Here is a 110,562-nt window from a genome sequence, read left to right as displayed (position 1 = left end):
TCCAGGGGTGTGTCCAGGGCTGGGCCGGGCTGCAGTGAGATCAGCGGCCAGGCCTCCGCCAGCCCGGAGTGACTGGGACACAGGGAGATGGCCCTGCACCGACCAGGGACCAGAGTGACCAGGTGCCCCGATTGGACCCAGGGCCGGCAGTGCGCAGGGAGAGGGGGTGGGGATTCTGGGGGTGCTCCAGGGGCAGGGAGTGGGGGTGGCAGTGGGATTCCCCTGGGTGGGGGCCAAGGAGAAGGGGCTGGGGCTGGACAGGAAGCAGGGGCCAGGCGTGGTGGTCACAGGGCCAAGAGCATGGCAGGATGGGTAGCAGGCTGGGGTCCCAAAGGGGCAGTCAGGGACCTTGGCATAGAGGGGTTCAGTAGGACTTGGGGATCCTAGGGGGCAGTGCGGGTGTGTGTTCAGGGGGGTTGGATAGAGGGTGGGGCCCCAGGGAGAAAGGGGGAGGGACCAGGCCACCCCTGGCTCTTTGGGGAGGGGCACAGCCTCCCCACCCTGCCTCCCCTACCCAGCTTTCTGTACGGGGGAGGAGCAAAAGGTGGGGTGGAGAGGGAGGCAGTGAGAGGGATGGGACAGGATGTAGAATGGGGAGGGACGCAGTGAGGGGGTGGGGAAGGAGGTGAGTTGGGGAGGGGTACAGTAGGTAGGATGGGGCAGCAGGTGGGAATGGGAGGGACGCAGTGAGGGGGTGGGTGCTGCGAGGGAGGTGGGTGCAGTGGGGGTGGGAAGGGGATGAGCCTTCTGAACACTCACGTTTGCTATTTCAGGGCTTGGCAAAGTTTTAGCTCCAAGGGCCACGCTGGGACCAGAAATTGTGGGGGGGGGGGGGTAGGGAAGGCTGGGAGAGGCTCTGCCTCCTCTCCCCAAGCCAGACGGCCTGCTCCATCCCCCATCCCTCCCCCTGCACTCCAGGCCCCCCATCCACATCCAATCTGCTCCCCACACCTGAGCAGCTCCCCTGCCCTGGGCCCCATGACAGCACCATGCAGAGCAGCAGGGTTGGCTGTGGGGCAGCCACGCCTGCTAGGCTCTAGGGGAACTGGGTGTGGGGAGGGGGCGGAAGGGGAGGGGCCAGGATGCCTCCCTAGTCAGCCCTGATCCCCGCACTGCCCAGAAGTGGTTCCTGTCCTGCCCCCTGTCATGCTAAGAGCTGAACATGCCAGCTCAGGGGCTTCACCCTGCCTCAGTTCCCCCACTGGGCAGAGACAGGAGGGGACAAGGACCCCACAACCCAGGGGCTAACCTCGGGGTTGAAAGCTCTCGGGTGGGCCCCACCCCTCCTCTGCCCACTCTGGGTGCGTGAGGCCCCAGCCTGGCTCCTTGGCCCAGGGGGCAGCGAGGGGCCTGGGCTGCCTGGCCCCAGGAGGGGGGTTCCTAGGCCGAGCTCAGCACCTGCCTGTAGCGGGGAATTAGGCACCAAGCTCCATGAGAGCCGGGGCTTAGGCTACACGCTCTGTGGGGGGCTCCCATTGGCTCCGGCGGCTCCCTGCTCGCACGCTGGCATGTGTGGGGCCCATTCTGAGGGGGCGTCTCTCCCCTTTCCCTGCCCAGGGAGCCCATGGGCCCAGCTCAGGCTGGGTGGGTCCCGGCACGTCCTGTGACTGGGCAGGCGCTGGTCAGTGAGGTGCCTGGCGATCGGTCTCAGCCCCTCAGGGCCAGTGAATGTGGCCCCTGGGTCTTTCCTCCCGGCTGCGCATGGGGGTTTATTTCCCTTCTGCAGCCGCTGGGGAGCCCGGCGCCAGCGCAACTCTGGCCCAGACACAGCGAGGGGAAGGCGGGCGGGGACGTGACTGAAATAGGAGCAGCGGGCAGGGGGCTCAGGTGTGGGGCCTGCACAGACACTTTGTGCTGCGGGGGTGTCAGTGGGGGTAGCCCTGGCAATGGGGCGGGTTGGCGTGAGGAACAAGGGGAGATTTTCTGTCCAAGAGCCTCTGTTGCGAAGGGATTCCTCAGCCTGTCCAGTGCTGTGACATGGCTCCCCGTGACGGTCAGTGTGCGATGTGTGTTGCACGGCCACTCACCACAGACATGCAGGGCCTGTGTGACACTGCCCAGCCAAGTGCCAGTTCGTGCCCAGGCCCAGACCTCTCCGAGCACTGGCACAAGCTGGGTCGGCAGCCAGCTGGCTCCCTGGGGTGTCCGTGTGGTTAAAACAGGCATTGGATTGGCAGAGACAGGGCAGGGGCTGGACTCTGGGAAATGCTGGGGGGGGTGCTGCTGGTGCTGACCCCCTGGGACTGGCTGTGCCTGTGGCACTGGGTGATGGTTCAGTGTTGCTCAAGGGCTGGATGAGGGTTTGTTGTGACACCGGGAGCAGCCCAAGGCCGGGAGAGGGGCAGAGGAAAGTCTGAGACCCTGGTGTGTCGGGGGGGAGGGGGGGGGGAAGGGGGCATCTCCTGCCTGGCACAGGAAGCTCCAGACACCAGACAAGCCACCATGGAGCATTGTGGGCAAAAGACTCTGTTGGCTGCTCCCCTCCTCCTTGTGCCCTTGAAGAGGAGCCGGGCCCCAAACATTCCTCTTATCAGTGTGAGCTCTGGGGGAGGGAAGGACAAGCCAGGGTAGGAAGAACTTTCTCTCTACTGGGCTTAGATGCTGGGGGTGGGGCAGGGAGGGAGGGGGATGGTGGTAGGGGGAGGGTTAGGCACAAACTGAGGGATCTGCAGTGGCCCCAGGCAGCCTGGTGCTACAGGACACACCGAGCTGGCTCACCAGAGGTGCCTCTATTCCCTGGGCCAGGCAGGAGAGCACTGTGTGTGTGGGTGTGTGTCCAGCTGCTGCGTTCACCCTGTGAGTAACTCTCATTCTCTTCTCTTGGCCAGTAAATCGCTGGTGCCGGTGCCATAGGACTGGCTGCAGGCGCTGGGTTTGCTTTCAGCCCGGAGGTGCCAGTGACTTGGGGCAAACACTCCTTTGGGACGGGCAGAAACCAGAGTGTTGTGAGGCTTGGGGAGGGAGCAGGCTGTCTGTCACTCAGGCTGTCCTACTGGATTGGGGGAGGAGGGTTCCCTTGAATTTGTTTCCATCTATTTGTAGAATAAATGCTGTTGTGTGCACCAAAGCAGGTGAAGATGTGCACCACCCATAGAAACACAGGCTGCCGGGGCTCTGCTAATCACCTGGGCATCACCTGAATCTCTCCTGAGTGGCTGCCCAAGCGCTCAGCTTACAGGGAACACTGGTGGGGGGACCCATGAGCAGTCCCAGCCAATGTCCCCACCCCCATCCAGGACAGGTGGAGAGTCTGAGGGTCCCCACCACTGCCCTTGTGGTTCTTACCCCATTCACGTCACAGTAAGAGCTCTCTGGGCAGTGGGGGAGGGGGGGGATCCATGGACCCTCCATCTGCCCTGGGCAGGGGCTGCTAGGGCCAATCCATCAGCCAGGGGCAGCTTTTGAGCCACCTCCCCCCCCAGGTGGATGGTCCTGTGATGGCCCCAGCTGCATTGCCACCTCAGGGCTTCTCTTTCCTGGGCAGGGCTCCAGCTTCTGGCCAGGGTGGGGGACAGAGCCCACGGGGAAAGGGGAGGGGCAGGGGAACTGGGGAGAAAGAGGCCAGGCCAGACCTATCCACATTCAACAGTGGGAGGGGTCCTTGGCCTCCGGTTCTGGTGCCCCCCCCCCCCCGAGGGGGATGGGCAAAGGCAGAGGTTGCTCATTGTGACAGGCGTATCCTGTATCCATGGCAATATTGCACCCCTGCTCTAGGGGCTGGTGACAGGCCAGGTGGGGCAGGGAGGGGCAGCAGCACATGGGGCTGGGAATGTCCCAGCCCTATAGCAAAGTCTGGAGAGAGGCAGGAGGGGAAACTGACAGATGCACCCCCGCATCCCAGCCTGTATCCCTGGGCCAGTCAGAGTGGAGAGGGACCCCACGGGGGTGGGAATGTCCCAGCTCCCAGCGCAGTGTCAGGGGGTTGTAGGGTGGGGGACCAGCAGAAGCAGCAAGGAGGGGGAGCAGGTGTGATACCAGCCTCCAGCAGCAACCATGGAAGTAGGGACTCCTGGGGGGGGGGGGAGTAAGGGCGGGGAGGGAGCGGTTCAATCCACAAGAACCCAAAGGAGCTGGAGCCATCGCCCTGGCAGCTCCATGGCACGCGGAGAGGGGGAGGGGAAGCAGCCCGTGCAGCCAGGGACACGCGTGGGGAAAAGAGCCCCTACATGGCAGGGCGCTAGGACCCAGGGGGCGTCGGGCGGAGCAGCCCCGCTCCTGCAGCCTGGCCACAGGCGGAGACTCGCAGACCCCGCACCTCCTCCCCCCCCCCGGGAGAAGGGGAGCCGGCGGGGTGCCTGTGGGTGCCAGGGGGCAGGGAGGGTCTGTGGCCTTTGGGGCGCTGGAGATTGGGGTGGGGGGGCAGAGATGGGACGGGGGGGGGTGGGGGCAGACTGAGCAGCCGAGCCCGGAGCGTGTCTGCAGGGATGGAGCCGGGGGAACCGGGGTGTGAAATGGACCCAGCCCCGCCCGCTGGGTGCGGCCCCTGCAAACACCCCCCACGCGAGGTGCGGTCCAGCAGCTGCCGGTGAGATCGGGACCCCAACTCTCTAGCCCCGCCCCCATCTCGGCTCCGTAACAATAGGGGGGGGGGGTCCTCACTGCCGGGCTGGGGAGGCAGCTCCACGTGCCGCGGGCCGGGACCGGCGCGCGCTGCTGTTCGCCTCCCGCACGACGACTTGCGGCGTCTCCCCCGCCCACCCACGCGTGACGGTGCGGACACGTGACCAGCCCCCACCTCTTTGCCGGTCCCGTCCGAGGGGCGGGGCTGGGGCTGCAGGGTCTCGCGTGGGCCCCACGTGGCTGCGGGGAGGAGGCTGTTGCGGGTTCGCGCCTCCCCCTCGGCGCTTGTGCGTTTCGGGGAGGACGGTGACACAGCGGGGACCCCGCACCCGTGGGGCTGCTCCTGTCCCCTCTGGCGCCCGCCCCCTGCCACCTCCCGTGGAAACACCCGCGCCTCGGGCTGCTCCTGTGCGTGTCAGCGGGGCGGGGGCAGCGGGTGAGCGAGCCCCCCCATCAATCCCGCATCAGCAGGTGACTGGGGGGGACGGACGGTAGAGTCTGTTGCCTGTTGCACCCGGACAGACTCCCCGAGCTGAGGGACGAGCAGCCCGCGGGGGCCTCCTAATGATCGTCTGCAGCCCCAGCCCTTTGCATGGGCCCCCTGGCGCCCCTTCGGGTCCACTCCAGGGACAGCATCGGAGCTGTGGCCTGGAGACAGAATGTGACCAACAGGGCGAGGCCTGCGGAAGAGCCCCCTCCCTCCAGAGCTTGTACTTCTCTGGACAGAACTTAATAAAAGGTCTTGCCTTAAAAAAGCGGGTTGAGCAGCCCTGCATCTGCCTCCATTCGCTGAGCAATAGAAATGTAACCTCCCTAGAAAGGGTGAAAGCCCCTGTGACATGTCTCCAATGGCCCCTCTCCCCTGCCAGGCTGCAACACCCATGTCTGTCCCCAGCTCAGCCCCCGGCCTGCAGAGCCAGGGACAGGACGCAGGGAAACGTTTTAGCTGCAGCCTCCTGCAAACCCGCCGTGGCCCAGCTTGGCTCTAGGGCCCGGAGAATCCCTGTTCGGTGTCCGTGTTTGCTTAAAGCTGCCTGGCTCACGCTGTAAAGCAGGAGTAGAGAAGCTACGGCCTAGGACTTGCCTGGATGTGGCCCCTGAAGCTCCAGGAACCCCCCGATATTGGGGAGCCTGCACTGGCTTTCTAGCCACCCCTCCCCACCTTCCTCCTGCCACTCCAGCTGGCGTGTGGGCCACATCAGTGAGGGGTTCTTCTTGCTTCTCACTCAGTGCGTGTGCGTGGCCCCGACCCAAAAAAGCCCCCTCCTCCCAGTTTGTTTGTGGCGGGAAGATGATGCATGAAATTGCAGGGGAGAGAGACAAAGTCTGTGAGGGGCCAAACTGCCCGTGTGGGTGGGGAGATCCCACAACTGGCTGCAGGGCCAAGCTGATCAGTGTGAGCTCTGGGGAGGGAAGGACGAGCCAGGGCGGAAAGACACTTAGACAGGGGGGGTGGGGCAGGGAGGGGGATGGCGCTGGGGGGCGGGTTGGGCACAAACTGAGGAATGTGCAGTTCCCTGGCGCAGGCTGGTGCTACAGGACACAGGAGGCGCCTCCATTCCCTTGGGCCAGGCAGGAGAGCGCCGGGTGCGTGTGTCTGGCTGCTGCGCTCACTGTGAGTAACTCCCCTTCCCTTCCCTGGGCCAGTAACTCGCTGGTGCCGGTGCCATAGGACTGGCTGCAGGCGCTGGGTTTGCTTTCAGCCCGGAGGTGCCAGTGACTTGGGGCAAACGCTCCCTTGGGACGGGCAGAAACCAGAGTGTCGGGCGCTGGGGGAGGGAGCCGGTGTCTGTCCTGACAGGGTTTGGGGCAGGGGAGCTGGAGCCATGGCCCGCCGGGGGGGGGGGATGCAGCGCGAGGAGCCGGGGACGCCGGGCGGAGCAACCAGGGACTTGCCGGGAAGAGGGGCGGGGCGGGGGGCTGAAGGGGCGGGGCTGTGGGTGCCGGCGGGCGGGGCTGTGGAGCGGGCGGGAAGGGGCTGAAGGGGCGGGGCTGTGGGTGCCGGGGGGCGGGGCTGTGGAGCGGGCGGGAAGGGGCTGAAGGGGCGGGGCTGTGGGTGCCGGGGGGCGGGGCTGTGGAGCGGGCGGGAAGGGGCTGAAGGGGCGGGGCTGTGAGTGCCGGGGGGCGGGGCTGTGGAGCGGGCGGGAAGGGGCTGAAGGGGCGGGGCTGTGGGTGCCGGGGGGCGGGGCTGTGGAGCGGGCGGGAAGGGGCTGAAGGGGCGGGGCTGTGGGTGCCGAGGGGCGGGGCTGTGGAGCGGGCGGGGGGGCTGAAGGGGCGGGGCTGTGGAGCGGGCGGGAAGGGGCTGAAGGGGCGGGGCTGTGGGTGCCGAGGGGCGGGGCTGTGGAGCGGGCGGGGGGGCTGAAGGGGCGGGGCTGTGGGTGCCGGGGGGCGGGGCTGTGGAGCGGGCGGGGGGGCTGAAGGGGCGGGGCTGTGGGTGCCGGGGGGCGGGGCTGTGGAGCGGGCGGGAAGGGGCTGAAGGGGCGGGGCTGTGGGTGCCGGGGGGCGGGGCTGTGGAGCGGGCGGGAAGGGGCTGAAGGGGCGGGGCTGTGGGTGCCGGGGGGCGGGGCTGTGGAGCGGGCGGGGGGGCTGAAGGGGCGGGGCTGTGGGTGCCGGGGGCGGGGCTGCGGAGCGGGCGGGGGAATGTTTCTGAGCTGGGGGAGCAGCGAAGCCCCTGGATCTCCTCCGCGCGGGTAACAAGGGGGGGTTCGGGGGCAGAGCCCCCCCGCGCGTGAGGGAGGTGACACGTGACCAGCTGTAGCGCCGCGGCCGGTCGGGGCTGAGGCTGCAGGGACCCGGGTGGGCCCCACGTGGCTGCGGGTTCGCCCCCGGGTTACGAGAAATGCCCCGGCACCACCCAGCCAGACCAGCGCGAGGAAGCGCCAAGAGCCGGGGGGGGGGGGGCATTGTCCAGCCGGACCCGCCCCCTCCCTGACCCCAGCGGGCGCGCCCCGATACCCAGCGCCGGTGTAGCGAGCAAAACACTAACTTCTCCGAATTTGCTACTTTGGGTGCACTGAGCATGCGCACTCGAACTGAGCAAACTCAGTGTCCCTCGCTGTAGCCGCTGCCCTCTCTCTGCCCTCACTGCCTCCTCAGATTTGCTTCCTCCTCTTCGGAGGTGTTTAAAATGATGAAGGGGGGCAAATTGCAGGGGGGTAGTGTCTGGTTCTGAGCATGGGGCAGAAATTTACCGGCTGGAGGCATCAATCTTCTTTTTTTAGCTGCAGAAGAGGGGCGAAATTTGAAAAATCGGAGGGGTGGGGGGTGGTAGCCTTGGTTAACCCCGGGCTGGGGGACACTGCCAGACCCTGTGCACGAACAAAACCCCCTTTTAGGGAGGGGGAGAGGTGGGAACAGTCACCCAGCAGGACAAGCCACCTGATGTCCTTGTAAATATCAGTTTTCCAGGGGCAAAGTCTTTTTTTTCTTTATTTTCCCTGGACTCTGCCTGTCAGCCCCGGAGCAGGGGGCGGGCTCCTGGGCTTGAGTTCTTAAAGGCACAGGCCTCCCAATTCCTAGACGGTCAATGCTTAGACACCACCGTTCCTCTGTACGTGTACAAGTGTGAAATATTGTACAGACAGTTCCTGTCTCAAACTCTGCCTCTCACTTTTTTAGTATTTAATAGTTTTCTCTTTGTTTCTCTATCAGAAGTCACTGCATCTCCTTTCTCTTGTGTACTATGCTGATATGATAAAGTCCCTCCCATCCACACCCTCTCCTGTACTGCAATCCCCTGACCCATGGCAGATCCCACACCTGTCCCCCAAACTCCCCCTAGCAAGCACCCCTCATGCACCCAAACTCCGTCCCAGATCCTCATCACCAAACATGGGCAAGTATCGGAGGGGTAGCTGTGTTAGTCTGAATATGAAGAATCGTTGAGGAGTCCTGTGGCACTATCTTCAGTTCGTCTATAAGGTGCCACAGGACTCCTCGCCAACATGGCCAAGTGAAATTTTAGTGATTCCTCCCGTAGTCAATGGGGACATGGGTCAGAGAACTCAGAGCAGGGGGCTCCAACATTTTGAAAGTGCAATCCAATATGTACCTTATATATAAATACCCTTTTCCCGCTTCCTTCTTACCCCTTCTCCAAGTCCCAGATCCTGCACCCTCTATCCTCCCTCTCTTGCCCATCCTCAGTCTCTTTCATCAGCCTGGGACAGACGGTTGGGTGCACATGCTCTGGTCTTTGCTTAAGGGATCTGGAGTGTGAGAAGGGCTCTGATCAGCTCTTGGAGCATGCATTTACTGTGGTGTTCTAGGTGCAGGCTTTGGCAGGGTATTTGGATGCATGGGTGCTCAGAGCAATGATAAGGGCTTGGATACAGGACTGGGTTCATGCCAGGGGTAGGAGTTAGTGATGTATGCTCCATTTTGTCACTGCTGGTGACTCCTAGATGGTGGTGGAGTGTGCCTAAGGCAGGCTCACCCATGGCCTTGCCCTGTAACACTACCTAAAGCAGCAAGAAAACTCCATCCCTGGTCCTGTGTTGAAAGGATACAGAATGGTATATGTTGAACCCTGACATCAGCACCCCTCTTTTTCCTCCCCTGCCATGCACACAAAGCAGCAGACTCCCAGGCGTGGTATCAGCTGCAAGGCAAAGTGCAGGACATCCACAGCAGTGGGGGGAGGGGCATTTAAGTGCTGGCACTTGATATCCTCTTGCCCACACCAGTCATGATCACCTGACAGAGGATACAAGATCTACCAGTATATCCCTATCTACTGGTTGGTGACCACTGCCTCATAGCGACTGTCTGTCCAGGGTCAATGTGTCATATCATAAGAACATAAGAACATAAGAACGGACGTACTGGGTCAGACCAAAGGTCCATCTAGCCCAGTATCCTGTCTACCGACTGGCCAGCACCAGGTGCCCCAGAGAGGGTGGACCGAAGACAATGATCAAGCGATTTGTCTCCTGCCATCCCTCTCCAGCCTCTGACAACCAGAGGCCAAGGACACCATTTTATCCCCTGGCTAATAGCCTTTTATGGACCTAACCTCCATGAATTTATCCAGCTTCTCTTTAAACTCTATTATAGTCCTAGCCTTCACAGCCTCCTCTGGCAAGGAGTTCCACAGGTTGACAACACGCTGTGTGAAGAACTTCCTTTTATTAGTTTTAAACCTGCTACCCATTAATTTCATTTGGTGTCCTCTAGTTCTTCTATTATGGGAACTAATAAATAACTTTTCTTTATCGGCCCTCTCCACACCACTCATGATTTTATAGACCTCTATCATATCCCCCCTCAGTCTCCTCTTTTTCTAAACTGAAAAGTCCCAGTCTCTTTAGCCTCCCCTCATATGGGACTCGTTCCAAACCCCTAATCATTTTAGTTGCCCTTTTCTGAACCCTTTCCAAGGCCAAAATATCTTTTTTTAGGTGAGGAGACCACATCTGTACACAGTATTCAAGATGTGGGCGTACCATAGTTTTATACAGGGGCAGTAAGATATTCTGGGTCTTATTTTCTATCCCTTTCCTAATAATTTCTAGCAGCCTATTTGCCTTTTTGACTGCCGCTGCACTATCTGTGGAAGTTGTCATAGAACTGTCCACGATAACTCCAAGATCTCTTTCCTGATTTGTCGTAGCCAAATTAGCCCCCGTCATACTGTACGTATAGTTGGGGTTATTTTCCCCGATGTGCATTACTTTACACTTATCCACATTAAATTTCATTTGCCATTTTGTTGCCCAATCACTCAGTTTGGTGAGATCTTCTTGGAGTCCCTCACAGTCTGCTTCTGACTTGACTATCCTAAACAGTTTGGTATCATCTGCAAACTTTACTACCTCACTGCTTACCCCTTTCTCCAGATCATTTATGAATAAATTGAAAAGGATTGGTCCCAGGACTGACCCTTGGGATACACCATTAGTTACCCCTCTCCAATCTGAAAATTTACCATTTATTCCTACCTGTCTTTGTTTCCTGTCTTTTAACCAGTTCTCAATCCAAGAAAGGACCTTCCCTCTTATCCCATGGCCATGTAATTTACACAAGTATACTATAATCCAAGTATACTATATCTACTGGATCCCCTTGTCCGCATGTTTGTTAACCCCTTCAAAGAACACTAATAGATTAGTAAGACAGGATTTCCCTTTACAGAAACCATGTTGACTTTTGTCCAACAAATTATGTTCTTCTGCATGCTTCACAATTTTATTCTTTACTATTGTTTCGACTAGTTTGCCTGGTACTGAAGTTAGACTTACCGGTCTGTAATTGCCAGGATCGCCTCTAGAGCCCTTTTTAAATATTGGTGTCACGTTGGCTACCTTCCAGTCATTAGGTACGGAAGCCGATTTAAAGGATAGGTTACAAACCACAGATCATAGCTCAGCAATTTCCCATTTAAGTTCTTTTAGAACCCTTGGATGAATGCCATCCGGTCCCGGAGATTTGTTAACATTAAGTTTTTCTATTTGTTCCAAAACCTCCTCTAATAACACTTCAATCCGGGACAGTTCCTTAGATTCATCACCCACAAAGGACGGTGCAGATTCAGGAATCTCCCCAATGTCCTCAGCCGTGAAGACTGAAGCAAAGAAATCATTTAGTTTCTCCGCAATGGCTTTATCATCCTTGATTGCTCCTTTTATAGCTTGATCATCTAGGGGACCCACAGGCTTTTTAGCAGGCTTCCTGCTTCTAATGTACTTAAAAAACATTTTGTTATTTCTTTTTGAGTTTTTGGCTAGCTGTTCCTCAAAATCTTTTTTTGCTTTTCTTATTACATGTTTACACTTGATTTGACAGTGTTTCTGTTCTTTTCTATTTATCTCACTGGGATTGGACTGCCACTTTTTAAAAGATACCTTTTTGTCCCTCACTGCTTCTTTTACATGGTGGTTAAGCCACGGTGACTCCTTTTTAGGTCTCTTGCTATGTTTTTTAATTTGGGGTAGACATTTAAGTTGAGCCTCTATTATGGTGTCTTTAAAAAGTTTCCATGCAGCTTTCAGGGATTTGGCTCTAGTCACTGTGCCTTTTAATTTCTGTTTAACTAACCTCCTCATTTTTGCATAATTCCCCTTTTTGAAATTAAATGCCAGGGTGCTGGACTGCTGAGGTGTTCTTCCCACCACAGGAATGTTGAATGTTATTATATTATGGTCACTATTCCCAAGCGGTCCTGTAACGGTTATATCCTGGACCTGATCCTGCACTCCACGCAGGACTAAATCGAGAATTGCCTCTCCCCTTGTGGGTTCCTGCACCACCTGCTCCAAGAAGCAGTCATTCATGCCATTGAGAAATTTGATCTCCACTTCTCTTCCTGAGGTGACATGTATCCAGTCAATATGGGGGTAATTAGAATCACCCATTATTATAGAGTTCTTTATTTTGGTAGCCTCTCTAATCTCCCTCAGCATTTCAATGTCAGTATCGCTGTCCTGGTCAGGTGGTCGGTAATATACCCCTACTGCTAATTTTTATTATTATATCACCGCAGGTCCAGCCCTGCTCCACCCAGCCTCGTACAAGGGCACTGCTTACAAACTGACATACAGTAGCCCTCCTGGCACTGAGCTGATGCCATCATGCTTCTTCTTATTGTGGGCAGGCCCATGCCACACTGTGCTACCCTGCCTAGCACCCCTCTAACCCCCTAGACCCAATGCCACAGCACCCAGAGACCCCCACAAATTACTATGCCTATTGCCCTCCCACAGATCGCTATGCCCTGTGCCCTCCCATAATCCCCCGCCCATATTCATTAACTGTTCAGTTCCCCCCATATTCCCACCAGCACAACTGCAGTGCTCCTCAGACCCTCCACGCTTCACAGTGCACTGACACCCATAGATCTATCTCCCCCACTGCACATCCCCCCTTCACTTCCCACCACCTCACCAGTCCACTGTCCACAATACCAAGCCTTGATAACAGGCGAGGGTCCAGACCCATCTGTGTTACTGTGCCTGCTGCCACAGTGCCATTGTATTTCCCTTAATAAAACTCCGTTGTGGTGTTTGGCTTGGCTATTTCACAACACCAACAGAAAGTAGAGGGTTGAATCTGAAATCATTGCCTTGATACTGACAGTCCCCTTGAAAAACGGTTAGAGTCCAATCGTCTAGGCTATCCACATTAATAGGGTGGTCAGGCTAATCAGGGAGCAAGGATGCTCTTAGTTTCCTGTGCTCTGTGTGTGCTTAATTACCCTTGTTCAGACACATTTGGCCCCAGCTTAGCATAGAGCTAGTCTTGCCAGATGTTTTCACCAATACTGTGCACACTTCCCATTATGTCACACTGGACATTCCATCGTCCTGATCACATGCTGAAGACAGTGCTATTGAATCAATAATACTTTATAAATTTTTTTCGAAAATAGAAAGTTAAAATAATGGACTGACTGCCTGTGTGTTCAAAACTGTACACCTGGGAACCCTACATAGAGCATTTCTCAGAGCTGAGCTGTGGATCTGAGCAGGGCCAGAGACACAGGTGCCACAAAATCAGCACAGGAAGCATGTCAGTGTTCGTAGCAGAGTCACAGAAGCAGGCCACAGAGCAGACTTGTGCTGTATTCAAAGCTGCAACAACCAGAGCCAGGGTGGCCAGACAATCATCCATGTGAACTAGACGCAGATTAGAATCATTTCTAAGGAACAGTGAAACTGGAGATGAGTCATGGGGTGGAGCTGGAACCATCTGGAGCCAGTTTCATTCAGGGGGACACTGGGCAGTAGTCCTAGTGTATTGAGATTCCCCCAGTCAAGAGTACAGCTGCAACATGAGAGGATTTTTCCAGTGACAGAGCACGTGTCTGAGCCACATCATGTCCGCACTACAGCCAGGTCCTGAGATGGGGCCTGTGACTTGTGATGAACAGAAATAACTTCCCTTGCATTCCTCATACACTGTGATATCCCACCGTGTGCCTTCTAGTGCATTTTTATTTTCCTTTGAGCTTTTCACGGTTCTAATAAAAATATAAAAAAATGTAGCAGTGTCTAGATTGGCAATATTTTGCTCCAAATCATCCCCCCTTTCAGAAAATCTTGCCCCTTTTCTTATCCGGCCTTGAGTATTTGCACAAGAACACTGACCTTCTCTCTGGGAAAATTAAGTGTGAAGAAGGACTTAGAAATAACTTTGTAGTGTAGACGTACCCTAACTAAGAGACGTTAATTCGAATTAACTCAGAGAGGCGCTACACACGCGATCCGCTAGGTCGAACTTAATTAGAACTAGCGGAGCGCTTATTCGAACTAGATAAACCTCATTCTACAAGGACTAACGCCTAGTTCGAATTAATTAGTTCGAATTAATGGCTGTGTAGAATTGATAGAATTGCTAAGCTCACCCCAGTACTATATCTGTAACAGGGACCAATTTTGTGCAGAACCTCACATCCATTACAGTGATATACAATTTTCTCTATAATCTAGTTACAATATATTATTTTTGACAATTAACATTTTTGTTAACTGATTCTTTAAATGCAGTATTGAGTATCAAGTCATAGTCATATGTACGGGTATGACTAGACTACAGGGTTTTGTCAACAGAATTTTTGTCGACAGATACTGTCGACAAAGCTTCTGTCGACAAAGAGCGTCTAGACTACATCCAGTTCTGTCAACAAAGCAAGACGCTTTGTCGACATAACAGTGTGGACGCAAAGGACAGTGTAGATGTAATAATGCCTTCTGTCGACAGAACTCTGTCGATAAAAGACATTATTCCTCATAGAATGGTGTTTACATATGTTGACATAACTCAAAGGCAGTGTGGACGCAGGTATAGTTTTGTTGACAAAAGTCCACTTTTGTCGACAAAACCCTGTAGTCTAGACACACCCCAAGTGTTCTACTTATTTCTTTTAATTCACATCCATAATACTTTTTCTACAGTATCTGTTCCACATATATTTTCAACACGCAAAAACTTTCCTGTACTACACACATCATTATGGAAGGTACGTTTACTTGTCCAATATTCATACAGAACTGTTTTATTGTTCATTCATCTGCTTTATGAACTATGAGTTTTAGGGGTTAGGAGGCAGCATTTTATAGGGTAGCTTCTGGAGCAAATGGGAGAAGACATGGAAAAATAGGGTAGAAAGTTGAAGATTATAATGCATGCATTGATAACAGGGAGCATATTTTATTACTAATGTATTTGCAAATACTGTTCTTATTATTACTCGGAATTTATTAGCTTTAAGTACATTTTTTTCTTGTGGTGGCCAGTCCCTTTTCTGTCTGTCAAGTCATGTTTTCTCTTATTTGTCAAGCAATGACTATAACCAAGGTTCTAGGTAATAGCACTCTCAAAAAACATTAGATCATCATTGATGGGATACATCCTTTTTTGGTCACACATCAATTCTGGAGAATTGTGCATGGTCCTTAACTTAATGTATGTCTGTATTGTCAGTGGCTTGACAATCAGGCCATGTTAATATTGTTTGACCTTGCTTATACGTATGCAATATTCATCTCATATTTTCTAATTGAACTCACTGTTATATGGGTTGATTTTCCTATTTTCAAATTCACTAACTATTTCCTGTTTTGAACAATTCTCAGGGAAATGTTTTGAGGGAAATGTTTTGAGGACCAAAAACCCCAGTTCCTCTGAATTTGTGACCCATGGACCAGGAGCAAAAGGCCCCCGCCGAAGGCAAAACACCAGCATCCCCTGAGTCCGTTAGCAAGGAGGTAGCAAATTGAGAGATTTTTCTGCCAAAAAACACAGTCCCTCTGAATTTGTGACCCCTGAGTCCGTTAGACAGGAGGTAGCAAATTGAGAGATTTTTCTGCCAAAAAACACAGTTCCTCTGAATTTGTGACCCCTGAGTCCGTTAGACAGGAGGTAGCAAATTGAGAGATTTTTCTACCAAAAAACACAGTCCCTCTGAATTTGTGACCCCCTGAGTCCGTTAGACAGGAGGTAGCAAATTGAGAGATTTTTCTGCCAAAAAACACAGTTCCTCTGAATTTGTGACCCCTGAGTCCGTTAGACAGGAGGTAGCAAATTGAGAGATTTTTCTACCAAAAAACACAGTCCCTCTGAATTTGTGACCCCTGAGTCCGTTAGACAGGAGGTAGCAAATTGAGAGATTTTTCTGCCAAAAAACACAGTTCCTCTGAATTTGTGACCCCTGAGTCCGTTAGACAGGAGGTAGCAAATTGAGAGATTTTTCTACCAAAAAACACAGTCCCTCTGAATTTGTGACCCCTGAGTCCGTTAGACAGGAGGTAGCAAATTGAGAGATTTTTCTGCCAAAAAACACAGTTCCTCTGAATTTGTGACCCCTGAGTCCGTTAGACAGGAGGTAGCAAATTGAGAGATTTTTCTACCAAAAAACACAGTCCCTCTGAATTTGTGACCCCTGAGTCCGTTAGACAGGAGGTAGCAAATTGAGAGATTTTTCTGCCAAAAAACACAGTTCCTCTGAATTTGTGACCCCTGAGTCCGTTAGACAGGAGGTAGCAAATTGAGAGATTTTTCTGCCAAAAAACACAGTCCCTCTGAATTTGTGACCCCTGAGTCCGTTAGACAGGAGGTAGCAAATTGAGAGATTTTTCTGCCAAAAAACACAGTCCCTCTGAATTTGTGACCCCTGAGTCCGTTAGACAGGAGGTAGCAAATTGAGAGATTTTTCTACCAAAAAACACAGTCCCTCTGAATTTGTGACCCCCTGAGTCCGTTAGACAGGAGGTAGCAAATTGAGAGATTTTTCTGCCAAAAAACACAGTCCCTCTGAATTTGTGACCCCTGAGTCCGTTAGACAGGAGGTAGCAAATTGAGAGATTTTTCTACCAAAAAACACAGTCCCTCTGAATTTGTGACCCCTGAGTCCGTTAGACAGGAGGTAGCAAATTGAGAGATTTTTCTGCCAAAAAACACAGTTCCTCTGAATTTGTGACCCCTGAGTCCGTTAGACAGGAGGTAGCAAATTGAGAGATTTTTCTGCCAAAAAACACAGTTCCTCTGAATTTGTGACCCCTGAGTCCGTTAGACAGGAGGTAGCAAATTGAGAGATTTTTCTGCCAAAAAACACAGTCCCTCTGAATTTGTGACCCCTGAGTCCGTTAGACAGGAGGTAGCAAATTGAGAGATTTTTCTGCCAAAAAACACAGTCCCTCTGAATTTGTGACCCCTGAGTCCGTTAGACAGGAGGTAGCAAATTGAGAGATTTTTCTGCCAAAAAACACAGTCCCTCTGAATTTGTGACCCCTGAGTCCGTTAGACAGGAGGTAGCAAATTGAGAGATTTTTCTGCCAAAAAACACAGTTCCTCTGAATTTGTGACCCCTGAGTCCGTTAGACAGGAGGTAGCAAATTGAGAGATTTTTCTACCAAAAAACACAGTTCCTCTGAATTTGTGACCCCTGAGTCCGTTAGACAGGAGGTAGCAAATTGAGAGATTTTTCTGCCAAAAAACACAGTCCCTCTGAATTTGTGACCCCTGAGTCCGTTAGACAGGAGGTAGCAAATTGAGAGATTTTTCTGCCAAAAAACACAGTTCCTCTGAATTTGTGACCCCTGAGTCCGTTAGACAGGAGGTAGCAAATTGAGAGATTTTTCTGCCAAAAAACACAGTCCCTCTGAATTTGTGACCCCTGAGTCCGTTAGACAGGAGGTAGCAAATTGAGAGATTTTTCTGCCAAAAAACACAGTTCCTCTGAATTTGTGACCCCTGAGTCCGTTAGACAGGAGGTAGCAAATTGAGAGATTTTTCTACCAAAAAACACAGTTCCTCTGAATTTGTGACCCCTGAGTCCGTTAGACAGGAGGTAGCAAATTGAGAGATTTTTCTGCCAAAAAACACAGTTCCTCTGAATTTGTGACCCCTGAGTCCGTTAGACAGGAGGTAGCAAATTGAGAGATTTTTCTGCCAAAAAACACAGTTCCTCTGAATTTGTGACCCCTGAGTCCGTTAGACAGGAGGTAGCAAATTGAGAGATTTTTCTACCAAAAAACACAGTCCCTCTGAATTTGTGACCCCTGAGTCCGTTAGACAGGAGGTAGCAAATTGAGAGATTTTTCTGCCAAAAAACACAGTTCCTCTGAATTTGTGACCCCTGAGTCCGTTAGACAGGAGGTAGCAAATTGAGAGATTTTTCTGCCAAAAAACACAGTCCCTCTGAATTTGTGACCCCTGAGTCCGTTAGACAGGAGGTAGCAAATTGAGAGATTTTTCTGCCAAAAAACACAGTCCCTCTGAATTTGTGACCCCTGAGTCCGTTAGACAGGAGGTAGCAAATTGAGAGATTTTTCTGCCAAAAAACACAGTCCCTCTGAATTTGTGACCCCTGAGTCCGTTAGACAGGAGGTAGCAAATTGAGAGATTTTTCTGCCAAAAAACACAGTTCCTCTGAATTTGTGACCCCTGAGTCCGTTAGACAGGAGGTAGCAAATTGAGAGATTTTTCTACCAAAAAACACAGTTCCTCTGAATTTGTGACCCCTGAGTCCGTTAGACAGGAGGTAGCAAATTGAGAGATTTTTCTGCCAAAAAACACAGTCCCTCTGAATTTGTGACCCCTGAGTCCGTTAGACAGGAGGTAGCAAATTGAGAGATTTTTCTGCCAAAAAACACAGTTCCTCTGAATTTGTGACCCCTGAGTCCGTTAGACAGGAGGTAGCAAATTGAGAGATTTTTCTACCAAAAAACACAGTCCCTCTGAATTTGTGACCCCTGAGTCCGTTAGACAGGAGGTAGCAAATTGAGAGATTTTTCTGCCAAAAAACACAGTTCCTCTGAATTTGTGACCCCTGAGTCCGTTAGACAGGAGGTAGCAAATTGAGAGATTTTTCTGCCAAAAAACACAGTCCCTCTGAATTTGTGACCCCTGAGTCCGTTAGACAGGAGGTAGCAAATTGAGAGATTTTTCTGCCAAAAAACACAGTCCCTCTGAATTTGTGACCCCTGAGTCCGTTAGACAGGAGGTAGCAAATTGAGAGATTTTTCTGCCAAAAAACACAGTCCCTCTGAATTTGTGACCCCTGAGTCCGTTAGACAGGAGGTAGCAAATTGAGAGATTTTTCTGCCAAAAAACACAGTTCCTCTGAATTTGTGACCCCTGAGTCCGTTAGACAGGAGGTAGCAAATTGAGAGATTTTTCTGCCAAAAAACACAGTTCCTCTGAATTTGTGACCCCTGAGTCCGTTAGACAGGAGGTAGCAAATTGAGAGATTTTTCTGCCAAAAAACACAGTCCCTCTGAATTTGTGACCCCTGAGTCCGTTAGACAGGAGGTAGCAAATTGAGAGATTTTTCTGCCAAAAAACACAGTTCCTCTGAATTTGTGACCCCTGAGTCCGTTAGACAGGAGGTAGCAAATTGAGAGATTTTTCTACCAAAAAACACAGTCCCTCTGAATTTGTGACCCCTGAGTCCGTTAGACAGGAGGTAGCAAATTGAGAGATTTTTCTGCCAAAAAACACAGTTCCTCTGAATTTGTGACCCCTGAGTCCGTTAGACAGGAGGTAGCAAATTGAGAGATTTTTCTGCCAAAAAACACAGTTCCTCTGAATTTGTGACCCCTGAGTCCGTTAGACAGGAGGTAGCAAATTGAGAGATTTTTCTGCCAAAAAACACAGTCCCTCTGAATTTGTGACCCCTGAGTCCGTTAGACAGGAGGTAGCAAATTGAGAGATTTTTCTGCCAAAAAACACAGTCCCTCTGAATTTGTGACCCCTGAGTCCGTTAGACAGGAGGTAGCAAATTGAGAGATTTTTCTGCCAAAAAACACAGTCCCTCTGAATTTGTGACCCCTGAGTCCGTTAGACAGGAGGTAGCAAATTGAGAGATTTTTCTGCCAAAAAACACAGTTCCTCTGAATTTGTGACCCCCTGAGTCCGTTAGACAGGAGGTAGCAAATTGAGAGATTTTTCTACCAAAAAACACAGTTCCTCTGAATTTGTGACCCCTGAGTCCGTTAGACAGGAGGTAGCAAATTGAGAGATTTTTCTACCAAAAAACACAGTTCCTCTGAATTTGTGACCCCTGAGTCCGTTAGACAGGAGGTAGCAAATTGAGAGATTTTTCTACCAAAAAACACAGTTCCTCTGAATTTGTGACCCCTGAGTCCGTTAGACAGGAGGTAGCAAATTGAGAGATTTTTCTGCCAAAAAACACAGTCCCTCTGAATTTGTGACCCCTGAGTCCGTTAGACAGGAGGTAGCAAATTGAGAGATTTTTCTGCCAAAAAACACAGTTCCTCTGAATTTGTGACCCCTGAGTCCGTTAGACAGGAGGTAGCAAATTGAGAGATTTTTCTACCAAAAAACACAGTTCCTCTGAATTTGCAACCAGCCAGCAAAGGTAGCAATTCCTGAGCAGTTGTACCGAATGTCATGTTTGTTTGACAGAAACTGTGACCGTCACAAAAACGGAGCGGTTTCACTTTTTGCCTATACACCGGACCCACCAGCAGCGCAGGACGGCGGGTCGCAGCCCCTCCCCCCAGCTCCCTCCCCTACCCAGCAGCGAGTAACGGCTCCCGGCTCAGGGAGCGCGGCGCATGCGCAGTAACCGCGGCGCAGTCTGGTCCCTTTCTCTGCCCGCGCGCGGAGCGATGGGCGGGACCCGCCGAAAACCCGACCGCGGCGGAGTAGAACGGGGCGGCCCGTCAGACCGCGCATGCGCAGCAGGTCCGTGACTCCGCTCAGACTCCAGCGCCAGGGCTTAGCTCAGACCGGGCGCTGCTTGGCCACGCCCCCCGGCCAGAGGCTACTTCCGCTTCTCGGAGCCCGGGCCGGCTCGCAGGTGGGCGGGGCTTTTGCAGCGCGTGGAGCGACCCGGGGGATTCCCTCCCTGCCGGGCTGGGAGCGGGGGGTCCCGAGGTGGGCGGTGCCGGCGCGCGCTGCTGGGGTTGCAGGGTTCGCTCTGGGCCCCACGTGGCTGCGCGGGCGGGGGGGAGGCTGCGGCGGGTGCGCGCGCGGGGCGCTGGGACCGGCCCTTTGTTGCGGGGGCGGGGCCGAGAGATGCCCACGTGGGCCAGTCCCGGCTTCTGCCCAGCGCGTCTGGTTGGTGCCGGGCAGCGCGCGGAGGGAGGATGCTCACCTGAGAGATTGTGCCAGTGTCTGGGCACTGCGCGTGCGCAGCACTTCTCCTGCAGCCTCTCTCTCTTCCCGCACGCGCTGTGAGATGCGGGGGACGGGGCTAGGGTGGGGTCTGGGCAGACTCAGGTCTGGTGGGGGGCGGGGCGCCAGGTAAACTCTGCAACACAGAGAGCAAAGCCCCAGCGTGGGAGGCAGGGGGGTTAAAGCAGCTTCCCCAGGGGCATGAGGTGCGAGTCAGAGAGTGGCCCTGGCCAGGGGCCTTTTTATTTGCTTCAACATTTATTTTAATCCCTTATTCACCTGGAAAAGCGACGAGGAGTCCTGTGGCACCTTATAGACTAACTGCGGCGTAGGAGCATAAGCTTTCCTGGGCAAAGACCCACTTCGTCAGATGCATGTAGTGGAAATATCCAGAGGCAGGTATAAATATGCAGGCCAGAATCAGGCTGGAGATGAGGAGGTGGATCCAATCAAGGAGGATGAGGCCACTTCTAGCAGCTGATCTGGAGGTGTGAATTCCAAGAGAGCAGAAGCTGCTTTTCTAGTTAGCGAGCCATTCACAGTCTTTGTTTAATCCAGAGCTGATTGTGTCAAACTTAAAGATGAACTGTAGCTCAGCAGTTTCTCTTTGAAGTCTAGTCCTGAAGTTTTTTTGCTGCAGGATGGCTACCTTTAGATCTGCAATTGTGTGTCCAGGAAGATTGAAGTGTTCCCCTACAGGTTTTTGTATGTTGCCATTCCTAATATCAGATTTGTGTCCATTAATTCTTTTACGTAGGGACTGTCCAGTTTGGCTGATGTATATAGCAGTGGGTCATTGTTGGCACATGATGGCATATATTACGTTGGTGGATGTGCAGGAGAATGTACCAGTGACAGTATGGCTGATCTGGTTGGGTCCTGTGATGGTGTTGCTGGTGTATATATGTGGGCAGAGTTGGCACTGACGTTTGTTGCAAGGATTGGTTCCTGAATTCAAGTTATTATGGTGCAGTGTGTAGTTATTCACCTGGGAGGCACTGAGCAGGCCCAGGAGGCTGCAGACCCCCCTCCCCCGCACTTTGCCCGGCCCACTCGAGCGGCATTAAAGGTGTTTACAATGTAAAAAGGGAGCTAAAGACAGGACAGAGTCTCAGAACATTTCTCTTGTCTTATTACCGGGACTCATAGAATTGCTCTCCTGTCTCTGCAACCCATAGTCATTGTTGTGCTCTGTGCAAATGTACTGTAATTACTCTGCGCAATGCAACTCAAAGTACATTTATTTTATGTAAGTAAATAAAAATCAAAGTAATCTTATGTAAAACTACTTCAGTGAAAGTATGAAAGTATCTTATCTTAATTGTACTTAAGTATTAAAAAATAAAAATTAGTTGTCCTATGGAACCCTATGCTTAACCACCCAAGTTATTGCAGGTCTCTCTCTCTCTCGCTCTCTCTCTCTCACACACACACACTATAATTCTATATTATATGCACACCTATACTATACATTTTTCAATGATGGAATTTAACGATAGTCACTACCTTCATTTATAAAGATGAAGAGGGACCAAATTAAATACAAGTCAGATTACAGAAATGTATTTATTTTGTTCACATTCACGGTGTGCTTTTTTCCATTGTAATGATTAATTTCCAAAATGTTTGTTCAGCCATGGGAGCATTTTTTTCTCAAAATTACCAATCCTTGCTCTTCTATGAAAAAATATGAGTCCATCACACAGAAGAATCTCTCACAGGCAGCTGATGGAGACAGAGGTCTGTTGGCCCTCGTGCACAGCTTCCTAATACTAGGAAAAGAGTGCAGCAGATCCACAGACTCTCCTGAAGACGCCAAATACCCATCAAGCTTCTTTGTAGTTTAATTTGTCTAAAATGACAGTCTTACCTTTTCTAATCCCAGTTTAATGCATGTTCCAAGTGGTCCTAATATTTGGCATCAAGATGTCCGTTGCTATTAGCTCCAGGTCCTCAATTATTTCACCAAAACATTTCTGAATGGTGCACTGGAATCTATCTACCAGTGGCCTCAAGAGGGCATCATGTTTCTTTCCAGTTTTGAACCCATCAAGTATAATTTAAGCATAAAAAACAACAAATGGTCTGGTAGCACTTTATAGAAAACAAAACATTAGATGGTATCATAAGCTTTTGTGGGCACAGCCCACTTCTTCAGATGACTGGAGTTTTGAGTTTAGGATCTGCAGACCTATTTATTTTGGCTCTGCACATCCTAAACTCAAAACTCCAGTCATCTGAAGAAGTGGGCTGTGCCCACGAAAGCTTGTGACACCATCTATAAGGTTTGTTGTCTATAAAGTGCTACCAGACCATTCGCCTGTACAGGATAAACTTAAAAAACAACAAACTCGGCTATGCCCTGAAGCTGGTATAATTTATGCAGCATCCATTCCTTTAGTGTGCTTGTCTCTGCTTGGAGACTATTTAGTGCCTTCACCACTGGGCCCATAACCATGGCATATTCTGCCAATAAAACCAGCTCTGCTAGATTCAGCCTTTTGAACAGCCAATACGTAATGTTAATAAAAATACAGAATGATCAGCGGGGGGAATTAACAAAAAGAAAAGCATAACGCGAAGAACTGCTTCTTGCATACTAAATTTGGAGTCCTGGGAACACATTTCTCATGGACCTTTCTTGTTCATTCAGTATGCACCAAATTCTCTCCACAGCCATGAACACAGAGTTCCATCCTTTCTGGCATGGCCAAATGAACTGTGGCTTGCATTCTGCTTCCACCATTTTTGCTCCAATTGCTAAGTGTTCAATTTTAATTTATAGTGCTTAGCATCTGGCAAAAGTGGGCCTGGCCATCTTTTCTTAGGGGTCATTTTATTCTTGTACCACATCTATAAATGAAACTAGGTTCTGCAAGTGGCAGGCTCAGTGTTGGTGTTTTGGTACAATTTATTCACGGTTGTTATCGCTGTCAGGGACGTCTTCAGTTTTCTGAAATTTAGCTTATCAACATGAAACCCTGTAGTTGAAAACACAGTTGAAAGACACCTCTCCTCCCCCCCAAAAAAACCCCAAGCCACATTAATATGTCCCCCAATTGATATACCATGCTGGGAACAATACACTGAGGGGATCCTGGGAGAAGCTGTGACTCCACCCCTGAGCCAGACATCCCCTGGTCCATCCCTCTCTCCTGCCCCCTGCACTCCAGGCCCCCCATCCAGCCCCCAGCTGCTCTCCACACTGAGGATTCCCCTGCCCTTGGCCCCATGACTGCACCATGCCAAGCAGCAGGGCTGGCAGTGGGGCAGCCGTTCTAGCCAGGCACTGGAGGAACTGGGTGCGAGGGGGGGCAGAAGGGAAGGGGCTTGGATTAAAGTTAGGGAGCCTGGTCAGTGGCCAGCCCTGTTCACCATGCTGCCCAAGAGTGGTTCTTGTTCTGCCTTGGCCCAGCTGATCCCCTCCTCCTGCCCCCAGTTGCTCAAATGCTAAGAGCCAGATATGCCCACTCAGGCTGGTAGGGAGCCTGTGGAGCCGCAAACTGGGTGTTCAACAGCCTGGGCCAGTGGCTTTGCCTGGCATCTCCAGGAGCCTGTTGGGCCAGGGGCTTCCAGTCCCAAACTGGACACCTGCTTCCCTCTTCTTTCCCCCTCTCGCCCTGCCCCCATCTCCTCACAGCTTCCCTCTCCACCCCTCATAACTTCTGCTCCTCAGCTAGGGAGACCCACTATGCAGGCACAAGTGCTGAGGTCCTGCCATCCGATCTGGGTGTAACTCGGCGTGTGCATTGCTGCCATGCGAGTGACTGTTGTGCTTTGCAGAGTCACAGGCACAGAGCTATTAGAGATGGCAAAGCCCCATTAGGTCACGGAATCTATGGCCTTTTGCCCAAACGGGAGCAGCATAGTATTTCCGGAAAAGCACTGACAATCTAACATGAGATCGTCAGTGCTTTTGCGGAAATTCAAGCGGCCAGTGTAGACAGCTGGCAAGTTTTTCCGGAAAAACAACTGATTTTCCGGAAAAACTTGCCAGTCTAGACACAGCCATTTAGACCGGGGCAGCAGGGACCCAGAGTCTTTCTTACCTGAGGGATGTTTAGAGACCTGTGTGGAAGGAGCAGGGGAGAGAGAAGCTGGTGTCTCAGTCTGGTTCCTAGTGGGCAGATTCCTGCAGCCCTTCACCTGGGAACATCCTGTCCCTCATCGCCTGGAGGCCAAAGAGTGAATTGGCCATTGAAACTCAATTTCACTTTTGTCCCCAGCTGGTCTCTCTGGGCCAGAGGTGAAGAACAGCAGTGGGACCTTTCAGGGGAAGGTTGCACAGCCATGGACTGTGTTGCCCCTGCTCTCAGGGTGGGAAAATTGGAGGATTCTAACTCCAGGCCTGTTAGAGCTGAGACTCACTAACCAGAACTTATCAGCAGTAAATGAAATAGAATCGCATGGAATTGTTTCTGTCCAGGTGTGAGACGGGGCAGTTCCAGCTACCAGAAGAGATTTCCCCTGAACTGGAAGAACAAGTCAATGCTTTCTCCCAGAAAATGATTGCGCTGTCAGAGACTCTGAGGGAATTCAAAGGTACCTAGAAGGGATGGAGTAGGGGAAAGTTGTTTAACTATTAGAAACTATTGAATCTGACCTCTGAAGCCAACCTTCCCCTGCCTCAATACCCATATGGAGAATGACGGCCCCATCATGCTGCTCTCCTTAGAGGCACTGAGCAAACAGACCGACATAGAGCCAGGGGTTTGCAAACTCTGAGCCTCCCGTTGGTGTCAAGGGATCCAAATAGGTAAAGTTAATGTCATGACAACGTCTTCGCCCAGCGCAGCTCTAGGTTATGACAAGAGGTGGTTAGTGACTGAGAGAAACCAGGTGGGAGGGGATGAGGAGGGAAAAGTAAATCTCACTTTCAGTTTGTGTCTCCTGGGGCGGGGATGAGGCTGCAGAGATGTTGGTTCCATTGCTGGGAGGTGCCCAAGCGAGAGAGGACATGGAAGGTTTCAGACCTTTTCATACTAAGCACTTTAGTGTGTGTCTGTCTGGTCTCTGATACAAGTGAAATGCAGAGTTCAGCGTGGGGACGTTGTTATAAAGAGGAGAGCTTGGAATCTCACCTCTGTTATCCTTTCCCCACCAGACACTCCAAGAGCAAGAGGAAAATCCCTGGAAGCTTTTAGACAAGGTGAGTTTGCAGGTGGAGATTTTTTAAATGAGAAAATTCCTGTGAAAATATCTTCATGGGATTGTCATTGAAGTTACCAACCAAACCCAGTGACCACGGTGCACACAGCCCTAAATCTCACCTACTGATCAAGTGAGGAGCCCCAGGGGCACTGCATTGGGACCTGCAGACACTTTGAGAAACCCTGATCTACAAGGTGTGATGCTAAAGGGGTGAAGTTAAAGCACACAACGGACGGCACCTTCAGGCTCAGATTTCACTGCTCAGTCAGTTTCAATATGGGGTTGGTTTCAAACAATAAATAGGCTGAGAGCTGATTGGCTTCCATGGTATCAGTTTGTTTATGGTGAGAAACTTCTGGATACGCAAGGGCTCTTCAGTCTAGTGCAGGCCTGGGCAAAATACAGCCTATCTAGCTCGCCAGGCAATTGGACGCAGCCCACTGATGCTTGGCGAGCCATGGGCTAGTTCCATGCTTGCCACTTCCCACCTGCAAGCCACTTCACCGGAGATGAAGCGGGAAGGCTACAGGCATTGCTTCCACTACGAGGACAATCTCATTTGCTGGTTTCTGGCCAGAAAGGAAGCACCGTGCCCCCTCCCCTCCGGCTCATATTTATTCACACACCCACGTGGCCCCATAGCCAGTTTGAGGGTTGAGCAGGCTCCCTTCTGCCTCAGAGAGGTGCTTGGCTGCTGGTCGGGAGTCACTTAGGTAAGTCTCCTGGCCAAAGCCTGCCTCTGGCACCGCAACCTCTCCCTTCCCCTTCTAGTTCTCTGCCCCCCACTCCTGCCTCCCACTCCACTTACCCAAACTCTTTGTTCCTTTCCTGCATCCAAGTAACCCTCATCCCCTTATTTTTCCACTTAGTTGCTTCTCTAAATTAACTTTACTTTAAATATCTTATGAGTAGTTGGTTAATCCAGTGCCCTAGATCACACCTACCTCCTTCACCCAAACTCCTTCCCAGATCCCTCTTTCCCTCCTGCATCCCAACCCCTTACCCAAAGCTCCCTTCTTCTTGCAATGTCCATCCCATACGCTGTATTTCCTGCTTGATGTCTTGGAAGAGTGCAGCTCTCAACCACTTTCCAAAATCTTGGAGTGCCCTTCCCCTCCCCCAATCAAAATGAATTGCCCACCCCTGGTCTGGTGGATACAGTTCAGTGAGAGTCAATAACTGAAAGCTGCATCCGGAGAGTTTGAGGCTAGAGAGAAGGCATAACTATTTGATGGGTAAGAGGATTAGCTGCTGAAACAAATGAGCAAAGTTCTCCATCTCTTTATGTCTTCAAATCAACACTAGGCAACTTTCTAGAAAACATGCTGTGGGGAAATAGCTTTGTGCCTGGGTAGCTGGGCTAAGTGTAATGGCTTGTGCCGCAGAGGGGACAGACTTCATGGCTAAGGATATCTTCTGATGCCATGAATCCATGAATTTTAAGGCCTCATCCTGCAAACACTCTTGGCACACATGTTTAATAATATGCATTAGAATGCTCATATTAACTTCCCTTCCTCTCTGTTATGGAGAGGATTTATAAAGTCTGTGTCAGATGAGAGATCCCAAGTTTGGGCTGCAAATCAATGTATGAAGACTAAGGATTATAAATACAGCAACCCAAATTAAATTAAACCTATGTCCATGTTCAGGCAGATGAATATGTGGCTTGTTAGCAGAAATACTGGGTGCTGAGAACTGAATCCCATTGTTGCAAGCAAAGTAATGTAACTCAAGCCAGGTATTGAGAGAAATAAATACGGCTTTCGGATCTAACTCGTGTGTGGAGTTTATAGAATAGCTAGACTCAACGTTTACCCAAAACTGCAGAATCCAGCATTTTTTTTACCAAGAACAGAGTCTGGACAGAATTGGGGTGTGGAAAGGATTAAAGCCCCTTCTGAAATATCTCCAATTCCCCTTCTCCCCCTGCCAGGTTACAGAACACCCATGTCTGACTCCAGCTCAGCCCCCCGCCTGCAGAGCCAGGGACAGGAAATGGCTGTGGCGGAGCCGGTGAGCTTCGAGGAGGTGGCTGTGTATTTCTCTGAGGAGGAATGGGCTCTGCTAGACCCGGGCCAGAGAGCCCTCTACAGGAATGTAATGCGGGAGAATTATGAGGCTGTGAGCTGGCTGGGTGAGGATTCCTGTCCCCTTGTCCCCTGGGCTCTGGAGCAGCTGGGTTGGGTTTGGTTCAGGGTCTTTCATTGCCAGAACCCCCAATATCAGCAGTATCTGCCCCAGTAATCCTGGGTCCTGTGTGAGAGGAGGTTCAGTGACATAATACTGGTGCTGCTCTTCCCACAACCAAGGTCTCATTGTGGTTCTCACCATCATGCCCATGTGGGGTGTTAGTGGGAAGATCTGAAGGGCATGTTTCTCAGAGTCCTGAGCAAGGAGAGACTTGTGAGAGTCAGCATAGCCTACAAAGGCAGCAGGGAAACCATCCAGGAGCAGAACAGGATAAATCCAGACACAGGAGCAGAAGGTTGAAAACAAACACAGAAACTGTTCAAAAGGAAATCCCCCATCAACATTCACCTTGTGCTTACAGTGACTGTGCAACTCTTATCAAACATGAAAGAGCCCACACAGGAGAGAAACCCTTCAGCTGCTCTGACTGTGGGAAAAGCTTCATTTGGAGCTCAACCCTTGTTACCCATAGAAGAGTCCACACAGGAGAGAAACCCTTCAGCTGCTCTGACTGTGGGAAAAGCTTCAGTCGGAGCTCACACCTTGTTATCCATAGGAGAGCCCACACAGGAGAGAAACCCTTCAGTTGCTCTGACTGTGGGAAAAGCTTTAGTCAGTCCTCAACCCTTGTTAGCCATAGGAGAGCCCACACAGGAGAGAAACCCTTCAGCTGCTCTGACTGTGGGAAAAGCTTCAGTCAGAGGTCAAACCTTGTTATCCATAGGAGAGTCCACACAGGAGAGAAACCCTTCAGCTGCTCTGACTGTGGGAAAAGCTTCAGTGACAGGTCACACCTTGTTAGCCATAAGAGAGCCCACGCAGGAGAGAAACCCTTCAGCTGCTCTGACTGTGGGAAAAGCTTCAGTGACAGGTCAAACTTTGCTAGCCATAGGAGAACCCACACAGGAGAAAAACCCTTCAGCTGCTCTGACTGTGGGAAAAGCTTCATTTGGAGCTCAGACCTTGTTACCCATAGAAGAGTCCACACAGGAGAGAAACCCTTCAGCTGCTCTGACTGTGGGAAAAGCTTCAGTCGGAGCTCACACCTTGTTATCCATAGGAGAGCCCACACAGGAGAGAAACCCTTCAGCTGCTCTGACTGTGGGAAAAGCTTTAGTCAGTCCTCAACCCTTGTTCTCCATAGGAGAGCTCACACAGGAGAGAAACCCTTCAGTTGCTCTGACTGTGGGAAAAGCTTTAGTCAGTCCTCAACCCTTGTTAGCCATAGGAGAGCCCACACAGGAGAGAAACCCTTCAGCTGCTCTGACTGTGGGAAAAGCTTCAGTCAGAGGTCAAACCTTGTTATCCATAGGAGAGTCCACACAGGAGAGAAACCCTTCAGCTGCTCTGACTGTGGGAAAAGCTTCAGTGACAGGTCACACCTTGTTAGCCATAAGAGAGCCCACGCAGGAGAGAAACCCTTCAGCTGCTCTGACTGTGGGAAAAGCTTTAGTCGGAGCTCACACCTTGTTAGCCATAGGAGAGCCCACACAGGAGAGAAACCCTTCAGCTGCTCTGACTGTGGGAAAAGCTTCAGTGACAGGTCAAATTTTGTTAGCCATAGGAGAACCCACACAGGAGAGAAACCCTTCAGCTGCTCTGACTGTGGGAAAAGCTTCAGTGACAGGGCACACCTTCTTAGACATAGGAAAACCCACATGCGAGAAACCATTCAGCTGTTCTGACTGTAGGAAATGCTGCAGTCAGAGGTAACACCTTGTTATCCATAAGAGAACTCGCACAGGAGAGAAATCCTTCAATTGCTCTGACTTTGAGATATGCTGTAGCGAGAGTTCAAGCCTTGTTGTATATAGTTGAACCCACACAGGTGAGAAACCCTATAGTGGTGGTGAGCAAAATTTTCTCTGTTGGCAGAATCCAGCCTACCTAAGGCTTTGATCCTGTCAACAAGGCAGTGCCAGGCCCCACCTCCAAATGAGGATGTGCTGAGGGGGAAGGAGCGTAGCCCCACCCCCTCTTCGTGCTATGTAGCCACTAGAAAGGAGGCAGCCCTAGGCTGAGTCTTTGCCACACAACCTGAGACCACCATTAGAGGCACTGCTGCCACTGCACTACTGGCCTTCAGGGCCACATGGCCATGTCAGAGTGCCTCTGGGGCTGGTCCTGGGCTGCATGGCTACAGCAGCAACACCTCCAGCCCTGGACTGAATGGGTGCAGTAGTGGTGCCTCCGGTATTCGGGGCTGGTCCTGGTCTGTGTGGCTGCTGCAGCAGCAAAGCCTTCCTCCAGGGTGACCGGGACAGTGTGGCTGGAGATGTTGCTTCAAGTGGGCCCAAAACCAGGTAATATTTTCTGTCATTCCCCAGACACTGCCTCCCAATCTCCTCAATTCCCTTTCCCCCAGCAGTTAGCACCCCCAGCTTGCTCTGACACCCTCCTTTTTTCTTGTACCCTCTCTCCTGGCCACATACTGCACCTTACCCCTGGCCAGACACCTTCCTGTTTCTGTATCCCAGAATATTTCTCAAGACCCCAACCCTTTCTTGATGCCCCTGTCACATTATTGGATTTTAAGGTGAGCATAGAGATCGCTGCTGTCATCACAGGGAACTGTTTGCCCCAAATTTGGTAAAAGTGGGCCATGTAAGGTGTCAAACAAAAGCTGATATTGTGCTGATTCTATGTAAGGTATTCATGTACTTGTTTGGAATTTTCATGGGGAGTTATGACTATGGTCTATGCTGATGCTGTGTATGGACTGCCTGTCATGAGGAAGGAATGTCCAATGAGTGACTGTGATAATCAGTACAGCTCCAAGGACAATGGCTCTCCGGGTGGCTAGTACACACCTGGGGAATGCATGTGGAAAGCTGCAAAGCAGCCAGGCCACAGTGGTTGCTGGCATATGAAACAGACAGGTCACTTGACCATGTGATTAGCTCCAGCTTGGGAGACACCAGAAATGAATATCAAATGCCATGAGAGGGGGCTCCATCTTGTCTTCAGTCTTGTTTCTTATCCCAGATGCAGCTTTCCTAAGGACAGAGACACGGGAAGGATTGCTGACCCATCTTGACATACGATGTATGCCAGAGACTTTTATGCTAGCAGTTTGTAACCTCTCCGCTAAGATCCTGCATCAAGAACTTGTTGATTGATGTATATAATGTATTCTCCTTAACAACCTTACTCTCAACCTTTTCTTTCTTTTATTAATAAACCTTTAGATTCTAAAGGATTGGTCCACTGTGATCTTGTGGGTATGATCTAAAGTATAAATTGACCAGGGATTCATGGCTGGTTCTTTGGAACAGGGTGGATCTGTTCTGGGTTGGAGAGATTGGGCTCTATAACCCCTCACCTGTGTATAAGCCCAGGGCTGATTGTGGAACAGGAAGAGCTGGGGTATCTGAGGGGTTTTGCTCATGAGGCTTCTTGTGGGCTGGACTGGCCGATGAAGTGCTCAGTGTGACTGGTTTGTGGCCTATTTCGGAAAGGTCTACAGTCAAGGGCTGTAAGCAGTCCTGGTTTTGAGCAATTTTCTCTGAGTGGATTCCCTCAGCAGTGACCAGACCTGGCCCCACCCTCTCCAAACCTTCTGTAGGTTACTGTTGCTCATGGAAACTCACTGTTAATTACATAATTAGTCAAGCCATTTTGCTAGGGCTGCATCTGGGGAGTTGCATTTAAATTATTAAAGAGATTAAACCTTTTAACTTTCTCATGTTAGTTGATCAAACTTTATTTTAAATTAAGTAAAATATTTATGTTCAATACATTAAAAAAATCAATATTTTTATTTATTGCAGGGGTGGAGAACCTTTTTTGCATTGAGGGCCACTAACCCACAGAAAAGTCAGTTGGAGAACACACAAGTGAGAAGGAAAAAACTCCTCCGCAAAGCCCCAGCCCTCAAAGATGTGGCCCCCAACTGAGACACCTCACTCTTCTGGCATTCACAGGGTATGGGGAAGAGACAGGGAGGACTGAGGTTCAGGACTTCCCATAGGCCAGATTTACTTTCCCGGAGTTCCAGAATTAGTGGATTTTGTGGATCTCCTTAGGTTCTAGGGTGGAAACAAAAGTGTGCTGACCTGACTCTGCACTAGGCTAGTGCTATGTGTGCCATGTAGCTTCCTGCAGTGCTGCGGACAATGTCCAGGTCCTGTAGTCACTTTCCGACATACTTGAGGAAAGTCTTCAAGAAGCCCTGGGGATTGGGTTCCTGGAGAGCCTGGAAGGCAGCCTGCAGAAAATGCTGCATCAGTAGTAAATGCCTTGATAGGTTTCATCACCTTATTGTTTTGACACCCACCGCTTCCTTCTATTATCTTCTGCCTTTTGTCTTGGGGCTCAGTTTGGTTGTGCTCTACACCTCACAAAACTCTACCCCCTGTTGCCTGGGAGGAAACCTTTTATAGGGACCGGGAGGCCTTAACTAGTGACATGTGTTTAATTAATGCCTGTGGCAAGCTGATTCCTAATTAGGCCTTCATTATCTGCCCTGATTACTGGGCTGTATTCAAGTGAGGCTAATTGGGAAACAAGAAGGCATTAACCCACCTCTCAATATGGCTGCCTTCTATAGGATTTTGTAGACCTTCCATGAGGCCTTGGTAGCCTCCTGCTCTAGGGGTGCTGCACATTCTCCTACTCCCCTCCTCTCTCCTTTTTGGGAGGGAGATGCCTGTGGAGTGGGCTGTCTTTTTATGGCCGGCAGACCCTGGCTACTCTTACATTCTAGGCCCCCTTTTCCACCTGCTTTTCTAGCTATTGAAGGTGTGTGTGTGAGGGGGTCTTTCTTGCCCTTCTGGGTGGGGGTAGCCCCCTCCCGTCTCTTTGGGAGTCTATTGTCCCCCCTTTCTCCACTTCAGTAGGCCTGACCTCCACCATTCCTCCTGCTGCTGCTTCCTCTGAGACAGAGGAGGTAAAGGGGCTACTTTAGGGCAGAATCTGGGGTTCTCTCTCCTCCCACAGTTTGTCCTGTGTAGGGAATAATTCTGGACACACTGGCTGTGTCTAGACTGGCAAGATTTTGTGTAAAAGCGACTGCTTTTGCGCAAAAACTTGCCAGCTGTCTACACTGGTCGCTTGAATTTGAGCAAGAACACTGACGATCTAATGTAAGATTGTCAGTGTTCTTGCGCAAATACTATGATGCTCCTGCTCAGGGATAAGCCCTCTTGCGCAAATGTTTTTGCGCAAGAGGGCCAGTGTAGACAGGCAAAAAAGCCCCGATGGTGAAAATGACAATTGGGGCTTTCTTGCACAAAATCACGTCTAGACTGGTCACGGATGCTTTTGCGCAAAAGCATCCGTGCCAATCTAGATGCTCTTTTGTGCAAATGCTTTTAACGGAAAAACTTTTCCGGTAAAAGCATTTGCGCGAAATCATGCCAGTCTAGATGCAGCCAGAGAGTGCAGGTGAAAACAAGCAGAGGATTTATTGGTTCATGCAGGTGGTGGAGTACCCACCAGGGGTTAACCTGGTGAGCACTAACTTAACCAAAACAAATATTAGATTATATAGGCAACAGCTGCACAGAGGGGAAGTGATTTGATAGGTCTAGTGGTAGAAACATTATGAGCACATAGAAGGTTACACAGGATCCCCGCCCATCACCAATTAAACATCTTATCAATAATACAGGTAATTATTCCTAACAAGCAAAATGAGCCAACATAAACAGACGCATGTTGATGGTAACTCTGTCAGCCAGAAATACAATGCGTCTACTGCAAGGGTGATATTGCCTTGGGTTAGCACAGTCTTTGGGACCCAGGCTTATTTTCTAGGAATAGAGAAAACAGTGAAAAACAATCCTGCAGAGTTGTTTGGTACCAACCTTAGCAAAGTGAGGCCCTCTGGGAATGTGGTTGCCAGGGGAGCCAAGGTCACAGTAGCTACTATCTGTGTGCTTCCCAGAGCTGACTTAATGATTTAGGATTTGAGTTCTCATTTCTCAGCAAGATACCATGGACTGCCTCAGTTTACTCCTACAGTTCCCTCCTCTTGAGCTTAGGGTTCTTTAACCCACCAGGTTAAATACAACAATTTCAGGGGTTTTAATTTACTTTAGAAGTGCTGGTACAGCACCAGTACTATTATAAACATTAAAAAGGCCGTAGAGCAGTTTTTAAACTAAGAGATGGGGGAAAGCCGATTGGTGCGGAGATGCACGTAAATCGGAAGGAGACTTCTCTTAGAGGAGAATCCATTGATAGAGATTCTCTAAGCTGTAGTCAGAAAGAGAGGAGGGGAGAGGACAAACCATGGGCCAGAGCAGACAAAGAACCGCATACAAAGGAATCCAATGCATCAGGAAAGGACAGACAAAGAACCAGTGGCAAATTTCTAAAGTGCTTGTACACAAATGCTAGGAGTCTGACTAATAAGATGAGTGAACTAGAGTACCTCATATTAAATGAGGAGATTGACATAATAGGCATCACTGAAACCTGGTGGAATGAGGAAAATCTGTGAGACACAATCATACCGGGAAATAAAATATATAGAAAGGATAGAGCAGGCGGGGTGGGTGGCGGAGTGGCACTGTATGTGAAAGATAATGTAGAATCAAATGAAATAAAAATATTAAGTGAATCAACATGTTCAATGGAATCGCTATGGATAGTAATTCCATGCTCCAATAATAAGAAATTAGCAGTAGGGATATATTACCGACCACCTGACCAGGACAGCGATATTGACATAGAAATGCTGAGGGAGATTGGAGAGGCTACCAAAATAAAGAACTCTATAATAGTGGGGGATTTTAATTACCCCCATATTGACTGGATACATGTCACCTCAGGAAGAGAAGTGTAGAGAAAATTTCTCAATGGCTTAAATGACTGCTTCTTGGAGCAGCTAGTGCAGGAACCCACAAGGGGAGAGGCAATTCTCGATTTAGTCCTGAGTGGAGTGCAGGATCAGGTCCAGGATATAACTGTTACCAGACCGCTTGGGAATAGTGACCATAATATAATAACATTCAACATTCCTGTGGTGGGAAGAACACCTCAGCAGTCCAGTACCCTGGCATTTAATTTCAAAAAGGGGAATTACACAAAAATGAGGAGGTTAGTTAAACAGAAATTAAAAGGCACAGTGACTAGAGCCAAATCCCTGAAAGCTGCATGGAAAAGTTTTAAAGACACCATAATAGAGGCCCAACTTAAATGTATACCCCAAATTAAAAAACATAGCAAGAGACCTAAAAAAGAGTCACTGTGGCTTAACCACCATGTAAAAGAAGCAGTGAGGGACAAAAAGATATCTTTTAAGAAGTGGAAGTCCAATCCTAGTGAGATAAATAGAAAAGAACATAAACACTGTCAAATCAAGTATAAAAATGTAATAAGAAAAGCAAAAAAAGATTTTGAGGAACAGCTAGCCAAAAACTCAAAAAGAAATAACAAAATGTTTTTTAAGTACATTAGAAGCAGGAAGCCTGCTAAAAAACCTGTGGGTGCCCTAGATGATCGAGCTATAAAAGGAGCAATCAAGGACGATAAAGCCATTGCGGAGAAACTAAATGATTTCTTTGCTTCAGTCTTCACGGCTGAGGACGTTGGGGAGATTCCTGAATCTGCACTGTCCTTTTTGGGTGATGAATCTGAGGAACTGTCCCGGATTGAAGTGTCATTAGAGGAGGTTTTGGAACAAATAGAAAAACTTAATGTTAACAAATCTACGGGACCGGATGGCATTCATCCAAGGGTTCTAAAAGAACTCAAATGGGAAATTGCTGAGCTATTATCTGTGGTTTGTAACCTATCCTTTAAATCGGCTTCCGTACCTGATGACTGGAAGGTAGCCAACGTGACACCAATATTTAAAAAGGGCTCTAGAGGCGATCCTGGCAATTACAGACCGGTAAGTCTAACTTCAGTACCAGGCAAATTAGTCGAAACAATAGTAAAGAATAAAATTGTGAAGCATGTAGAAGAACATAATTTATTGGACAAAAGTCAACATGGTTTCTGTAAAGGGAAATCCTGTCTTACTAATCTCTTAGAGTTCTTTGATGGGGTTAACAAACATGCGGACAAGGGGGATCCAGTAGATATAGTACACTTGGATTTTCAGAAAGCCTTTGACAAGGTCCCTCACCAAAGGCTCTTGTGTAAATTACATGGCCATGGGATAAGAGGGAAGGTCCTTTCTTGGATTGAGAACTGGTTAAAAGACAGGAAACAAAGGGTAGGAATAAATGGTAAATTTTTAGATTGGAGAGGGGTAACTAGTGGTGTACCCCAAGGGTCAGTCCTGGGACCAATCCTTTTCAACTTATTCATAAATGATCTGGAGAAAGGGGTAAGTAGTGAGGTAGTAAAGTTTGCAGATGATACAAAACTGTTTAGGATAGTCAAGACAGAAGCAGACTGTGAGGGACTCCATGAAGATCTCACCAGACTGAGTGATTGGGCAACAAAATGGCAAATTAAATTTAATGTGGGTAAGTGTATAGTAATGCACATCGGGAAAAATAACCCCAACAATACGTACAGTATGATGGGGGCTAATTTGACTATGACAAATCAGGAAAGAGATCTTGGAGTTATCGTGGACAGTTCTCTGAAAACTTCCACACAGTGTGCAGTGGCCGTCAAAAAGGCAAATAGGATGCTAGGAATTATTAAGAAAGGGATAGAAAATAAGACCCAGAATATCTTACTGCCCCTGTATAAAACTATGGAATGCCCACATCTTGAATACTGTGTACAGATGTGGCTCACCTCAAAAAAGATATTTTGGCCTTGGAAAGGGTTCAGAAAAGGGCAACTAAAATGAATAGGGGTTTGGAATGGGTCCCATATGAGGAGAGGTTAAAGCGAGTAGGACTTTTCAGTTTAGAAAAGAGGAGACTTAGGGGGGATATGGTAGAGGTCTATAAAATCATGAGTGGTATGGAGAGGGCCGATAAAGAAAAGTTATTTATTAGTTCCCTAAATAGAAGAACTAGAGGACACCAAATGAAATTAATGGGTAGCAGGTTTAAAACTAATAAAAGAAAGTTCTTCACACAGCGTGTTGTCAACCTGTAGAACTCCTTGCCAGAAGAGGCTGTGAAGGCTAGGACTATAATAGAGTTTAAAGAGAAGCTAGATAATTTCATGGAGGTTAGGTCCATAAAAGGCTATTAGCCAGGGGATAAAATGGTGTCCTTGGCCTCTGTTTGTCAGAGGCTGGAGTGGGATGGCAGGAGACAAATCACTTGATCATTGTCTTCGGTCCACCCTCTCTGGGGCACCTGGTGCTGGCCACTGTCGGTAGACAGGATACTGGGCTAGATGGACCTTTGGTCTGACCCAGTACGGCCGTTCTTGTGTTCTTATGTTCTTATAAATGTTATAATCGAAACTCGCCACATAATTTGGCAAAATACTACTCAAATCCATCCCCAAGATATTTTGTCACCAGTAAAGGCACTGCCTGCGATTATAGATTTGACCTCTACTTCCTGGTTGAGTGCCTCAGAGTAAGGTGTTATGGCATGGTCCACGGTTTTCCCTATGTGTGTGTATCTCAGACGGCCAATCCCGAAATGCCTTTGGGCACCAGCCAGGAACTCCTCAATCTCTTCCTGCAGGGCCAGTAAACCCTCCTCTAGTTACTTCCTTCCTTCATGCCATTCAGGATCCCATGTTAGGTTACCCGTCATTGCCAAAGTGTGGTACAGCCAAGTCCCATCAATAGTCAGAATCGCCCAGCAAGGGACCGTTATGCACACTGATGCATATGTAGAGGGGGAGGGCCTTCCATTTAGTTCAATGGAGTGGTCTGTCTGGGTGGTCAAACACCAGTAGGTACCATTCATTTGGACCAGCTCTGTGTTTATTTATTTCTCTATATGTGACTTGAAGCCAGTTTACATTAACTGGAGTCACTGTTTCTCTTATGGGACCACAGCATGGTTCACAGATGTTTGATTGTTAATGGGAAGCCATGCAAGCAATTCCATAATTCTTACCAGGTATTTGTGAGGCCTTTTAAGGCATCAGGCAGCTGGCAACAATAGGTAGCAGGGCAAGTGGCTATTATTGCAGTGGTGATGTTTCTAGTTTCCTCGTTGTGGGCATCAATGTTGTGGGCATCTTTACTTAAATATGCTGATGTCCCATTTGCCCGTGTTGTTTCACTTATAGATTTCTTATCCTCTCTGGCCAAACCACTTTTATGGTTGGTGTGCAAGTTTTACAAAAGCTAAATATTTCATTCATGTGGCTGTTAAAGCAACGCCAATCTGGTGGGGAGGGGGCTGGTACCCCACTCCCAGTCCTCCTTTTCACGTGATACACTCTTTGCTTCCTTCTAGTTCCTTGTGGTCACCTGTGGAGATATTGTTAACATTCTCCTAGCTTAAACAATTACTAAACAATCTTGCATGATCTCAAAATAAAAAAGGAGTCATATAAAAATGGAAACTAGGACAAATAACAAAGGATGAATATAGGCAAGCAACACGGGAATGCAGGGGCTAGATTAGAAAGGCAAAGGCACAAAATGAGATCAAACTAGCTACAGGCATAAAGGGAAACAAGAAGAACTTTTATAAATACATTAAAAGCAAGAGGAAAACCAAGGACAGGGTAGGCCCACTGCTTAGTGAGGAGGGAGAAGCAGTAACAGGAAACTTGGAAATGGTAGAGATGCTCAATGACTTCTTTGTTTCGGTCTTCACCGAGAAGTCTGGAGGTGTGCCTAACGTAGTGAATACAAGCAGAGAGGGGGTAAGTTTAGAAGATAGGATACACAAAGAACAAGTTAAAAATCACTTAGGAAAGTTAGATGTCAGCAAGTCACCAGGTCCTGATGAAATGCATCCCAGGATACTCAAGGAGCTGATACAGGAGGTATCTGAGCCTTTAGCTATGATTTTTGAAAAATCATGGCAGACAGGGGAGATTCCAGAAGACTGGAAAAGGGCAAATATTGTGCCCATCTATAAAAAGGGGAGTAAGAACAACCCAGGAAACTACAGACTGGTCAGTTTAACGTCTGTCCCAGGGAAGATAATGGAGCAGGTAATTAAGGAAATCATATGCAAACACTTGGAAGGTAATAAAGTGATAGGGAATAGCCAGCATGGGTTTGTGAAGAACAAGTCATGCCAAACTAATCTGATAGCTTTCTTTGATAGGATAACGAGCCTTGTGGATAAGGGAGAAGCGGTGGATGTCATATACCTAGACTTTAGTAAGGCATTTGATATGGTCTCGCATGATATTCTTATTGATAAACTAGGCAAATATAACTTAGATAGGGCCACGATAAGGTGGGTGCATAATTGGCTGGATAACCGTAGTCAGAGAGTTGTTGTTAATGGTGCTAAATCCTGCTGGAAAGGGATAACAAGTGGAGTTCCTCAAGGGTCTGTTTTGGGACCCGTACTGTTCAATATCTTCATCAATGATGTAGATATTGGGATAGAGAATACGCTTATTAAGTTTGCAGATGATACCAAACTGGGTGGGGTTGCAACTTCTTTGGAGGATAGGGACATAATTCAAAATGACCTTAGCAAGTTAGAGAAATGGTCAGAGGTAAACAGGATGAGGTTTAATAAAGAGAAATGCAAAGTGCTCCACTTAGGAAGGAACAATCAGTTCCATACATACAAGATGGGAAGCGACTGTCTAGGAAGGAGCATGGCGGAAAGGGATCTAGGGGTCATAGTGGACCACAAGTTGAATATGAGTCAACAGTGTGATGCTGTTGCAAAAAAAGCAAATATGATGCTAGGTTGTATCAACAGGTGTGTTGTAAGCAAAACTCGTGAAGTCATTCTGCCGCTCTACTCTGCACTAGTTAGGCCTCAGCTGGAGTACTGTGTCCAATTCTGGGTGCCACATTTCAAGAAAGATGTGGAGAAATTGGAAAGGGTACAGAGAAGAGCGACAAGAATGATTAAAGGTTTAGAGAACATGACCTATGAAGCCAGGCTTCATGAACTGGGCTTGTTTAGTTTGGAAAAAAGAAGATTAAGGGGGGACATGATAGCGGTTTTCAAATATCTAAAAGGGTGTCACAAGGAGGAAGGAGAAAATTTGTTCCTCTTGGTTACTGAGGACAGGACAAGGAGTAATGGGCTTAAAGTGCAGCAGGGGAGGTTTAGATTGGACATTAGGAAAAAATTCCTAACTGTCAGGGTGGTCAAATATTGGAATAAATTGCCAAGGGAGGTGGTGGAATCTCCCTCTCTGGAGATATTTAAGAACAGATTAGATAGACATCTGTCAGGGATGGTGTAGACGGAACTTGATCCTGCCTTGAGGGCGGGGGGCTGGACTCGATGACCTCTTGAGGTCCCTTCCAGTCCTATTATTCTATGATTCTATGATATTTGCATATTTGTTATTTGCATAATGTATATGCAGATATGAAAATATGTTACCAGTCTGGCAAAAGTTTGTGAATGGGTTTGGCTGTCCATGGTATTAAAAAAAGGTTAGCAATCACTGGCCTGATCCATGGGGGGTGGCCAAATGCAAGGCAGGGAAAACACTAGGGCTACGTCTACACTGGCCCCTTCTTCGGAAGGGGCATGCTAATTTTGAAAGTGGGAATAGGGAAATCCACGGGGGATTTAAATATCCCCCACGGGATTTAAATAAACATGTCCGCCGCTTTTTTCCAGCTTGGGGAAAAGCCGGAAAAAAGCGTCTAGACTGGTCCGATCCTCTGGAATAAAGCCCTATTCCGGAGGATCTCTTATTCATGGAACTTCTTCTTCTCAGCTTGGGAAAGGGACGACTAAGGTGCGATGGGACAGAGTTTTATGTAATGATGACAGGGGTGCAGAAAGCAAGGGGTGCAGAAACTGGTAAGTAACCAAATTAAAAGTGAATCAAAAGGGAGCATTTTTGTGCCCAGTGGAACTCCTTGCCAGAAGATGTTGTGAAGGTGAAATCTACAAGAAGGTCCAAAACAGAACTGAATAATTTAATGCAGGAAAGGTCAATCAATGGCATTTAACCAGAATGGACAGGGCAGGTGTCCCTAGCTGGTGTATTCTAGAAGCTGGGAATGGGCGACAGGAGGCATCACTTAACAATTGTCTGTTCTGAGGATTCCCACTGGGCAATGAAATCGGCTGCTGTTGTGAGACAGGATCCTGGGCTAGTTGGGCAACTGGCATGGCCCAGTCTGGCTGCTTTGATGTTCTGTTTGGTTTCTGTTCTTGTCCCCTCTGGGCAAGGGAAAATGGACCCATGTCCTGAAGGGGAGAGAAAGTGGCCTGTGAAAGGCTAGTGCAGGTAAGGAAAGACCCCATGTGCAGGTGTCCCTGATGGTCTAGTGGCTAGGATTCAGCACTTTCACTGCTGAGGCCTGGGTTCAATTCCCAGTCAGAGAAACCAGCCTCACTTTTCACTTGACATCTGCCTACTCATTCATCTTACCTCATTGTTACAGCAGCTGTGACCCAAGAGGTTCACTCAGGGCCCCTTTCCCACCTCTCCCTCACTGCCAAGACAGCACCTGCCATTTTCACAAGCCCTTCAGAAGGGGCAGAGCTGGGTGACTCAAACTGCCCCTCCCCTCTCCCATGTGGGCAGCCCTGCAGGAAGCTCTGTGGCACACACAGCACTAGCCCAGCGCAGTGTCAGGTCGGCACAAGATCCATTGGTTCAGTTTGGTTGTTGAAGGAGACAACCCAGAACTGGCTCCAGCCCCCACTCAGTAACCTGGGGAAATGACCCACCAGGCCTGGGCCCCTCGGAGAGGCAACGATTCCCCACTGGCCAGGGCAGAGCCTCCCTCTGACACAGTCATGGAGCCTCCTCCCCCTGGGCCTGCCTCCCCCTTCACTCAGCTCTCACTGCTCGGTGCTGCCAGGGAGGGGCCTCACCGTGAGAGCCGCCTGGGCAGGTTCCTGCCACAGAGACATGTCCCAGAGCAGGACGGATGCTCAGACCGACACTGAGTGTTGCTCAGCGCTGGGGTGAGACAGGGAAGGAAAAAAGGGTCTAACGGTGCCAGCAGCCTTTCAGAACAGCCCCTGGCCCCACCAGCACATCCCATCTCTTCCCTCTGCCCTTGCTGGACTCTGCTGGGCACTGTCTGGACTCAGTCCTCCCCGGTGCCAGCCTAAGGGCTCTGGAGAAGACATGGCAGCTCCATGGGCAGACTCCTGAGCCCCTGGCAGGGCAGGGCTCATTAAGCAGTTGGGGGGGGGGGCTGGGTTGCTGCACAGGTTAGGGTTGGCCTGGGCAATGACTTTTGATGGGGAACCACTCCCAGGGCTGCACTTTTCCATGCTATTAATGGAGGAGGAGGGGGTCTGGGATACAGGTTGGTGCAGACAGGAGCTTGGGGCAGAGGACTGGGGTGCAGGAACAGTTGCAGGAAGTTGGGTTGTGATCTGGGGCAGAGGACTGGGGTGCAGGATCTGGGAGGTGTGAGGGTTCAGGATGGGGGCAGAGGGTTTGGTTTACATGGGGTACCAGTGGGTTGAGGGAAGGGAGTGACTGGGGTGCCAGAGGCAGGCTCTGGCTGGGAGACTTACCTGGCTCACTCCCGGCCAGCAGCCCAGCACATTTCTCAGGCAGCTACTTCCCTGCCCCCACACAGGCTCTCAACCTCCGTTAGCCAATAAGCTGAGGGGCTGCAAAAGTCCTTTGTGATGTCACTGCCACACCCACCCCTGCCCTCCAGGGCTAATGTCCTGCCCCAGGCAGCCCCTTTGCATGGCTGAGCTGCTCCCAGGGGTGAAAGTGACACATTTCTTACAGGGACTGTTCTATTGGGCGCCACCCCTTGGGCAGGGGAAGGCTCAAGGCAGGAAGTTGGGGGAGGGGTTGGGATAGGACAGTATCTGTAAGAAATTAAAGTGTGGAGTGGAGTGTGGGAGGCTCAAGGTAGGTACTTGGGGAGCTTGTCAGTGGGGGGTGGGGCTCAGGGCAGGGGTGAGGATGTGGGAGGATATGGGAATCAGGGCACAGAATTAGAGATGTGGGGGTGCTTGGGTCTGGGATTGTGTGTGTGTTGAGGGGATCAATGGGTCCAGATTCCCAGCTCCCTCTGCTCTGGGCTCCCTGAGGCCCTTTAACACACAAGAGCTTTCTCTGCAGTGCGCTGAGGAGAGGAACCCCTGAGCCAGTGATGCCGCTTTGCCCAGGTTGGCAGGGACAGAAGGCAGGCCAGGTGCCCAGTAACACCAGACAGATGTGCACATCTGCATATGAGCAGCAGCTGTTGTGGGACTCTAGAAATCTCCCCCTAGATCTAATTCCCCACGTGCCAGGCACCAGTCAAAGCCAGGGCTCCAGGGTCTCAAGCAGAACACTGCTAGGGGCGGATACGTGTCTATTTGAGGCAGGTTCCTCACTCCCACGTCCCAGACACGTACTGTGGCACAAAGACCAATGGTCCCTGCACAAAGTGTGTCCCAGAGATAAGCGTTAGCCCAGGGAACAAGCATCTCCCTGCAGAAGAGCCAACAAGCCCAGGAGACACTCAGCTCAGGATCCCCAGGCGCACTGACACAGACTCCCTGGCACAGGAGAATCCCAAGCCTCAGTTCTGCTGGCCAGAGTTTTCTCCTCTTCTGTTTCTTGTCAGCTCCCTGCAAAACACCTCGCAACGTTAGATGAGGGTGAGTGGGGATAAACCCAGATATGCTGCAGAGCGGCTGTTAGATGGGGAAAGAGAGGTGCTCCCGCCGCCTCCCCGAGCAACTCACACATGTAAGAAAACTGCCATTGGAGGTATCTGCACGGGTGTCAGGATGGCTGAGTGGTCTAAGGCGCCAGACTCAATGACCTGTCTTTTCCTTACTTGGGTGTTCTGGTCTCCAAATGGAGGCGTGGGTTCAAATGCCACGTCAACTGTTTTATGTCTAGAGAGGTGACCTCATTTCCCCATTTCTCCTGACATTGTAGGAGCCCTTGCTCCTCCCACATGCTCATGAAAGCATTTCTTTTAGGCTGCATCTACACAGCAGCGTTCCTTGGGCATAACGGCCATTATACTGCAATAACAATGGGAGCGTCTACACAGCAATTCCATTATTCCGACGTCTGTAACGCACCATCCAGACCAGTGGTCTGAGGAGCCAGGATGTCTCCAGGCTGCAGACAGCCAAGCCCACAGGCAAAGACAAAGCAAAGTGCCAGCCACTTCCTGCTCAGCCCAGCGGGGTCTCTGTGTGGCCCCCAGACCTTTTGTTTGTCATTCCCCAGGTGCAGGGGCCCAGATTCAGCAACACTCACAGGCCCCACAGGAGGAGGCTGGTTTCCTGCTTCACCCCACGGCCCAGCAATGAGCCCACAAACTCCCCCTGTGCTCAGGGAGCCAGGTTTGCCGTGTGAATTGTGTGGGGACAGGTAACATCAGGCCTGGGCACTGGGATTATTTACCAGTTTCCCTGGGGGCCCTGCTGTTTTCACAGCACAAATATCTTTCCCATCACCCCTTAGTCGTCCCTTTCCCAAGCTGAGAAGAAGAAGTTCCATGAACTCCTGGGAGCTGCTGTTCCAAAGAAGAGGCATTTCCCGTGGAAAAGATGGCCAAGCCCAATCCCCTACACAGAGCCCCAGAAAATACCAATGGACACTGGGCACTTGTAAAGCTCCCTCTCGGGCAGCGCTACGGAATGGATCCGGCTGGCCATCGGGCTGACTAACCCATCAACAGATGAGTCCCAGTGAGACTTCTCAGCCCAAGTGCAGAGACTGTGGAGTCTCCCGCTCCCAGCCCAGGAGCAGAGGGGCAGCGCCCTGAGGAGGCGGGTCCCGAGGCAGCGGAGACCTTTGAAGGGAACGGAGACGTAAGGTAAGAAGGAAGGAGAACAAGTCACCTCTTCCCAGGTGAGATGTGGTGGGAAACTACCAGATCCGGTGCAAGCTGAGCTCCAAGGGCTGGTTCCTGCCTGGTGGCTCCTTGCAGGGCCTGGCTTGAGAAGCGCCAAGGAGCCGTGTGTGGTCAGGAGAGAGGGTGCAGAAGGAACGTGGCTGAAGGAGCAGGGTGGGGCAGTAGGAACAAGGGAGGGTGTCAAAGGAAGCGGGGGGGGGGGGTGCTGGGTGGTAAGAAAGCCAGGAGAACGAGGTGGCTGGGGACTGGGCATGAGGCGGGACATTATGTAGTTTTGTGTCCCCGTGTGGCAAAAGTGTGCATCAGCCACACTGCCCCAAAGGTGAACAGCCACAGTAGTGGCACTTGCAGGGTTGGTCCTGGACTGTGTGGCCGCAATGACCTGGTCCAAGGCAAGGCATCTCTGAGAAGTCTCAGCCCCAGTCCTGCCTCCTCCCATCTCAGCCTAACCTGTTTCACTGTCTCCCACATGCTCCTGAAAGCCAGCACACAGGCTGCCCAGCCCTGCACCAGGGGCAGACCCTGGAACTGCCTTGTGGGCACCCACAATAAGAGAAGACCCTGTGTTTCTATCTTGCTTTGAACCAGGGACCTTTTGCATGTTAGGCAAATGTAATAACCACTACACCACAGAAACACCCTTAGCAGGGATTTCTGCCACTGCACTTAAACTTGGGCAAATATTCGGTTGCTAACCCTTTGTCCAACAGAGATTGCTGCGGGGCAAAGGAATTCTCTGTTGTCAGTTTTGTGCCCTCAGGAAGGGACCAAACTGAAGGAGGCCGGGCCCCCGCCTGGGGACTCCAACCTAAACCCTGAGAGGCTGCTGTGCCTGGCACTGGCAAGGCAGGGCTCTGACTGCAATTGCTGGGACAGGTGAGCCAGCGCCAAGTACCCTTGTGATTCCCTGGGGGTGTCAGTGCCCAGAGACCCTGCAAGTGCAACCTCTGCAGCTCCTGCAGCCGTGGAGAGTGACTCTCGTCCCCCCTCCCTTGGGATGGGCAATGGCAGCAGGTGGAGGAGCTGGGAGAGACGTCCCAGAGAGCAGCCCCATGACTAAGCTGGCCAAGCAGCTGCTGGGCATCGGGGAGGTGAGGGAGGCAGCCCCCAGTGGTGCCTGGCCAATGTGTCTGCTATTCCCACCAGCCCTCCCTACATAGCTGGAGTTGGCCATGTCCCCACAGCAGGAAGCTGAAGGAGACAAACAGCAGAAGTGCAGGATGGTGGTGGGGGGCCACTTTCACACCACAGGTCACACCCATTGTATTAGCTTTTGGTCCCATGCTGTAAGCGGCAGCACTCAGGACTCTGAATCCTTCAATCTGAGTTCAAATCTCAGTGGGACCTGCTGGGGCTCAGCTGGTTGTTACAAGGTTCAGGTGCTTTGGCTTCCATGCACTGAGGTTCAGCAAAGAGAGTTTTGTTCCTCTTGCTGGGTGTCTGAGGCCACTGGAGCTCCATCTCCAGACAGAGCAGGCGTGTGGGAGGGGTCTGATGCCATCACAGCTGCAGGGCAGGTCACCCACCTGGCCCCTGAGCTCAGAGGAGGCTCTTGAGCAAGAAGGAGTATCTACACTGTCCCTTCTTGCGCAAGAAAAACCCTCTTGCGCAATGCCGTTCTTCCTGAAAAATAATAGGTGTAACGGCATTGCACTAGAGGGCTTTTCTTGTGCAAGAACGGGCAGTGTAGACGCTCCTTCTTGTGCAAAAGCTTCTTTTGAAAAAAATGGTGGCATGCAAATGAGGCTCGGCGATATTCCACGCTTAGCCTCATTTGCATATTACTCGCGCAAGAAGCCACGAGTGTAGACAGCCTGGGAGTCAAAGGTGTTGTCTGGGTCCATAGAATAGAACAGGCTTAGCAGTAAGACTGCAGAGGGCACCCTGGCTTAGCTGTCTTATAAACAGAAGATATTGGGTTCAATTCCCAGTGGTGCCTTGCTGTGCCCTTTACTCATATTTTCCTATGTGCTTCTGAGACACAGAAGAGGCCTCCCCTGGCCACCCATAAAACTGCTGGTTCAGGAAAAGGCTGATTGGGGAGGCTTGTTAGGGAGAAGGAAACCACAAGCCTGGAGCGGGTGCAGAGGTGACTGGCACTGGCTGGGCAGGGCTCTGACTCCCACTGTAAGTCCCTGGGTACCACACACTGGCCAGTGAGTCCTGCTCCATGGTTGTCCCAGTGCTCTGGGTGCGAGAGACGCGCCTGTAACTCCCTGCTGGAAGTGTGGGCTCTGCCCTGCCTGGTGGGGGAGGGGACAAGCACAGGCCGGTTATCAGGGGCTCTGACACTCCAGCATCGGGGTCGTCCAGCCTGTCAGATGGATTCAGACCAGGCCGATCGGAGCCTCTCGTGCTCGCCAAGGGGGATTCTGCACTTGCTGCCTTGGGAGCCAGGGTCACATTGCAGAGCTCCCCCAGGGATGTCCCACAGCGCCGCCAGGCCAGCCCCAGCCACTCTCCCTGCCCTCGGCAACGTGACTGCGTTTTATCCTTCCCCTTCAGTGACAACTGCCCATTCCCCACCAGCCCCAGATCCTGTGGGACCCGCTCCCTTCCCTATGAGCAGTGAGTGCCAGTGTGGCTCCCTGCTGAGGCTGTGGCTGTGGGAACAAGCCCCTGGCTTTGGGAGGGAGACTAAATGTCCAGGTGTTGAGTTTCACCCATGGCTAGTGTGGGGTGACCCACACTTTGGGGGCAGCTGGAGGTGCCTCCTGAGAGCTGTTTTTCAGAGGGGTGTGATCAGCCCTTCCTGTGTTTCTGGCTCCTTCCAAGGGCTTGAATCTGGCACCTAAAATTGAGGAATGTGCATTCGGAAGAGGGAATTTCTGTCTCTTTGTTATCCTTAGCATGCCCCAGGAGCCAACGACTGTAGCGAGGGAGGCAGCTGCAGCACAATTCCAGGCCTGGGGCACATTGAACAATTGTTTGAAATATTTTTAAAACAAAAAATATGAAAAACTTTAGGCTCCACCTACACTGCAGGCTTCTTGCCCAAGAACTGTTTTGGGCAAGAGTTCTTGTGCAAGAGCACATCCACACGGCCATGTGCTCTCACCCAAAAGGGCAGAATAGCTCAGTGGTTTGAGCATTAGTTTAGTTTGCTAAACCCAGAGTTATGAGTTCAATCATTGAGGTAACCATTTAGCAATCTGGGGCAAATCTGTCAAGGATGGCTCTTGGAGTTTCCATGAGCACAGAGACAGAACTAGCTGACCTCTCAAGGCTCTTCCCAGCTCTATGAGGTGCTATACATCCTTACAAAGAACATGCATGGACAGTATCTTGTGCAAGAAAGCTCTTTTGGCTATTTTAGCCATAGGGGTTTCTGGCACAAGAAATCCCTCTTGCCTGTGCACACTGCCTTCTTGTGCAAGAGGGCTTATTCGTTATGGGGAGAGGAATAACTCTTGCACAAGAAGCCATCTTTTCCAATGGTTTACTGCACATTTTCTTGTGCAAGAATGCACATGCAGGGTAAACACTCCGCTAGTTTTTGCACAAGAACGGCTATTCTTGTGCAAAAAGCTTGCAGTGTAGACATAGACGTGCAGTGTGAAAAACCTCACAACAAGCTCACCCCAGCAGCTCCCACTAAGATTTGAACTCAGCTTGTAGGATTCAAAGTCCTGACCTACATGGTACTGTGTGTGCGGGTACCTGAGACACTCAGTTTTCCAGCTGGCCTCTGCACTCCTGGCTTCCGTCCTGCTGCTTCATCCCTCTGGCTACGACTACACGGCACATTTATTTTGGAATAAGCTGGTCTCAAATAGTAATTCCAAAATAGCTTATTTCGAAATAGCGCGTCTACACTGCAGGGAAACCTCAGAATAGTCTGAGGCAGGCTCCCCAGTGTGGACGAGCTACCTCGATTTAGAGCCCTTTCAGGCTGGAGCCAGGGGAAGCAGGAGGCAAGAAGAGCCCCAGTCTGCAAAGCCTCTTGTGCAAAAACGGACCCCAATTAATTATGCAAGGAAAATCCCTGGGCTGCAATGCTTAGTTACACACAATAAGAATAATCCACCAGCTCAGATGTGATTTCTAAACCCCCGAACAAGGAAAATAATAAAACCTGATGGACTAGGTAGTCCCCATGGGCTTTGCCCGCACCATGCTCAGGGCCTGGTGATTTTCTGTCCATTTGCCAGACCAAATCACTAGCCCCACTGCTCTGGAGTCTCTGCCTCTCATGGGCCTTCTCATCCTCAGGCTCCGCTTTGTCTCCAGACAGACCCTGCTCTGCTACAGCAACATGCTTCCCTTCATTCTGACTTTGTACACCTGGGCTTTTAGCACTCAGAGCTGCACCTAACACCAGCATTGGCTAGTGAGGGGTCTGAACAGCTTCTGTAGAGAGAGAGAGAGAGAGAACCACTGTGGAGCATCCTTGCCAACTGTCTCAGAAATTCTTTGTCAGTGAGAGGAAACTGTCACCCCAGGTGGGACAGTGCCAGAGACAGAAATTCACCTTCTAAATGTTCCTTCTTCAACTTTTAGCTCCTGATTTAGTCCCTTTGAAGAAGCCAGATACACAGGAAGGGCTGATCACACCCTTCTGAAAATCAGCTTTCCATGGGTATCGGTAGCTGGCTCCAAGTCATGGGCCTTGACGTCTCGTCTCCCTCCCGAAACCAGGGAAGTGTCTCCCACCGTTGCAGCCTCCTGAGGCTCTATGGCTCTGTCTGTACAGCAGGGACAGCAACACTCACAGTCCCACAGGAGGGCCCCTGGCCTAGTAATGTGGCCCCCTGAGCAGCCTCTGATGTTCCCTGCTTGAGCCCCAGAACCAGCCCTGAGTGACAGTGGAAGGGGGAAGCAGCTCACACATGCCAAGGGGCTGGCCAGGGGCAGGACGTGAGCCTGCAAAGCAGCAGTGACATCACAAGGGCCTTGTGCAGCACCTCAGCTCATTGGCTGGGAGGCAGTGACCTCACAGAGTGTCCATGGCAACAGCCAGGTGGGACAGGCTGCAGGGCTGGGGCATCTCAGAGACCCCCATGGCCTGGCTGCCTGGAATCTCCTTTGTGAGGTTTCCCCTTGAGGGCAGAAGGGATTGAGGGTCCCAGCTGGGAGTGTCTCTGTGGAGATTTCCCCTTTCCCCAGGCTGCAGTGGGAGGGGCTGGGGCAGGCAGGGATACAGGAGGGGCTGGCACTGAACTTCTCAGAGAAGCAAGAGGAAGGGCTGCAAACACCCAATGAGGATGGGATTTGAACCCATGCGTGCAGAGCACAATGGATTAGCAGTCCATCGCCTTAACCACTCGGCCACCTCATCTGAGCTGTTAGGGTTTGTTTCAAATCACCTGAAGTCAGCTCTTCAGGGAACCGGCTGCCGGGGCCCCCAGGGGAAGGTCTGTGGGGAGTTTCCAAGGCAACAACAACTACAAAGTTTCATAATCTACACTCATGTGACTGTGATTTATTCCTCCACTAGCAAGTGTCTCTGAAGGGATGAGAAATGCAGGGCCCAGGTGCAGGGAGCCGGGTCACATTCTCCTGCCTGAGTCTCAGTCCTGGCTGAAGCCTGGCTACAGAGAGAAGAGGCCAATGCAAACAGCCCCATGGCAGCGAGGGAGTCAGTACATGGGTGGGTGAAGCAGGGAGCTGGGGGCAGAGTTCAGCTCTAACTCACTAGGGGTGAGTCCCATAGTTCAAAATAATCAATGCGCCTCTTTTGAAATAGCTTATTTTGTAATTTGGGGCTGGCTACACAGCACTTACTTCGAAATAAATCGCTATTCCAAAACGTCCCTCCCTCCTCCTGCCATGCAGGGATGTCGGAATAGCGAGCCCGTTATGGTTTGAAACAAGGGGCTTGCTCTTAAGACACGTCAGTGTGATATGAGCACCACGTCCTAAACCTCCGAGCTAGCCGGCCCCCGGGTGTCAGTCTCACAAGTGGCCCTTTCAGAACGGAGGCTTGGGCAGTGGCAGTGATGTTGTGGGCTCTGGAACAAGGTAGGGGAGGTAGCTGAAGCTTTTGTAGGCAGGGGAATTAGCTCAAGAGGCAGAGCGCTTGCTTAGCATGTGAGAGGCAGTGGGATCCATGGCCACATTCTCCAACTGTATTTCAGTTCTTAGCCCTTATTTTCCATGGTGGGGGCTCAGTGGCCCCCCTCCCTCTTCCTATCTGCTCTTCCAAATTAGACAGACCTGGTTCCCCTTTCTTTTCCCCCAGCAATTGCCGTGCTGCAAAGCAGAGAGTGGAGATAACAAACTCAGCAGTCCCTCAAGCTTTGTGGTACAATGGAAAGCCTGTTGGGCATTTATGCTGTAGTGGCTAGTGTGAACCCAACTAGACAGTCAAAGATTGTGGGTTCAAGTCCCACCAGTGTTACTTTAGCTGCTTTCTCATTTCCAGGCAATCCTTAATGCTGAAATTGGGGTGGGCTTCAGTCCAGGTAGTTCCCAGCAGACCCCAGTGAGGGTGGAGGGAAGGGCTGGTTCTTGGGTTGTTGGCTGAGGGTTGATCTGAAAGGCTGCAGGTACCATGTCCTGCCCGGGAAGGCAAGACTGGCCTTTCCACAGCGCCCCTCCCCCAGAGCCAAGGTTCCCTCTAAGCCAGGCCTGGGCAATACAGGCCAGCGGGCTGTATCTAGCCCATCAAGACACTCCCTGCTTGCCCCACCCCCGCAAGCTGCTGAGAACAGGGACTGCTGGGCAGTTAGTGTCCCTGTTCCCAGCACAATCCCATTGGCTGGTTTCTGGCCATAGGAAGCGTCATCCCCCCTCCACTCAGGGTCTTATTCATCGACCCAGATGGCCCCTGCAGCCTGTGTGGGGACAAGGCAGACAGGCTGCCTGAGAAATGTGCTGGGCTGCTGGCCGGGAGTGAGCCAGGTAAGTCTCCCAGCCAGAGCCTGACTGACACCCCAGCCCCTCCCTTCCCTCAACCCCCGGGTACCGCACGTAAACCAAACCCTCTCCCCCCACCTGAAGCCACACCCCTCCCAGATCCTGCACCCCAATCCTCTGCCCCAAGTCACAACCCAACACTCTGCAACCATTCCTGCACCCCAGTCCTCTGCCCCAGGCTCCTGTCTGCACCCAGCCTCCATCCCAGACCCCCACCTCCTCTGATAATAGCATGGAAAAGTGCAGGCTTGGGAGTGGTTCCCCATCAAAAGTCATTGCCCACCCCTGCCTAAACTGTGCAGCAGCCCAGCCTCAAAGCTGCTTACTGATCCCTTCCCAGCCAGGGGCTCTGGACTCTGCCCCTGGAGCTGCCCTGTCTTCTCCAGAGCCCTTAGGTTGGCACCGAGGAGGCCTGAGTCCAGGCAGTGTCCAGTGGAGCCCAGCAGAGGCAGAGGGAAGGGCTGGTACTTGGGGGTGGGGCCGGGGGCTGTTCTGAAAGGCTGCAGGTGCCGTTAGACCCTTTTGTCCTTCCCTGTCTCACCCCAGCGCTGAGCAACACTCAGTGTCGGTCTGAGCATCCGTCCTGCTCTGGGGCGTGTCTCTGTGGCAGGAACCTGACCAGGCGGCTCTCGCAGTGAGGCCCCTCCCTGGCAGCACCGAGCAGTGAGAGCTGAGTGAAGGGGGAGGCAGGACCAGGGGGAGAAGGCTCCATGATTGTGTCAGAGGGAGGCTCTGCCCTGGCCAGTGGGGAATCGTTGCCTCTCCAAGGGGCCCAGGCCTGGTGGGTCATTTCCCCAGGTTACTGAGTGGGGGCTGGAGCCAGTTCTGGGTTGTCTCCTTCAAAAACCAAACTGAACCAATGGATCTTGTGCCGACCTGACTGTGCGTTGGGCTAGTGCTGTGTGTGCCACAGAGCTTCCTGCAGGGCTGCCCACATGGGAGAGGGGAGGGGCGATTTGAGTCACCAGCTCTGCCCTTCTGAAAATGGCAAGTGCTGTCTTAGCAGTGAGGGAGAGGTGGGAAGGAGCCTGAAGTAACCTCTTGGGTCTCAGCTGCTGTAACATGTGGTAATGAGGTGAGAAAAATGACAAGGCAGTGGCCATGTGAAATTTCAGTCTGGTTTCCCTGACTGGGAATTGAACTCAGACCACAGCACTGAAAATGCTGTATTCTAACCACTAGACCATCAGGGACACCTGAAACACACTTTTTTGCTCACCTACACCAGCCTTTCGCAGGCCATTTTCTGTCCACTTCAGGATTGCGGACCCATTCTCCTTTGCCCAGAGGGGACAAGAACAGCCAAACAGAACATCAAAGCAGCCAGACTGGGCCATGCCAGTTGTTCAACTAGCCCAGGATCCTGTCTCAGGACAGCAGCCAATTTCATTGTCCGGAGGGAATCCTCAGGACAGACAGTTATTAAGTGATCCCTGCAGTCGCTCATTCCCAGCTACTGGAATACACCAGCTAGGGACACCTGCCCTGTCCATCCTGGTTAAATGCCATTCATTGACCTTTCCTGCATTAAATTATCCAGTTCTTTTTTGGACCTTCTTGTAGATTTCACCTTCACAACATCCTCTGGCAAGGAGTTCCACTGGGCACAAAAATGCTTCTTTTGGTCTATTTTCAACTTGGTTACTTACCAGTTTCATTCTGTCAGCCTGGTTCTTGAGTAGGAGAAAAAATAATTTATTTGCTTTCTGCACTCCTGTCGTCATCGCGTAAACCTCTGTCCCGTCGCCCCTTGCTTGTCCCTTTCCCAAGCTGAGAAGAAGTTCCATGAAGGCTGGTGTCCAGCAGCTCCCTACCCCAGTGTGGCTGGCTTTTGGGGACAGCAAGTAGGAAATGGTGAGGAGGGGGAGGGGGCTACTGGAGCCACTTAGCCCCCTGGCTAGCTCTGCCAGTAAAAAGGAAAACAGGGATTTCTCCCAAAACTGGAGAATGTGGGTATCAATCCCACTGCCTCTCACATGCGAAGCGAGTGCTCTACCACTTGAGCTAATTCCCCTGCTGTACAAAGTGTGTCCTTCTTGGAGGCTCTTCCTTCTCCACAGGGACGTCTGCCTTCTAGGTCAGTTAGTCCTGGGAAATGAGAATTCTCCAAAAAGGCCACAAGGGCAACACTAAGGAAGGAGACTCCCTGCAGCAAAGCCATAGGGGAGCTCTGAGATGGCCCCTGTCCTGCAGCCTGTCCCACCTGGCCATTGTCATGGACTCTCTGTGAGGTCACCGCCTCCCAAACTCCATTAGCTAATAAGATGCGGTGCTGCAAAAGCCCCTTGTGATGTCACTGACACAGTCAATCCTTAGGCTGACACTGGGGTGGGCTTGAGTCCAGACAGTTCCCAGCAGACCCCAGTGAGAGTGGAGGGAAGGGCTGGTCCTTGGGGTTGGGGCTGGGGGTTGTTCTGAAAGGCTGCAGGTGCCGTTAGACTCTTTTGTCCCTTCTTGTCTTCTGTCTTCTACTAGTAGTGCTGAGCAACACTCAGGCTGTGTCTACACTCTGTGTCTACACTGCACTGCTCTTCTGGAAAAACCTGCGCAAATTTCAAAACCCAGTTTCAGTTTGTGTAGCTTTTTCTTCTGCTTTTTTTTGGAAGAGGCTTTTCCAACATTTGGCCTGTGGACACTGGGCAAGTCACACAAGGGAGGCAGCAGGAAGAGCCAGCCCAATGCACCAGCCTCCCAGGGTAGGGAAGGCCAAGCCACAAGCCTCCAGCAGCTGCCTGGCCTGATTCATCTCCCCTTCCCAGACTGGCACCAAGAGGCATTCTCAGCTAACATCACCACCCTCTGTCACGTGGGAGTTGGGCTCATCCCAGGAATAGGCTGCTCAGCAGCAGCTGCACTTACCTGGTCACCCAGGGGAAGCAGCAGTAACAGAAGGCCTTGTGTTTCTGCCTGGCTTTGAACCAGGAAACTTTCACATGTTAAGCAAATGTGATAAACACTACACCACAGAAACACACTTGGGTGCTTGTGGAACTTGGATGACTGTTTTGTTACTAGCTTTTTCTAAAAGGGGACTGCACCTTGTGAACACTCCACCTCTTGTTCTCAGGGAAGCCACTAACCTGAGTTGTCAGCTCCTCATTTCCTCACCAGCCCCTTGAGATTTGGAGCTCAAAGCTGGAGCTGCTGTGGAAGGAGGTGAAGCTACAGAAGCTGACAGGGGACAATCAGCGGGCGGAGGGTTATTTTTTCTCCTTCCTGGGCTGATGTGGCTAGAACTGAGGAGAAGAAAATCCTCTTCCCTTCTCCTCAGAAGATGGAAATTGCAGTTGGTTCTCTCTCTGCTTCTACTAAAGCTGGACCCCAGGACTAGACTTTTCTTTCTAAAACCCTGGTGAAAGCAGAGAGTGAATTGCTTGTAGACTGAGACTTAAAGAAAGTCATTGCCCAGCATAAGGCTTGAAGCTATGACTCTGAGATTAAGAGCCTTATGTTGTTCTGCTAACTGAGCTAGCCGGGCTATAACAAGTATTTTCATACCCCATCACAGAGTAGCAGGAGCCAAGTGTTCTCAACTGCCTGACTTGGCTCTTGCCTCCAGTGGGGGATTCTGATCTGTGGGGAGGTTTGAGCTCAAATCCCCCTCCTGACACACCCACTTCTTTCCCCACAAGGAGCGGCCCCATTTCCATCTCTCCAGGGACAGGAGAAGGGGCCAGTTTCAGGATTTCTTGCGCAAGAACCTCCCCATGTAGACCTAGCCCTGCAGTCAGAGTTTGAAGGCTGTACCAAGTGGCCAGGAATGACATCCCTTGTTTCAGTATTTTTCTTCTATACAATTATCAAGCTATATTTAGCTAAGCTGTTTGTGAATAACTGGCGGGTACCACAGTAGCCCACATCCGCACAAGCGCAAACGACCTCACTAGTGGTGCACATTATGAAACTCACTCCACCCATGGATGGAAAATCTCAGAGGGAACACGGCCTCCCTGCCCATCTTCTTCCCTGCATTGGCAGCCACAGTCCCGTTCAGCCACTGGGACACCCCGGGAAGAGAGGCAGGAATGGGGCCAAGTGCAAGGCAGGCTGAGGGGGGCAGGCAAAGCTCATCTTGCCTTGCAGGTCCACTGGCAGCAGCATCTCTCTTGTATTCCGCTGAGAGAAAAATATGCCTGAGAGAAACATGGGCCTCAGAAAGCTTGCAGCAGTTGCCAAAGTAGCTCAGGTGGGAGAGCGTTAGACTGAAGATCTAAAGGTCCCTGGTTCAATCCCGGGCTTTGGCAGAAGCCTTAGTCAATGCGGCTTAGTCTCTTTTGGCATCTCTCCATCTCTGGCAGGCCAGTATCTGCAGTCAGAGTTCAAAGGCTGTATCAAGAGGCTGGGAATGACATAATAAAGTTGATGATATTTCAGGGTTAGAAGTGGGAGAGGGGATTTCATGTCACCTCAGAGATTGTTGACACAGTAGAACAGGGCTCTTGGCTTCAGCTGCTCCCAGCCTTGCGTCTCTGTTTTTAATTCCATTTTAGTTTCATTCCCAGAAATGAACATTAACAGAGCCTGCCTCCGACTAAATCTGAGGCTTCCCCATACTGAGGACACGCTATTTCTATTTTCTTAGACTGGAAGTTATTATGCTGATTTAAGCAATTTCAAAATAGTTTCCAAGTATACACATGCCCTTATAGTCCTGGTCTTCACAACATCCTCTGGCAAGGAGTTCCACATGTTGACTGTGCATTGTGTGAAGAAATTGTTCCTTCTGTTTGTTTTAAACCTGCTAATATCATGGCGCATCCCGGCTGTGTCTACACTGGGCCACTTATTCCGGAAAATCAGCCGCTTTTCCGGAATAAGCTGTGAGCTGTCTACACTGGCCCTTGAATTTCTGGAAAAGCAACGACTCTCTACTGTACAAAATCAGCCACTATTCCGGAAAAGCTACGCTGCTCCCGCTCGGGCATAAGTCCTGATTCCGGAACACTGTTCCGGAAAAGGGCCAGTGTAGACAGCCCAGTAGTCTTTTCCGGAAAAAATCCCCGATCGCGAAAATGACGATCGGAGCTCTTTTCCGGAAAAGCGCATCTACATTGGCCACAGATGCTTTTCTGGAAAAAGGGCTTTTCCAGAAAAGCAGCCTGCCAATGTAGACGCTCTTTTTCCGGAAATACTTATAACGAAATCTATTCTGTTTTAAGCATTTCCGGAAAAGGGTGCCAGTGTAGACACAGCCCCTTAGTTCTTCTATTATGGGAACAAGAAAAATACCTTTGCTTATTTACAGTCTCAAAACAGCCATGATTTATAGACCTCTATTTTATTTCCACTCTGTCTCCATCTTTCTAAGATGAAAAGTCCCAATCTCTCTTCATGTGGCAGCTGATCCAAACCTTTCATCATTTTTGTTGTGCTTGTCTGAAGTTTCCAATGCCAAGGTATGGGTTTGGGGGGGGGGGGGGGTAAGGCAACCACATTTCCAGTCAGTGCTCGAGTTGTGGGCACAGCATGGATTTACAGAGATGTAATATGATAGTCACTGTCTTATTGTCAAGGCCTTTAAAAATAATTTCTAACATCCCATTTGTGGCTCTACATGGAGTGGATGTTTTCAGAGATCTCTCCAGCTGTGACTTGTTGTAGGCAGATTTGTTTCCATTTAGTATGTGTGTTACTAATTGTTTATACTAATTATATGGGTTAATTGCCAGACTCAGAGCTCACAGCAATTTTTCATGAAAAGGTGTTTTCCCCTCCCCATCATGGTGCTGGAAAAAGAGTTAGTAACAGAATAGTTAGCCAAGTTTAAGCACTTTTGTGGCTTTCTGTGGTGTAGTGGGTATGATGTTTGCCTCACATGCAAAAGGTCCTTGGTTCACAGCCAGGCAGAAACAGAGTGTCTGCTTTCATTGCAGCTCCCCTTGGTGACCAGGAAAGCGCAGCTCCTGCTGCCCAACCTGTGCCTGGGAGGCTAGGTATGGGGTCAGCCCTTCCTGCTGGCCCAAGGAGGAAGCAAGACAGGAATGGAAGCCAAGCTGAGGGAGGCAGACCAGAAGCTCTGGGATTCAGGGGTTGAGGAGAGTCCCCTGCCTGCTGCCCTTTATTCTGCCAAATCCTGTGGGGTGGGGCTGGCTGTGAGGAGGCAGAGTCCTGTGCCTCCTCAGGGCATCCCAGGGATGCTCCTTGCCGCCCAGGAGAAGAAGGGGGCTCTGGGTGGAAGGAAACAAGCAAAGCTGGTCCCAGTGGGCATGAGCTGGTGCTCCAGCTGAGGGAGTGGTGGTTGGTGCAGGTCCCATGGGGTAAGGAACAGCCCTTAGGCCTGGGGAGTCCTGCAAGCTGAGCTCAAATCTCAGTGGGACCTGCTACTGTTTGGCTGCAGAACCCTTCCACTTCCACTGCTTTGTCTTCCTTCCCCTTAGGTTCATGAGACTGTTTCTTACCCCTCACGCTGGGTGTCTGCTGCTCAGTGGGTGGCTGGGATGTGCTGGGACCCTGGGCTTGCAGGATGCTGAGGTTTCATGTTTCTTGCTGCTGCCCCTGATGCCCTCTTGTTTGGTCCCAGCAGGTGCCAGGCTCTGCCTCTTGCCCCCGTGGTGCTCAAGGGAATGCGCATCAGGCCAGGCTGACTGGCCAAGGAACAGCAGGAGCCCTGTCCCAGGAGGGGAAGGAGGGGCCAGTGTGTGTGAGGGCGTCGCCCAGACAGGCAGCCCCAGGCTGGGAGGACAGAGCTGCCCCACATCTCTAGCGCTCCTGAGGCCCAGGGGGTCCCAGCACAGACACAAGAGCAGCAGCCTTGGCCAATGGTCCCAGGTTTGCAGGGACCGTCCCTGGCTCCCCGCTCAGACTGGCCAGGGGGGCACGTTGGTGCTAACAACATGCTCAAGTGGCGCCATGTTCCAGCCAGGCCGACAGGGAGCGTTTCTTGTGGTGCCACCTGATGCCCATGAATGTGGCCGTTGCACCCGCCCCTCCTGCTTTTCCCCTGGCCCCCGTGGGGTTGACAGGAAAGACACCCAGAGCCAGGCCAGATCCAGGGGAAAGCAGGAGGCAGAGAAACACCCAGGGCCCAGACGTGCTGTAAAATTAGCCCCCTTGTGCTCTGGGAGCCAGGTTTGCTGTGTCAATTCTGAGAGGCAGGTGAAGTCAGGCCTGGGCACTGGGATTATTTACCAGTTTCCCTGGCCCCAGGGCACTACTGCACTTGTGGCTGTGATGGCTGAGTGGTTAAGGTGTTGGACTAGAAATCCAATAGGGTTTCCCTGCGCAGGTTCAAATCCTGCTCACAGCGAGGCCTGTGTTTTGGCCACACCCCTAACCTGGGCAACAAGCTGCACAACCCCTGAGCCACTTTCCCCATCCACAGTCAATCCCTTTCTGTGCCTTCCAAGAGAGATAAGGGACATGGTGCCTCATTATGGGTCCCTGAGCTCTCAGGCAAACTCTCGGCTCCTGCAGCCTCTGCCCCTTGCCCAGCACCCCATGGCTCAGCCCTACCCCTGGGGGCTGCCCTGCTCCAGTGTGTGATAGGAGTTGAGTGAGAGGATGGAGCGTCTGAGCCTGCCCCCAAAGGTCCATCTATTAAGGGCAGAAATGCTGGGGATATGATGTGGGTCACCCCCCTCCAGGCGCACAGCCTCCCCCCCCCCCCACCCTGTGTTGGGAGCAAAGGTCTAGCGAAGTATCGTGTGTGTGTGTGTGGGGGGGGTGTCTTGTTCCTTGCTCTTGCTCTGCCTCTGCCCCAGGCCTTGGCCAAAGAATTAGTAACAGAATTATTGTCCAAGTTTATGTACAGAAAAAAAGTGGTTTAAGCATGTTTCTGTGGGGTAGTGGTTATTGTGTTTAGTTAATATGCAGAAGGCCTTTGGTTCAAAGCCAGGCAGAAGGCAGCTACACTCTTATTGCAGCTTCCCTTAATGCCCAGCTAAGCTCCTGCTGCTTGGCCTGTGCTTGGGATAAGCCCAACTCCCAGGCTGAGTAGCCAAGGAACAGCAGGAGCCCTGTCCCAGGAGGGGAGGGGCCAGTGTGTGTGAGGGCGTTGCCCAGACAGGCAGCCCCAGGCTGGGAGGACAGAGCTGCCCCACATCTCTAGCGCTCCTGAGGCCCAGGGGGTCCCAGCACAGACACAAGAGCAGCAGCCTTGGCCAATGGCCCCAGGTTTGCAGGGACCGTCCCTGGCTCCCCGCTCAGACTGGCCAGGGGGGCACGTTGGTGCCAACAAATTGCTCATGTGGCGCCATGTTCCAGCCAGGCCGTCAGGGAGCGTTTCTTTTGGTGCCACCAGATGCCCACAAATGTGGCCCTGGTACCCACCCCCCTGCTTTTCCCCTGGCCCCCGTGGGGCTGGCAGGAAAGAGGCCCAGGGCCAGGCAGGAACCAGGGGAAAGCAGGAGGCAGGAAGAGCCTCAGACTGGAGCCCAGATCCCCTTTCCTCCTCTGGGCACCTTGAGCACGGGGGGGCTGGTGCTGACAGCTCCAAGGGAAGGCTCAGAAGCCACAGAGCAACCGAGGCAGGGCAAGAGGGGGGCAGGCCAGGCCTACGTATGGATGCAGAGCCCTCTGGCTGCCAAACGCTGAGCGAAGGCCCCACTCACCAGATAGCGGGCGGCTGCTGACGCTCTGAGACCAGTGTGAGAAGGGGGCAGGAAAGCAGGTCCAGGCCCCCTCACCACTGCTCACACAGACCCAGCCTGCTGGGAGGAGGCTCTGACCACCTCCTTCCCTCCCCTCTCTCTCAGCCATGTCATCCTTTAGAGCATGGAGACTGAGCATTTGTGTAGAAGCACTTTAAAAATTTGCCACTACTTATTTGTCTGCCCTTCCCTGATGCATTGGATTCCTTTATATGCAGTTGCTTGTCTACTCTGGCCCATGGTTTGTCCTCTCCCCTCCTCTCTTTTTGACTACAGCTTAGAGAATCTCTATCAATGGATTCTCCTCTAAGAGAAGTCTCCATCCGATTTATGTGCATCTCCGCACCAATCGGCTTTCCCTCATCTCTTTCTTTAAAAACTGCTCTACGGCCTTTTTAATGTTTAGTGCCAGAAGTCTGGTTCCACCCTGGTTTAGGTGGAGCCCATCCTTCCTGTATAGGCTCCTCCTCTCCCAAAAGTGTCCCCAGTTCCTAGTAAATCCAAACCCCTCTTCCCTACACCATCGTCTCATCCCCACATTGAGACTCTGAAGCTCTGCCTCCCTACCTGGCCCTACGCGTGGAGTATATATATACGTATATATACATATCCAATAACAAACTCCTATAACTCCCAAAATCATGAAAACGACAAATCTTGTACCAAACAATTCAGTCGTGGGGATTATAAAATCCTCTTTCCTTCGTGATCTTAAGTTATATCGTGGAGACTCTGTTTCTGTAGAATGTGTAACTGATTGTGCTGCAATTGGAGGTGCAGTAGCTGAGAACGGATGTAGATCCGCTGGGGGAGGTTCCTTTTTGCAGTGCGATGCGTGTAACCAGCTCTGGAGTCCTTCACATTTTACAGCAGTGTGAGTTGGACTTGGTAAGACCCTTTCCAATGAGGTTGGAGGGCATTTTTCCGTTGGTGTGCCTTGATGTAGACCCAGTCTTCAGGCTCTAAAGGATGACATGGCTCCGATGCAGGTTCAAGAAGGGCTTCCTTGGCCTGAGTGTGAATAGACCCTACACATTTCATTAAGGCTTTACAGTAATTTAACATAACATATTATATGTAGATCAAATTGATGCGGTGCTCTAGGCAGGGTGTGTAATAATCTCATAGGTCTACCGGTTAAAATTTTGTGGGGAGATAACCCATGTTTACTATTCCCTATACCCCAATATACATTAAGGCCAAAGGTAATGCATCTGGCCAATTACGGTCAGAGTCCTCACAGATTTTAGCTAATTTGGTCTTTAGGGCAGAGTTTTTTCTTTCTACCGCTCCACTGGACTGTGGATGTTACGCACAGTGTCAGTGCTGTTGGATTCCTAGAGCAGCACATACCTTTTGAACTATTTGTCCTGTGAAATGAGTTCCCCAGTTACTGTCTAAAGAAAGAGACACTCCGAACCGAGGGATTAATTCTCTGAGGAGTTTCTTGGCAACCATAGTAGCATCAGCATGTTTATAAGGATAAGATTCTACCCATCCCGAAAACATATTAATGATTACAAGAATGTACTTATATCCACAAGATTTAGGCATTTGTAAATTCACAAAGGGTCCCCCAGAGTGGGGGGGAAGGGCGGGGGGGTGTTGCAATTTGAGTTTTTAGCCTTTGTCCAATGTTATGAGCTAAACAGATAGAGCAAGTACTGCAGTACTGTGCCGCCACAGCAGGAAAATGCGGGGCGAACCAATCCTGTTTCACTGCTGCAGTCATCCCCCCTTTGCTCATGTGGGCCACCGAGTGGGGCACACGAGCAAGGTAGAGCAGGACCGCTTGAGACACAACCAGACGGCCGGAGCGAGTCGGGGTGCAACAAGAAGCCCCGCCACAGCCAGTCTGCTTTTTCAGTCTCAGATGCCTTACCTTGTAGCCCAGTCAGTTCTCTGAGGGCTGGGCTACAGAAGGGCAGACAAGAACATGTTTAGGAGCTTGAGGGCCAGAAAGGGCCGCATTCTTTGATGATTGATCAGCAAAGGCATTTTTATAGGTAACTTCATCAGAAGGGGCCAAGTGTACTTGACAATAGACAAGGAGGAGGGTAAAGGAAAACACAAAGTACATTTACATAACAGCTATTGTAAATGGGGAAACCAGCAAAGGTAGGAAGCCACATTGCTTTCACAACTGTCTACAATTATGGACAATGCCAAAGGCATATCGAGAGTAAGTATAAATATTGGCAGACAGTCCTTTAACTAAAATATAAGTGCAAGTTAGTGCAGTCAAGAGAACAAGGGAATCTTATCTACAAGCTTTAAGGTTAGGAAAGGCGAGCAAAAGATCATTTAATCTAATGAATTGAGTCTGATTCCAGGTGAGTGCTAGCAGTTTCAGTTTCAGCTTCTGTGGCAGTTGGGACTGAGAGCCTGCCATTGTTCCCTTGATTGCCTCTGATTAGCCTCAGGCTCAGCCTTCCCCTGTGTGACTCAGAAGGGGGCAGGCCTGACCTAGGCAAGCAGGCTTTAAAAAGCCAGAGCAGTGCGACCAGGGGACTGCAGACAGGGGAGTTGAAGAGGGAGAGCAAAGCGACCCCACCGCCGAAGAGGCTACCCGGTGAGAGTACAAGCTGTGGTGTGAGTGTGTGTGTGTGCCTGACTGTTTGAATTTTACAGTTTGAAGTGTGAATTGAGTCTGATTCCAGGTGAGTGCTAGCAGTTTCAGTTTCAGCTTCTGTGGCAGTTGGGACTGAGAGCCTGCCATTGTTCCCTTGATTGCCTCTGATTAACAAAGGATGAATATAGGCAAGCAACACGGGAATGCAGGGGCAAGATTAGAAAGGCAAAGGCACAAAATGAGATCAAATTAGCTACAGGCATACAGGGAAACAAGAAGACCTTTTATAAATACATTAAAAGCAAGAGGAAGACCAAGGACAGGGTAGGCCCACTGCTTAGTGAGGAGGGAGAAGCAGTAACAGGAAACTTGGAAATGGCGGAGATGCTCAATGACTTCTTTGTTTCGGTCTTCACCGAGAAGTCTGGAGGTGTGCCTAACGTAGTGAATACAAGCAGAGAGAGGGTAAGTTTAGAAGATAGGATACACAAAGAACAAGTTAAAAATCACTTAGGAAAGTTAGATGTCAGCAAGTCACCAGGTCCTGATGAAATGCATCCCAGGATACTCAAGGAGCTGATAGAGGAGGTATCTGAGCCTTTAGCTATGATCTTTGAAAAATCATGGCAGACAGGGGAGATTCCAGAAGACTGGAAAAGGGCAAATATTGTGCCCATCTATAAAAAGGGGAATAAGAACAACCCAGGAAACTATAGACCGGTCAGTTTAACGTCTGTCCCAGGGAAGATAATGGAGCAGGTAATTAAGGAAATCATATGCAAACACTTGGAAGGTAATAAAGTGATAGGGAATAGCCAGCATGGGTTTGTGAAGAACAAGTCATGCCAAACTAATCTGATAGCTTTCTTTGATAAGATAACGAGCCTTGTGGATAAGGGAGAAGCGGTGGATGTCATATACCTAGACTTTAGTAAGGCATTTGATACGGTCTCACATGATATTCTTATTGATAAACTAGGCAAATATAACTTAGATAGGGCCACGATAAGGTGGGTGCATAATTGGCTGGATAACCGTAGTCAGAGAGTGGTTGTTAACGGTTCTAAATCCTGCTGGAAAGGGATAACAAGTGGAGTTCCTCAAGGGTATGTTTTGGGACCCATACTGTTCAATATCTTCATCAATGATGTAGATATTGGGATAGAGAGTACGCTTATTAAGTTTGCAGATGATACCAAACTGGGTGGGGTTGCGACTTCTTTGGAGGATAGGGACATAATTCAGAATGACCTTAGCAAGTTAGAGAAATGGTCGGAGGTAAACAGGATGAGGTTTAATAAAGAGAAATGCAAAGTGCTCCACTTAGGAAGGAACAATCAGTTCCATACATACAAGATGGGAAGCGACTGTCTAGGAAGGAGCATGGCGGAAAGGGATCTAGGGGTCATAGTGGACCACAAGTTGAATATGAGTCAACAGTGTGATGCTGTTGCAAAAAAAGCAAATATGATTCTAGGTTGTATCAACAGGTGTGTTGTAAGCAAAACTCGTGAAGTCATTCTGCCGCTCTACTCTGCACTAGTTAGGCCTCAGCTGGAGTACTGTGTCCAGTTCTGGGCGCCACATTTCAAGAAAGATGTGGAGAAATTGGAAAGGGTACAGAGAAGAGCGACAAGAATGATTAAAGGTTTAGAGAACATGACCTATGAAGCCAGGCTTCATGAACTGGGCTTGTTTAGTTTGGAAAAAAGAAGATTAAGGGGGGACATGATAGCGGTTTTCAAATATCTAAAAGGGTGTCACAAGGAGGAAGGAGAAAATTTGTTGCTCTTGGTTTCTGAGGACAGGACAAGGAGTAATGGGCTTAAAGTGCAGCAGGGGAGGTTTAGATTGGACATTAGGAAAAAATTCCTAACTGTCAGGGTGGTCAAATATTGGAATAAATTGCCAAGGGAGGTGGTGGAATCTCCCTCTCTGGAGATATTTAAGAACAGGTTAGATAGACATCTGTCAGGGATGGTGTAGACGGAGCTTGATCCTGCCTCGAGGGCGGAGGGCTGGACTCGATGACCTCTCGAGGTCCCTTCCAGTCCTATGATTCTATGATTCTATGACTTTTTTGAGGCCTTTTAAGGTGTCCGGCACCAACCAATATCAGGAAAGTGGCCATTATTGCAATGGTGGGGTTACTAGTTTCTCACTTGCCCGTGTTGTGTTACTTACAGATTCTTTGTCATCTCTGGCTAAACCACTTTTATAATTAGTGTGCAAGTTGCAAAATATAAATATTTCTTTAGTATGGCAATTTAAGCAAAGCAAACCCAGTGGAAGGGGATTGCTACCCCACTTTCAAGCCTCCTTTTCACAGTGCAAATTTTGCTTTTTTCCTTCAGCTCCGTAAGAGTAGCAAGAGCAGTGGAGACATTGTTAACATTCTTTTAGCTTAAACAATTTTTACAGTATTATTTTTTACTAAATTTTGATTGGGCCCAATTATTAATTTTGTTTTGTTTAAAGTTACACTTTTGCTTTACTTAAAATATTTTTTATTTAAAAACAATATTCTGTGCACATTTGCAAAACATATTAAAACACAAACCACCACAAAAACATTGTCATGACAGAGAACCATGGTGGTTGCTTTTTTTTTTAACCTGGTACCAGTGCTTTTTGACGTTTTGAAAGACAAAGAAAATATTTGTACCCCCATGGGGGTGGCACATTATATTTTAGAATACTTTACAGAGGTCTTTGCTAATTTTGATTAGCCTGCTGATACTCAATGGTATGCTTCTGTTTTGCACACCAGTTTTAGAGGGTTTGAGTGGATTACTTTATTGTTCAATTATTAAGTTAAAGGTGGCATGTTTTAGTTTCTCTCTTGTACTGCTGATTAGGGTTCTTAACATGTGAAGCTTCAAATTATTGTGATGAGAGAATTTACTGCTAGAAACTTTTTTAAAACAAGGTGTTTGCTAGTTACTATTCCAGCAATCAAATTTTTTTTTTCTGGAAAAGAATCATATGCAATGTTACAAGCTTACTTATGGGGGACAGCGGGCCCCACATTCTTCTGATCTAAACAGGCAGTTTGTTATTCATACAACCTTGGATCTGAAAGCAAGCCAAAAGTGTATGATTTGTTTTCTTACAGAGCAAATTTAACCTTTAAGGGTGCAGCTTTTACAATACATTTACAATGTATACATTCCATTCTGTTATGCAGTTAACCAGTTAAGTGTTAATAGAATTTCTTATCTCTATTTTTTAGTAGATTTAACAAAGTGTCTGTAGCCAAATGCTTAAATTTGATTGTTTTAAAAGATTTCAATTGACTTTTTAATTTTTTGGGGGAGTCCTTTCGACTCCTTACCCGGGATTTATTTAAGCACTTGGACGTTTTATTATACCACTGCAGATCAGATTTCAAGGAACAGCCCATTTTTCTTGATTTGTTTTAAATGTAATTTAAGATTTTTTTTATTTTTGTTTTTTGTTTTTTTGCAAGTCTTTTAGACTCCTAATTTGAAATTCAGTTTTCCTTTTAGACACCACCTCATACCAATTGAAAAAGGCATCCCATTGAACCTGGGGTATCTTAGATCCTCTGGATTCCAAGGCACCCTTCAAGTGCACTATTTTACCTGTGTTAAAAGTACCTTTCACCAGAAACTGTCTAGATTAATCATTTTATGTGTACACATCCCACTGATCCAGAAACTTGCAAGTTTTAGGAGAGCAATGCACATACATATAGTATGCTGGAGTCGGGGGAATGGGAATCTCCTTTGACTGTCCAGTACCTATTCCCTCATCTACACAGGGAAACACAGGTACACTAGTGGGGAAGTCTGCACTGTCCAGGCATCATCCTGCGATTTCTGTCTCCGAGGTGATCCTGACCCCCCAGTAACAGGATGTAGCTAGAGACAGGGAGGGGTAAATGGGGTTAGTCACCACTGAGACCTCATACCATCTGAGACTTTAACTGCTAGAGCTGGTTGCTCCTTTGCAGCGGGCAGCCAGGGTGGCTGACAGATGCCCCAGGAGTCTATCCTAGGGAGGTGACAAGACTCAATGCTCATTTCTCGGAATCAGGCATTCAGTCACATACAGTCACACACTCAACAAACGCATGATTTAACAATCGGACTTATATACCAGACTCTCCCTCCAGAATGTTCTTATTTCCAAAGTCCTGACAGAACTGTGGTGTTTTTTTTTAAGCAGGCACACTAGTTTTGAACTGAGCTGAGTTTAAAGGTTCGGATCCAGCAATTCCACCAAGCACCTGAAGCCAACTGGAAGCCCTCTACTGATTCTCAAAGTAGGGATTTAAAAGGCTCCTCACCTTGTTTGTGGTGCCTGGAGTTAGGTAGGGAGTGGCCCATGGTTTTTCCAGAGCGAAAAGCAGGATGTGTGGATCTGAGTCACGGCATCAGAATTGTCATGGAATAAACACACCCTAGGTTTAGGGTTCAAGTCAGACAAAACCATTTTAATATCCCAGCTGGGGGCGGTGGTGTTGCAGATGGAAGGGAGTTACCCCTTACCAATACAAGCCTCTCCTCACACTCAAACGTCTGAGATATTTATACCTTCTTACAAAGTCACAGTGGAAATTTACAGAGAAAAGAGGAAGTAAGGCACTTTACTCTTAGATGGTAACATCTGCTTGACCCGATAAACAGCAAGCAGTGCGATTTTTTTGTTTGTTTGTTTAACAGCATTGTGGTTTCTTGCTCAACTTGCTTAGGAAGCTCCCTTCTGCGCAGGATACACTGCGTACAGTTCAGTCTTTGGCCAGGCTAGTGAGGCCTACCTCCACAGTATGTATTGGACATAAATATTTTACTTAATTTAAAATAAAGTTTGATCAACTAACATGAGAAATTTAAAAGGTTTAATCTCTTTAATAATTCAAATGCAACTGCCCAGATGCAACCCTAGCAAAATGGCTTGACTAATTATGTAATTAACGGTGCGTTTCCATTAGCAACAGTAATCTACAGAAGGTTTGGAGAGAGCAGGGCTGTGATTGGCCGGGCCGGGCCTGAACACTGCTGAGGGAATCCACTCAAGGCAAATTGCTCAAAACCAGGACTGCTGATAGCCCTTGACTGGAGACCTTTCCAAAATAGGCCACAAACCAGTCACACTGAGCACTTCAGCTGCCAATCCAGCCTGCAGGAAGCCTCATGAGCAAAACCCCTCAGATACCCCAGCTCTTTCTATGCCACAATCAGCCCTGGGCTTACACACAGGTGAGGGGTTATACAGCCCAATCTCTCCAACCCAGAACAGATGCATCCGGTTCCAAAGAACCAGCCATGAATTCCTGGTCAATTTATACTTTAGATCTTACCCACCAGATCACAATGGACCAATCCTTTAAAATCTAAATGTTTATTAATATAAGAAAGAAAAGGTTGAGAGTAAGGCTGTTAAGGAGAATACATTATATACATCAATCAGCAAGTTCTTGATGCAGTATCTTAGTGGAGATGTTACGAACTACTAGCATAAGTCTTTGGGGTACATCGTATGTCAGGATGGGTCAGCAATTCTTCCCGTGTCTCTGTCCTTAGCAAGGCTGCATCTGGGTTAAGTAGCAAGACTGAAGACAAGATGGAGCCCCCCTCATGGCATTTGATATTCATTTCTGGTGTCTCCCAAGCTAGAGCTAGTTACATGGTCAAGTGACCTGTTTCATATGCCAGCAGCCATTGTGCTCTGGCTGCTTTGCAGCTTTCCACATGCATTCTTCAGGTGTGTATTGGCCACCTTGAGAACTACTGTCCTTGGAGCTATACTGACTAGCATAGTCACTCATAGGACATTCTGTCCTCATTACAGGCAGTCCATACACAGCATCAGCAGAGCCCATACTCATAACTCCCCATGCAAACTCCAAACAAGTACACTAATACCATACACAGAATCAGCACAATATCAGCTTTTGTTTGACACCTCACACGGCCCACTTTGTACCAAATTTGGGGCAAACAGTTCCCCATGATCACAGCAGTTATCTGTATGATCACCTTAAAATCCAATAACATGACAGGGGACTCAAGAAAGGGTTGGGGTCTTGAGAAAGGATCTGGGAAGCAGGCAGGTGTCTGGCCAGGGGGAAGATGCAATGTGTGGCCAGGAGAGAGGGTGCAAGAAAAAAGGAGGGTGTCAGTGCAAGCTGGGGGTGCTGGCTGCTGGGGGGAAGGGAATTGAGGTGATTGGGAGGGAGTGTCTGGGAAGGACAGCAAATATTACCTGACTTTGGGCCTTCTTGCAGCAACATCTCCAGTCACACTGTCTTGGTCACCCCAGAGGGAGGCTCTACTGCTGCAGCAGCAGCCACACAGACTAGGACCAGCCCCAGACACACCGCTACTGCACCAATTCAGTCCAGGGCTGGAGGTGTTGCTACTGCAGTCATGCAGCTCAGGAATAGCCCCAGAGGCACCCCTGACATGGCCATGTGGTCCTGGAGGCCAGCAGTGCAGTGGCAGCAGTGCCTCTAGTGCCGGGCTCAGGTTGTGTGGCAAAGACTCAGCCTAGCACTGCCTCCTCTCTAGTGGCTACAAAGCACAAAGAGGGGATGGGGCTAAGCTCCTTCACCCTCAGCACATGCTCATTTTGAGGTGGGGCCTGGCACTGCCTTGTGGACAGGATCAAAGTCTTAGGAAGGCTGGATTCTACTAACAGAAAATTTTGCTCACCCCCACTATAGGGTTTCTCACCTGGGTGGGATCAACTATATGCAACAAGCCTTGAACTCTCGCTATAGCATATGCCAAAGTCAAAGCAGTTAAAGGATTTCTCTCCTGTGAGAGTTCTCATGGATAACAAGGTGTGACCTCTGACTGCAACATTTCCTACAGTGAAAGCAGGTGAATAGCTTCTTCCGCATGGGTTTTCCTATGTCTTACAAGGGTTGAGGTCTGACGGAAGCCTTTCCCACAATCAGAGTAGCTGAAGGGTTTCTCTCCTGTGTGAACTCTCCTATGGATAACAAGGCATGACCTCCGACTAAATCTTTTCCCACAGTCAGAGCAGCTGAAGGGTTTCTCCCCTGTGTGGGCTCTCCTATGGATAACAAGATGTGACCTCTGACTGAAGCTTTTCCCACAGTCAGAGCAGCTGAAAGGTTTCTCCCCTGTGTGAGCTCTCCTATGGATAACAAGGCGTGACCTCCGACTGAAGCTTTTCCCACAGTCAGAGCAGCTGAAAGGTTTCTCCCCGGTGTGGGCTCTCCTATGGATAACAAGGTGTGACGTCTGACTGAAACTTTTCCCACAGTCAGAGCAGCTGAAAGGTTTCTCTCCTGTGTGGGCTCTCCTATGGATAACAAGGTGTGACCTCTGATTGAAGCTTTTCCCACAGTCAGAGCAGCTGAAGGGTTTCTCTCCCGTGTGAACTCTCCTATGGATAACAAGGAATGACCGCCAACTGAAGCTTTTCCCGCAGTCAGAGCAGCTGAAGGGTTTCTCTCCTGTTTGGGCTCTTTCATGTTTAATAGGAGTTACACAGTCACTCCAAGCACAAGTTGAATGTTGATGGGGGATTTTCTTTTGAACAGTTTCTTTGTTTGTTTTCAACCTTCTGCTCCTCTGACTGAATTTATCCTGTCCTGCTTCTGGATGGTTTCCCTGCTGCCTTTGTAGACTACACTGACTCTCACGAGTCTCTCCTTGCTCAGGACTCTGAGAAACATGCCCTTCAGATCTTTCCACTAACACCCCATATGGAGCCATTCGCTCAGGTCCTTCCTCCTGAAGACTCCTCTCACTGTTCTCATTCAGCATCCCATCACCTGCTGGCATAGAGAGAGAAACCACATGGGAGTCATTCCCTGTGCTGAGCTGAAATAAAAATTCTGAATGGTGAATAGAAAATGCAGGACAAACCCAAAGAATGGCTGGAAAGATACAATAATCATGAGCTGAGTTCACCCTGCACGCCCATTACTCTTTCCCCACCCAGCACACTCAGACTGGAGTTGAAGACAGGCTGAAGGGCCAGTCAGACTTGATGAAAACACACAACCAACATCTGCTATGAGAACACAGACACTGGTTTGAGTCACTTTAGCTGATTTCTCACCTGTGTGGGTGTCACTGATGATCTCCCCTTCCTCACAGCCTTGGAGATCTGGGATCTGCAGCTCTTCCCCTCGCTCCACCCAGGAGAGCACATGAGCTTTGGAAATAGGAAATCCTATTCGGGGAGCAATTAACCAAGTGCTGATCTTGTTCATTAAGGTCTGTGCCATTCCTGCTTCCAAAGCCAGGATATGAGTCTCCTACCCAGACAGGCTCCTTCCCCACCTTCCAGAGACTGGTCTCTGGCTGGTACAAGACCCCAGGATACACTAATTCCATACTCCCCCTGTACAACTACCATGTTGGGAATAGCCCAGCTGACTCCCATGGGGAACTGAGCGCTCTGCTGCACTCTTACAGGATACAACTCAGTCTCCTTTAGGGCCTGTTCCATACTGGGGCAGGACAGGAACACACTGCTCATAAGGGGAGAGCTCTAGGACTTTCAGGACTGACAGACACCCCTAGCCAGGATTCATATTTGAGCTGCCACATGTCAGGTCTCTAGGTCTGGGAGGGAAAGGACCCAGCAGAGCTCTACAGCCCTGTGGGCTCTGCCCACAAAGCTCTTGGCTGGGGGATGTAATTGCCCTGCTCTTGGGCTCAGATGCTCTACCTGAGCCAGAAGGAGGCAGGGGAATTGTCTGATCAGGAAAATGAATCCTTGGCTGGCCACTTCAAGCCCTGCCTATGGTCCACACTCCTGATCCTGACTGACTGTGCCATGGTGGGCCCTGTCAGCTGCCCACAACAGCGGTCAGTCCTGCAGACAGCCAGGACAGTGCCAGCCTGTTCCTGTGGCCAGCCAAGGTGGAGACAGGTTGGGCTGCTTCTCTGCTGCTTGTAGATGCTCCTGCAGCTCAGCTCCCCTTCTGCAGCCTTGGTTCGACTCTGCCAGCAGCAGCAGCCCTCCTCTTGTGGCCAGTCGAGCCTGCCATTTGGTGCTCCTCTGGCTTACACAGAATCTACCAGAGGCAGGGAAGGACTCTGAGTTGGCGCCTTCCTTCCAGGGGCTCAGCACAATGGCACAAGGGGACCCTGCAGATGCTAAGAGCAGCTGCACCCAGCCCCACAACTCTGGTACCTGCCTGGGCCCTTCCACTGACACCTACGGCCAAGGCACAGCATGGGCAAGATGGTTGGAACCACAATGAGACCTTGGCTGTGGGAAGAGCAGCACCACTATTATGTCACTGAGTCACCTCTCATGCAGGAGCCAGGATTACTGGGGCACATACTGCTGATATTGGGGGTTTGGGCAATAAAGGACCCTGAACCAAACCCAACCCAGCTGCTCCAGAGCCCACCCAGCTTTTGTTACACAAGGGGACAGGAATCCTCACCCAGCCAGCTCACAGCCTCGTAATTCTCCTGCATCACATCCCCGTAGAGAGCTCTCTGGCCTGGGTCCAACAGAGCCCATTCCTCCTCAGAGAAATACACAGCCACCTCCTCGAAGCTCACTGGCTCCACCACGGCCATTTCCTCTCCCTGGCTCTGCAGGCCAGGGGCTGAGCTGGAGTCAGACATGGGTGTTCTGCAGCCTGTCAGGAGGAGAAGGGGAATTGAAGACATTTCAAAAAGGGTTTTAATCCTTTCCACACCCAATTCTGCCCAGACTCTGTCCCTGGTGGAAAACATGCTGGACTCTACGCTGAGTCTAGATATTCCATAAACACCACACACAAGTTAGATCCAAAAGCCGTATTTATTTCTCTCAATACCTGGCTTGAGTTACATTACTTTGCTTGCAACAATGGGATTCAGTTCTCAGCACCCAGTGTTTCTGCTAAACAAGCCACATATTCATCTGCCTGGACATGGACATAGATTTAATTTAATTTGGGCTGCAGTATTTATAATCCTTCATCTTCCTACATTGATTTGCAGCCCAAACTTTGGTTCTCTCATCTGACACAGACTTTATAAACTCTCTCCACAACAGAGATGAAGTGAAGTTAATAGGAGTATTCACATACATATTATTAAACATGTGTGCTGAATGTTTACAGGATAAGACCTTAAAATTCATGGCATCAGAAGATATCCTTAGCCATGCAGTCTGTCCACTCTGCGGCACAAGCCATTACACCTAGCCCAGCTACCCATGCACAAAGCTCTGTTTCCCCACAGCCTATTTTGTAGAAAGTCGCCCAGTGTTGATATGAAGACATCAAGAGATGGAGAATCCATCAGTTCTTCGCTCATTAGTTTCAGCAGCTAATCCTCTTACCCATCAAATATTTGTGCCTCTTCTCTAGCCTGAAATTCTCTGACTGCAGCTTTCAGTTATTGACTCTCACTGAACTGTATCCACTAGACCAGGGGTGGGAAATTCATTTTGTTTGGGGAGGGGGCGAGAGATCCAAGATTTTGGAAAGTGGTTGAGAGCTGCACTCTTCCAAGACATTAAGTAGGAAATACAGTGTATGGGATGGACATTGGGAGAAGATGGGAGCTTTGGGTAAGGGGTTGGGATGCAGGAGTGAAAGAGGGTTCCGGGAAGGAGTTTCAGTGAAGGAGGCAGGTGTGATCTGGGGCACTGGATTAGCCAACTAGTCATGAGATATTTAAAATAAAGTTAATTTAGAGAAGCAGCTAAGTGGACAAATAAGGGGATGAGGGTTACTTGGATGCAGGAAAAGAACAAAGAGTTTGGGTATGTGGAGTGGGAGGCAGGAGTGGGGGGGCAGAGAACTAGATGGGGAAGGGAGAGGTTGGGGTGCCAGAGGCAGGCTTTGGCCAGGAGACTTACCTGAGTGACTCCCGACCAGCAGCCAAGCACCTCTCTGAGGCAGGCAGGGAGCCTGCTGAACCCTCACACCAGCTACGGAGCCATGTGGGTGTGTGAATAACTATGAGCCGGAGCAGAGGGGGCACAGTGTTTCCTTTCTGGCCAGAAACCAGCCAATGAGATTGTCCTGGGGGTGGAAGCAGTGCCTGTAGCCTTCCCTCTTCACCTCTGGGATCACCTTCGCTTTGAGTGGCTTGCAGGTGGGAAGTAGCAAGCATGGAACTAGCCCATAGCTCGCTAAGCATCAGTGGGCTGCATCCGATGTCCTGGCGAGCTAGATAGGCTGCATTTTGCCCAGGCCTGCACTAGACCGAAGAGCCCTTGCGTATCCAGAAGTTTCATGCCATGATCAAACTGATACCGTGGAAGCCAGTCAGCTCTCAGCCTATTTATTGTTTGAAACCAACCCCATATTGAAACTGACTGAGCAGTGAAATCTGAGCCTGAAGGTGCCGTCTGTTGTGTGCTTTAACTTCACCCCTTTAGCATCACACCTTGTAGATCAGTGTTTCTCAAAGTGTCTGCAGGTCCCCATGCAGTGCCCCTGGGGCTCCTCACTGATCACTGAGTGATTTAGGGCTGTGTGCACCGTGGTCACTGGGTTTGGTTGGTAACTTCAATGACAATCCCATGAAGATGTTTTCACAGGAATTTTCTCATCATTTAAAGAATTTTCACCAACAAACTCACCTTGTCTGAAAGCTCCCAGGGATTTTCCTCTTGCTCTCTCCAGTGCAGAGGGCAGAGTGTCTGGTGGGGAAAGGGATAAGAGAGGTGAGATTCCAGGCTCTCCTATTTATTATAATGTCCCCATTCTGAACTCTGCATTTCAATTGTATCAGAGACCAGACAGAGACACACTCAAATGTTTAGTATGAAAAGGTCTGAAACTTTCCGTGTCCTCTCTCACTTGGGCACCTCCCAGCAACGGAGCCAATATCTCTGCAGCCTCATCCCCGCCCAAGGAGACACAAACTGAAAGTGAGATTTACTTTTCCCTCCTCATTCCCTCCCACCTGGTTTCTCTCAGTCACTTACCACCTCTTGTCATAACCTAGAGCTGCGCTGGGGAAAGACGTTGTCATGACATTAACTTTACCTATTTGGATCCCTTGACACCAAGGGGAGGCTCAGAGTTTGCAAACCCCTGGTTCTATTTGCAAGCAGTTGACTCTGTTTGCTCAGTGCCTCTAAGGAGAGCAGCATGATGGGGCCGTCATTCTCCATGTGGGAATTGAGGCAGGGGATGGTTGGCTTCAGAGACCAGATTCAATAGTTTCTAATAGTTAAACAACTTTCCCCTACTCCATCCCTTCTAGGTACCTTTGAATTCCCTCAGAGTCTCCGACAGCGCATACGTTTTCTGGGAGAAAGCACTGACTTGTTCTTCCAGTTCAGGGGAAATTTCTTCTGGCAGCTGGAACTGCCCCGTCTCACACCTGGACAGAAACAATTCGATGTGATTCTATTTCATTTAAAGATGATAAGATTTGGCTAGTGAGTGTCAGCTCTAACAGGCCTGGAGTTAGAATTACTTGAATTCCCCCAGCCTGACAGCAGGGGCAACACAGCCCATGGCTGTGCAACCTTCTCCTGAAAGGTCCAACTGCTGTTCTTCACCTCTGGCCCGGAGAGACCAGCTGGGGACAAAAGTGGAATTGAGTCTCAATGGCCAATTTACTCTTTGGCCTCCAGGTGATGAAGGACAGGATGTTCCTACGTGAAGGGCTGAAGGAATCTGCCCACTAGGAACCAGACTGAGACACCAACTCCTCCCACCCCTTCTCTTTCCACACAGGTCTCCAAACAGCCCTCAGGTAGGACAGACTCTGGGTCCCTGCTGCCCTGGTCTAAATGTGCCCAGTGTCCAGCAGTGACAGACCCATATTCCAGCCCCACAGTCCTGAGGCAGACAGTCCCCAGGGAGGTGACAGCTCTAGGAAATATCTGAAGTCAGACTGTGCCCCTGAATGGGGAATTTCAGAGTCTGCTGTGCAAGGGTGAGACCCTCAGAATTAAGTGAGTCAGAGACATTTCTATCCAACATCTGGCTGTAGGGCCCTAGGGAGATGTGGTGCCAACATCAGCTCCAAGCTCTTTCCCTGCGCTGTGCAGTGTGACAGGAGTGCAAGCCACCTACCTGCTCAAGCTGTTTCTTACGTCCCAGAGAAAAGAGACAGAAAAGAATCTCAGCTGCACTGGACACACACAGGGAAGGCATTTTGCAAATATGGGGAAGAGACGCCCTGACCTGGCCCCAGGGCCATAGATTCTGTGACCTAATGGGGCTTTCCCATCTCTAATAGCTCTGTGCCTGTGACTCTGCAAAGCACAACAGTCACTCGCATGGCAGCAATGCACACACCGAGTTACACCCAGATCGGATGTCTGGACCCCAGCACTTGTGCCTGCATAGTGGCTCTCCCTAGCTGAGGAGCAGAAGTTATGAGGGGTGGGAGAGGGGAGCTGTGAGGGGATGGGGGCAGGGCGAGAGGGGGAGGGTTGAGGGAGACAGGTGTCCAGTTTGGGACTGGAAGCCCCTGGCCCAACAGGCTCCTGGAGATGACAGGCAGTGCCACTGGCCCAGGCTGTCAAACACCCAGTTTGCGGCTCCACAGGCTCCCTACCAGCCCCTGTGCAGCCCATAGGGAAAGTCCCTGAGTCGGCATATCCGGCTCTTAACATTGGAGCAACTGGGGGGAGGGGGGGAAACAGCTGGGCCAGGGCAGGGCACGAACCACTCCTGGGCAGCACAGTGAGCAGGGTTGGCCACTGACCAGGCTCCCTAAATTTAATCCAAGCCCCTTCCCTTCTGCCCCCCCTCGCACTCAGTTCCTCCAGTGCCTGGCTGGAATGGCTGCCCCACTGCCAGCCCTGCTGCTTGGCATGGTGCAGTCATGGGGCCAAGGGCAGGGGAGTCCTCAGGTGTGGAGAGCAGCTGGGGGCTGGATGGGGGGCCTGGAGTGCAGGGGGCAGGAGGGATGGACCAGAGGATGTCTGGTTCGGGGGTGGAGTCACAGCTTCTCCCAGGATCCCCTCAATGTATTGTTCCCAGCATGGTATATCAATTGGGGGACATATTAATGTGGCTTGGGTTTTTTTTGGGGGGGAGGTGTCTTTCAACAACAGGGTTTCATATTGATAAGCTGAATTTCAGAAAACTGAAGATGTCCCTGACAGCGATAACAACCGTGAATAAATTGTACCAAAACACCAACATTGAGCCTGCCACTTGCAGAATCTAGTTTCATTTATAGATGTGGTACAAGAAGAATCAAATGACCCCTAAAAAAAGATGGCCAGGCCCACTTTTGCCAGATGCTAAGCACTATAAATTAAAATTGAACACTCAGCAATTGGAGCAAAAATGGTGGAAGCAGAACGCAAGCCACAGTTCATTCGGCCATGCCAGAAAGGACGGAACTCTGTGTTCATGGCTGCGGAGAGAATTCGGTGCATACGGAATGAACAAGAAAGTTCCATGAGAAATGTGTTCCCAGGACTCCAAATTAGTATGCAAGAAGCAGTTCTTTGCTTTATGCTTTTCTTTTTGTTAAAAAAAAACCCACTGATCATTCTGTATTTTTATTAACATTACGTATTGGCTGGTCAAAAGGCTGAATCTAGCAGAGCTGGTTTTATTGGTAGCATATGCCATGGTTATGGGCCCATTGGTGAAAGCACTAAATATTATCCAAGCACAGATAAGTACACTAATTGAATGGAGTGCAGCTGTGTACTTATACCAGTTTCAGGGGGTAGCAGAGATTTTTTTTTTCAGTTTATCCTGTACAGACTAACAGTCTGGTAGCACTTTATAGATTAACAATAACAAGAGGGCCAAAATAAATACATCTGTACAGCCTAAACTCACAACTCCGGTCATCTGAAGTAGTGGGTTGTGCCCACAAAAACTCATGATACCATCCATATATTTTGTTGTCTATCAAGTGCTACCAGACCATTTGTTTTTTTTTAAGTTTAAATTATACTTGATGGTTTCAAAACTGCAAAGGAACAAGATGCCCTCTTGAGGCCACTGGTAGATGGACTTCAGTGCACCATTCAGAAATGTCTTGGTGAAATAATTGAGGACCTGCAGCTAACAGCAGCTTTGATTTTTACTTACATTTGTTTCAAAGTAGCAGGACTTTGAATTGCATTGCACAGAGTAGTTACAGTACAAGGCATTACATTTGCACAGAGGAAAACAATGAATATGGGTTGCAGAGACGGGAGAGCAATTCTGTGAGTCCCAGGAATAAGACAAGAGAAAAGTTATGAGACTCTGTCCTGTCTATAACCCTTTTTACATTTTAAACACCTTTAAAATGCAGTGAGAAGAAACATACATCTAGAGTGGGCAGGGCAAAGTGCAGGGGGGGCTCTGCAGCCCTTTTTAGCCTGCTCAGCCCCTCCGAGTTGCATATATGATTACAATAAATGTTGAAGCAAATAAAAAGGCCCCTTGCCAGGGCCACTCTCTGACTCATGCCTCATCCCCACTGGGGAAGCTGCTTTAACCACCAGGAACGGATGAGAGTTTTGCAGGGCCCAGGGCAGCACAATATCATGGCTCCCCTGCCCCGTTTGAAGAAAAAACAGAAGAAAAAAAGGGGTGTGTCCCCCCGTGCCCACTCTTCCAGTAGCCCCACACTGATCATGTGAGCTACCCCCTCCTCATCCCCTCTCCTAACACCTTCCTCTACAAACCGGCCCTGCCTCTCTCCTCCTGGTGCTGGTCCCTCCCCTGCAGGTGTCCGCCCTTCTGTGTCACCCCAGAATCCCCTGGCACCTGCACCAACCCTTAGCCCTGCACCCTCCCGGTGCCTCCCCCTTCCCTCACTGCCCCTGCGTCCTTTGCCCTCTTTTTCCCTGATGCCCGCCCCTCACCACCCTCTGCCCCCCTCCCCTCATGCCCTGAGCCCCCGTTCTGCTCGTGCCCTGACACGTGCCTTGCTCCATCCCCACCTTCCTCACGTCCACCCTCCTCCCAGCACCTCCCCCAATGCCCTTCCCCTCTCCTCTCCCAGCATCACCCTCCCCTCCCCTCCCCTCAGCACAAGCCTCTGCCATCCACCTTCTCCCTTCCAGTGCGCAGGGCGGCCCGGCCCAGGCTCCAGGCCACGTGCAACGCTGGGCCGCGGGCTTTTAAAGTCCCGACCATGGCGTCACGCGCATGCGCACCCTCGGCCCCACGTGGCCCGCACTGGCCGGCGCCGGGGAATTTCGAAAGTGCGGGGCTGCGGCATCGATCCTCCAGCAGCCGCCCCAGCCCCCACCAGACCCGAGTCCACGTGGAGCGCGTCCCCCTCGCGACACTCGCAGCGCGCGGCAGAGACGCCACGTGGGGCCAGAGCGAACCTGCAACCCCAGCAGCGCGCGCCGGCCCCGCCCACCTCGGGACACGCCCCCGCTCCCAGCCCGGCAGGGAGGGAATCCCCCGGGTCGCTCCACGCGCTGCAAAAGCCCCGCCCCACCTGCGAGCCGGCCCGGGCTCCGAGAAGCGGAAGTAGCCTCTGGCCGGGGGGGCGGGGCCAAGCAGCGCCCGGTCTGAGCTAAGCCCTGGCGCTGGAGTCTGGTCGGAGTCACGGAGCTGCTGCGCATGCGCGGTCTGACGGGCCGCCCCGTTCTACTCCGCCGCGGTCGGGTTTCGGCGGGTCCCGCCCATCGCTCCGCGCGCGGGCAGGGAAAGGGACCAGACTGCGCCGCGGTTACTGCGCATGCGCCGCGCTCCCTGAGCCGGGAGCCGTTGTGAGGGGCCGTTGGGGCCGTTACTCGCTGCGGGGAGGAGCCGCTATAGCGGGAGGGGCTGGGACCCGCCGTCCTGCGCTGCGGGTGGGTCCGGCGCTGGGTATCGGGGCGCGCCCGCTGGGGGCGGGTCCGGGTCCGGCTGAGCAATGGCCCCCCCGCCGCTGCGGTCGCCCCCCCCCCCCCCCCGGTCGGGCTGTTGGCGCTTCCTGATGCTCGCGCTGGCCTGGCGGGGGGGGGAGGGGAAGCTGGGTGGTGCCGGGCGCACAGCGGGGCTGTGAGGGGGCTGCAGAGTGTGCGGGGGGGGGGGGATTTGAACACAGGGGGGCTGGCCTGAGGGGCGCAGCGATGGGGGGGCGGTTCTGGCCGGGGCAGTCAGCGGGAGGGGCCCATTGGACCTTGCAGGGGGGAGCGAAGCTTTTGGGCTTTTTCGGTTTTTAATTTTGATCTTTTTTTTTTTTTTTTTGGTCCTCAGTGCTGGTACCTCACGCACCCACCCCCGGACCTGCCCCCCCATTGCTGAGCTCAGGAATGTGACCCGGCCCCGGTCCCCCAGCCCAGAGGCAGCCATGGCTGCAGAGAGCCCCGTGGAAAGTGTCCGGGAGGAAGCGCCGCGTCCCGTCTGCCTGGAGGATTTCACAGCCCCTGTCACTCTGGAGTGTGGGCACAATTCCTGCCAGGCCCCCCTCAGCCCTCAGGGCAGAGACACTGAGCAGCAGGGACCCCTCCAGCCCAACCGGCAGCTGGGAAACGTGGTGGAACTAGCCAAGCCGCTGAGTTTCCAGGCAGCAAAGAGAGCAAGATGGGACGGGGTGTGTGGGGAGCACCAGGAGGCTCTGAAGCTGTTCTGTGAAGAGGATCAAACTCCCATCTGTGTGGTGTGTGACAGATCCCAGGCTCACATGGTGGTGCCCTTACAGGAAGCTGCCCAGGAGTACAAGGTACAGAGTGGCTGTCCAGTGTGATGGGAAATAACATTGGGTTTTAGTTACAGGCTAATTTCACTGACTGTTACCAGACACAGATGTGAACCAACCAGTGTAAAGCAGTGATCTCCAGCCTTTTAAAGTATCACTTTTTGAATTTAAGTGCAATCCAGGATCTACCTCAAACCCAAATACCCTTGCCCCACCTCCTTTGTGACCCTTTTCCGAGGCCCCGCCTCTGCTCACTGCATCCCTTCTCCCTCCCCCATCCTTTCTCCCTTTCATCAGGCCGGGCAGAGGGTTGGGGTGCAGGAGGGGGTTCACGCTCTGTAAGAGAGTTTGAGTTCAGGGGGTCAGGATTAGAGAAGAGGCTTGGGGTGCAGGAGAGGTACATGACTAGAACAGGGTTTCAGGATACAGGCTCCAGCTGCACACTGCTTACCACAGGTGGCTCCTCTGTGGTGGTGCAGTGGGGCTGAGGAAGGCTCACCCCTGCACCACTCTCAAAAGCAGACTGCAGACTCCCTCTGTTTGTGGAGATAGAATGCAGGGTGGGAGAAGGAAACAGCTCCAAGGCAAAGGGCAGGAGATGTGCAGCAGCAGGGAGAGGGGGCAGCTGAAGTGCTGCACTTGATAGCCTCTTGGCCAAACCAGTCAAGATCACCTGTCAGAGGCTCCAAAATCTACCTGTACATCCCGATCTACTGGTTGGTGACCACTTCTGTAAAGTCTTCATGATCCAAGAGATGCTGTAAAACGTAAATGTTCTGGCTTTGTGGCAACTTATGTCAAATCTTTACAGATACCTGGTGTGGGAAATGTTTCTCTGAGGCTCTAAATCCTGAAACCCAGCCCTCACTGGTGGCAGGAGGGGTGTTTGCACAAGGGAAGGTGTTAATAATCGGAAAGGTTTAGATTATAGGAGCTACAGGCCACTCTGTCAGAGAGTTGCCTTGGGACTAGAGAAGAGGAGGTTACAAGTTGTTACTGATTGGATGAGCAGGAATAATAATCTGTCATTTGCCTGATAGATCCACAAGGACATCTGGGCCCTGCACAATAACCAGCATGGGAAAGTCCCTGCTCTGAGCAGGTCACAGTCCAGTTAGACAAACTGTGGGAAGGGAAGGTGGGGCAGCAAGTTGCTCATAGTCGCCAAACAGATCAGGGATAGAGTTTGGTCCTGAACCCTGGTCCAATTGTTAGACTACGCTGCTCACTGTCCCTCACCATCGCTGAACAGTGATGAAGTGTTGCTGTTAGGAGAGAAAGATGCCTTGATAAAACCCTAGTCGCAGCAGGGAGAAGAGGTTTCCCTCTGGAATGCTGAACTTTTGGGCTGCTCCATGAGGGGTTAAACTCCGATGGAGCAGCTGGCACTAGATAAAGTTGCTGGGCTGTGTGCTGTGTGCAGTGCCCCCCCACATATCCAGGCAGGGCCCAGTGCTGTGTGCAGAGCCCCCCATCCCCGGGCAGGGCCCAGTGCTGTGTGCAGTGCCCCCCATTCCCAGGCAGGGCCCAGTACTGTGTGCAGTGCCCCCATCCCCGGGCAGGGACCAGTGCAGTTCACCCATAGTAGGGCTTCAGGAAGTGCAGGTCCATGCTAGGCACAACTAGGATTCAACTGGATCGTAGCAAGAGTTCAAACAGGTTAACTGATGAGCTGTTTATCTGTGCCAGTTACCGGTTAAACTCCCCACTGCACGTGCAGTGCCCGCTTGCCTCTGGCAGCTAAAGTGAGTCTGCAGCTTCTGGGTGTTCCCATTGGCCAGCAGTTCTTGTGGCCACCCTGGCAGACCTCACAAGAGATCCCTGGCCCCAGGAGAGCCCATTTCCGCTACCAACCCTGCCTGTCAGCAGCTTAAAAAATACTGTCACTGATAAAATTGTAATTGGCTAAAATGATTAATATTGTTAACCACCTGCATCATTCTTTATGAAGGTGCCACCACCGATCTGTCCCCCATGCTCGTAGGTGTCCTGCTGCATCCGCAGTCTCCTCCTATGTATTTTTCTATCGGCAAAGCCGTGTCCAGGGCTGAGTCCCTACTGGACAGGGGCAGAGCTCCACAAAACTGGGATTCTCTTAAAGGCAGACAAATAGGCTCCCAACATCTAATGTGGTTTGCCCTCGTGCTTATTTCTGTGTCTTCAGGAAAAATTGGAGGCTCATTTGAAGATTCTGAGGGAGGAGAGAGAAAAGCTGCTGAGAAGGAAAACAGCAGCAGAAGGGAAAAGCCAGGAGTATCTGGTAGGTGCTTGTGGCTATGGACCAGCAGGGACTGGCAGTGGGAGGGCTGTGTTAGGAGGCAGACTCCTGTGTGGCCTTGGTGAGGTTGGGCTTGTTTGTGTTTCTCCTGGATCATGAATTGCTGGCTGAGATCCATGAGTAGAAAGGCCTTGAGCATCCGTGTCAGTGCATGAGTTAATGTCCAGCCTTTGTGGTTTTCCCAGACATCCTCCCCAAGTGAGCTGAATGTGCCCCTGAAGGACTGTCTGCTCACTTGGTGCATTTATATGTTTGCTTCTTTTTCCTCCCTGGGTATCTCTGTCAGGCTGGTGCTGAGTCCTGCCTCCTGGTGCTCTGGATATGAATTCCCAGAGCCCATGAATAACAAAATGCTGCCCATGACAGACATGGGAACATCCCTTTCAGAGGGACACGGGGCAAAGGAGATGCTGGGAGAGACGCATCTGTCTAGTAATCACAAAGAGGCAAACTTTAGAGTTTTCCAAGAAATTCTCCCTACTGCGCAGTCAGCTCCCCATGAAAGGGCGGTGGGCTCCATCCATGCCCCTGACCAGCCCTTTCCCTGTTTTCACACAGAAATGGACCCAAGCCAAGAGGCAGATGATTGTGGCTGAGTTTCAGCAGCTGCAGCAGTTTCTGGAGAAACAAAAGCAGCGACTCCTAGCCCAGCTGGAGAAATTAGATGAGGAGATTGGGAGGTTCCAGATTGACACTGTCAGGAACCTCTCTGTGCGGCTTTCCCGTATCAGTGAGGGGATCGGTGAGCTGGAGGGGAAGTGTCAGAAGCCAGCAAGTGAATTCCTGCAGGTGAGACTGAGGGACAAACATCCCAGCTCCTCACACAGCGAAGAGAAGCTCCTGAATCACAAGTGCTGGGTCCCAGTTGTCAGATCTCAGTGTAATACTTTGTGCATTGCTGCCATGTGAATGACTCTTGTGCTTTGTAGAGTTACAGGCACAGATCTATTAGAGATGGCAAAGCCCCATTCACTCAGGGATCCATGTTCCTGGGGCCAGGGCAGTTCCTCTCTTCCCAGGTTTGCAAAATCTCTTCTCAGAGGTCCCCTGTGTGTGTCCAATGGGGCTGAGATTCTTTTCTGTGTCTTTTTTTCTAGGACGTCAGAAGCGCCCTGAGTAGGTACGTGGCTCTCACTCCCCTCACACTGCACAGAGCAGGGAAAAGGCTTGGAGCGGATGTTAGCACCACATCTCTCCAGAGATCTACAGCCATATGTTAGACATGAATATATCTGATGCATTTAATTCTGAGGCTCATGCTCACACTTTAGACTCTGGAATTCCCCATTCAGGGCACAGTCTGACCAAGTGTTTCTTTGAGATGTCACCTCCTTGGGGATTGGTTGCCACAGGACTGTGGGGTGGAACATGGGCCTGTCACTGCTGGGCACTGAGCATATTCAGCCCAGGATAGCAGGGATCAAGAGTGTGTCCCACTCGAGGGCTGTTTGGAGACCTGTGCGGAAGGAGCTGGGGAGAGGGGAGCTGGTGTCTCAGTCTAATCCCTAATGGACAGATTCCTTCAGCCCTTCCCATGGGAACCACATGTCCCTCAGCATCTAGAGGCCAAGGAGTGAGTTGGCCATGGAGAATCTATTCCCCTTTACTCCCCCAGCCAGTCTCCCCAGGGCAGAAGTGAAGAACTGAAATGGGATCTTTGAGGGGAAGGTTGCATGGCCATGGGATGTGTTGCCCCTGCTCTCAGGCTGGGAGAATTGGAGGATTCTAACTCCAGGCCTGTTAGAGCTGAGATTCACTAGCCAAATCTTATCATCTGTAAATGTAATAGAATCACAGTGAATTGTTTCTGTCCAGGTGTGAGACGGGGCAATTCCAGCTGCCGGAAGAGATTTCCCCTGAACTAGAAGAACAAGTCAGAGGTTTCTCCCAGAAAACGATTGCTCTGTCGGAGACTCTGAGGGAATTCAAAGGTACGTAGAAGGGATGGTGGAGGGGAAAGCGGTTCAAGTATCTGAGACTATTGAATCTGGGCTCTGAAGCCAACCTTCCCCTGCCTCAATTCCCACGTGGAGAATGACGGCCCCATCACACTGCTCTCCTTAGAGACACTGAGCGAACAGACCCAACTGCTTGCAGAGAGAGCCAGGGGTTTGCAAACTCTGAACCTCCCATTCAGAGATCAAAATGGCTAAAGTTACTATGATGGCCACGTGTCCCACTACCACCGCTCCAGGATATGATAAGAGGCAGTAAGTGAGTGAGAAGCCAAGTGGGCGGGGTGAGGAGGGAAGAGTAAATCTTATTTACAGCTTGTCTCTCCTGGGACAGGTGTGAGGCTGCAGGGATAAAAGTTTCAGACTCTTTCATACTAAATACCTGAGTGTGTGTGTATCTGGTCTCTGATACAATTGAAACGCAGAGTTCAGAGTGGGACATTGTTATAAATAGGAGAGCCTGGAATCTCACCTCTCTTCTCCCTTCCCCCACTAGACACGCTGCCCTCTGCACTGGAGAGAGCAAGAGGAAAGTCCCTTGGAGCTTTCAGACAGGGTGAGTTTTCTGGTGGAAATTCTTTAAGTGACGTGAGAATTCCTGTGAAAACATCTTCATGGGATTTTCATTGAAGTTACCAACCAAACCCAGCGAGCACGGTGCACAGAGCCCTAAATCACCCAGTGATCAGTGATGAGCCCTAGGGGTGCTGCATGGGGACCTGTGGACATTTGGAGAAACACTGGTCTATAGGTTTGTGATGCTAAAGGGGTGAAGTTAAAGCACAAAACATACGGCACCTTCAGGCTCAGATTTCACTGCTCAGTCAGTTTCAATATGGGGTTGGTTTCAAACAATAAATAGGCTGAAAGACTCCTTCACCCAAACTCCCTCCTAGACCCCTCTATCTGTCGTGTATCCCAAACCGTTACCCCAAGCATCCTCCTTCTCCTAGTGCCCATCCCGGATCCTCCATTTCCTGCATTTATGTCATGGAAAAGTGCAGCTCTCAGCCACTTTCTATTTGGCCCACCTCTTCGAATGGATATGGCTCAGTGAGAGCCAATAATTGAAAGCTGAAGCCAGACTATTTCAGACTAGAGGAGAGGCACAAATGTTTGATAGGGAAGCAGAGTAGCTGCTGAAACAAATGAACAAAGAACTGGTGGATTCTCCCATCTCTTGATGTCTTCAAATCACTGGGGGACTTTCTAGAAAATACACTGTGGGGAAACAGCTTTGTGCCTGGGTAACTGGACTAAGTGTAATGGCTTGTGCCACAGAGGGGGTCAGACTGCATGACTGAGGATATCTTCTGATCTCATGAATCTTAAGATCTCATCCTGCAAACACTCAGCGCAAGTGTTTAATAATAAGCACACGTATTTAATAATAACACCACCATTCAGATGCTTAACGTCACTGATTCTCTATTTTGGAAAGGGATTATAACGTCTCTGTGAGATGAGAGCAATGTTTGTGCTGCAAATCTGTGAATGAAGACTAAGGGTTTTAAATACAACAGCCTGCATTTAACCTATGTCTATGTTCAGGCAGGTGAATATGTGCCTTATCAGAAACACTGGGTGCTGAGAATGGATGCAGTAATCTTGTAACTCAAGCCAGGTGCAGAGAGAAATGAATATGGATTTGGGATCTAACTCCCGTGTGCTGTTAATGGAATATGTAGACTAAAACTTTTGTCCACAGTGGCAGAGTCTTAACGTGTGTCACGTCACTAGGGACAGAGTGTGGGGAGAATGGGGGTGTGGAAAGGATTAAAGCCCCTTCTGAAATGTCTTTAATTCGCCTTCTCACCCTGCGAGGCTGCAGAACACCCATGTCTGTCTCTAGGGGTACGTCTAGACTACATGCCTCTGTCGCCAGAGGCATGTAGATTAGGCTACCAGACATAGTAAAATGAAGCGGCGATTTAAATAATCGCCACTTCATTTAAATTTACATGGCTGCCGCGCTGAGCCGACAAACAGCTGATCAGCTGTTTGTCGGCTCAGCGCGATAGTCTGGACGCGCGGGTGTCGACATCAAAGGTATTTGTCGACCACCCAGGTAAACCTCCTGGGATGAGGTTTACCTGGGTGGTTGTCACATACCTTTGATGTCGACACCCGCGCGTCCAGACTATCGCGCTGAGCCGACAAACAGCTAATCAGCTGTTTGTCGGCTCAGCGCGGCAGCCATGTAAATTTAAATGAAGAGGCGATTATTTAAATCGCTGCTTCATTTTACTATGTCTGGTAGCCTAATCTACATGCCTCTGGCGACAGAGGCATGTAGTCTAGACGTACCCTAGCTCAGCCCCCAGCCTTCAGAGCCAGGGACAGCAGATGGCCATGGTGGAGCCGGTTAGCGTCCAGGAGGTGGCTGTGTATTTCTCTGAGGAGGAATGGGCTTTGCTGGACCCGGGCCAGAGAGCCCTCTACAGGGATGTGATGCAGGAGAATTATGAGGCTGTGAACTGGCTGAGTAAGGATTCTTGTCCCCTTGGGTAACAAAAACTGGGTGGGCTCTGGAGCAGCTGGGTTGGGTTTGGTTCAGGGTCATTCATTGTCTTTGCCCTCAGTGTCATGAGTATCTGCCCCAATAATCCTGGCTTTTCTTCTGTGAAAGACTGTCCCCTCCATGGCCCCTCCCAGGGAAAACAGGTTCGGGGACTTAACAGTGGAGCTGCTCTTCCCACAGCTAAGGTCTCGCTGCGCTTCCCCCTTATTTTGCCCATCTTGTGCCTTGACTGGAGGTATGAGTAGAAGGGCTCAGGCAGGAACAGCAGGTACCAGAGGTCTGGCTCTGGATCTGGCTGCTGTTAGTGGCTGCAGGTTCCCCTTGTGGCAGTGGGCTGAGCCAGTGGAAGGTGGGTGCAGTTCCCTAAGTCCTTTCTTTCTGTAGCTAATCTCTATGGGTAGCAAATCCCGTGCTTCATTTTCAACTGCGGATGACTACATTACCCCCCGCTAGTTCGAACTAGCGGGGTAGTGTAGACATACCCTATGACATGCTGTTCTTGCCAGTGGGAGGGGCTGGATGCTGCGGCTGAGGGAGGGTGGGTGAGGCAGTTCACGCTCTGAGAGTATTTTGTCCGAGGTAGCTCTATAGTAGAGAAACGTGAGCAGAGCTCTCCTTGCATTTCAGGCACAGGTTAGGTTTCCTTTCAAAAGTTCAGCTTCACTCTCTCTGGGGCTCACTGGCCTCTGTGTGCAGTGGAGCTAAATCACATCATCTGTGTTGTCTTTTTAGAGTGAAATATCTTTGGGTAGGGACTTTTTCTTCCTGTGTGAATGTCTGGCTTCATATTCAGGAGACCTGTGTTCACTTCTCTGCCCATCACAGTCTTCCTGTGTGACCTTGATCAAATCCCTTAGACTCTCTGGCTGTGTCTAGACTGGCAAGATTTTGCACAAAAGTGGCCGCTTTTACGCAAAAACTTGCCAGCTGTCTACACTGGCTCCTTGAATTTGCGCAAGAACACTGACGATTTAATGTATGATTGTCAGCTTTCTTGCACAAATACACTGACGCTCCCTCTCGGGAAAAAGCCCTCTTGCACAAATGCTTTTGCACAAGAGGGCCAGTGAAGATAGGTAAAAACTGTTTTGCGCAAAAAAGCCCCAATGGCGAAAATGGCCACCGGAGCTTTCTTGCGCCAAACCACAAAAGCATCCGTGCCAATCTAGATGCTCTTTTCCGCAAATGCTTTTAACGGAAAAACTTTTCCATTAAAAGCATTTGTGGAAAATCATGCCAGTCTAGACGCAGCCTCTGTGTGCAGTCACCTCTCTCTCTTCAATAGCTATTATAGAGTGTCCCTGTTTCTCAGGGCTGGGAAAGATACCTACATTAAAGAGAGATAATGCTTAGCACAGTGGGGTCCTGATTTATACCAGAGTTCCCAGGTGCTGCTGTGATTGATAATTTTGCTTCCCGCAGCGACTGCAGTGCCGTTAGAATTGCTGCTAGCGCCACAGAGCGTTGTTATGGCTGTTCAGGGTGGCTCTTTCTGGAGCTCTGATGCCAGCAGCACTGGCAGAGCCTGCGGCTTATCCATGCAGCACAGTTCAGGGTTGCTGCTAAGAAGGATCCAGGCTCCATTTGGAGGCTAAGGCACTCGGCCAAGTTTATTGTGAAAAGGAGCAGGATGCTAGTGTCCCAGCTCCTTAGGCAAAGGTATAGTGAGACTTGTCCCAACCCAATAACGGTACCAATAAGTCAGCAGTGAGAATGCTGCCCCTCAGCCAGCATCAACATGCCCCTCCTGTGGCTTCTCTCATATGTTGACACAAACAAGATGCATGTTCCATGTGTTCTATCCCCTTAGCCTCCTGCCTGTTGATTTTGAACAAAACATCCGTATCCATTATCCCCTCATCCCGCTCTTGTGCACAAGGGTCAGTGTCTTTCTGAGCCATCTCTTAGGACTGTTTTTCCAGCTACTGTGGAGATGTGTGTTGATTGGCCTCTTCCTGCTCAGGAATGTTCTTTCCTGGTTAGTTGGTCCCCAGTGTTCCACCATTCTGCCAAAGCCCAGCCTGTTCTAGTTCAAAAAGAATGGACATACACAGCTGCAATAAACCTTTTGCGAAGTGTGCTGGGTGCCACGTCAATGGGAATGTTCTGATGTGATGACTATGATTATCTTATTTAACAGCAGTAGCACAGTGATCTCCATGGTCATGTCACAGGTGGATCTTCTGAACAGAAAATGAAGTTCCAAGAAGGGGTGGTCCAAAGCCGAGGGAAACACACACACAAGGTGTAAAGGTGATAGATTCTGTGCAGCCCTGGAGGGGCACCAAATCAAAGGCCAGGCTGGCCACAAGAGCCAGACTGGGAAACCACACAAAGACTGCTGCTGGCAGAGTAGAATGGAGGTTGCAGAGGGGGAGCTGAGCAACAGCCACAAGCACCAGAGAAGCAGCACGGCCCAGCTCCGCCCTGGCTTGCCCCAACAGAAGCCCAGCGCCACCCTGGGCAGCCATGGGAATAGCAACTGTTGTGGGCAGCTGGCAGGGCCCACCCAGACACAGGCAGTTGGGATCAGGAGTGGCACATAGGCAGGGCGTGAAGCAAGCAGCCAAGGATTCACTTAGATGCTCAGGCAACTTCCTCTGCCTCCTCCTGGCCCAAGTAGAACATCTGAGCCAAAGATCAGGGCAAGCCCAGCCCACCACCCAGGGGTTTTGTGCACAGAGACTTGGGGAGCTAGACATCTGCTGGGTCCTTCATCTCCAAGTTCTAGTGACCTGCCATGTGGCAGCTGCTATCTGAGCCCTACCTGGGGACCTTGGTGTCACACCTTCATGCCCTCACTAGAGCTCCCCTTCTGAGCAGTGTGTTCCTGTCCAACTGTGGGATTCCGGGTGGATGGACCGGGCTGTGAGGGGGTCTGAGTTGTACCCTAGAGAGTGCAGCAGAGCGCTTAGCTGTCCTGGGGAATGAGCTGGGCCATTCCCAAGGTGGGGGAGTGATGCATCTTTACTGCAGGTGAGTGTGTCCTGGGATCTTGTACCAGCCAGAGCCCAGTCTCTGCAAGGTGGGGAAAGGAGCCTCTCTGGGTCGGTGAGTCGGATCCTGGCTCTGAAAGCAGGAATGGCAAAGACCTTAATGAACAAGATCAGCACTTGGTTTTTTGCTCTTCAAACAGCATTTCCAGTCTCCGAAACTGATGTGATCTCCTGGGTGGAGCAAGAGGAGGAGCTGTGGATCCCAGATCCTCCGAGCTGTGAGGAAGGGGAGATCATCAGCAACACCCAGACAGGTGAGCAATCAGTTAAACTGACTCAGAAACCAATTTCTGTCTCCTTATAGCAGATGTAACTTGTGTGTTTTCATGAAGTCTGACTGACTGTTCAGCTTGTCTTCAACTCCACTAAGAGTGTGGTGGGCGAGGAAAGGCTGGGTTCTCTTCTCTGTGGAAGGGTTGTGAAGGAGGACAACGAACTCAGCTCATGATAATTTGACCGTTATTTGAGTGTGTGTCCCCTTTTCTATTCCTCTTTTAGAGTTTCCTTGCAGTTCATCGTGGAGAATAACTCCTGTGTGGATCATTCCTCTATTCCAACAGGTGACAGGACACTGACTGAGAACCATGAAAAGAATCTTCAGCAGGAAGGACTGGAGCAAGTGTCTCCATGTGGACTATTATTGAGACGATCTGAAGGACATGTTTTCCAGAGACGTGAGCAAGGAGAGAGCTGTGAGAGTCAGCATAGCCCAGAAAAGCAGCAGGGAAACCATCTAGGAGAGGGACAGGGTAACTCCAGGAGCACAGGGGAGAAAAGAAACACAGAAACCGTCCAACAGGAAATCCCCCATCAACAGTCACCCTGTACGTGTAGTGACTGTGAAACTCTTCCTGAACATCAAAGGGTCCATACGGGAGAGAAGCCCTTCAAGTGCTCTGACTCTGGGAAAAGCTTCAGTGAGCACTCACAGTTTACAAACCATCAGAAAATACATACAAGAGAGACACCCCATAACTGCTCTGACTGTGGGAAAAGCTTCAGTACAAACTCACACTTGGTTATCCATAGGATGGCTCACACAGGAGAGAAGCCTTTCAATTGCTCTGACTGCGGGAAAAACTTCAGTCAGAAGTCAAACCTTGTTACCCATAGGAAGAGCCACACAGGAGAGAAACCCTTCACTTGCTCTGACTGCGGGAAAAACTTCAGTAGTAGCTCAAGCCTTGTTGCCCATAGGAGGAGCCACACAGGGGAGAAACCTTTCAATTGCTCTGACTGCGAGAAAAGCTTCAGTCAGATTTCAACCCTTGTTAGACATAGGAGGACCCACACAGGGGAAAAACCCTTCTACTGCTCTGACTGTGGGAAAAGCTTCAGTAGTAATGGAGAACTTATTAACCATTGGAGGATCCACACAGGAGAGAAACCTTTCAATTGCTCTGACTGCGGGAAAAGGTTCAGTCAGAAGTCAAACCTTGTTACCCATAGGAAGAGCCACACAGGAGAGAAACCTTTCCATTGCTCTGACTGTGGACAAAGCTTCAGTATCAGCACTAACCTTGTTAGTCATAGGATTACCCACACAGGAGAGAAACCCTTCTACTGCTCTGACTGTGGGAAAAGCTTCCGTAGAAGCTCAAACCTTGTTACCCATAGCAGGAGTCACACAGGAGAGAAACCTTTCAATTGCTCTGACTGTGGGAAAAGCTTCAGTCAGATTTCACACCTTGTTAGTCATAGGATGACCCACACAGGAGAGAAACCCTTCTACTGCTCTGACTGTGGGAAAAGCTTCAGAAGAAACTCAGACCTTGTTATCCATAGCAGGATCCACACAGGAGAGAAACCTTACAATTGCTCTGACTGCGGGAAAAGCTTCAGTCACAGCTCAAGCCTTTTATACCATAAGAGAACCCACACAGGAAAGAAACTTTGCAATTGCTCTGACTGCGGGAAAAGCTTCAGTCAGTGCTCCTGCATTACTAGCCATCAGAATACATACACGAGAGTTGCCTTATAAAAGCTCTGATTGCAGATTGGGTTTTTTTTGCGGAAAACAAATCTGAGCTGCCTACACTGGCCCTTTTGTGCAAAAGTTTTTTGGAAAAAGACTTTTGCCCGAATGGGAGCAGCATAGTATTTCTGCAAAAACACTGACAATCTTACATGAAATCGTCAGTGCTTTTGCGGAAATTCAAGCGGCCATTGTAGCCAGCTGGTAAGTTTTTTCCGGAAAAGCGGCTGCTTTTCTGGAAAAAGTGGCCAGTCTAGACACAGCCACTGAGTTTCAAAATTTGTATAGCTTTTTCCCGAAGAGCAGTGCAGTGTAGACACAGCCTGAGTGTTGCTCAGCACGAGTAGAAGACAGGGAGGGACAAAAGGGTCTAACGGCAACTGCAGCCTTTCAGAACAATCCCTAGCCACTCCGGCCATCCTCACTGGGGTCTGCTGGGAAGTGTCTGGACTCAAGTCCACCCCAGTGTCAGCCTAAGGATTGCCTGGTCTGTAAGAGCTGCAGCCTGGAAACGAGAAAGCCGCTAAAGTGACTTTGGTGAAACAAACCCACAACCTCTGAATGTCAAGCTGGGCTCACACTAGCCACGGCAGCTTAGAAATCCAACCGGCTTTCCATTGTGCCTGATGTACTGCTGAACTTGATATCTCCACTCTCTGCTTTGCAGCATGGCAATTGCTGGGGGAAAAGAAAGGGGAGCCAGGTCTGTCTCTTTTGGGAGAGCAGGTATCTTCTGCTTCTTGTCAGCTCCCTGCAAAACACCCCACAAGGGTGAGTGTGGATAAACCCAGCTGTGCTGTAGAGCGGCTGTTAGGTGGGGAAAGAGAGGTGCTCCCGCCGCCTCCCCGAGCAACTCACACATGCAAGAAAACTGCATTTGAAGGTGTCAACATGGGTGTCAGGATGGCCGAGGGGTCTAAGGCACCAGATGCAAGGTCCTGCCTTTCCCTCAGTTGGGTGTTTGGGTTTCTGAATGGAGATGTGGGGTCAAATCCAACTCCTGACATGTCCCATTTTTGATAGCTAGAGAAGTGACCTCATTTCCCTGTCTCCCCTGCCATTGTAGAAGCACTTGCTCAGCATTTCTCTGAGGCTGCATCTACACAGCAGCGTTCCTTGGGCATAACGGCCATTACACTGCAATAACAATGGGAGCGTCTACACAGCAATTCCATTATTCCGACTTCTGTAACGCTCCATCCAGACCAGTGGTCTGAGGAGCCAGGAGGTTTCCAGGCTGCAGACAGACAAGCTCACAGGCAAAGACAAGGCAAAGTCCCAGCCACTTCCTGCTCAGCCCAGCGGGGTCTCTGTGTGGCCCCCAGACCTTTTGTTTGCCATTGCCCAGGTGCAGGGGCCCAGATTCAGCAACACTCACAGGCCCCACAGGAGGGGGCTGGTTTGATGCTTCACCCCACGGCCCAGCAACGAGCCCCCAAACTCCCCCTGTGCTTTGAGAGCCCCGTTTGCTGTGTGAATTCTGTGGGGCAGGTTATGTCAGGCCTGGGCACAAGCAGGGTTCAGAACCAACCCACAAGTAAGTCCCCACTCAAGAGGATTGAGCAGTGTCCTTTGCCAGCAATGCAAGTCCAGCCATGTAAGTGTCCCATTCACATGCCCAAACTTTCTCCATACCCCACTCACAGTTGCTGCCCTTGCTCAGGGCAGATAAGAGCTCACAGGTGGTTTTCAGAGCTCACCTCCCACTCTTGGGGGGGTGGAGATAGGAGGCATCTCACCCACTCTGTTGGATACTTGCTACTGCTCCTACCAGCCGCCCGCCAGCCACTCCCTCCAGCCACTCCGTCCATGCTGCTGCAGGTTCCAGTGTCTCACAACACGGTAAAATCAGACCAGAGACAGACACTGTCAGTAAAAGCTTCTCTTGGAAACGCTCCTCTGGATGCTGGGCCTCCCTCCCCAGCACACCAGAGCCGTGTGCCACTGTCATACGCCTGCTCCATGGACATCTTCCCATTGCAGAGAGAGCTCCGAGCCAGACTGTGACTAGCCAGCCCCTCTCTGGGCACCCAGGGGCTACGTCTACACTGCAGGCTTCTTACACAAAACTTGAGGAGCATCTATAATGCACGCGCATTCTTGCACAAGTAAATTTATGGCAAAATGTAGGAAAGGAGGGCTTCTTGCGCAAGAGTTATTCCTCTCCCCATGAGGAATAAGCTCTTTTGTGCAAGAGCTCTTGCACAAGAAGGCAGTATGGATGGGCAACAGGGGTTTCTTGCACAAGAGAGCGTTCACACTGCCATGGACGTTCTTCTGCAAAAGCACATGGCAGTGTGGATGCGCTGTTGCACCTAACAATTCTTGTGCAAGAAGCCTGCAGGGCAGATGTAGCCAGGGAGTGTTTGGGTTTGTTACCAGCACTGAGCTTTGTACAACAGCCCAGGGACCATTGTGAAAAGCCAAAACTTTTCCGCCCTGGGTATCCCTGGCCAGCCAGAAAGAAAGGGAATTTCAGTTTCTGTATCATCACTCATGTGCCCCAGTGGCCTAATGGACAAGGCATTGGCTTCCGAAGCCAGGGATTGTGGGTTCAAGTCCCATCTGGGTTGACACTTGTGATGATTCCTAGTGGAGTCTCTTTCTCTTTACCATGTTAGCTGTGAGGGTCCCCTGGAATTGCCATTTTCCCCCAGACAGGACCCCTCCGGAGCAGACACTGACACTGGTGTTAGGCGCAGACAGTAGGAGAGTGTTTGTTAAAAGCTGAGGTGTGCACAGAGAGGTCAGATGCAGGTGCTGGCTTCTCTGTATGCACCTTGGCACCTGTTACCCATCAGTACCTGCCACCTCTCACTCCCCTGCCAGCACCCAGACAGAAGGCCAGTGCACATGGAGCCAGCGACCGTAGCGAGGGAGGTGGCTGCAGCACAATTCCAGGCTTGGGGCACATTGAACAACTTTTTGAAATATTTTTAAAACAAAAAATATGAAAAACTTTAGGCTCCATCTGCACTGCAGGCTTCTTGCCCAAGAACTGTTTTGTGCAAGAGTTCTTGTGCAAGAGCACATCCACACGGCCATGTGTTTTGGCACAACAGGGAGGGAGAGCTGAGTGGTTTGAGTATTAACTTGCTAAACCCAGGATTCTGAATTCAATCCTTGAGGGGGCCATTTAGAGATCTGGGGCAAATCTGTCAGGGAGGGTTCCTGTGCTTGCTATGAGTGTAGGGGGCTGGACTATCTGACCTTTCAAAGTCCCTTCTAGCTCTATGAGGTGGTTTATCTCCTCCTAAGGAGCATCTACAGCAGCATAGATGCTCTCTTGTGCAAGAAAGCACTAATGGCCATTTGAGCCTTAGGGGTTTCTGGCGCAAGAAATCCCTCTTGCCTGTGCACACTGCCTTCTTGTGCAAGAGGGCTTATTCGTTATGGGGAGAGGAATAACTCTTGCACAAGAAGCCCTCTTTTCCAATGGTTTACTGTACATTTTCTTGCACAAGAATGCACATGCAGGATAGACACTGTGCTAGTTTTTGCACAAGAACTGCCATTCTTGTGCAAGAAGCCTGCAGCATAGCCAGGCAGTGTGAAAAACCTCACAACAATAAGCCCCAACCCAGGAGGTCCTACTAAGATTTGAACTCAGATTGCAAGATTCAAAGTCCTGCCCCTTACACCATGGGACCAAGACAGGTGACTGTGTGTAGCCATATGGAATACTAAGCTTTCAGCCTGGCCTCTGGACTCCGGGCTTCCCTCCTGCTGCTTCATCCCTCTGGCTACGACTACATGGCACATTTATTTTGGAATAAGCTGGTCTGGAATAGTGATTCCAAAATAGCTTATTTCGAACTAGCACGTCTACACTGCAGGGAAACCTCAGAATAGTCCGAGGCAGGCTCCCCAGTGTAGATGAGCTACCTAGATTTAGAGCCCCAGGAAGAATAACTTAGTATGGCCCTGGGGAGGGGCTAGTTCAAATTAGCAGCAGTGGCACAGCTACAGACACCTTATTTTGAAATAGCTAATTTGGATTACGTGTTATTCTTTGTAGAATGAGGTTTGCAGAAGTAAGAATAAACCATCTGTTACTTCAGAATTATTTCAAAATAATGGAATTGCTGTGTAGACTCTTGCATTGTTATTGTGGAATAACGGCCATTGTTCCGAAAGAACTTTTGTGTTTGTGGATATAACCTGCGCAGCCCAAGAAATGTGATTGGCAGCTCCTCCCCACAATCTTTCTGTCAATTGCAGCGGAGGGCTCTGAAGACATGGACCCAAGGCAACCACCTTGGTTACCTTCTGCTAAGGCCAGGCCAGAGGGAAAACAATCGCTCCTTCGAGCTGGAGTTGAACCAGCGACCTAAGGATCACTTGTCAAACACACACTACAGTCCTCCGCTCTGCCAGCTGAGCTATCAAAGGGAGCCTGATTGATGCTGGCTTGTCTAGGTTGTCATTTCTATAAGTCTCGGGGCACGTGCTCCCCCAAGTAGGTGGCATTGCTGATGAGGGGCAGAGAAGCACAGGGGCTGTCACAGGTACTTCACATGCAGACGGACCCCTTGAGTGAAACCTGAGCTAGATCCATCCATGTCACAGCAAAAGGAAGAAAGTTCGGTTCTTCTCATGTGTCTTCTTTGTTCCAGAGTCTCTAGGGCTGCGGTCGGGGCAGGTCCACAAAAACAAACCACTTCTCACGTGTCTTCAGCAGGGGAGGTGGGAGCAGAAAGTGGGAAGGGCGGGCAGGGGAAGGGTGTGTGTGCGGTGGTGGTGGGGGAGGCACAGAGGGGAAATACAGAAGGCCCTTGTGGGGGCACCCAGGGGAGAGTCTCACAGGTGTCCTTGTCTGGAACTCTCCCTCAGGGCCTCTCAGATGCACAAGCCCCCGGAAGGGCCTGCTGGATGGCAGCCGTGTGCTGCTGCTGAAGGGCCTTTTGCGGAAAAGGGATGCAGATTAGACACAGCGCAATTGCAAATGAAGCGGGGATTTAAATCTCCCCCGCTTCATTTGCATGAACATGGCTGCTGCTTTTTTTCCAGCTCGGGGCTTTGCCGGCAAAAAGCGCCAGTCTAGACTGGATCTTTTGGAAAATAAAACCTTGTCCAAAAGATCCCTTATTCCTAGCAATGTGGCCCCCTGAGCAGCCTCTGATGTTCCCTGCTTGAGCCCCAGAACCAGCCCTGAGTGACGGGGGCAGAGGGGGAGCAGCTCACACATGCCAAGGGGCTGGCCAGGGGCAGGACATGAGCCTGCAAGGCAGCAGTGACATCACAAGGGCCTTGTGCAGCACCTCAGCTCATTGGCTGGGAGACAGTGACCTCACAGAGGGACCATGGCAACAGCCAGGTGGGACAGGCTGCAGGGCTGGGGCATCTCAGAGACCCCCATGGCCTGGCTGCCTGGAATCTCCTTTGTGAGGTTTCCCCCTGAGGAGATTTCCCGTGGCTGCAGTGGGAGGGGGGTAGGGCAGGCAGGGCTGCCACTAAACCTCTGGGAGAGGCAAGAGAGAAGGCTGCTAACACCCGATGAGGATAGGATTTGAACCCATGCGTGCAGAGCACAATTGATTAGCAGTCCATCACCTTAACCACTCAGCCACCTCATCTGAGCTGCTGGGGCTTGTTTCAAATCACCTGAAGTCAGCACTTCGGGGAACCTTTCTGCCACTTGCTGACTGGCCAAGGACACCCAGGGCGGGAAGGTTTTGGCTTTTCACAATGTTCCCTGGGCTGTTGTACAAAGCTCAGTTCTGGTAACAAACCCAAACACCCTCTGGCTACATCTACCCTGCAGACTTCTTGCGCAAAATCTGTTTTGTGCAAAATGTCTTGTGCAACAGAGTGTCCACACTGCCATGTGCTGTTGCACAAGAGAAGTGCTTTTCTGCAAGCGCGCCTATGGCAGTGTGGACGCTCTCCTGCTCAGGAAAGCTCTGATGGCCATTTTAGATACATGGCTTTCTTGAGCAAGAAACCCCTGTTGCCCGTCCACACTGCCACCTTGTTGACGAGTTCTTGCACAAGAGGGCTTATTCCTTGTGGGGAGAGCAATAACTTCTGTGCAAGAAGCCCTGTTGTCTGATGCTGCACTATAAATTTACTTGCGCAAGAACGTCCCTGCAGTGTAGACGCTCTGCAAGTTTTTACCCAAGAGCAGTTGCTCTTGTGCAAAAAGCCTGCAGTGTAGATGTAGCCCTGCTGTGTAGACACAGCCTGAGAGAGACAAGTAAAGAAAGTGGCCAGAGCCTCCCCCCAGCAGGCTGGCCCTCAACAGGACGGGCACGTCTACACAGCACCCTCACCTCGAAGTGAGCTGTGCAGTGTGAGTGGGCTGCACGGGACCCCAGGGGAAGGTCTGTGGGGAGTTTCCAAGGCAACAACAACTACAAAGTTTCATAATCTACACTCATGTGACTGTGTGTCACGTTGCTGAATTGGAGGGAAGCAGCCAGATCTCTGCTGCACCCCTAGGTGGGGGTGTTGGCCCCAGAAATTGGTATGGGGGGAGCCATGTGGGGATTGAATGGGAGATTATTGTTTGTTGATCTTATGTACACTATTTATGTGAGTGTATAATGTCTATGTGTGTAGGTAGGAATCTGTAATCTGTGTGGAAGCTGAATATTTCTGTGAATGTGGTTGAGCATTGCTATGGACAGGCAGAGTAGTGGAGCCCTGTGGAACAATGGCCTTTGATGGCCCAAAGACACACCTAAAGCAGGAGGGCGGAGACCCAAGAGCTGCCAGCAGAGAGAGGCTGAGGACCAGGTGACCGGCTGAGACCAGAAGAGGCCATGTGGTCGAGGCCATTTTTGTTCTCAGCTCAGCACTTCATCCCAGAGGCAGCATTGCAGGGATTGAAGAGCCTGGAAGACCTGTGGACCCATCCTGATCGTAGGATGTGCAATAAGAACTTTTAAACAAGCAGCTGCAACATCTCTGCTAGAGCCTGCATCGAGGACTGGGAGAGTCGGTGCATGTAACGTACTGTACTTTAATAACCTTACTCTCAGGCTTTTCTTTCTTGTAACAATAAACCTTTAGATATAGATTCTAAAGGATTGGCCCAGCGTGATTTGTGGGTAAGGTCCAGAGGGTAAATTGACCAGGGATCTGTGGCTGGTTTCTTGGAACCGGACAGGACTTGTTCGGGGTAGGTGGGATTGGGTGCTAGGACCCCCCAGCTGTGTATAGGCCCGGGGCCATCTGGGGCACGGATATTGCTGGGGTGTCGGAGGGGTTTTGCTCGGGAGGCTTCAGGCAGGCAGCTGAAGCGCTCTGTGGGACTGGTTTGTGGCCTGTGTGGAAAGGTCACCAGTCGGGGGCTGTAAGTAGCCCCGGATTCGAGCAATTCGCCCTGAGCGGACGCCCTCAGCTGTGCCCAGACACAGCCCGGTCAGTCACATCCTGGCTCCCAGCCACACGCCTTGCAACAAAGACCAACGGTCCCTGCACAAAGTGCATTGTGGGAATGAGAGTTGGGGCAGCAGGAAAGGGGCCAACCCCTGAGCCCCATCGAGCAGGTGGGAGAAGATGGGAGTGAATCCTGCTACCTCTCATGTGCAAAGCGAGCACTAACCCAGGTGCAACTCATCTCTCGTGCTCTGGCCTCCAGCAGCTTTGTGCCCCACTAGGGTGGGTTATTTCAGAGACCAGAGAGGAAGAGGGAGGGGTCTCTGGATGTGCGGAGTCCCCCTGGCTCTGCCTGTGAAAAGAAAGAACAAGGGCTCAGCAGAAACTTCAATTCCACTTTGTGCGTCTTGACTTTTTCAATCTAAGGACTTTGAAGAAACACTTCAAATATCTGCTCCAGTGGCGCAATGGGTCAGCGCACAGTACTTATAAGGCAGTACTTGTAGGAGACATGCTGAGGTTGTGAGTTCAAACCTCACCTGGAGCACTCACTTTGAGTCCCTGCTGGGTTGTCCCCTTGCAATGGTTTCCAAACTTTTCGGCATCACTCCCCCCGCTTTTTGATTTGTGAAAACGCTCATGCCCCCCCTGGAATTTCTTCACACCCTCTCTCCTCCCCGCTCCCCCCCCCCCCGGCTGTCCCCAGAGCCCAGGGCCCGGGAGTCTGGTCAGCAAGTGAGACTCGCCCGTCAGTCCAAGCTGCTCTGTCCTGGCTGCCGTTCCTGCCTGTCCCGTGCCAGCGCCGCATGCGGACCAGTGGGGCAGGACGGGGGGGTGTCAGTGGGGCCCTGCTCTCAGTCCGTCCCTCACAGGCCCTGTGGGCTGCTCGAGGGCTGAGCCCGTCGCCCAGGCCTGGCGCGGGGATGGACCATGGGGCACGTTTCCCCCTGTGAGCGTGTGCGGGGGCAGGAGGGAGCCACACGGGCCCGGCTAAAGGTTTTGTGCTGGGGCTGGAGGCTTGAGCCCGAGCTGTCGGCCTCAGCGGGACTTGCTCCTCCCCCCTCTCCTGCCTTGCTGCCTCCTTTGCCCAGCAGCGCTCAGGGGGCAGCCAGGAGAGCCGGCACCAAGGGCAGAGGAGGCCGAGGCACAAGCCCCTCAGAGGGGACAGGCCTGAGGCCTCTGGCTTGCCCAGGCTCACGCCAAGGGGCTTTCTGTGGGGCCGGGCAGGGGAGGGAGGCCAGGCCCAGGCCGGTGGGAGAAGGGGCAGCGCCTGCCAGGGCAGCAAGGGGAGCTGCAGGGAGCGAGATGCGGCGTTTCTGCCTGGATCACTCAAGGGTCCTTCTGCGGGTGAAGCGCCTGTGACACCCCAGTGCTGCTGGGTTCCTCTGCCCCTCCCCTGGGAGGCCGTCCCCTTCGGGGGGCTCTTGGCCTGGCACTCGTCCAAGGGCCACCTGGGCAAAGCAGCCTGCCCCAGGCACCTTCCATAGCTCAGCTGGCAGAGCAGAGGCCTGTAGCTGGTGCTCGGCAAGTGTCCTTAGGCTGCTGATTTGACTCCAGCTGAAAGGAGAGATTCTTCTCCCTCCCCCTGGCTGCAGGCCCGGCCTTAGGACCAGGCGGCTGCCTTGGGTCTGTCCCTTTGGGGCCTGGTGCTACAATTGACAAAAAGGTTTTGGGTTCCAGCTGCCAATCAAATGTCTTGGGCTGCGCAGACCTTGAGTCATGGGAAGAGCTGGAGGGGAATGGGGAACGGCTGCACTTTGGGATGGGAAGGGGGTGTCTGGAACCATAAAGTAGAACAGTTTTAAAGCTGCTTACAAGAAGGGCACCATGGCTTAGTTGGCTAAAGCGCCTGCCTTGTAAGCAGGGGATCCTGGGTTCAACTCCCAGTGGTGCCTTGTTGGCAAGTCAATGGGTCTTTTCTTCCCACCATTCTTCAACATGTACTTGGAGTTGGTTTTACCTTCAGTTGAGCTTGGTGGTGTCCTCACAGTGGGAGTAGGATAGTAGCAAAGAGCAGGAGGTCCCCTAGGGGTTTGATTTAGTGAGGCTTAGCTAGACTTTCTAAATCAAGCTCTGGAAGATGGATTGCAGCAGTGATCTCCACCTGAGTGAAGACATGGCCTAATGGTGCAATTAGTTAGATGCCGACAATAACGGCCCCACTGCTGGTAACTCACAGAGGCTACATCTACACTAAGGCTGTGTCTAGACTGCATCCCTTTTCCATAAAAGGGATGCAAATTAGACACATCGCAATTGCTAATGATGCGGGGATTTTAATACCCCTCGCTTCATTTGCATAAGAATGGCTTCCGCTTTTTTCCAGCTTGGAGCTTTGCCGGATCTTTCAGAAAATAAACCCTTAAAATAAGGATTAAGGGATCTTTTGGAAAAGGTTTTATTTTCCAAAAGATCCACGTCTAGACTGGTGCTTTTTTCCAGCAAAGCTCTGAGCCTGCGTGTTGCACAGCACTGGTAGGAGACATGGAGGGTCTATTGGCACCTGCAGCCTCTCAGAACAACCCCCATCCCAACCCCCAAGTCCTAGCCCTTCCCTCCAACCTTAATGGGGTCTGCTGGGAATTGCCTGGATGCCAGCCCACCCCAGTGTCAGCCTAAGGACTGACTGGTCTGTAAAAGCTGCATCCTGGAAATGAGGAAGCAGCTAAAGTGACTCTGGTGGGACTTGAACTCACAGCCTTTGAATGTCTAGCTGGGCTCACATTAACCACTACAGCTTAGAAGTCCAACATGCTTTCCATTGCACCACACAGCCAGATGGACTGTTGTTGTTGATATCGCCGCTCTCTGCTTTGCAACATGGTAATTGCTGGGGGAAAAGAAAGGGGAGCCAGGTCTGTCTCTTTTGGGAGAGCAGGTAGGAGGATCACTGAGCCCCCAGCAGTGAAAACTAGGAACCAGGACAAAGCTGCAGTTGAAGACCATGAGCATCAATCCCACTACTTTTTGCACACAAAGTAAGGGGTTTCCTATTTGAGCTAACTCCCCTGCATGGGAACACATCCCCTGCTCCACCCATCTTCTTCTAGACCCCACAATGTCTCTGTGGCGGCCTGAGGCTCCTTTCTGAAAGGGCCACTTGTGGGACTGACACCCGTGGGTCGGCTAGCTCGGAGGTTTAGGACGTGGTGCTCAAATCACACTGACGCGTCTTAAGAGCAAGCCCCTTATTTCAAACCATAACGGGCTCGCTATTCCGACGTCCCTGCAAACCTCATGGCAGGAGGAGTGAGGGGCATTTCGGAACAGCGATTTATTTGGAACTAAGTGCTGTGCAGCCAGCGCCAAATTACAAAATAAGCTATTTCAAAATTGACTTGAAATAAGCTACCCAATTGCATCACTTATCTTGAGCTATGGGATGCAACCCTAGTGAGTTAGAGCCCAGCTCTGCCCCCAGCTCCCTGCTCCACCCACGTACTGACTCCCTCACTACCATGGGGCTGTTTGCATTGGCCTCTTCTCTCTGTAGCCAGGCTTCAGCCAGGACTGAGACTCAGGCAGGAGAATGTGACCCGGCTCCCTGCACCTGGACCCTGCATTTCTCATCCCTTCAGAGACACTTGCTAGTGGAGGAATAAATCACAGTCACATGAGTGTAGATTATGAAACTTTGTAGTTGTTGTTGCCTTGGAAACTCCCCACAGACCTTCCCCTGGGGTCCCGGGCAGCCACTCACATTGCACAGCTCACTTCGAGGTGAGGGTGCTGTGTAGACGCACCCAGCCTATTGAGGACCAGTCTGCCGGGGGGAGGTTCTGGCCACTTCCTTTCCTTGTCTCTCTCAGACTGTGTCTACATTCTAGGGCTACATCTACACTGCAGGCTTTTTGTGCAAGAGCAGATGTTCTTGCGCAAAAACTTGCAGAGCGTCTACAGTGCAGGCACGTTCTTGCACATTTAAATTTATAGTACAGCACCAGAAAACAGGGCTTCTTGTGCAAGAGTTATTCCTCTCCCCACGAGAAAAAAGACCCCTTGCCCAATAACTCATCCACAAAGAGGCAGTGTGGACAGGCAACAGGGGTTTCTTGCTCAAGAAAGCCCTATGGCTAAAATGGCCATCAGAGCTTTCCTGCGCAGGAGAACATCCACACTGCCATGGGCGCTCTTACAGAAAAGCACTTCTCTTGTGCAAAAGCACATGGGAGTGTGGACACACTGTTGTGCAAGACCTTTTGCACAAAACAGTTCTTGAGCAAGAAGTCTGCAGGGTAGATGTAGCCAGCCCCTCTCTCCAGGGAACTGCAGCCCCTCGGACCAGGCAGCTGCTCCCGGCATTCAGGAGGCACCAGGCCAAGAAGAAACCGTCTGACACGGTGCTGCCAGGCAGGGGCCTCACTGCTAGTGACTGTTCCTGTTCCAGGAGCAGAGCAAGTTTTGCCCTGGGCACCGATATTGAGGGAGTGTGCCCCTGTTTGTGTGTGAGCCCCCATGGCACCCATTGGCGCCTGCTGTGGGGTGGAGGGTCCCCTGGTGCCATAGCTCCTCCTGGGGAAGGGTGGAGGGACCCCTGACCCAGTATTTCCTGCTGGGGAGAAGTAGAGGTAGCCCATTCCCTATAGCTCCTGCCAGGAGGGACCCTGACCCCTTATCTCCTGATGTGGTTTCAGTTTTTCCCTGGCAGATGCTCCAGACATGAGGGATGCCAGTGCACTGGCTCAGCCCGGGCCGGCAGTGATGGTTTTATACACAGCAGGGAAATTCCCCGGCTTCTCCCCCTCACAGAGCTGCTGCCTCTCCGGGAGGCGGATGAACTGCGGGTGCGGGACAGCTCCCTGCCAGCAGGGACAGCAGCCAAGGCACCAAATATCGCTGGGTCTGCAGCCAGTGTTGGGAACTGGGCAGGGAACAGGAGGCTTTTGTGTCACACACGTCTCAGGTAGGACGGACCCTCACTGAGCCCAGACTGTGACTGGTCCTAGCCAGGAATGTGTCCGGGGCTAGTTTGTGACACTCTAAGGCCGTGTCTACACTGGGCGTAAGAGCGATGCTGCCGCGGTCGATGTTCCGGGCTCTAGGGAAGACCGGCTGATTAGAACTAAGCTGTGCAGAGTCTTGCAAAGGGAAACACAACTTCTCTGGATATTTGCTGAGTTTTAGATGAGGGTTTATCAGAAGGGACTTTGTGGGCTCTGGAACAAGGTGGGTGGGGCAGGAAAAGCTACTTACAGGCAGGGGAATTAGCTCAAGTGGTAGAGCGCTTGCTTTGCATGCGAGAGGCAGTGGGATTGATACCCACATTCTCCAGTGATAGATGTTTGCTGCTTCCTCTTTTCCACAGACAGAGCCAGCCAGGGGCTAAGTGCTTCCAGGAGCTCCTTCCCTCTTCCATAAGGCAAGGGGCTGGTTTCCGCAGGGCAGGGGGTGTCATGTTTGCCTCACAGGGAGCAGTTCCCTAGCTAAAAGTCAGGCAGGCAAAGTCCAGCCTGTAACACCCAGCGGAGGGGATTCACCTGCCTGGGGAGGGTGGGAACAGACCAGCACTTGGGAGCATGGCTGCCAGATGCTTAGCACATCTGGATACAGAAGAATCCCAAGACTTGGTTCTGCCAGGCTCATTTCCCCTCTTCTGTTTCTTTTCAGCTCCCTGCAAACTGCCTCCCAGCTGTGGGTGAGGCTGAGTGTGTGTGAAACCAGCTGCGCTTTGGATGATTTTGTTAATTGTTTAAAAAGCCTCAGGCACCTCTTCTGCCTGGGGAGGTGCCTGGAATAGATGCCTAGTGTGACATCCCCTGGGGTTTTACCCCTTTGTCCTGAGAAGTCTATCTGCTGTGTCCAACTCTGCCTCAGGCCAAGTGTTTGCATGTTTCATATCGAAGGAAACTCCTCCTCCCTTTTTCCCTGCCAGTCCTTCCCGAGCAAGCTCTACCCTTCTGTGCCAAAATTCCAATAAAGTGTATTATCCCACCAAGTCCCTGTGATACCAACTTCTTCCTGCTCATTACCCATCGTTTCCATGTGTCTATACGAGCATCTAAAACACAGATTAGATTTTGCTTCCCAGTGGTCCCTCGTCCCTCATTTATCTCTGCGGTCACAGCCCCTGCTCTCTCCCATTTCTGCCCCATCTCCCAGGTGTCCATGTTGTTCACTTACCTGTGGGCTTTGGTCACCTGCCCCCATCAAACCTAGTTTAAAGCCTCCTCACTAGGTTAGCCAGTCTGCACCCAAATACTCTTCCCTTCCTCAACAGGTGAGCCCCGTCCCTGCTGAGCAGCCCTTCCTACAACAGCATCCCATGGGCAAGGAAGCCAAAGCCCCCTGCCCACTGAGCTGTAGCTTTCTGTGCCCAGGAGGCCAGAAACCGCCTGGACTCCATGGCTGGAGGGAAGTGGGGAACGGCTGCACTTTGGGAGTCAAAAGTGTTGTCTGGAAACATAAAGAGCCATTTTAAAGAGGCTTTGGAGGAGGGCACCATGGCTTAGTTAGCTAAAACACCTGCTTCATAAACAGGAGATTCTGGGTTCAACTCCCAGTGGTTCCTTGTTGTAACCTTTGCTCACATTTTCCTAGGTCCTTCTGGGACACAGAAGAGGCCTCCCCTGGCCACCCATGGAACTGCTGGTTCAGGAAAAGGCTGACTGGGGAGGGATGTTGGGAAGAAGGAAACAACAAGCCTGGAGCCAGTGCAGGGGCTGCTGTGACTGGCTATAACAGGGCTCTCACTGCAATTACTGGGACAGGAGAGTCAGCACCACACACACTTGTGAATGCGTGAAGGAGTCAGGGCCTAGAGAGCCTGAGGGTGCAACCTCTGCAGCTCCTGCAGCCATGGAGAGTCAGGGTCTGTGGGCATCAGGAGCTTCTCACTTGAGGGGGAGAAACCTCTTGGGACTTGTGGTTTCCTTCTTCCCAACACACCTCTGCAATCAGCCTTTTCCTGAGCCAGCAGTTCCATGGGTGGCCAGAGGAGACCTCTCCTGTGTCCCAGAAGGACATAAGTAAATGTGAGCAAAAGCTGCAACAAGACACCAATGGTAACTGAACCCAGGTTTATTAGGCAAGTGCTTTAGCCAGCTAAACCACGGTGCCCTACTCAGACCCACCTCTAAACTGTTCTACTCTATGGTCCCAGACAACACCATTGTCTCGCAAAGTTCGTCCATTCCCCATTTCCCTCCTGCCTTCCCACCCTGGCGGTGTCTGGCTCCCTGGGCACAGAAGGCTACAGCTCAGTGGGCAGAGGCTCTAACATGCACATCTCCCCCAGCCGCTGGGACTGTGGAGTTGCCTTTGAGGTTCTGCAGGGTTGGGGGAGGGCAAAATGAAGCAAACTTTGATTTTCTGGCTTGTAAACCCCTTGGTCTCAGGGTCTAGGTTGGAGTCCCCAGGTGGGAGCCCGGCCTCCTTCAGTTTGGTCCCTTCCTGAGGGCACAAAATTGACAACAGAGAATTCCTTTGCCCCGCAGCAATCTCTGTTGGCCAAAGGGTTAGCAACCGAATATTTGCCCAAGTTTAAGTGCAGCAGAAAGTACTGTTCAGTGTGTTTCTGTGGTGTAGGAGTTATCGCATTTGCCTAACATGCAAAAGGTCCCTGGTTCAAAGCCAGGCAGAAACACAGGGTCTTCTCTTATTGCACTTCCCCTGGGTGCCCACAAGGCAGTTCTAAGGCCTGCCTCCTGGTGCAGGGTTTGGCAGCATGTGCGCTGGCTTTCAGGAGCTTGTGAGAGACAGCTCAGCAGGTTAGGCTGAGATAGGAGGATGCAGGGCTGGGGCTGAGACTTCTCAGCAGTGCTTTACCTGGGACCAGGTCATTGCAGCCACACAGTCCAGGACCCACCCTGGAAGTGCCACTGCTGTGCACCTTCAGGGCAGTGTGGCTGTGGCCTTTGGTGCAAGTGGACACAAAGCCACATAATGTCCTGCCTCATGCCCAGATCCCAGCCACGCCGTTCCCCTTGCTTTCTTCCCCCCCAGCTCACCCAGCTCACCCAGCTTCCTTTGCCACCCTCCCTTCTTCCTGCTCCCCCACCCTGATCCTTCATCCACGTTCCTTCTGTACCCTTTCTCCTGGCCTACACACGGCTCCTTGGTGCTTCTCAAGCCAGGCCCTGCAAGGAGCCATCAGGCAGGAACCAGTCCTTGGAGCTCAGCTTGCACCGGGTCTGGTAGTTTCCCACCACATCTCACCTGGGAAGAGGTGACTTGTTCTCCTTCCTTCTTACCTTACGTCTCCGTTCCCTTCAAAGGTCTCTGCTGCTCGGGACCCGCCTCCTCAGGGCACTGCCCCTCTGCCCCTGGCCTGGGAGCGGGAGACTCCACAGTCTCTGCACTTGGGCTGAGAAGTCTCACGGGGACTCGTTTGTGGATGGCGTTAGTCAGCCCGATGGCCAGCCGGATCCATTCCGTAGCACTGCCCGAGAGGGAGCTTTACAAGTGCCCAGTGTCCATTGGTATTTTCTGGGGCTCTGTGTAGGGGATTGGTCTTGGCCATCTTTTCCACGGGAAATGCCTCTTCTTTGGAACAGCAGCTCCCAGGAGTTCATGGAACTTCTTCTTCTCAGCTTGGGAAAGGGACGACTCAGGGGGGATGGGAAAGATATTTGTGCTGTGAAAACAGCAGGGCCCCCAGGGAAACTGGTAAATAATCCCAGTGCCCAGGCCTGATGTTACCTGCCCCACACAATTCACACGGCAAACCTGGCTTCCAGAGCACAGGGGGAGTCTGTGGGCTCATTGCTGGGCCGTGGGGTGAAGCAGCAAACCAGCCCCCTCCTGTGGGGCCTGTGAGTGTTGCTGAATCTGGGCCCCTGCACCTGGGGAATGGCAAACAAAAGGTCTGGGGGCCACACAGAGACCCCGCTGGGCTGAGCAGGAAGTGGCTGGCACTTTGCTTTGTCTTTGCCTGGGGGCTTGTCTGTGTGCAGCCTGGAAACCTCCTGGCTCCTCAGACCACTGGTCTGGATGGAGCGTTACAGACGTCGGAATAATGGAATTGCTGTGTAGACGCTCCCATTGTTATTGCAGTGTAATGGCCGTTATGCCCAAGGAACGCTGCTGTGTAGATGCAGCCTAGAAGAAATGCTTTCATGAGCATGTGGGAGGAGCAAGGGCTCCTGCAATGTCAGGAGAAATGGGGAAATGAGGTCACCTCTCTAGACATAAAAGAGATGATTTAAGAAAAGAGGAAGTGTCAGGAGGAGGATTTGAACCCACATCTCCCTTTGGAGACCAGAACACCCAACTAAGGGAAAGACAAGTCTTTGAGTCTGGCGCCTTAGACCACTCAGCCATCCTGACACCTATGCAGCTGCCTCCAATGGCAGTTTTCTTACATGTGTGAGTTGCTCAGGGAGGCGGCGGGAGCACCTCTCTTTCCCCGCCTAACAGCCGCTCTACAGTCCCATTTCCATCTCTCTAATGATAGGACAAGGAGCCGGGTTTCAGGATTTTTTGCGCAAGAACCTCCCAGTGTAGACCTAGCCCTGTAGTCAGAGTTCGAAGGCTGTAGCAAGTAACCAGGAATGACATCCCTTGTTTCAGTATTTTTTCTCCTATAAAAGTATAAAGCTATATTTAGCTAAGCTGTTTGTGAGTAACTGGCGGGTACCACAGTAGCCCACATCCGTACAAGCGCAAACGACCTCACTAGTGGTGCACATTATGAAACTCACTCCGCCCATGGATGGAAAGTCTCAGAGGGAGCATGACCCCCCACCCATCTTCTTCCCTGCATTGGCAGCCACAGTCCCTTTCAGCCACTGGAACACCCCGGGAAGAGAGGCAGGAATGGGGCCAAGTGCAAGTCAGAGTGAGGGGGCAGGCAAAACTCAACTTGCCTTGCAGGGCCACTGGCAGCAGCATCTCACTTGAATATTGGTGCGGACAGAACATGCCTGAGAGAAGCCTGGGCCTCAGACACCTTGAAGCAGTTGCCAAAGTAGCTCAGTTGGGAGAGCATTAGACTGAAGATCTAAAGGTTCCTGGTTCAATTCCATGCTTTGGTAAAAGCCTTAGTCAATAGGGCTTGGCGTTTCTGGCAGGCTACTATCTGCAGTCAGAGTTCAAAGGCTGTATCAAGTGGCTGGGAATGACATAATAAAAATGATGATATTTCAGGGTTAAAGAGGGGATTTCATGTTGCCTCAGAGATGGTTGCCATAGTATAACAGGGCTCTTAGCTTCAGCTGCTCCCAGCCTTGCTTCTCTGTTTTGAATTCCATGCCCCCCAGAAAGGAACATTAACAGAACCTGCCTCGGACTAATTGTGAGGCTTCCCCATACTGAGGACATGCTATTTCTATTTTCTTAGAGTGGATGTTATTAGGTCAATTTAAGCAATTTCAAAATAATTTCCAAGTATAGACATGCCCTTATAGTCCCGGTCTTCACAACATCCTCTGGTAAGGAGTTCCACAGATAGGCTGTGTCCAGACTCAGGGGTTTTTTCGAAAAAAGTAGCCTTTTTTCGAAAAAAACTTCACCTGAGTCTAGACTGCAGCTGCGTTCTTTCAAAATTAAATCAAAAGAACGCGGCTTTTCTTTCGACAGCGGTAAACCTCATTTCACGAGGAAGAACACCTTTTTTCGAAAGTGCTCTTTCGAAAAAAGGCATTCTTGAAAGCAAACAGGGATTTTTAGAAAGAGAGTATCCAGACTCACTTGCTGCTTTCTTTCGAAAACGCGGCTTGCTTTTTCGAAAGTTCCGCGTGCAGTCTAGACGCTCTCTTTCGAAAGAGGCTTTTTCGAAAGTATCTTTCAAAAAAGCTTCTTTTGAAAGAGGCTTGCAGTCTAGACATAGCCATAGACTGTGCGTTGTGTGAAGAAATACTTCCTTTTGTTTGTTTTCAACCTGCTAATATCATGGCGCATCCTTAGTTCTTCTATTATGGGAAGAAGAAAAATCCCTTTCCTTATTTACAGTCTCAACAACTGCCATGATTTATAGACCTCTATTTTATTTCCACTTTGTCTCCATCTTTCTAAGATGAAAAGTCCCAATCTCGCCTCATGTGGCAGCTGATCCAACCCTTTCATCATTTTTGTTGTGCTTGTCTGAAATTTCTAATGCAAAGATATGGTTCTTTTTTTTTCAGAGGGAGAGGGGGATAAGGCAACCACATTTCCAGTCAGTGCTCAAGTTGTGGGCACAGCATGGATTTATAGAGATGTAATATGATAGTCACTGTCTTATTGTCAAGGCCTTTTAAAATAATTTCTAACATCCCATTTGTGGCTGCACATGG

At 50.8% G+C, this 110,562-nt stretch overlaps 2 protein-coding genes, 7 non-coding genes and 1 pseudogene across 12 annotated transcripts; 7 read left to right on the top strand and 3 right to left on the bottom strand.

Moving 5' to 3' along the window:
• The first annotated feature begins 22,910 nt into the window (after window positions 1-22,910).
• Window positions 22,911-31,195, top strand: LOC149523030 (uncharacterized; annotated as a pseudogene). Its single transcript, XR_016347410.1, has 4 exons — window positions 22,911-25,179; window positions 25,742-25,786; window positions 27,725-28,032; window positions 28,101-31,195. The product of XR_016347410.1 is annotated as an uncharacterized LOC149523030 (transcript).
• Window positions 31,196-41,231: 10,036 nt separating this feature from the next.
• TRNAE-UUC (transfer RNA glutamic acid (anticodon UUC)) lies at window positions 41,232-41,303 on the top strand. Its single transcript has one exon. It is a non-coding gene; the product is annotated as a tRNA-Glu (tRNA).
• An 8,654-nt stretch (window positions 41,304-49,957) lies between these two features.
• On the bottom strand, window positions 49,958-50,039 carry TRNAS-GCU (transfer RNA serine (anticodon GCU)). Its single transcript has one exon. It is a non-coding gene; the product is annotated as a tRNA-Ser (tRNA).
• A 5,751-nt stretch (window positions 50,040-55,790) lies between these two features.
• Window positions 55,791-55,863, top strand: TRNAF-GAA (transfer RNA phenylalanine (anticodon GAA)). Its single transcript has one exon. It is a non-coding gene; the product is annotated as a tRNA-Phe (tRNA).
• A 2,920-nt stretch (window positions 55,864-58,783) lies between these two features.
• On the top strand, window positions 58,784-58,865 carry TRNAS-AGA (transfer RNA serine (anticodon AGA)). Its single transcript has one exon. It is a non-coding gene; the product is annotated as a tRNA-Ser (tRNA).
• An 8,352-nt stretch (window positions 58,866-67,217) lies between these two features.
• LOC149523027 (uncharacterized) lies at window positions 67,218-79,210 on the bottom strand. Of its 2 annotated transcripts, XM_089771396.1 has the most exons (6): window positions 79,117-79,210; window positions 74,960-75,075; window positions 74,327-74,386; window positions 72,186-72,386; window positions 70,844-70,957; window positions 67,218-70,556 (listed from the first exon to the last, which is right to left on the bottom strand). In XM_089771396.1, exons 4-6 carry the CDS (start codon window positions 72,370-72,372, stop codon window positions 69,616-69,618), a joined length of 1,242 nt encoding a protein of 413 aa, XP_089627522.1. In that variant the 5' UTR covers window positions 72,373-72,386; window positions 74,327-74,386; window positions 74,960-75,075; window positions 79,117-79,210; the 3' UTR covers window positions 67,218-69,615. The 2 variants fall into 2 exon arrangements, with proteins under 2 accessions (XP_089627522.1, XP_089627523.1); XM_089771397.1 differs by lacking the exons at window positions 72,186-72,386; window positions 74,327-74,386; window positions 74,960-75,075; window positions 79,117-79,210 and having other exon boundaries at window positions 67,218-70,553; window positions 70,844-72,179.
• A 67-nt stretch (window positions 79,211-79,277) lies between these two features.
• On the top strand, window positions 79,278-99,155 carry LOC149523025 (uncharacterized). 2 transcript variants are annotated; one of them, XM_089771257.1, is made up of 9 exons: window positions 79,278-79,474; window positions 79,863-80,328; window positions 82,469-82,564; window positions 83,141-83,371; window positions 83,680-83,702; window positions 84,398-84,513; window positions 85,034-85,093; window positions 90,195-90,308; window positions 90,615-99,155. In XM_089771257.1, the coding sequence occupies exons 2-9, from the start codon at window positions 79,957-79,959 to the stop codon at window positions 92,033-92,035; spliced, it is 2,433 nt and encodes an 810-aa protein (XP_089627383.1). In that variant the 5' UTR covers window positions 79,278-79,474; window positions 79,863-79,956; the 3' UTR covers window positions 92,036-99,155. The 2 variants fall into 2 exon arrangements, with proteins under 2 accessions (XP_089627383.1, XP_089627384.1); XM_089771258.1 differs by lacking the exon at window positions 83,141-83,371.
• Window positions 96,332-96,421, bottom strand: TRNAY-GUA (transfer RNA tyrosine (anticodon GUA)). Its single transcript is given in 2 exon segments — window positions 96,332-96,367; window positions 96,385-96,421. It is a non-coding gene; the product is annotated as a tRNA-Tyr (tRNA).
• A 650-nt stretch (window positions 99,156-99,805) lies between the features above and the next one.
• On the top strand, window positions 99,806-99,899 carry TRNAI-UAU (transfer RNA isoleucine (anticodon UAU)). The gene is made up of 2 exons: window positions 99,806-99,843; window positions 99,864-99,899. It is a non-coding gene; the product is annotated as a tRNA-Ile (tRNA).
• Window positions 99,900-101,173: 1,274 nt separating this feature from the next.
• Window positions 101,174-101,247, top strand: TRNAT-UGU (transfer RNA threonine (anticodon UGU)). Its single transcript has one exon. It is a non-coding gene; the product is annotated as a tRNA-Thr (tRNA).
• The last annotated feature ends 9,315 nt before the right edge of the window (window positions 101,248-110,562 follow it).

Source organism: Pelodiscus sinensis, chromosome 19 (genome assembly GCF_052426305.1).
Source record: "Pelodiscus sinensis isolate ZL-2025 chromosome 19, ASM5242630v1, whole genome shotgun sequence".
Classification (NCBI taxonomy): Eukaryota; Metazoa; Chordata; order Testudines; family Trionychidae; genus Pelodiscus; species Pelodiscus sinensis.
This window is presented reverse-complemented; position numbering and strand designations above follow the sequence as displayed.

Bases quoted from the DNA above. Each gene is read 5' to 3' on its own strand.
- LOC149523027 (XM_089771396.1), bottom strand. From the start codon at position 72,372: ATGTCTGACTCCAGCTCAGCCCCTGGCCTGCAGAGCCAGGGAGAGGAA. The intron at 70,958-72,185 runs GTGAGGATTCCT...CTCCCCGAATAG, and splicing joins CGAGGCTGTGAGCTGGCTGG to GATTTCCTATTTCCAAAGCT. The intron at 70,557-70,843 runs GTGAGAAATCAG...TCTCTATGCCAG, and splicing joins CATCAGTGACACCCACACAG to CAGGTGATGGGATGCTGAAT.
- LOC149523025 (XM_089771257.1), top strand. From the start codon at position 79,957: ATGGCTGCAGAGAGCCCCGTGGAAAGTGTCCGGGAGGAAGCGCCGCGT. The intron at 80,329-82,468 runs GTACAGAGTGGC...CTGTGTCTTCAG, and splicing joins AAGCTGCCCAGGAGTACAAG to GAAAAATTGGAGGCTCATTT. The intron at 85,094-90,194 runs GTGAGTTTTCTG...CTCTTCAAACAG, and splicing joins CCTTGGAGCTTTCAGACAGG to CATTTCCAGTCTCCGAAACT.